The sequence below is a fragment of the Mytilus trossulus genome, chromosome 11 (assembly GCF_036588685.1).
Source record: "Mytilus trossulus isolate FHL-02 chromosome 11, PNRI_Mtr1.1.1.hap1, whole genome shotgun sequence".
Taxonomy (NCBI): Eukaryota; Metazoa; Mollusca; class Bivalvia; order Mytilida; family Mytilidae; genus Mytilus; species Mytilus trossulus.
In genome coordinates this window covers 67982046-68103941 of record NC_086383.1, presented here as the reverse complement: position 1 = coordinate 68103941, position 121896 = coordinate 67982046, and the positions used below count along the sequence as shown (strand labels likewise).

At 32.8% G+C, this 121896-nt stretch overlaps 5 protein-coding genes across 5 annotated transcripts; 1 reads left to right on the top strand and 4 right to left on the bottom strand.

The window, feature by feature from the left end:
- Window positions 1–4360: 4360 nt before the first annotated feature.
- On the bottom strand, window positions 4361–31697 carry LOC134690568 (uncharacterized). The gene is made up of 6 exons (XM_063550523.1): window positions 31638–31697; window positions 30401–30519; window positions 8949–9057; window positions 6347–6526; window positions 5685–5771; window positions 4361–4473 (listed from the first exon to the last, which is right to left on the bottom strand). The coding sequence occupies exons 3-6, from the start codon at window positions 9001–9003 to the stop codon at window positions 4391–4393; spliced, it is 405 nt and encodes a 134-aa protein (XP_063406593.1). The 5' UTR covers window positions 9004–9057; window positions 30401–30519; window positions 31638–31697; the 3' UTR covers window positions 4361–4390.
- Window positions 31698–44685: 12988 nt separating this feature from the next.
- On the bottom strand, window positions 44686–46660 carry LOC134691462 (cholecystokinin receptor type A-like). The gene has a single exon (XM_063552003.1). The coding sequence runs from the start codon at window positions 46568–46570 to the stop codon at window positions 45218–45220; it is 1353 nt and encodes a 450-aa protein (XP_063408073.1). The 5' UTR covers window positions 46571–46660; the 3' UTR covers window positions 44686–45217.
- Window positions 46661–55052: 8392 nt separating this feature from the next.
- On the bottom strand, window positions 55053–57702 carry LOC134691461 (uncharacterized). Its single transcript, XM_063552001.1, has 2 exons — window positions 57040–57702; window positions 55053–55612 (listed from the first exon to the last, which is right to left on the bottom strand). Exons 1-2 carry the CDS (start codon window positions 57397–57399, stop codon window positions 55364–55366), a joined length of 609 nt encoding a protein of 202 aa, XP_063408071.1. The 5' UTR covers window positions 57400–57702; the 3' UTR covers window positions 55053–55363.
- Window positions 57703–61356: 3654 nt separating this feature from the next.
- On the bottom strand, window positions 61357–62571 carry LOC134690567 (uncharacterized). The gene is made up of 2 exons (XM_063550522.1): window positions 62132–62571; window positions 61357–61580 (listed from the first exon to the last, which is right to left on the bottom strand). The coding sequence occupies exons 1-2, from the start codon at window positions 62562–62564 to the stop codon at window positions 61504–61506; spliced, it is 510 nt and encodes a 169-aa protein (XP_063406592.1). The 5' UTR covers window positions 62565–62571; the 3' UTR covers window positions 61357–61503.
- Window positions 62572–64606: 2035 nt separating this feature from the next.
- Window positions 64607–76141, top strand: LOC134690261 (ATP-dependent RNA helicase DDX54-like). Its single transcript, XM_063550238.1, has 7 exons — window positions 64607–64616; window positions 70505–70596; window positions 70929–71064; window positions 72325–72398; window positions 73153–73329; window positions 74351–74490; window positions 76024–76141. The coding sequence occupies exons 1-7, from the start codon at window positions 64607–64609 to the stop codon at window positions 76139–76141; spliced, it is 747 nt and encodes a 248-aa protein (XP_063406308.1).
- The last annotated feature ends 45755 nt before the right edge of the window (window positions 76142–121896 follow it).

Genomic DNA, 121896 nt, shown 5'->3' with positions numbered 1-121896 from the left:
GTATACTGATTTGTTCATGACTTAAGATCAATCTTAATCGTGAGTTTTTTCGTGAAATCGACTCCAGGTTCTTGACTTAAGACACGTGTATAAAACAAATGCAGCGGTTTTAAACGTTTCAATTTAAGAAATAATTCTATCCTGTCATGCTCTATGCTCATTTGAACATAGGTAGGCATTATATTTGTTAATATCTTAATACCGAGCGTTAGCGAGGTATTAAATGTTTACAAATATAATGCCTACCCATGTTATAATGAGCATAGAGGATGGCAGGATAGAATTATTTCGATTCTAATAGGAATATTTGAACTTTTTCACTTCGAAGCGGACCTATAGTAGACGCTCGGAATGTCGCCATTTTGATTTCATGACCCAAAAACGTTATAGAAAATCAGCAGTTTATCAATAAAAAAAGAACAGAAACATTTAAACTTACTTTTAGAATGTTTTTCTTTAATTTCCTAGCGAGCAACACCAATAAAAATGTCCATTTTGATCTCTGGCGTTGTTCAAAATTCATCTGACGTTGCAATTTCAATTGTGACGTCAATCACGTGCAGCCCATGTTCTATTTGAATTAGAACATGGCTTTGTACCCAAAGCATAAGAAGAACGTCATATCAGAATGGTAAACAACCACCACCCTTACAAATAAAAATAGTGTAACATCACAACATAGAAAGACACACTATTAAATATCAATTGAAATGGCTTCGGCTGTTTTCTTCTCTATGTTCGGGTTGTTTTCTCTTTGACACATTCCCTATTTCCATTCTCATTTTCTTTATTATCCAATCAAATGACATTTTAGTGCACACTGAACGAATAAATTTGATTTATGCCGCAATGTAAGTATGAAATCAATAAAATAAGGGTGAGATAAGAAACAAATTCAGACAGTCAATATATATACGTGTACAGTCAAACCTGTTTTAAAAGACCACATAAGGGAGAGCAAAAAAGTGGTCTCTTAAGACAGGTGGTCTTTTAAAAACAGGTTCAATTTATATGAAAATCTGCAATTGGTGGTTTTTTAACACAGGTTTTTGCTTCATACATGTGGTCTCTTTTTCATTTTTAGCCATGGCGTTGTCAGTTTATTTTAGATTTATGAGTTTGACTGTTCCTTCTGGTATCTTGCGTCCCTCTTTTAAGTTTTTTATTCTTAAGTTTTCTATGTTGTGTCATGTGTACTATTGTTTGTCTGTTTGTCTTTTTCATTTTTAGCCATGGCGTTGTCAGTTTATTTTAGATTTATGAGTTTGACTGTTCCTTCTGGTATCTTTCGTCCCTCTTTTAAGTTTTTTATTCTTAAGTTTTCTATGTTGTGTCATGTGTACTATTGTTTGTCTGTTTGTCTTTTTCATTTTTAGCCATGGCGTTGTCAGTTTGTTTTAGATTTATGAGTTTGACTGTCCCTTTGGTATCTTTCGTCCCTCTTTTAAGTTGTTTATTCTTAAGTTTTCTATGTTGTGTCATGTGTACTAATGTTTTTTTGTTTGTTTTTTTTTCATTTTTAGCCATGGCGTTGTCAGTTTATTTTAGATTTATGAGTTTGACTGTCCTTTTGGTATCTTTCGTCCCTCTCTTAAGTTGTTTATTCTTAAGTTTTCTATGTTGTGTCATGTGTACTATTTTTTGTCTGTTTGCCTTTTTCATTTTTAGCCATGGCGTTGTCAGTTTATTTTAGATTTATGAGTTTGACTGTCCTTTTGGTATCTTTCGTCCCTCTTTTAAGTTGTTTATTCTTAAGTTTTCTATGTTGTGTCATGTGTACTATTGTTTGTCTGTTTGTCTTTTACATTTTTAGCCATGGCGTTGTCAGTTTATTTTAGATTTATGAGTTTGACTGTCCTTTTGGTATCTTTCGTACCTCTTTTAATAGATATAAGAAGATGTGGTGTGAGTGCCAATGAGACAACTCTCCATCCAAAAAAACAATTTAAAAAGTAAAACATTATAGGTTAAAGTACGGCCTTCAACACGGAGCATTGGCTCACACCGAACAACAAGCTATAAAGGGCCCCAAAATTACTAGTGTAAAACCATTCAAACGGGAAAATCAACGGTCTGATCTATATAAAGAAAACGAGAAACGAGAAACACGTATATATTACATAAACAAACGACAACTACTGTACATAAGCAGGTTTGTCAATGCTATATTTAAGCTCTGATTTATATTATATATTTTGGCATGAACTATGGTTAATATTGACCCGCATAGGTGGTAATATTGCACGAGTTTGCGAGACATTCTATTTTTCATGGAGAATAACATACACCGATATTCATGCAATAACCCATTTGGTGATCTTTAAAATTTGTTTATAACATGTTTTGCTCAATAATGACCACTCCATTTGGTGCTTTATGTGTACTATTGCAATATTAGAATTAGTGAAAGCTGAGTTTTTGTCAAGATCGATATAGAATATATTGTTGCTATAAAATAAAAATAAAAGTATATAAAATTGGTCAAAGTGTCAAAGTAAATACTTTGTCAAAATTTTATGAAAACTAAACGAGTCAAATTAATTCTAGTTAAGGTGTAGGGTACCACCTATTAAGAAACTAGCAGTATCGCCCATAGTTCACTGTGTCCTTTATAATAAAATTAACGGTACCAATTTTCTTGCACTAGATGCGCATTTCGACAATACATGTCTCTTCAGTGATGCTCGTGGCCAAAATATTTGAAATCCAAAGCTTATATAAAAGATGAAGAGCTATAATCCAAAAGGTCCAAAAAGTATAGCCAAATCCGTGAAAGGAATCAGAGCTTTGCACGAGAGAGATACATTACTAAATTTATAATAATTTATAAAATTTTGTAACAGCAAATTCTAATAACACAAAAATCCGTATTTTCATGCAAGTACCGAAGTACTGGCTACTGGGCTGGTGATACCCTCGGGGACTAATAGTCCACCAGCAGAGGCATCGACCCAGTGGTAGTAATAAAATTAACGGTACCAATTTTCTTGCACCAGATGCGCATTTCGACAATACATGTCTCTTCAGTGATGCTCGTGGCCAAAATATTTGAAATCCAAAGCTTATATAAAAGACGAAGAGTTATAATCAAAAAGGTCCAAAAAGTATAGCCAAATCCGTAAATGTCTTCGTATAGAAATCCCTCAATCAATTGATTATTTTACATGTAATAAATATGTTCTGAGACATGTGAATATTTTTTTTCAAGTTCACACAACTGCATGGGATATTGTATTTATTTTATATCAATAATATTTTTTTAATCTTTGAACATAAACTGTGATTCAAACATAAATGTTGATTTCTACCACAATTTCAACATCATTTCTATTGCTTCTTTTTGTGTTTTATAAATAAAGACTTGGAAATTATGATGTTTACACTATTAACGTCCTCCTTTTTAAGATATTTTCTATGAATAAAAAAACACGAACAAAAAACTACAAAAAAATGAAATTCTATATATATAAATAATGTCAAGAATAGTGCAAAAAAACAACAACAAACATTAGCTATTGTAATTATTCAATGGAACAATAAAACAATCAGAAAAATGAAAATTCTATAGAAATAATGTTAAGAATAGTGCAAGAAATCAACAAGAAACATAAGCTATTGTAATTATTCAATGGAACAATAAAACAATAAAATAATAAAAAAAAAAAAGAAAATTCTATAGAAATAATGCGAAGATTTGTGCTAGAAATCTATAAGGAGCAATACATGTTGCTATTATATCTATTCAATGAAACAATAAAACAATAGAAAAAAAAATCTAAATTCTATAGAAATAATGCGAAGATTTGTGCTAGAAATCTATAAGGAGCAATACATGTTGCTATTATATCTATTCAATGAAACAATAAAACAATAGGGAAAAAAATCTAAATTCTATAGAAATAATGCGAAGATTTGTGCAAGAAATCAATCAGGAACAATAGCTACTGTATTTATTCAATGGAACAATAAAACAAGTAAAAAAGAAGAAAATTCTATAAAAGTAATGCTAAGAGTTGTGCAAGACATGAATAAGAAACATCAGCTATTGTATTTATTCAATGTAACAATAAAACTGACAAAAATTTAAATAGATTGAACAACAGAAGATGAATAGGTGGAAATGTCTTATTATGTTCGCATTTAGTATAATTATTGACGAAAATTTGATAAGCGGAACAATTTGTACAATTCGATATGGAAAAGGACGTTGAGGGAAAAAAGGGGGGGGGGGGGGGGGTAATTCTGGCACATCACACGGTAGCTTGTACTGAATTTCAATAAGCTATGATTTGTTGTTTATGAGAATTTTAAAACAGAATCATTCGATTAAATGATTTTTTGTTAATATATCTAATAAAATATACAATAGTGTTCATCGTCCGTCTGTGAATCATTTCTTTGTGACATCTACCCTTGGTGCCTTGTACTGGTCTGGTTTCGGGATGGCGTTGAAATGTTGGTCCCGCGGTGCATCTGTGGAATAATAAACAACTATCAATTATTGTTTTTCATTTTGAAATGCTTAGAAGGCCATTTGAGCTAGCGTAGGCCGGAACATATCGAAATATATATTTTTTTCCGAATCACAATTTTTACGGAAAATTTGTAGTCATTTAAGTAAAAGTATCAAAAGGTTACATATTTTTCTATCAATACACCTCTAAAAGGCTTTTATCAACTCCCCCCCACCATTTTGTTACTGATGTTTGTCTTTTTGTGTTTATTACAATGTCGCTGTTAGTTTGTATTTTGACGGGTGATAGCAGGGTCTGAGGGTCTAAGGGATGGCTGTCGAATTATATGACGTGTGATATGTGATTACTTTTAGCAGTGTTCATTCAAACAAAAGCATTTAATCTTTTGTTTCATTAAGATTGTCGTGTAAAAAATGAAAAAAAAAGTTTGCCTGCTTTCACTTATAAGCTTTACACAAAACGTTTAAGAAATCAAAACTACTAAACTGTTGTAAGATAAACTCGTTAGAGAATTGTTCCGTAAATACAAACCCAACATTAAATTCACTTTCTAGAAGCAAACATTTCACTCCGAATAAACTTTTTTTTCTAATTTTAGTTGTCGCAAAAGTATAAGTTGTCATTTTTGATTTCGAGAAACAACAAATTTCTATTTATTGAATTCTGTTCTTTTACATATATTCTGTTTTGAGAAAAAAATAATTTCCACGGAAGATCATTACTTTTAAACAGTTTAATTGAAAGTTGTTTAATTTAAACTAGAGTCTTTCTCGTTTAAAAAAAAAATAAATTTGTATTGTCTCATTTATTCATGTATATTAAAGGGGAATAAGTGAGATCGCATTTCACAATAAACCAAATACATATAACATTTCAGAATTACAAACTTAATCATACCTTTCATTTCAAGTTTCTTATTACTTGAATACGTCCGTATCAATCGGGACGTAGTATGATATACCGTTGTACATCCTAGTATCTGTCTGTCCGTCTGTTCATCTGTCTGTCAGTCCGTGTATCTGTCTGTCTGTCTGTTCATTTATCTGCCCATTATCACCACAGTGGTACAGGGAATATACTGCTATTAAAGTGGGATGGGACAAATTTCTAAAAGTGATGAGTTAAAAAAACCCACTACATCTATAGTCTACTATATAGTTTAATAGTCTAAAATAAAGTCACATGTCAGGTTAGACTAACAGTACTTACCACTATGTTTTCTGTATGGTGGAGGTGGACTGGCAATTCTATAAAAATCACCTGACGAATTGGTCACATGAGCACCATTGCCTGACACTTAAAAATAAATGTGTTATCCAAAGAATATGGTTTATTTAAAAGTCATACGTTTCTTTTTAAGTGCAATGGGTGTTTGGATGGGTTTCATAAGTGAATCGTCCAAATAAACGAAATATCAACGAAATAAGTATTATCACTTGTATATCAAATCGATTAACTTCTCTATCTTTGAATTAGTGGTTCTAGTGTAATAATTAGATCGTTTGAAATAGGCAGTCTATACGGTGAAATTCATTTTGTTTTTGTTGTTTGTTTTCTTTTGCTACTTTTGGTAAAGGAAAAACAAATATGATAAGATATAGGGGGGATTGAGATCTCCAAAAAACATGTTTAACCCCGCCGCATTTTTGCGTCTGTCCGAAATCAGAAGCCTCTGGCATTTGCTGAACTTGTACATATTTTTGTTTAGAGGCCAGCTGAAGCACGCCTCTGGGTGCGGAATGTTCTCGCTGTATGGAAGACCCATTGGTGGCCTTCGGCTGTTTTACACTCTATGGTCGGGCTGTAGTCTCTTTGACACATTACCAAATTTATTCTCAATTTATTTACAATATAATATAAAAAACAATTACCTGGATAAATTGCACTGATTGCATTATGCTTGGTTGACATGTTCCTTTTCTTCAGTTTCTGTTGCAGCATTCTGTATTTGTAACAGACACAGCTAGTAACAACAAACATGGCCGCCGCCATTACACTGACAACAACCATGATGACAAGACTTCCAATACCCTGTTTGAAGGTTTCTACATCTGAAATTTGGAATAGGTTGTTGTGAACAAATAAAATATATCATGCGTGGATAATATTTGATAACAAGATGAAGTAACACTATATACATGTGTTTCATTTCCTGGATTTACCTTTAGGTATCATTATGCCCCAGAAAAGCAAAGCCAATAATGAATTAAAACTTTCATGTCAAATAACGAAACAGCAAGTTTGTCTTTTCCGCAGCATTACTGTGTTGGACGTTGCATCCTCTTCTTATAAAATGTAAAAAGTAAAATCACAAAAACACTGAACTCGGGGGGAAATCTAATCGGAAAGTCCATAATCACATGGCATTATAAAATGATCAAAAACGAATGGACAAGAACTGTCATACTCCTGCCTGGTACAGGCATTTTTCAAATTTAGAATGGTGGATTAAACCTGGTTTTATAGCGCTAAACCTCTCACTTTGATGACAGTCTCATTATATTCCGTTATATGTGGTACAGCAGTCATCATCGTGTAACAATTGTCATTAAAAGGAACGAAGGGATTTATTTATTTCTAACTTGAACCAACTTTTACATATGTAAACATCGTCACAACGAACAGTCATACGGTAAACATCCTTCATACGTACCTTTACATATGTAAACATCGTCACAAGGATCAGTCATACGGTTAACATCTTTCATACCTACCTTAACATATGTAAACAGCGTCACAAGGATCTGTCATACGGTTAACATCTTTCATACCTACCTTAACATATGTAAACATCGTCACAAGGATCAGTCATACGGTTTACATCTATCATACCTACCTTAACATATGTAAACATCGTCACAAGGATCAGTCATACGGTTTACACCCTTCATACATACCTTAACATATGTAAACATCGTCACAAGGATCAGTCATACGGTTTACATCTCTCATACCTACCTTTTCACATGTAAACATCATCATAAGGATCAGTCATACGGTTTACATCCTTCATACATACCTTTACATATGTAAACATCGTCACAAGGATCAGTCATACGGTTAACATCCTTCATACATACCTTTACATATGTAAACATCGTCACAAGGATCAGTCATACGGTTTACATCCTTTATACATACCTTTACATATGTAAACATCGTCACAAGGATAACATCCTTCTTACATACATTTAAATATGAAAAAAACATCGTCACAAGGATCGGTCATACGGTTAACATCATTTAAACCTACCTTTACATATGAAAACATCTTCACAAGGATCGGTCATACGGTAAACATCCTTCATACATACATTTACATATGAAAACATCGTCACAAGGATCGGTCATACGGTTAACATCATTCAAACCTACCTTAAAATATGTAAACATCGTCACAAGGATCAGTCATACGGTTATCATCCTTCATACATACCTTTTCATATGAAAATATCGTCACAAGGATCGGTCATGTGGTTAAAATCATTCAAACCTTACTTAACATATGTAAACATCGTCACAAGGATCAGTCATATGGTTAACATCCTTCATACATACCTTTACATATGTAAACATCGTCCCAAGGATCAGTCATACGGTTAACATCATTCAAACCTACATTAAAATATGTAAACATCGTCACAAGGATCGGTCAAGCTTTAAACATCCTTCATACATACCTCTTCACATGTAAACATCGTCCCAAGGATCAGTCATACGGTTAACATCATTCAAACCTACATTAACATATGTAAACATCATCACAAGGATCAGCCATACGGTTTACATCCTTCATACATACCTTTACATATTAAAACATCGTCACAAGGATCAGTCATACGGTTTACATCTCTCATACATACCTTTACACATGTAAACATCGTCACAAGGATCAGTCATACGGTTTACATCCTTCATACATACCTTTACATATGTAAACATCGTCACAAGGATCAGTCATACGGTTTACATCCTTCATACATACCTTTACATATGTAAACATCGTCACAAGGATCGGTCATACGGTTTACATCCTTCATACATACCTTTACATATGTAAACATCGTCACAAGGAACAGTCATACGGTTAACCTCATTCATACATACCTTTACATATGATAACATCGTCACAACGAACAGTCATACGGTTAACATCCTTCATACATACTTTTACATATGTAAACATCGTCACAACGAACAGTCATACGGTTAACCTCATTCATACATACCTTTACATATGTAAACATCGTCACAACGAACAGTCATACGGTTAACCTCATTCATACATACCTTTACATATGTAAACATCGTCACAACGAACAGTCATACGGTTAATATCCTTCATACATACCTTTACATATTTAAACATCGTCACAAGGATCGGTAATGCGGTTAACATCCTTCATGCCTACCTTAACATATGTAAACATCGTCACAAGGATTGATCATGTGATTAATATCCTTCATACATACCTTTACATATGTAAACATCGTCACAAGGATCGGTAATGCGGTTAACATCCTTCATACATGTCTGGAAGAACGAACACTGCTTACAACGTACTTCATACCCTTTATCTGACTGTAAATAATAAAGTACATAGACTGTAGAAATAGTAACAATACTACGGAGAATTGACTCACGGTAATTAACTGTAGAAATAGTAACAATACTACGGAGAAGTGACTCACGGTAATTAACTGAAGAAATAATAACAATACTACGGAGAAGTGACTCACGGTAATTAACTGAAGAAATAATAACAATACTACGGAGAAGTGACTCACGGTAATTAACTAGAAATGGTAACAATACTACGGAGTAGTGACTCACGGTAATTAACTGTAGAAATAATAACAATACTACGGAGTAGTGACTCACGGTAATTAACTGTAGAAATAATAACAATACTACGGAGAAGTGACTCACGGTAATTAACTGTGGAAATGGTAACAATACTACGGAGTAGTGACTCACGGTAATTAACTGAAGAAATAATAACAATACTACGGAGAAGTGACTCACGGTAATTAACTGTAGAAATAGTAACAATACTACGGAGAAGTGACTCACGGTAATTAACTGTAGAAATAGTAACAATACTACGGAGAAGTGACTCACGGTAATTAACTGTAGAAATAGTAGTAATACTACGGAGAAGTGACTCACGATAATTAACTGTAGAAATAGTAACAATACTACGGAGAAGTGACTCACGATAATTAACTGTAGAAATAGTAACAATACTACGGAGAAGTGACTCACGGTAATTAACTGTAGAAATAATAACAATACTACGGAGAAGTGACTCACGGTAATTAACCGTGGAACAATTGCATTACTCTGTAGAAGTAATTATGTTACTCTGAAACATTCATATACGGTATATTCATTGGTTATATAATTACATTATTCTAGGGCAGTTACTAACGGTACAAACACTGGAGACACATTAATTGAATAACCCCGAGGCAGTAGCTAACGGTACATTATCCGAACTTTACTCCGAGACAGTAACAGATGGACGAAAGTTACCAAAGGGACAGTCAAGCTAAGTCTCATAGTAACTTACAGTACATGGGCTGTAGAAATAGTTACATTATTCTCGTGTACAGTAACTTACGGTAAATTGACTGTAGAAATATTCATATTATTCTCGGGTACAGTAATTTACGATACATTGACTGTAGAAATAGTTACAGTAGTCAGACGTTGGCCGACATTCGTCGTATTTATTACTATAAGACAATAACTTACGGTACATTGACTGTAGAAATAGTTACAGTAGTCAGACGTTGGACATTCGTCGTATTTATTACTATGAGACAGTAACTTACGGTACATTGGCTGTAGAAATAGTTACAGTAGTCAGACGTTGGTCATTCGTCGTATTTATTACTATCAGACAATAACTTACGGTACATTGGCTGTAGAAATAGTTACAGTAGTCAGACGTTGGACATTCGTCGTATTTATTACTATAAGACAGTAACTTACGGTACATTGGCTGTAGAAATAGTTACAGTAGTCAGACGTTGGACATTCGTCGTATTTATTACTCTAAGACAGTAACTTACGGTACATTGACTGTAGAAATAGTTACAGTAGTCAGACGTTGGACATTCGTCGTATTTATTACTATAAGACAGTAACTTACGGTACATTGACTGTAGAAATAGTTACAGTAGTCAGACGTTTGACATTCGTCGTATTTATTACTCTAAGACAGTAACTTACGGTACATTGACTGTAGAAATAGTTACAGTAGTCAGACGTTGGACATTCGTCGTATTTATTACTATAAGACAGTAACTTACGGTACATTGACTGTAGAAATAGTTACAGTAGTCAGACGTTTGACATTCGTCGTATTTATTACTCTAAGACAGTAACTTACGGTACATTGACTGTAGAAATAGTTACAGTAGTCAGACGTTGGACATTCGTCGTATTTATTACTATAAGACAATAACTTACGGTACATTGACTGTAGAAATAGTTACAGTAGTCAGACGTTTGACATTCGTCGTATTTATTACTCTAAGACAGTAACTTACGGTACATTGACTGTAGAAATAGTTACAGTAGTCAGACGTTGGACATTCGTCGTATTTATTACTCTAAGACAGTAACTTACGGTACATTGGCTGTAGAAATAGTTACAGTAGTCAGACGTTGGACATTCGTCGTATTTATTACTCTAAGACAGTAACTTACGGTACATTGACTGTAGAAATAGTTACAGTAGTCAGACGTTGGACATTCGTCGTATTTATTACTATAAGACAGTAACTTACGGTACATTGACTGTAGAAATAGTTACAGTAGTCAGACGTCGGACATTCGTCGTATTTATTACTATAAGACAGTAACTTACGGTACATTGACTGTAGAAATAGTTACAGTAGTCAGACGTTTGACATTCGTCGTATTTATTACTATAAGACAATAACTTACGGTACATTGACTGTAGGAATAGTTACAGTAGTCAGACGTTAGACATTCGTCGTATTTATTACTATGAGACAATAACTTACGGTACATTGACTGTAGAAATAGTTACAGTAGTCAGACGTTGGACATTCATCGTATTTATTACTCTAAGACAGTAACTTACGGTACATTGACTGTAGAAATAGTTACAGTAGTCAGACGTTGGACATTTGTCGTATTTATTACTCTAAGACAATAACTTACGGTACATTGACTGTAGAAATAGTTACAGTAGTCAGACGTTGGACATTCGTCGTATTTATTACTCTAAGACAGTAACTTACGGTACATTGGCTGTAGAAATAGTTACAGTAGTCAGACGTTGGACAGTCGTCGTATTTATTACTCTAAGACAATAACTTACGGTACATTGACTGTAGGAATAGTTACAGTAGTCAGACGTTGGACATTCGTCGTATTTATTACTCTAAGACAGTAACTTACGGTACATTGACTGTAGAAATAGTTACAGTAGTCAGACGTTTGACATTCGTCGTATTTATTACTATAAGACAGTAACTTACGGTACATTGACTGTAGAAATAGTTACAGTGGTCAGACGTTGGACAGTCGTCGTATTTATTACTCTAAGACAGTAACTCACGGTACATTGACTGTAGAAATAGTTACAGTAGTCAGACGTTGGACATTCGTTGTATTTATTACTATAAGACAGTAACTTACGGTACATTGACTGTAGAAATAGTTACAGTAGTCAGACGTTGGACAGTCGTCGTATTTATTACTCTAAGACAGTAACTTACGGTACATTGACTGTAGAAATAGTTACAGTAGTCAGACGTTTGACATTCGTCGTATTTATTACTCTAAGACAGTAACTTACAGTACATTGACTGTAGAAATAGTTACAGTAGTCAGACGTTGGACATTCGTCGTATTTATTACTCTAAGACAGTAACTTACGGTACATTGACTGTAGAAATAGTTACAGTAGTCAGACGTTGGACATTTGTCGTATTTATTACTCTAAGACAGTAACTTACGGTACATTGGCTGTAGAAATAGTTACAGTAGTCAGACGTTGGACATTTGTCGTATTTATTACTCTAAGACAATAACTTACGGTACATTGACTGTAGAAATAGTTACAGTAGTCAGACGTTGGACATTTGTCGTATTTATTACTCTAAGACAATAACTTACGGTACATTGGCTGTAGAAATAGTTACAGTAGTCAGACGTTGGACATTCGTCGTATTTATTACTCTAAGACAGTAACTTACGGTTCATTGACTGTAGAAATAGTTACAGTAGTCAGACGTTTGACATTCGTCGTTTTTATTACTCTAAGACAGTAACTTACGGTACATTGACTGTAGAAATAGTTACAGTAGTCAGACGTTGGACATTTGTCGTATTTATTACTCTAAGACAATAACTTACGGTACATTGACTGTAGAAATAGTTACAGTAGTCAGACGTTGGACATTCGTCGTATTTATTACTATAAGACAATAACTTACGGTACATTGACTATAGAAATAGTTACAGTAGTCAGACGTTGGACATTCGTCGTATTTATTACTATAAGACAGTAACTTACGGTACATTGACTGTAGAAATAGTTACAGTAGTCAGACGTTGGACATTCGTCGTATTTATTACTCTAAGACAGTAACTTACGGTACATTGACTGTAGAAATAGTTACAGTAGTCAGACGTTGGACATTTGTCGTATTTATTACTATGAGACAGTAACTTACGGTACATTGACTGTAGAAATAGTTACAGTAGTCAGACGTTGGACATTCGTCGTATTTATTACTATAAGACAGTAACTTACGGTACATTGACAATAGAAATAGTTACAGTAGTCAGACGTTTAACATTCGTCGTATTTATTACTATAAGACAATAACTTACGGTACATTGACTGTAGAAATAGTTACAGTAGTCAGACGTTAGACATTCGTCGTATTTATTACTCTAAGACAGTAACTTACGGTACATTGACTGTAGAAATAGTTACAGTAGTCAGACGTTGGACATTCATCGTATTTATTACTATAAGACAGTAACTTACGGTACATTGACAATAGAAATAGTTACAGTAGTCAGACGTTAGACATTCGTCGTATTTATTACTATAAGACAGTAACTTACGGTACATTGACTGTAGAAATAGTTACAGTAGTCAGACGTTGGACATTCGTCGTATTTATTACTATAAGACAGTAACTTACGGTACATTGACAATAGAAATAGTTACAGTAGTCAGACGTTTAACATTCGTCGTATTTATTACTATAAGACAATAACTTACGGTACATTGACTGTAGAAATAGTTACAGTAGTCAGACGTTGGACATTTGTCGTATTTATTACTCTAAGACAGTAACTTACGGTACATTGGCTGTAGAAATAGTTACAGTAGTCAGACGTTGGACATTCGTCGTATTTATTACTATAAGACAATAACTTACGGTACATTGACTATAGAAATAGTTACAGTAGTCAGACGTTGGACATTCGTCGTATTTATTACTATAAAACAGTAACTTACGGTGCATTGACTATAGAAATAGTTACAGTAGTCAGACGTTGGACATTTGTCGTATTTATTACTCTAAGACAGTAACTTACGGTACATTGACTGTATAAATAGTTACAGTAGTCAGACGTTGGACATTCGTCGTATTTATTACTCTAAGACAGTAACTTACGGTACATTGACAATAGAAATAGTTACAGTAGTCAGACGTTGGACATTCGTCGAATTTATTACTATAAGACAGTAACTTACGGTACATTGACTGTAGAAATAGTTACAGTAGTCAGACGTTGGACATTCGTCGTATTTATTACTCTAAGACAGTAACTTACGGTACATTGACTGTAGAAATAGTTACAGTAGTCAGACGTTGGACATTCGTCGTATTTATTACTATAGGACAGTAACTTACGGTACATTGACTGTAGAAATAGTTACAGTAGTCAGACGTTGGACATTCGTCGTATTTATTACTCTAAGACAGTAACTTACGGTACATTGACTGTAGAAATAGTTACAGTAGTCAGACGTTGGACATTTGTCGTATTTATTACTATGAGACAGTAACTTACGGTACATTGACTGTAGAAATAGTTACAGTAGTCAGACGTTGGACATTCGTCGTATTTATTACTCTAAGACAGTAACTTACGGTACATTGACTGTTGAAATAGTTACAGTAGTCAGACGTTGGTCATTTGTCGTATTTATTACTATAAGACAGTAACTTACGGTACATTGACTGTAGAAATAGTTACAGTAGTCAGACGTTAGACATTCGTCGTATTTATTACTCTTAGACAATAACTTACGGTACATTGACTGTAGAAATAGTTACAGTAGTCAGACGTTGGACATTTGTCGTATTTATTACTATAAGACAGTAACTTACAGTACATTGACTGTAGAAATAGTTACAGTAGTCAGACGTTGGACAGTCGTCGTATTTATTACTCTAAGACAATAACTTACGGTACATTGACTGTAGAAATAGTTACAGTAGTCAGACGTTTGACATTCGTCGTATTTATTACTCTAAGACAGTAACTTACGGTACATTGACTGTAGAAATAGTTATGTAGTAGTCAGACGTTGGACATTCGTCGTATTTATTACTCTAAGACAGTTACTTACGGTACATTGACTATAGAAATAGTTACAGTAGTCAGACGTTTAACATTCGTCGTATTTATTACTCTAAGACAGTAACTCACGGTACATTGACTGTAGAAATAGTTATGTAGTAGTCAGACGTTGGACATTCGTCGTATTTATTACTATGAGACAATAACTTACGGTACATTGACTGTAGAAATAGTTACAGTAGTCAGACGTTTAACATTCGTCGTATTTATTACTCTAAGACAATAACTTACGGTACATTGACTGTAGAAATAGTTACAGTAGTCAGACGTTGGACATTCGTCGTATTTATTACTCTAAGACAGTAACTTACGGTACATTGACTGTAGAAATAGTTACAGTAGTCAGACGTCGGACATTCGTCGTATTTATTACTCTAAGACAGTAACTTACGGTACATTGACTGTAGAAATAGTTACAGTAGTCAGACGTTGAACATTCGTCGTATTTATTACTCTAAGACAGTAACTTACGGTACATTGACTGTAGAAATAGTTACAGTAGTCAGACGTTTAACATTCGTCGTATTTATTACTCTAAGACAGTAACTTACGGTACATTGACTGTAGAAATAGTTACAGTAGTCAGACGTCGGACATTTGTCGTATTTATTACTATGAGACAGTAACTTACGGTACATTGACTGTAGAAATAGTTACAGTAGTCAGACGTCGGACATTCGTCGTATTTATTACTATAGGACAGTAACTTGCGGTACATTGACTATAGAAATAGTTACAGTAGTCAGACGTCGGACATTCGTCGTATTTATTACTCTAAGACAATAACTTACGGTACATTGACTGTAGAAATAGTTACAGTAGTCAGACGTCGGACATTCGTCGTATTTATTACTATAGGACAGTAACTTGCGGTACATTGACTATAGAAATAGTTACAGTAGTCAGACGTCGGACATTCGTCGTATTTATTACTCTAAGACAGTAACTTACGGTACATTGACTGTAGAAATAGTTACAGTAGTCAGACGTTGAACATTCGTCGTATTTATTACTCTAAGACAGTAACTTACGGTACATTGACTGTAGAAATAGTTACAGTAGTCAGACGTTTAACATTCGTCGTATTTATTACTTTAAGACAGTAACTTACAGTACATTGACTGTAGAAATAGTTACAGTAGTCAGACGTTGGACATTCGTCGTATTTTTTACTCTAAGACAGTAACTTACGGTACATTGACTGTAGAAATAGTTACAGTAGTCAGACGTCGGACATTTGTCGTATTTATTACTATAGGACAGTAACTTACGGTACATTGACTGTAGAAATAGTTACAGTAGTCAGACGTCGGACATTTGTCGTATTTATTACTATAGGACAGTAACTTACAGTACATTGACTGTAGAAATAGTTACAGTAGTCAGACGTTGGATATTCGTCGTATTTATTACTCTAAGACAGTAACTTACGGTACATTGACTGTAGAAATAGTTACAGTAGTCAGACGTTGGATATTCGTCGTATTTATTACTCTAAGACAGTAACTTACGGTACATTGGCTGTAGAAATAGTTACAGTAGTCAGACGTTGGACATTCGTCGTATTTATTACTATAAGACAGTAACTTACGGTACATTGACTGAAGGAATAGTTACAGTAGTCAGACGTTGGACATTCGTCGTATTTATTACTCTAAGACAGTAACTTACGGTACATTGACTGTAGAAATAGTTACAGTAGTCAGACGTTGGATATTCGTCGTATTTATTACTCTAAGACAGTAACTTACGGTACATTGACTGTAGAAATAGTTACAGTAGTCAGACGTTGGTCACTCGTCGTATTTATTACTCTAAGATAATAACTTACGGTACATTGACTGTATAAATAGTTACAGTAGTCAGACGTTGGACATTCGTCGTATTTATTACTATAAGACAGTAACTTACGGTACATTGACTGTAGAAATAGTTACAGTAGTCAGACGTCGGACATTCGTCGTATTTATTACTATAGGACAGTAACTTACAGTACATTGACTGTAGAAATAGTTACAGTAGTCAGACGTTGGACATTCGTCGTATTTATTATTCTAAGATAATAACTTACGGTACATTGACTGTAGGAATAGTTACAGTAGTCAGACGTTTAACATTCGTCGTATTTATTACTATAGGACAGTAACTTACAGTACATTGACTGTAGAAATAGTTACAGTAGTCAGACGTTGGACATTCGTCGTATTTATTACTATAGGACAGTAACTTACAGTACATTGACTGTAGAAATAGTTACAGTAGTCAGACGTTGGACATTTGTCGTATTTATTACTATAAGACAGTAACTTACAGTACATTGACTATAGAAATAGTTACAGAAGTCAGACGTTGGACATTCGTCGTATTTATTACTATAAGACAGTAACTTACGGTACATTGACTGTAGAAATAGTTACAGTAGTCAGACGTTGGACATTCGTCGTATTTATTACTATAAGACAGTAACTTACGGTACATTGACTGTAGAAATAGTTACAGTAGTCAGACGTTGGACATTTGTCGTATTTATTACTATAAGACAGTAACTTACGGTACATTGGCTGTAGAAATAGTTACAGTAGTCAGACGTTGGACATTCGTCGTATTTATTACTATAAGACAGTAACTTACGGTACATTGGCTGTAGAAATAGTTACAGTAGTCAGACGTTTGACATTTGTCGTATTTATTACTCGAAGACAGTAACTTACGGTACATTGACTATAGAAATAGTTACAGCAGTCAGACGTTGGACAGTCGTCGTATTTATTACTCTAAGACAGTAACTTACGGTACATTGACTATAGAAATAGTTACAGTAGTCAGACGTTGGACATTCGTCGTATTTATTACTATAGGACAGTAACTTACGGTACATTGACTGTAGAAATAGTTACAGTAGTCAGACGTTGGACAGTCGTCGTATTTATTACTATAGGACAGTAACTTACGGTACATTGACTGTAGAAATAGTTACAGTAGTCAGACGTTGGACATTCGTCGTATTTATTACTATAGGACAGTAACTTACAGTACATTGACTGTAGAAATAGTTACAGTAGTCAGACGTTGGACAGTCGTCGTATTTATTACTATAGGACAGTAACTTACGGTACATTGACTGTAGAAATAGTTACAGTAGTCAGACGTTGGACATTCGTCGTATTTATTACTATAGGACAGTAACTTACGGTACATTGACTGTAGAAATAGTTACAGTAGTCAGACGTTGGACAGTCGTCGTATTTATTACTATAGGACAGTAACTTACGGTACATTGACTGTAGAAATAGTTACAGTAGTCAGACGTTTAACATTCGTCGTATTTATTACTTTAAGACAATAACTTACAGTACATTGACTATAGAAATAGTTACAGTAGTCAGACGTTTAACATTCGTCGTATTTATTACTTTAAGACAGTAACTTACGGTACATTGACTGTAGAAATAGTTACAGTAGTCAGACGTTTAACATTCGTCGTATTTATTACTTTAAGACAGTAACTTACGGTACATTGACTGTAGAAATAGTTACAGTAGTCAGACGTTGGTCATTCGTCGTATTTATTACTATAAGACAGTAACTTACGGTACATTGACTGTAGAAATAGTTACAGTAGTCAGACGTTGGACAGTCGTCGTATTTATTACTATAGGACAGTAACTTACGGTACATTGACTGTAGAAATAGTTACAGTAGTCAGACGTTGGTCATTCGTCGTATTTATTACTATAGGACAGTAACTTACGGTACATTGACTGTAGAAATAGTTACAGTAGTCAGACGTTGGACATTCGTCGTATTTATTACTATAGGACAGTAACTTACGGTACATTGACTATAGAAATAGTTACAGTAGTCAGACGTTGGACATTCGTCGTATTTATTACTATAAGACAGTAACTTACGGTACATTGACTGTAGAAATAGTTACAGTAGTCAGACGTTGGACATTTGTCGTATTTATTACTCTAAGACAGTAACTTACGGTACATTGGCTGTAGAAATAGTTACAGTAGTCAGACGTTGGACATTTGTCGTATTTATTACTATAAGACAGTAACTTACAGTACATTGACTATAGAAATAGTTACAGTAGTCAGACGTTGGACATTTGTCGTATTTATTACTCTAAGACAGTAACTTACGGTACATTGACTATAGAAATAGTTACAGTAGTCAGACGTTGGACATTTGTCGTATTTATTACTATAAGACAGTAACTTACAGTACATTGACTATAGAAATAGTTACAGTAGTCAGACGTTGGACATTTGTCGTATTTATTACTCTAAGACAGTAACTTACGGTACATTGACTGTAGAAATAGTTACAGTAGTCAGACGTTAGACATTCGTCGTATTTATTACTCTAAGACAGTAACTTACGGTACATTGACTGTATAAATAGTTACAGTAGTCAGACGTTGGACATTCGTCGTATTTATTACTCTAAGACAGTAACTTACGGTACATTGACTGTAGAAATAGTTACAGTAGTCAGACGTTGGACATTCGTCGTATTTATTACTATAAGACAGTAACTTACGGTACATTGACTGTAGAAATAGTTACAGTAGTCAGACGTTGGACATTCGTCGTATTTATTACTATAAGACAGTAACTTACGGTACATTGACTGTAGAAATAGTTACAGTAGTCAGACGTTGGACATTCGTCGTATTTATTACTATAAGACAGTAACTTACGGTACATTGACTGTAGAAATAGTTACAGTAGTCAGACGTTGGACATTCGTCGTATTTATTACTCTAAGACAGTAACTTACGGTACATTGACTGTAGAAATAGTTACAGTAGTCAGACGTTGGACATTCGTCGTATTTATTACTATAAGACAGTAACTTACGGTACATTGACTGTAGAAATAGTTACAGTAGTCAGACGTTGGACATTCGTCGTATTTATTACTATAAGACAGTAACTTACGGTACATTGACTGTAGAAATAGTTACAGTAGTCAGACGTTGGACATTCGTCGTATTTATTACTATAAGACAGTAACTTACGGTACATTGACTGTAGAAATAGTTACAGTAGTCAGACGTTGGACATTCGTCGTATTTATTACTATAAGACAGTAACTTACGGTACATTGACTGTAGAAATAGTTACAGTAGTCAGACGTTAGACATTCGTCGTATTTATTACTCTAAGACAATAACTTACGGTACATTGACTGTCGAAATAGTTACAGTAGTCAGACGTTGGACATTCGTCGTATTTATTACTATAAGACAGTAACTTACGGTACATTGACTGTAGAAATAGTTACAGTAGTCAGACGTTGGACATTCGTCGTATTTATTACTATGAGACAGTAACTTACGGTACATTGACTGTATAAATAGTTACAGTAGTCAGACGTTGGACATTCGTCGTATTTATTTCTCTAAGACAGTAACTTACGGTACATTGACTATAGAAATAGTTACAGTAGTCAGACGTTGGACATTCGTCGTATTTATTACTATAAGACAGTAACTTACGGTACATTGACTGTAGAAATAGTTACAGTAGTCAGACGTTGGACATTTGTCGTATTTATTACTCTAAGACAGTAACTTACGGTACATTGACTGTAGAAATAGTTACAGTAGTCAGACGTTGGACATTCGTCGTATTTATTACTATGAGACAGTAACTTACGGTACATTAACTGTAGAAATAGTTACAGTAGTCAGACGTTGGCCGATATTCGTCGTATTTATTACTCGAAGACAATAACTTACGGTACATTGACTGTAGAAATAGTTACATTAGTCAGACGTTTGACATTCGTCGTATTTATTACTATAAGACAGTAACTTACGGTACATTGACTGTAGAAATAGTTACAGTAGTCAGACGTTAGACATTCGTCGTATTTATTACTTTAAGACAGTAACTTACGGTACATTGACTGTAGAAATAGTTACAGTAGTCAGACGTTAGACATTCGTCGTATTTATTACTCTAAGACAGTAACTTACGGTACATTGACTGTAGAAATAGTTACAGTAGTCAGACGTTGGACATTCGTCGTATTTATTACTATAAGACAGTAACTTACGGTACATTGGCTGTAGAAATAGTTACAGTAGTCAGACGTTGGACATTCATCGTATTTATTACTATGAGACAGTAACTTACGGTACATTGGCTGTAGAAATAGTTACAGTAGTCAGACGTTGGACATTCGTCGTATTTATTACTATGAGACAGTAACTTACGGTACATTGGCTGTATAAATAGTTACAGTAGTCAGACGTTGGACATTCGTCGTATTTATTACTATGAGACAGTAACTTACGGTACATTGACTGTAGAAATAGTTACAGTAGTCAGACGTTGGACATTCATCGTATTTATTACTATAAGACAGTAACTTACGGTACATTGACTGTAGAAATAGTTACAGTAGTCAGACGTTTGACATTCGTCGTATTTATTACTCTAAGACAGTAACTTACGGTACATTGACTGTAGAAATAGTTACAGTAGTCAGACGTTGGACATTCGTCGTATTTATTACTCTAAGACAGTAACTTACGGTACATTGACTGTAGAAATAATTACAGTAGTCAGACGTTGGACATTTGTCGTATTTATTACTCTAAGACAATAACTTACGGTACATTGACTGTAGAAATAGTTACAGTAGTCAGACGTTGGACATTCGTCGTATTTATTACTCTAAGACAGTAACTTACGGTACATTGACTGTAGAAATAATTACAGTAGTCAGACGTTGGAAATTCGTCGTATTTATTACTCTAAGACAGTAACTTACGGTACATTGACTGTAGAAATAGTTACAGTAGTCAGACGTTGGACATTCGTCGTATTTATTACTCTAAGACAGTAACTTACGGTACATTGGCTGTAGAAATAGTTACAGTAGTCAGACGTTGGACATTCGTCGTATTTATTACTATAAGACAGTAACTTACGGTACATTGACTGTAGAAATAGTTACAGTAGTCAGACGTTGGACATTCGTCGTATTTATTACTCTAAGACAGTAACTTACGGTACATTGACAATAGAAATAGTTACAGTAGTCAGACGTTGGACATTTGTCGTATTTATTACTATAAGACAGTAACTTACGGTACATTGACTGTAGAAATAGTTACAGTAGTCAGACGTTGGACATTCGTCGTATTTATTACTCTAAGACAGTAACTTACGGTACATTGACTGTAGAAATAGTTACAGTAGTCAGACGTTGGACATTCGTCGTATTTATTACTATAAGACAATAACTTACGGTACATTGACTGTAGAAATAGTTACAGTAGTCAGACGTTGGACATTCGTCGTATTTATTACTATAAGACAGTAACTTACGGTACATTGACAATAGAAATAGTTACAGTAGTCAGACGTTAGACATTCGTCGTATTTATTACTATGAGACAGTAACTTACGGTGCATTGACTATAGAAATAGTTACAGTAGTCAGACGTTGGACATTTGTCGTATTTATTACTATAAGACAGTAACTTACGGTACATTGACTGTAGAAATAGTTACAGTAGTCAGACGTTGGACATTCGTCGTATTTATTACTCTAAGACAGTAACTTACGGTACATTGACTGTAGAAATAGTTACAGTAGTCAGACGTTGGACATTCGTCGTTTTTATTACTCTAAGACAGTAACTTACGGTACATTGACTGTAGAAATAGTTACAGTAGTCAGACGTTGGACATTCGTCGTATTTATTACTATGAGACAGTAACTTACGGTACATTGACTGTAGAAATAGTTACAGTAGTCAGACGTTGGACATTCATCGTATTTATTACTATAAGACAGTAACTTACGGTACATTGACTGTAGAAATAGTTACAGTAGTCAGACGTTGGACATTCATCGTATTTATTACTATAAGACAGTAACTTACGGTACATTGACTGTAGAAATAGTTACAGTAGTCAGACGTTGGACATTCGTCGTATTTATTACTCTAAGACAGTAACTTACGGTACATTGACTGTAGAAATAGTTACAGTAGTCAGACGTTGGACATTCGTCGTTTTTATTACTCTAAGACAGTAACTTACGGTACATTGACTGTAGAAATAGTTACAGTAGTCAGACGTTGGACATTCGTCGTATTTATTACTATGAGACAGTAACTTACGGTACATTGACTGTAGAAATAGTTACAGTAGTCAGACGTTGGACATTCATCGTATTTATTACTATAAGACAGTAACTTACGGTACATTGACTGAAGGAATAGTTACAGTAGTCAGACGTTGGACATTCGTCGTATTTATTACTCTAAGACAGTAACTTACGGTACATTGACTGTAGAAATAGTTACAGTAGTCAGACGTTGGACATTCATCGTATTTATTACTATAAGACAGTAACTTACGGTACATTGACTGTAGAAATAGTTACAGTAGTCAGACGTTGGACATTCTTCGTATTTATTACTATAAGACAGTAACTTACGGTACATTGGCTGTAGAAATAGTTACAGTAGTCAGACGTTGGACATTCATCGTATTTATTACTATAAGACAGTAACTTACGGTACATTGACTGTAGAAATAGTTACAGTAGTCAGACGTTGGACATTCGTCGTATTTATTACTCTAAGACAGTAACTTACGGTACATTGACTGTAGAAATAGTTACAGTAGTCAGACGTTGGACATTCGTCGTTTTTATTACTCTAAGACAGTAACTTACGGTACATTGACTGTAGAAATAGTTACAGTAGTCAGACGTTGGACATTCGTCGTTTTTATTACTCTAAGACAGTAACTTACGGTACATTGGCTGTAGAAATAATTACAGTAGTCAGACGTTGGACATTTGTCGTATTTATTACTCTAAGACAGTAACTTACGGTACATTGACAATAGAAATAGTTACAGTAGTCAGACGTTGGACATTCTTCGTATTTATTACTATAAGACAGTAACTTACGGTACATTGACTGTAGAAATAGTTACAGTAGTCAGACGTTGGACATTCGTCGTATTTATTACTATAAGACAGTAACTTACGGTACATTGACAATAGAAATAGTTACAGTAGTCAGACGTTGGACATTCTTCGTATTTATTACTATAAGACAGTAACTTACGGTACATTGACTGTAGAAATAGTTACAGTAGTCAGACGTTGGACATTCGTCGTATTTATTACTCTAAGACAGTAACTTACGGTACATTGACTGTAGAAATAGTTACAGTAGTCAGACGTTGGACATTCGTCGTATTTATTACTCTAAGACAGTAACTTACGGTACATTGGCTGTAGAAATAGTTACAGTAGTCAGACGTTGGACATTCGTCGTATTTATTACTCTAAGACAGTAACTTACGGTACATTGACTGTAGAAATAGTTACAGTAGTCAGACGTTGGACATTTGTCGTATTTATTACTCTAAGACAGTAACTTACGGTACATTGGCTGTAGAAATAGTTACAGTAGTCAGACGTTGGACATTTGTCGTATTTATTACTCTAAGACAATAACTTACGGTACATTGACTGTAGAAATAGTTACAGTAGTCAGACGTTGGACATTTGTCGTATTTATTACTCTAAGACAATAACTTACGGTACATTGGCTGTAGAAATAGTTACAGTAGTCAGACGTTGGACATTCGTCGTATTTATTACTCTAAGACAGTAACTTACGGTTCATTGACTGTAGAAATAGTTACAGTAGTCAGACGTTTGACATTCGTCGTTTTTATTACTCTAAGACAGTAACTTACGGTACATTGACTGTAGAAATAGTTACAGTAGTCAGACGTTGGACATTTGTCGTATTTATTACTCTAAGACAATAACTTACGGTACATTGACTGTAGAAATAGTTACAGTAGTCAGACGTTGGACATTCGTCGTATTTATTACTATAAGACAATAACTTACGGTACATTGACTATAGAAATAGTTACAGTAGTCAGACGTTGGACATTCGTCGTATTTATTACTATAAGACAGTAACTTACGGTACATTGACTGTAGAAATAGTTACAGTAGTCAGACGTTGGACATTCGTCGTATTTATTACTCTAAGACAGTAACTTACGGTACATTGACTGTAGAAATAGTTACAGTAGTCAGACGTTGGACATTTGTCGTATTTATTACTATGAGACAGTAACTTACGGTACATTGACTGTAGAAATAGTTACAGTAGTCAGACGTTGGACATTCGTCGTATTTATTACTATAAGACAGTAACTTACGGTACATTGACAATAGAAATAGTTACAGTAGTCAGACGTTTAACATTCGTCGTATTTATTACTATAAGACAATAACTTACGGTACATTGACTGTAGAAATAGTTACAGTAGTCAGACGTTAGACATTCGTCGTATTTATTACTCTAAGACAGTAACTTACGGTACATTGACTGTAGAAATAGTTACAGTAGTCAGACGTTGGACATTCATCGTATTTATTACTATAAGACAGTAACTTACGGTACATTGACAATAGAAATAGTTACAGTAGTCAGACGTTAGACATTCGTCGTATTTATTACTATAAGACAGTAACTTACGGTACATTGACTGTAGAAATAGTTACAGTAGTCAGACGTTGGACATTCGTCGTATTTATTACTATAAGACAGTAACTTACGGTACATTGACAATAGAAATAGTTACAGTAGTCAGACGTTTAACATTCGTCGTATTTATTACTATAAGACAATAACTTACGGTACATTGACTGTAGAAATAGTTACAGTAGTCAGACGTTGGACATTTGTCGTATTTATTACTCTAAGACAGTAACTTACGGTACATTGGCTGTAGAAATAGTTACAGTAGTCAGACGTTGGACATTCGTCGTATTTATTACTATAAGACAATAACTTACGGTACATTGACTATAGAAATAGTTACAGTAGTCAGACGTTGGACATTCGTCGTATTTATTACTATAAAACAGTAACTTACGGTGCATTGACTATAGAAATAGTTACAGTAGTCAGACGTTGGACATTTGTCGTATTTATTACTCTAAGACAGTAACTTACGGTACATTGACTGTATAAATAGTTACAGTAGTCAGACGTTGGACATTCGTCGTATTTATTACTCTAAGACAGTAACTTACGGTACATTGACAATAGAAATAGTTACAGTAGTCAGACGTTGGACATTCGTCGAATTTATTACTATAAGACAGTAACTTACGGTACATTGACTGTAGAAATAGTTACAGTAGTCAGACGTTGGACATTCGTCGTATTTATTACTCTAAGACAGTAACTTACGGTACATTGACTGTAGAAATAGTTACAGTAGTCAGACGTTGGACATTCGTCGTATTTATTACTATAGGACAGTAACTTACGGTACATTGACTGTAGAAATAGTTACAGTAGTCAGACGTTGGACATTCGTCGTATTTATTACTCTAAGACAGTAACTTACGGTACATTGACTGTAGAAATAGTTACAGTAGTCAGACGTTGGACATTCTTCGTATTTATTACTATAAGACAGTAACTTACGGTACATTGACAATAGAAATAGTTACAGTAGTCAGACGTTGGACATTCGTCGTATTTATTACTCTAAGACAGTAACTTACGGTACATTGGCTGTAGAAATAGTTACAGTAGTCAGACGTTGGACATTCGTCGTATTTATTACTATAAGACAGTAACTTACGGTACATTGGCTGTAGAAATAGTTACAGTAGTCAGACGTTGGACATTTGTCGTATTTATTACTCTAAGACAGTAACTTACGGTACATTGACTGTATAAATAGTTACAGTAGTCAGACGTTGGACATTCGTCGTATTTATTACTCTAAGACAGTAACTTACGGTACATTGACAATAGAAATAGTTACAGTAGTCAGACGTTGGACATTCGTCGAATTTATTACTCTAAGACAGTAACTTACGGTACATTGACTGTAGAAATAGTTACAGTAGTCAGACGTTGGACATTCTTCGTATTTATTACTATAAGACAGTAACTTACGGTACATTGACAATAGAAATAGTTACAGTAGTCAGACGTTGGACATTCGTCGTATTTATTACTCTAAGACAGTAACTTACGGTACATTGGCTGTAGAAATAGTTACAGTAGTCAGACGTTGGACATTCGTCGTATTTATTACTATAAGACAGTAACTTACGGTACATTGGCTGTAGAAATAGTTACAGTAGTCAGACGTTGGACATTCGTCGTATTTATTACTCTAAGACAGTAACTTACGGTACATTGACTGTAGAAATAGTTACAGTAGTCAGACGTTGGACATTCGTCGTATTTATTACTCTAAGACAGTAACTTACGGTACATTGGCTGTAGAAATAGTTACAGTAGTCAGACGTTGGACATTCGTCGTATTTATTACTATAAGACAGTAACTTACGGTACATTGACAATAGAAATAGTTACAGTAGTCAGACGTTGGACATTCGTCGTATTTATTACTCTAAGACAGTAACTTACGGTACATTGGCTGTAGAAATAGTTACAGTAGTCAGACGTTGGACATTCGTCGTATTTATTACTCTAAGACAGTAACTTACGGTACATTGACTGTATAAATAGTTACAGTAGTCAGACGTTGGACATTCGTCGTATTTATTACTCTAAGACAGTAACTTACGGTACATTGACTGTAGAAATAGTTACAGTAGTCAGACGTTGGACATTTGTCGTATTTATTACTCTAAGACAGTAACTTACGGTACATTGACTGTAGAAATAGTTACAGTAGTCAGACGTTGGACATTTGTCGTATTTATTACTATAAGACAGTAACTTACGGTACATTGACTGTAGAAATAGTTACAGTAGTCAGACGTTGGACATTTGTCGTATTTATTACTCTAAGACAGTAACTTACGGTACATTGACTGTAGAAATAGTTACAGTAGTCAGACGTTAGACATTCGTCGTATTTATTACTCTAAGACAGTAACTTACGGTACATTGACTATAGAAATAGTTACAGTAGTCAGACGTTGGACATTCGTCGTATTTATTACTCTAAGACAGTAACTTACGGTACATTGGCTGTAGAAATAGTTACAGTAGTCAGACGTTGGACATTCGTCGTATTTATTACTCTAAGACAGTAACTTACGGTACATTGGCTGTAGAAATAGTTACAGTAGTCAGACGTTGGACATTCGTCGTATTTATTACTCTAAGACAGTAACTTACGGTACATTGACTGTAGAAATAGTGACAGTAGTCAGACGTTGGACATTCATCGTATTTATTACTATAAGACAGTAACTTACGGTACATTGACTGTAGAAATAGTTACAGTAGTCAGACGTTGGACATTTGTCGTATTTATTACTCTAAGACAATAACTTACGGTACATTGACTGTAGAAATAGTTACAGTAGTCAGACGTTAGACATTCGTCGTATTTATTACTATAAGACAGTAACTTACGGTACATTGACTGTAGAAATAGTTACAGTAGTCAGACGTTGGACATTTGTCGTATTTATTACTCTAAGACAGTAACTTACGGTACATTGACAATAGAAATAGTTACAGTAGTCAGACGTTGGACATTCATCGTATTTATTACTATGAGACAGTAACTTACGGTACATTGACTGTAGAAATAGTTACAGTAGTCAGACGTTGGACATTTGTCGTATTTATTACTCTAAGACAGTAACTTACGGTACATTGACTGTAGAAATAGTTACAGTAGTCAGACGTTGGACATTTGTCGTATTTATTACTCTAAGACAGTAACTTACGGTACATTGACTGTAGAAATAGTTACAGTAGTCAGACGTTTGACATTCGTCGTATTTATTACTATAAGACAGTAACTTACGGTACATTGACTGTAGAAATAGTTACAGTAGTCAGACGTTGGACATTCGTCGTTTTTATTACTTTAAGACAGTAACTTACGGTACATTGACTGTAGAAATAGTTACAGTAGTCAGACGTTGGACATTCGTCGTTTTTATTACTTTAAGACAGTAACTTACGGTACATTGACTGTAGAAATAGTTACAGTAGTCAAACGATGGACATTCGTCGCATTTATTACTCTAAGACAGTAACTTACGGTACATTGACTGTAGAAATAGTTACAGCAGTCAGACGTTAGACATTCGTCGTATTTATTACTCTAAGACGGTAACTTACGGTACATTGACTGTAGAAATAGTTACAGTAGTCAGACGTTAGACATTCGTCGTATTTATTACTCTAAGACAGTAACTTACGGTACATTGACTGTAGAAATAGTTACAGTAGTCAGACGTTAGACATTCGTCGTATTTATTACTCTAAGACGGTAACTTACGGTACATTGACTGTAGAAATAGTTACAGTAGTCAGACGTTGGACAGTCGTCGTATTTATTACTATGAGACAGTAACTTACGGTACATTGACTATAGAAATAGTTACAGTAGTCAGACGTTGGACATTCGTCGTATTTATTACTATGAGACAGTAACTTACGGTACATTGACTGTAGAAATAGTTACAGTAGTCAGACGTTGGACATTTGTCGTATTTATTACTCTAAGACAGTAACTTACGGTACATTGACTGTAGAAATAGTTACAGAAGTCAGACGTTTGACATTCGTCGTATTTATTACTATGAGACAGTAACTTACGGTAAATTGACTGTAGAAATAGTTACAGTAGTCAGACGTTGGACATTCGTCGTATTTATTACTATGAGACAGTAACTTACGGTACATTGACTATAGAAATAGTTACAGTAGTCAGACGTTGGACATTCGTCGTATTTATTACTATGAGACAGTAACTTACGGTACATTGACTGTAGAAATAGTTACAGTAGTCAGACGTTGGACATTTGTCGTATTTATTACTCTAAGACAGTAACTTACGGTACATTGACTGTAGAAATAGTTACAGAAGTCAGACGTTTGACATTCGTCGTATTTATTACTATGAGACAGTAACTTACGGTAAATTGACTGTAGAAATAGTTACAGTAGTCAGACGTTGGACATTCGTCGTATTTATTACTATGAGACAGTAACTTACGGTACATTGACTGTAGAAATAGTTACAGTAGTCAGACGTTGGACATTTGTCGTATTTATTACTCTAAGACAGTAACTTACGGTACATTGACTGTAGAAATAGTTACAGAAGTCAGACGTTTGACATTCGTCGTATTTATTACTATGAGACAGTAACTTACGGTACATTGACTGTAGAAATAGTTACATTAGTCAGACGTTTGACATTCGTCGTATTTATTACTATAAGACAATAACTTACGGTACATTGACTGTAGAAAAAGTTACAGTAGTCAGACGTTGGACATTCGTCGTATTTATTACTATCCCAATCCCAATGGTGTTCAGGCTTGTCATCTGAATGGTGGTGTTTCCCGTGTACTGTAAGATATATTTTATTCTATTACAAGTGTGGACACAGATCAGTGTGGATAGTATGTTTGAACGTTTGACAGCGTTTTCTGACGAAAAGAGTTCTCTGGTACTGGTACTGGTCTGTATTTCCTTTTTTTTTTGAGTGAAAAATTAAGGATTCGACATACAAAAAAGGTGATTTGTACCGACAAGCATGACCAAAATTGTGTTCTTATGTTGTGCTGTAACACCACTGTTCCGGGATAGGGGAGAGTTGGGTGCTTACAAACATGTTTAACCCGGCCATTTTCTGTATATATGTGTCGGTTCCTTTCTGAGCCTGTATTCCAGTGGTTTTCGTTGATTTATGTCATTTTGTTTTATTATAAATTAGGCCGTTGCCTTTCTCAATTTAATTGTTTCATATTTTTCATGTCGGGCCTTTTAAAGCCGACTTTACGGTATTTTTTTCCTCATTGTTGTAGGCCGTGCGGTTGCCTATTATTGCTTACATCCACTTCATTTGAACTCTGGCAGATAGTTGTCTCATTGGCAACCATACCACGTCTCCTTATTTTTATATATACATATATAAGGGTTCAGTATTACCAACATCTTAAAGAGAAAATAGGTTATTAATAACCTCTAAACTGAAGAATTTTCTTGTACTAGCTACGATTCAGAAAGAAGCATTGAACTTTTATATAATGCAATTTAATCATAAAACAATAAAATGATGGGAAAAAAATATCTTTTGTTTTAAATATTCATACACATTGTTGTAATGTGTTATTGCGGTCCTGGATGCGCGTTTTTTTTTTAAGAATATGAAAATTCACTTGAACACATAATCCATCTAAATTAATTGAAATGATTCGTTTATTCGTTCTGTTTGTCTTTGATACTTAGTTTTCCATTCGACTTTTAGATGGTTTGAATTAGTCTTCGATTTCACTATATAATTCAGTGTCTGTTGTCTGTAGGCAGTCTTTTTTTTGATGTTTATTCATTCATTCATTTGTTCATTTGAGACAGTTGTAAAATCGAATAGAAATGTTATCCCTTCGGGTTCGTTCGTTCGTTCGTTTGTTTGATAATTCATTCGTTTGTTAATTTTCAATGATTAATTATAATAACGTTCTCACCGTTCACTGGACACACGAGAATAAGACACGAAATCAAACTGACTAAAGTAGTTCTGTCCATATCTGAAAATCAACCAAAACATTAATAACAACATCATACGGTAGAACCTGCAACATTCTAACAACATCATACGGTAGAACCTGCAACATTCTAACAACATCATACGGTAGAACCTGCAACATTCTAACAACATCATACGGTAGAACCTGCAACATTCTAACAACATCATACGGTAGAACCTGCAACATTCTAACAACATCATACGGTAGAACCTGCAACATTCTAACAACATCATACGGTAGAACCTGCAACATTCTAACAACATCATACGGTAGAACCTGTAACATTCTAACAACATCATACGGTAGAACCTGCAACATTCTAACAACATCATACGGTAGAACCTGTAACATTCTAACAACATCATACGGTAGAACCTGCAACATTCTAACAACATCATACGGTAGAACCTGCAACATTCTAACAACATCATACGGTAGAACCTGTAACATTCTAACAACATCATACGGTAGAACCTGCAACATTCTAACAACTATCGTCTATTCAAATATGTTCGAGTATGTATTTAAGGGAGCTCGCTTCTAAGTTTCAAAGTAATTAACTTTTCAAGACACTAGTTTATTTTGATAAGGAATTAATAAAGGAATCCAAAAAGCAAAAAAAATATATAGGTCACCGTGCTTGTTTTCGAGATATGAGTCATTGAAATTTTGGCGGGAAAATATTCTCTCTTGACTTTTCCTAGCTTTATCATTGACAAGTTAAAGTTCTCAAAAACTGTTCAAAAGTAATTAAAATTTTATAAGACTTTTACAGATGACTTATCATTTTACATGTTAAAGAATTTCAAAAAGAAAAATGGGGGTCACCGGGCAATTTTTTCAAGGCATTTAAATGGATAAAACCAGAGGATTCCGAAAATTTGACAAAAATCCAAAACATGACAAGCCATCTTCCTTAAATTTTTAATTCACTTGTATTTTTTTACTTAAATGTTTTGTGCATATTTGCGTTGTTCAAATTGTACAAGATGGCTCCACTAACTTCCTATTGTAGGAGGCGATAGGAATTTTATTATTTCATATCGATTTCCATCATTTTAAAACTTAAACATTATATCACTTTTGCAAACTGATATGTTCTAGGGAAGATAGTATATTAATTTTAATTATATTTCAAACTTGAGGATGGAAACAGGGACTGCCTCAAAGAGACATCAACCCGACCAAAGAGCTGAACACATTTTATATGTTCTTCCTTTTGTTTCAGGACAAAAGAAAAAATTATAAGTTGAAAGTCAATTTTTGAAAATCGGTTTGATATTTCAAAAAAATGTAGCAAATTGTGTTTGCATATTTATTGAAGGACGATAAATACAACCTTCAAGAGAACCTAAGATAATCCCAGTTTTTTTTTTTTTTGCATGTCAGTCTATTTTCGATTTATCAGTTTGAATGTCCATCCGGTATCTTTCGCCTTATTTTCGATTTATGAGTTTGAATGTCCATTCGGTATCTTTCGCCTTATTTTCGATTTATGAGTTTGAATGTCCATTCGGTATCTTTCGCCTTATTTTCGACTTATGAGTTTGAATGTCCATTCGGTATCTTTCGCCTTATTTTCGATTTATGAGTTAAAATGTCCATTCGGTATCTTTCGCCTTATTTTCGGCTTATTAACGGCCATTAGCAAGTATCTGAGAACGATAATATTAAAGAAAACCATCTGATGAACTCTTTGGTAACTTTCTGCCCAACTTTTTAATTTAATCATCCTACCTTTTTTTCCCGCAATTTGTCCTTTCTGATGAATAAAATAATCACAGTAAAATATGGAATACCTAAATAGGCCGCAATCTTATTCTCCAATCAAGTATAGCATTGTTTAATACATCACGATATTCTTTGTTATATCATATATATGTTTTAACCATGGATGTGTATTGAATTAGACCACACGATTCGTTCCATGTCAGTTAGCTTCGAACAGAAAACACTGTGTATAGAAGTTGGACAAGTATCAATTTGACTTTAAATAACGGTTTAATTGATGAAATTCACATGATTTACATTTAAAGTAATTCTCCAAACTTTATTTTGTTACGCTTCATTAAAATGTAAGAGGATATAATGACTTGATACGGCAAATTTAATTTATAAAACTAAATGATTTTTTAAATCTCACACGATAGAATATTTATGATGATGACGGATTGCTGCTTATAGACGTCCAGTGGCAAATTAAATGCATTTTCAGGTATAGAAAATATTTATGCGATATAAATATCAATTCTGATTTGTTCTACACCGACACAGTGATCTGGATTTTTTTAAAGGTGCTAGTTCACTATAAGCTCCTTTCCCTCGGAAGACATTTCACCTTATTTGGACACAGTATTCTGACGACGCCGAGTTGACCTATCTGTGCTCTTACTCCTCAATACCCGATTCATAGCAGAAAAGCAGCAGATACCAATTCTAAAGTGTTTCTTTTTACCAGACTTTTATTTTCTTAGTATAAAAATATTCTCAGAATGAATTATATTACTCAGCTAAGAATGAGAACGTTTTTCCTTGCCATCAAAAAAATATATTCCCAACATTGTGAGTAGTCTTAGCTGAGAATTTTTTCTCAGTGATGTAAGCGGTAAAATATAAAAAGAAGATGTGGTATGATTGCCAATGAGACAACTCTCCACAAGAGACCAAAATGACACAGAAATTAACTCATACAAGGAGTTGACTGACTTATGGGCTATTTATTTTATTTGTAGACTTCAACTTCAATAATTAGAAGTCAAAAAAGGTTCCTTGTAAGCAGCTCTCTCTATCAAGGAAAGCATGATAACAAATGCAAACTCAAGAATATCGTATCAACTGGGAGATATATACTCCACATGCAGATGCTGCTGAAATGTGCTACATAGAAATAGAAATTTGTCTTTTGTCGTAAAGTTTTGTTATCAACCGACCCTCATTGCCAATTTCTAGAAACAAGAAAAAAGTTGTTAGTGGCTTTGAACTAGTTGTCAGCTAACTGCGAGTACTCTCAAATCTGTACCTAGTGTATTTTTATCGTTTGGGTGTGCAAGTACCCGGTAACGTCCACTTCTAGTTTTGTCCATCTGATGAGTTAAACTTTTATCAACTGATTTTTATAGTTCGTTCTTATGTTCAGCTGTTATATCACTGTCTAATATGTTTAACGCCGACACCCTCTGTATGTATGTGTCTGTCCTAAGTCAGGAGCCTGTAATTTGGTGTTTGTGGTTTGTTTATGTGTTACACATTGGTTTTTCGTTCATTTTTTGTACATATATAAGGCCGTTAGTTTTCTCATTTGAATTGTTTTACATTGTCAATTCGGGACCTTTTATAGCCGAATATGTGCTTTACTAATTGTTGAGGGATCATTAGCTGTTAATTTCTGTATCATTTTGGTCTCTTGCGGAGAGTTGTCTCATTGGCAATCGTACCACCTCTTCTTGTCCTATATATACACTTTCAATATCGATTATTTTCAGTATTTTTCCTTTAAAAAAAGCCTTATATGTTTGTTCTTTCTCTATCTAGCATTATGAGTAGTTACTAGTATTGTATCTCTCTATCTAGCGTCATGAGTAGTTACTAGTATTGTATCTCTCTATCTAGCGTCATGAGTAGTTACTAGTATTGTATCTCTCTATCTAGCGTCATGAGTAGTTACTAGTATTGTATCTCTCTATCTAGCGTCATGAGTAGTTACTAGTATTGTATATCTCTATCTAGCGTCATGAGCAGTAACTAGTATTGTATCTCTCTATCTAGCGTCTTGAGTAGTTACTAGTATTGTATCTCTCTATCTAGGGTCATGAGTAGTTACTAGTAATCTATCTCTCTGTCTAGCGTCATGAGTAGTTACTAGTATTGTATCTCTCTATCTAGTGTCATGAGAAGTTACTAGTATTGTATTTATCTTTCTAGCGTCATGAGTAGTTACTAGTATTGTATCTCTCTATCTAGTGTCATGAGTAGTTACTAGTATTGTATCCCTTTATCTAGCGTCATGAGCAGTTACTAGTATTGTGTCTCTCTATCTAGCGTCTTGAGTAGTTACTAGTATTGTATCTCTCTATCTAGCGTCATGAGTAGTTACTAGTATTGTATCTCTCTATCTAGCGTCAGGATTAGTTACTAGTATTCTATCTCTCTATCTAGGGTCATGAGTAGTTACTAGTATTCTATCTCTCTATCTAGGGTCATGAGTTGTTACTAGTAATCTATCTCTCTATCTAGTGTCATGAGTAGTTACTAGTATTGTATCCCTTTATCTAGCGTCATGAGCAGTTACTAGTATTGTATCCCTTTATCTAGCGTCATGAGCAGTTAATAGTATTGTGTCTCTCTATCTAGCGTCTTGAGTAGTTACTAGTATTGTATCTCTCTATCAAGCGTCGTGAGAAGTGACGTAGTATTGTATCCCTTTATCTAGCGTCATGAGCAGTTAGTAGTATTGTGTCTCTCTATCTAGCGTCATGAGTAGTTACTAGTAATCTATCTCTCTGTCTAGCGTCATGAGTAGTTACTAGTATTGTATCTCTCTATCTAGCGTCATGAGTAGTTACTAGTATTGTATCTCTCTATCTAGCGTCATGAGCAGTTACTAGTATTGTATCTCTCTATCTAGCGTCATGAGCAGTAACTAGTATTGTATCTCTCTATCTAGGGTCTTGAGTAGTTACTAATATTGTATCTCTCTATCTAGGGTCATGATTAGTTACTAGTAATCTATCTCTCTGTCTAGCGTCATGAGTAGTTACTAGTATTCTATCTCTCTATCTAGCGTCATGAGTAATTACTAGTATTGTATTTATCTATCTAGCGTCATGAGTAGTTACTCATATTGTATCTCTCTATCTAGTGTCATGAGTAGTTACTAGTATTGTATCCCTTTATCTAGCGTCATGAGCAGTTACTAGTATTGTGTCTTTCTATCTAGCGTCTTGAGTAGTTACTAGTATTGTATCTCTCTATCTAGCGTCATGAGTAGTTACTAGTATTGTATCTCTCTATCTAGCGTCATGAGTAATTACTAGTATTGTATTTATCTATCTAGCGTCATGAGTAGTTACTAGTATTGTATCTCTCTCTCTAGTGTCATGAGTAGTTACTAGTAATCTATCTCTCTGTCTAGCGTCATGAGTAGTTACTAGTATTCTATCTCTATCTAGCGTCATGAGTAATTACTAGTATTGTATTTATTTATCTAGCGTCATGAGCAGTTACTAGTATTGTGTCTCTCTATCTAGCGTAATGAGTAGTTACTAGTATTGTATCTCTCTATCTAGCAACATGAGTAGTTACTAGTAATCTATCTCTCTATCTAGCGTCATGAGTAGTTACTAGTATTATATCTCTCTATCTAGCGTCTTGAGTAGTTACTAGTATTGTATCTCTCTATCTAGCGTAATGAGTAGTTACTAGTATTGTGTCTCTCTATCTAGCGTCATGAGTAGTTACTAGTATTGTATCTCTCTATCTAGCGTCATGAGTAGTTACTAGTAATCTATCTCTCTATCTAGGGTCATGAGTAGTTACTAGTAATCTATCTCTCTGTCTAGCGTCATGAGTAGTTACTAGTATTCTATCTCTCTATCTAGCGTCATGAGTAATTACTAGTATTGTATCTCTCTATCTAGCGTCATGAGTAGTTACTAGTATTGTATCCCTCTATCTAGCGTCATGGGTAGTTACTAGTATTGTATCTCTATATCTAGCGTCATTAGAAGTTACTAGTATGGCATCTCTATATCTAGCGTCATGAGAAGTTACTAGTATTGTATCTCTCTATCTAAGGTCATGAGTAATTACTAGTATTGTATCTCTCTATCTAGGGTCATGAGTAGTAACTAGTATTGTATCTCTCTATCTAGCGTCATGAGTAGTTACTAGTATTGTATCTCTCTATCAAGCGTCTTGAGTAGTGACGTAGTATTGTATCTTTCTATCTAGAGTCTTGAGTAGTTACTAGTATTGTATATCTCTATCTAGAGTCATGAGAAGTTACTAGTATTGTATCTCTCTATCTAGTGTCATGAGTAGTTACTAGTATTGTATCCCTTTATCTAGCGTCATGAGCAGTTACTAGTATTGTATCTCTCTATCTAGCGTCTTGAGTAGTTACTAGTATTGTATCCCTCTATCTAGCGTAATGAGTAGTTACCAGTATTCTATCTCTTTATCTAGCGTCATGAGTAGTTTCTAGTATTGTATTTATCTATCTAGCGTCATGAGTAGTTACTAGTATTGTATCTCTCTACCTGGCGTCATGAGCAGTTACTAGTATTATATCCCTCTATCTAGCGTCATGAGTAGTTACTAGTTTTGTATCTCTCTATCTAGCGTCATGAGTAGTTGTTAGTATTGTATCTCTCTATCTAGCGTCTTGAGTAGTTACTAGTATTGTATCTCTCTATCTAGCGTCTTGAGTAGTTACTAATATTGTATCTCTCTATCTAGCGTCATGAGTAGTTACTAGTAGTGTCTAGTGTCATGAGTAGTTACTAGTATTGTCTAGCGTCATGAGTAGTTTCTAGTATTGTATATCTCTATCTAGCTTCTTGAGAAGTTACTAATATTGTATCTCTCTATCTAGCGTCATGAGTAGTTACTAGTATTGTATCTCTCTATCTAGGGTCATGAGTAGTTACTAGTATTGTATCTCTCTATCTAGCGTCATGCGCAATGACTAGTATTATATCTCTATATGCAGCATTTACTGGTATATTATTTCTCTCTTAATATATTAGCAACTGGCACTGTATTTATCGAGCTGTAAACTTGTAGTTTCTTGTGTACAATTTGGAAGTATGGGGTTCATTATCACTGAACTACATTGTAGTATATATTTGTTTAGGGGCCAGCTGAAGGACGCCTCCGGGTGCGGGAATTTCTGGTTACATTGAAGACCTGTTGGTGACCTTCTGCTGTTGTTTTTTTCTATGGTCTGGTTGTTGTCTCTTTGATACATTCCCTATTTCCATTCTCAATTTTATTATTGTATTTCTCTCTGTAAATCATTTACTGACCTTGTTTATCGCTCTTAATTGTATTTACTGGAAATGTATGTTTCTCTATATGTCATGATCTGATATTTTATTTTCTCTGTATAGCAATTACTGGTATTGTATTTCTCTATGTATATCAGTCTCTGGTAAAATTGTATTTCTCTATGTATAGCAGTTGCTGGTAGTATTGTATTTCTCTATGTATAGCAGTTACTGGTAGTATTGTATTTCTCAATGTATAGCAGTAACTGGTAGTATTGTATTTCTCTATTTATATCAGTTACTGGTATAACTGTATTTCTCTATGTATATCAGTTATTGGTATAACTGTATTTATCTATGTATATCAGTCTCTGGTAGAATTGTATTTCTCTATGTATAGCAGTTACTGGTAGTATTGTATTTCTCTATGTATAGCAGTTACTGGTAGTATTGTATTTCTCAATGTATAGCAGTAACTGGTAGTATTGTATTTCTCTATTTATATCAGTTACTGGTATAACTGTATTTCTCTATGTATATCAGTTATTGGTATAACTGTATTTCTCTAGGTTTTTATGTTACTGGTGGTATTGTATTTCTCAATGTATAGCAGTTACTGGTAGCATTGTATTTCTCTTTGTATAGCAGTAACTGGTAGTATTGTATTTCCCTCTGTGTAGCAATTACTGGTAGTATTTTATTTCTATGTATAGTAGTTACTAGTAGTATTGTATTTATCTATGTATAGAAGTTACTGGTAGTATTGTATTTCTCTTTGTATAGCATTAACTGGTAGTATTGTATTTCTCTATGTGTAGCAGTTACTGGTATTATTGTATTTCTCTATGTATAGCAGTTACTGGTATATATATGTTTCTCTATGTATAGCAGTTAGTGAGTATTGAATTTCTTTCTGTTTATCACTTGCTGGTAGAATTGTATTTCTCTATGTATATCAGTTACTGTTAGAACTGTATTTCTCTAGGTATAGCAGTTACTTGAAGAAGTGTAATTATCTATGTATCACAGTTATTGGTAAAATTGTATTTCTCTCTGTATAGCAGTTACTAGTATATATGTATTTCTCTATGTTTAGCAGATACTGGTATATATATATTTCTCTATATATACATGTAGCAATTACTAGTATATATGTATTTCTCTATGTATAGCAGTTACTAGTATATATGTATTTCTCTATGTATAGCAGTTACTGGTAGAATTGTTTTTCTCTATGTATAGCAGTTACTAGTATATATATATATTTCTCTATGTTTAGCAGATACTGGTATATATGTATTTCTCTATATATACATGTAGCAGTTATTAGTATATATGTATTTCTCTATGTTTAGCAGTTACTGGTATATATGTATTTCTCTATATATACATGTAGCAGTTATTAGTATATATGTATTTCTCTATGTTTAGCAGTTACTGGTAGAATTGTATTTCTCTATGTATAGCAGTTACTGGTAGTATTGTATTTCTCTATGTATAGCAGTTACTGGTAGTATTGTATTTCTCTATGTATATCAGTTACTGGTAGTATTGTATTTCTCTGTGCATAGCAATTACTAGTAGTATTGTATTTCTCTATGTATAGCAAATACTGATAGTATTGTATTTCTCTATGTATATCAGTTACTAGTAGTATTGTATTACTCTATGTATAGCAGTTATTAGTATACATATATTTCTTTATGTATAGCAGTTACTGGTAGTATTGTTTTTATTTATCTATAGCAGTTACTGGTAGTATTGTATTTTCTATGTATAGCAGTTACTGGTAGTATTGTATTTCTTTATGTATAGCAGTTACTTGAAGTTTTGTATTTCTCTATTCATATCAGTTACTGGTAGTATTGTATATCTCTTTGTATAGCAGTTACTGGTGATATTGTATTTCTCTATGTATATCAGTTACCGGTTTAATTGTTTTACTCTATGTATAGCAGTTACTGGTTTAATTGTATTTCTCTGATTATATCAGTTACTGATAGTATTGTATTTCTCTATGTATCGCAGTTACTGGTATTATTGTATTTCTCTATGTATAGCAGTTATTGGTATAAATGTATTCCTCTATGTATATCAGTTACTGGTAGTATTGTATTTCTCAATGTATATCAATTACTGGTAGTATTGTATATCTCTATGTATAGCCGTGACTGTTAGTATTGTATTTCTCTCTGTGTGGCAGTTACTGGTAGTATTGTATATCTCTATGTATAGCAGTTACTGGTAGAATTGTATTTCTCTATGTTTAGCAGTTACTGGTAGTATTGTATTTCTCTATGTATAGCAGTTACTAGTAGTATTGTATTTCTCTCTGTGTGGCAGTTACTGGTAGAATTGTATTTCTCTATGTATAGCATTTACTGGTAGTATTGTATTTCTCAATGTATAGAAATAACTGGTATATATGTATTTCCCTATGTATAGCAGTTACCGGTTTAATTGTATTTCTCTATGTATATCAATTACTGGTAGTATTGTATTTCTCTATGTTTAGCAGTTACTGGTAGAATTTTATTTCTCTATGTATAGCATTTACTGGTATAACTGTATTTCTCTAGGTATATATATTACTGGTAGTATTGTATTTCTCAATGTATAGCAGTTACTGGTAGTATTGTATTTTTCTATGTATAGCAGTTACTGGTAGAATTGTATTTCTCTATGTATAGCATTTACTGGTATAACTGTATTTCTCTATGTATATATATATTACTGGTAGTATTGTATTTTTCAATGTATAGCAGTTACTGGTAGTATTGTATATCTCTTTGTATAGCAGTTACTGGTGATATTGTATTTCTCTATGTATATCAGTTACCGGTTTAATTGTTTTACTCTATGTATAGCAGTTACTGGTTTAATTGTATTTCTCTGATTATATCAGTTACTGATAGTATTGTATTTCTCTATGTATCGTAGTTACTGGTATATATGTAATTCTCTATGTATAGCAGTTATTGGTATAAATGTATTCCTCTATGTATAGCAGTTACTGGTAGTATTGTATTTCTCAATGTATATCAATTACTGGTAGTATTGTATATCTCTATGGATAGCATTTACTGGTAGTATTGTATTTCTCTATGTATAGCCGTGACTGGTAGTATTGTATTTCTCTCTGTGTGGCAGTTACTGGTAGTATTGTATTTCTCTATGTATAGCAGTTACTGGTAGAATTCTATTTCTCTATGTTTAGCAGTTACTGGTAGTATTGTATTTCTCTATGTATAGCAGTTACTAGTAGTATTGTATTTCTCTCTGTGTGGCAGTTACTTGTAGAATTGTATTTCTCTATGTATAGCATTTACTGGTAGTATTGTATTTCTCAATGTATAGAAATTACTGGTATATATGTATTTCCCTATGTATAGCAGTTACCGGTTTAATTGTATTTCTCTATGTTTAGCAGTTACTGGTAGAATTGTATTTCTCTATGTATAGCATTTACTGGTATAACTGTATTTCTCTAGGTATATATATTACTGGTAGTATTGTATTTCTCAATGTATAGCAGTTACTGGTAGTATTGTATTTCTCTTTGTATAGCAGTAACTGGTTGTATTGTATTTCTCTCTGTGTAGCAGTTACTGGTAGTATTTTATTTCTATGTAAAGTAGTTACTAGTAGTATTGTATTTATCTATGTATAGAAGTAACTGGTAGTATTGTATTTCTCTTTGTATAGCAGTAACTGGTAGTATTGTATTTCTCTCTGTGTAGCAGTTACTGGTAGTATTGTATTTCTCTATGTATAGCAGTTACTGGTATATATATGTTTCTCTATGTATAGCAGTTAGTGAGTATTGAATTTCTTTCTGTTTATCACTTGCTGGTAGAAATGTATTTCTCTATGTATATCAGTTACGGTTAGAACTGTATTTCTCTAGGTATAGCAGTTACTTGAAGAAGTGTAATTATCTATGTATCACAGTTATTGGTAAAATTGTATTTCTCTCTGTATAGCAGTTACTAGTATATATGTATTTCTCTATGTTTAGCAGATACTGGTTTATATGTATTTCTCTATATATACATGTAGCAGTTACTAGTATATATGTATTTCTCTATGTTTAGCAGTTACTGGTAGAATTGTATTTCTCTATGTATAGCAGTTACTGGTAGTATTGTATTTCTCTATGTATAGCAGTTACTGGTTGTATTGTATTTCTCTGTGTATAACAATTACTAGTAGTATTGTATTTCTCTATGTATAGCAGTTACTGGTATAATTGTATTTCTCTAGGTATAGCAGTTTTTAGTATACATATATTTCTTTATGTATAGCAGTTACTGGTAGTATTGTTTTTCTTTATCGATAGCAGTTACTGGTAGTATTGCATTTTTCTATGTAAAGCTGTTACTGGTAGTATTGTATTTCTCTATGTATAGCAGTTACTTGTAGTATTGTATTTCTCTATGCATATCAGTTACTGGTAGTATTGTATGTCTCTTTGTATAGCAGTTACTGGTGATATTGTATTTCTCTATGTATATCAGTTACCGGTTTAATTGTTTTACTCTATGTATAGCAGTTACTGGTTTAATTGTATTTCTCTGTATAGATCAGTTTCTGATAGTATTGTATTTCTCTATGTATCGCAGTTACTGGTGATATTGTATTTCTCTATGTATAGCAGTTATTGGTATAAATGTATTCCTCTATGTATATCAGTTACTGGTAGTATTGTATTCCTCAATGTTTATCAGTTACTGGTAATATTGTATATCTCTATGTATAGCAGTTACTGGTAGTATTGTATTTCTCTATGTATAGCAGTGACTGGTAGTATTGTATTTCTCTCTGTGTAGCAGTTACTGGTAGTATTGTATATCTCTATGTATAGCAGTTACTGGTAGTATTGTATTTCTCTATGTATAGCAGTGACTGATAGTATTGTATTTCTCTCTGTGTAGCAGCTACTGGTAGTATTGTATTTCTCTATGTATAGCAGTTACTGGTAGAATTGTATTTCTCTATGTATAGCAGTTACTTGTAGTATTGTATTTCTCTATGTATAGCAGTTACTGGTAGTATTGTATTTCTCTATGCATATCAGTTACCGGTAGTATTGTATTTCTCTATGTATAACAGTTACTGGTTTAATTGTTTTTCTCTATGTATATCAGTTACTGGTATATCTGTATTTCTCTATGTAAAGCAGTTACTCGTGGTATTGTATTTCTTTATGTTTAGCAGATACTGGTAGAATTGTATTTCTCTTAGCATAGCAGATACAGGTACAATTGTATTTCTCTATATATAGCAGATACAGGTACAATTGTATTTCTCTATGTTTAGCAGATACTGGTAGAATTGTATTTCTCTATGCTTAGCAGATACTGGTAGTATTGTATTTCTCTTTGTTTAGCAGATACTGGTAGTATTGTATTTCTCTATGTTTAGCAGATACTGGTAGTATTGAATTTCTCTATGTTTAGCAGATACTGGTAGTATTGTATTTCTCTATGTTTAGCAGATACTGGTAGAATTGTATTTCTCTATGCTTAGCAGATACTGGTAGTATTGTATTTCCCTATGTTTAGCAGATACTGGTAGTATTGTATTTCTCTATGTTTAGCACACTGGTAGTATTGTATTTCCCTATGTTTAGCAGATACTGGTAGTATTGTATTTCTCTATGTTTAGCACACTGGTAGTATTGTATTTCTCTATGTTTAGCAGATACTAGTATATTATATGTTTTGTTTTCTGAATAACAGTCACTGATATAATTGTATCTCTCTCTTTATAGCAGCAACTGGTATGATTGTATTTTTCTTGGTAAGCGTTAGTTGTCTCATCGGCAATCATACCACATCTTCCTTTTTATAGTCAAGTTATTGTGTACCATTTAATCAAAATTATTCATTATCCCCCGCAGAAATTTTATGATTCAAGACTTTATTCACAACCTCAGACACATACTTTTGTACAAGAGGAAAATAAATAAAACCATATTAAGATAATACATAGCGAGATAGGAAAAACGAAACACAAATAGATAGTATATTATAAAAGACAATTGGTATAATTAGATTAAGTATTTTATATTTTTCTTAACGAAATGAATCATTTATATTCCCAATCAATATAAATGTATTGCATACAAATATAGTATTAAAGTTTGGTTTTACCTAGCCTCTTTTAAAAGTATTGTGAAACATTTTATGCCGAGCGGAGTGAGGCAAAAAATTTTTTTTGCAGGGTTTTGGAACCGCTGAAGGCCCAAGAAGCTATAGACCTGCTGAGTTATTTATTTTCAATACATTGCAAGTCAGTTTATTTATTTTCAAACTACCAAAGAACAAACCATTTATTTTTGTGATTATCAAGGCTGAGTTATTAATTTTCAAAATCCTCCCCCCCCCCACAAGAATATCAAATGGTCGTCCCCTAACACTCCTTCCCCCGAAAATAAGTTAAAAAAAACCAAAAAAAAACCAAACAAATAAACAAAAACAAACACTTTTTTTATCATGTTTATGTCAGACGATCCTAATTCCGACTATGTCAATGTTTACATGTTTTACATCTGGTAAAAAACTTTACGACTTCCTTTTTGAATTTTTGATCTAAACACCAGTAAACAATGGGATTGACCATGTTGTTTATAAAGTACGTTCTATAGAGAAGACTGGATATAACCAGTTCCCACGTCTCCATGGTGTTCCAGTAGGTCTCGTCTGTGTTACTAATCACTTCTATTATAAGATAAGGCAGAAAACTGATAACAAAAATTAAAGTTATGATAAACAACATTGTAGTTATTCTTAGGGTTCTTCTTTGTTTTCTGGACGCCATTTTGGTCTGGTCGATAACTTTGAGTTGACCTTGACCTCTGTCTAAGGTACCCGTTCCGGAATTAGAATCGTACTCCCCACTAGATACGTCAGACATGGCACGTTTTAGTTTTTGTCTAAATGATTTTTCTTTCTTCATTTCTTTATTGACTTTCCTAGGTATACGGGGGGAATTATACGATAGGTTTGAAAATTTAGATATCTGTTTGATGATTGGTGAATGGCCCTGTAAATGTGGACGAATGGTGCCATCCTTTTCTCTGAGACTTCCTAATGGTGTTGATAAAGTGTCATCTCCTGTAGTCGTCCTTCTTGATCCTAATGGTGTCCCGAAACCGGAACCGGAACCATTGAGGTTAGGTTCATGGACCTTCTTCCGCTTCCGAACGGCTATTCCAACATAAATGTATAAAATCGACACAATTAAAATCGAGAGAAGAAAAAGAAGAATAAAAAACCCATCGTAAATCAAAGGAAATTCTGTAAAAGAATAGTCATTTGAAATGTAACATTCTTTTCCAGTAATGTTTGGTGTTCGTGTGTTAACGTCTGCAACGCCATATAGAAATATCATTGGTGACGCAGAAATCGCAGCTACAAGGGCGGTAACCCAGCATATTATTTTTGTTCCCATGGCTGACAACTGTTTTTCCAATGGTTTGCATATTTTCCGATACCTATCTATCGCTATCAAATCTAAAACATAAATAGAACCTAGAATTGTAAAAGTCAGAGCAAAGCTCAAAGATTTACAGACGCCATCCCATGTGAATGTGTATGGATGCGCTAAGTCCAATATATGATACGGCATTCCGAATAAACACGTGATCAGATCAAAGGCAGCGAGACTCAGAATAAAAACGCGGGAGGTTGACTTTCGAAAACGGAACTTGTATATGTAAAGAACCATTGTATTTCCGACTATTCCTATGATCATCAACATAACCAAGTAAACAGTCACTGGAGTTAGAGCTTTAGCCTCGTATCTGTTCTCAGCCAATAAAATCTCCTCATAGTTTTGTAAGTTCTCCTGCACTGCGACAAATCCAGATGTATTATTCATTATGATAATATATTTTGAATTAAGAATGTCTTTGTAACTCCCTTTTCTTTCCGGTAGTCTCTATTTGTTCCTTATTTTATTAATTTGGTCGAAATTATTTCAAATCACTATTTTTACTGCCAAACTAGGAGAAATATATATTTTTTTTCTTCCAAATCAGTCCATTAGCTTTCACTCCGAAATAATGAACGAACGTGCATATTATGCGTCGATATAGTTTATTATTTGAAGTTGTTATATCCTCATTAACACTTTAGAACAATCCATCACCTCATTCGTATGATTAAAACGCTTTATTTTTTTAAAAATATTTTCTAAATAATATATCAATTATTATGTCTGTTTTAAACTTGTTATATAAACGCGTAACGGAAACTGTTACCACTTGTGTCGTGAACACAAGATATGATTGTCGGATATAACTAGATAGATACAATCCTACTCTAGCTTGTCAATATTCTATAAATAAAGGGACGTAATCGAAAGGCAAAGATTCTATAAATAAAGGGACGTAATCGAAAGGCAAAGATTCTATAAATAAAGGTACGTAATCGAAAGGCAAAGATTCTTTAAATAAAGGGACGTAAAATAATGGCAAAGATTCTATAAACAAAGGGACGTAATCGAATGGCAAAGATTCTATAAATAAAGGGACGTAATCGAATGACAAAGATTCTATAAAAAGGGACGTAATCGAATTGCAACATGATTGATTGGATCCTTAACTGATGGGAGTAATTAACTGAATTAGAAGAGATATCTTTTTTACGGAAGGATACATAGATTTATGGGGGTGGATGGGTGGTTTGGGGAGGGTAATTTCCTATTACTGGGTATGGTATGATCTATATATATATGATTATTACATTGGTTGCAATAAATTACATTGATTTACCAGTTAGATAAAAAAAACATAATTTCACTCTCTGACGTCATACAAAGATAGGCGTTGTCAAGACGTCGATAACGTCGGATCAAAACAAATTGTGAATGCGAAGGAAAAACATATAGTTCCTTTCATTTTCTACATTAATTTCATAAAAAAAAAGCCATTAGCCAATGTAATAAAAAGTATAACTAATCGCCGTATTTGAATATCAAAAGTAAGACAACTTGTGACCGAACGCCGCAATGGATTAAACTCGTGCTGCGCACTCGTTTATTAACCCTTTGACTGCCATGACATTGGAACACGCTTCGTTCGGTCACGCGTTGTCTTATTTTTGATATTCAAATACGGCGATTAGTTATACTATAATTAAATATGCTATAACTGAGAATTCTTATATTATTAATAGTCAATTTTTATATTAAATCAAATCAATTTATATGAAGGTACTAGTATGTAGCTGTATATTTATAAACTATGAGTAATGATATAGAATGGATTAGTTTATTTAATTTATATATATTTATTGCCGTATAAACTTTAAACATTAAGTTTATGACATATAAAATAAGTAACCAATATAACTATAATTCACATATATAAGTGAGTCTGAACAAGTGACAACTCTACAACAGATTTATCCATCGGATCACCAGCAGTGATGGTGATACATGGCTGTGTACATTCTGTAGAATCATATTCAAAACAGTGTGGTCCTGGCCATTGATTGACGACCTAAATTATCCCTTTGACTAGGACAGATTAGATGAACGTTTGTCGGTAACGACCATTGCTCACTTATTACTTATTTTAGAATTTAAACTGTGGGGTCACCAAAGGTTCTTAACACCTTTAATAACAAAATTATTCGAAAAATTATTCAGGAATAACCTTTATGTTTTGATTTATATTATTGATATAAATCAACACATCGTATTATTCCGGATTAGTTTTTCGAATTGCTTTATCTAGGTGTTGAGAACCTTTGGTGACCCCACAGATTCAGTGTCTTTAACAAGTACATAGTGAGCAGTGATTTATACCGACAAACGTTCACCTAATCTGTCCCAGTCAATGGGATAATTTAGGTCGTCAATCAATGGCCAGGACCACACTGTTTTAAATATGATTCTATATACAATTCGTCTTAACATCTGCCCAACAATGTTAGATCGAGGTGGTCGAGTGGTCTAGCTCTTCGGATAAGTGAAGGCGATTTGGTGTCACGATATTTCAGTAGCATGAGTTCGAATCCCGGCAAGGGAAGAACAAAAAAATTGCGAAAGCAAATTTACAGATTTAACATTGTTGGGTTGATGTTTAGACGAGTTGTATATATTATATACAATCATTCAATTACAGTTAACAGTCTAGTGTGCCCTGTTCTCAGTTCTAATAAACTTTTGTTTTAGGCCTAGGACCCAAAGTTATTTACTTGGGATGGTGTTGATGGATTGAGTTAAGAAATAAACTTTCCTTCATCAGATAAATCTCTAACAGAGAAATTAAAATCCAAATTGTTCAAAAAAAAAGTGTTTCTTAGTTCCATATTTAATTTACAATCTAATATAAAATGTTTTTCGTTTTCTAATGTTTTACCTTAAAGGCATGACCTCTGCTCTCAAGAAATATTAGAGTGTCTGCCTTTTTCTATATTTAAATTATGGTCACTAATTTTTAAGTTTTGTTATCAATTTTTTTGTGCTTTCTCGTTTTTTATATAAACTAGACCTTTGGTTTTCCCGTTTGAATTATATTACACTAGACATTTTTGAGGCCCTTTATAGCTTGCTGTTAGGTGCGAACCAAGAGTCCGTGATGAACACCGTACCTTGACCTATAATGGATATAGGAAGATGTGTTAATAGTTCCAATGGCATTGATTTTTAATTATCTTGCTATGAGGACATACTCACCCATTCTCGTCCAATGGTAAATCAGTATTTTCCCTTCTATTTTTCACAGGACATGCACTATAAAACATTATGTACACGAATAACTTTTTATTGTAGATTAGTTATGAAAGTGGAATTTAAAAAAACCCACATAATATCAACTTAATTGCGGATTTTGATGTCCTTCCAATAATGTTGACAGTTATGAATTAAAGAAGCTTTACCATCCGCTTCTACATTATATTATTAAACAAAAGTTTTCTTATTTAATTAAATAGTAGTTTTAAAGAACTGTGATAAGATATTTGAAAATGTAAAGTTTCTACTGGACTATATATATCTGTACGTTTCGGTATCAAAGGTTTTATATATGCCCCCAGGATCCACACATGGGCAGGATCTGCTTACCCTTCCGTACCACATGAGATCACTCCCCGGCCCCCGATTATTAGGGAGAGGGTGTTCGTGTTGCTCATTCTTTAGTTTTATATTTTGGATTTTGTTTATTGTTGTTTGGCTGTTGGTCTTTTTTAGCCTTGACATTGTCATTTTTTCAACTTATGAGTTTAAATATTCCTTTGGTATCCATTGCCCTTCTTTCCGTAGCGTATTTATTTTTCCTTTATTGTTATGAATCATATCCCAATCGAATTGATAAATTCATTAACATTAACTGTTTGTAACCTTGATGATAATTTTCCAAAAAAATTAAGCCAGGAGTCTATCATTCAGTGGTTGTTATGGGTTGCTGTCTATTTAATTTGATTATCGTTCATAAATATCAGTCATTTTTTTTTTCTTTTGATTTGTTTCACATTTTGTAATATCCTTTTGAAGATGACTTTCCGTTATGGTTTTTATCCGTGAGGAAAACCATTTGGTAAACTGTCGTTCCTTAACTTATAGGCGAGCGCCGATTTGAGAAAAAAGCCTCTCGTTAAGGTTTTTAATGCACCTATCGAACACACAGCTAATTTTGGTATCAATCGAAAGAAAAACTTCTAGAGCATACGATTTGGGTGGTCGTCAAAGATCCCTATGGTCACGTTTCTTGCAAATCTCACGAGAACACAGACATGTCGAATTACTTTGGATTATACGGTGACATTTAAAATTGCATATATCGGAATTGTTGTAAATATATTATTCGTTTTTATCTAAGATAGCTTTGAATACATTCGAAAAAGACATAGAATCCTAAAAAAAAGAAGATTTTATGAAAAAATTAGTCGATTCTGAGGCATTTTTAAGACCAACCCTAAAATGTAAAAAAAAACATATTTTTTTTAGATTGTCAGTGTCAATGACTTATTAAAACTCTTGTATGTTTTGTTTTTATAAATTCCATATAGCCTGAAAAGATTGCGACACACATCGAAGCTCAACGATGGATAATAAATGTTTGACGACTTTTCTAAAATCTGCATTATTAAACGGTATTCCGGATCTGTATCGTGTTTATCCCAGACGCTAAAAATTTATATAAATCTAGTATCTAATATGCATAGGTAACACTTGAGTTTCCAAAACACAATTCGTGCTTTTAAAACATATTACTAGATAAATATTCGTACATGTGTAACCAAAAGACCACTTTAACCATTACTAACGATATCGGCATGTGTTATGTAAGCAGCAGACTGCATTTTGTAGAATAGTATATTCTTGGGAGAGATCCGTTTGCGCCAAAAAATGCGTCCTTTTGCGCCACAACATTTGTTCTCCAATGCTACGTTTGTGCCACCTGTTTTTAAAATTGTATGGTATCATTTGCGCCAAAAATAAAACATACGATTGCGCCAATTGCAAGAAAAATGACTTCCCTCCTCCTTTATTCGGACTTGGAACCAGCAGTTAACACGGCAACTGATTGTTTCTTTTTCAGAAACATACTTTCTTCTTGCTGCTGTTGCATGGGTTTTTTTCCAAATTTAATGTATGTAGTAGCTTGTTATTTCATTGTATTGCCAAAAAGACAAACATCGAAGGATGAAATGCATAAAACAGTTCATTATAATGCCCGTGGACTGCTTCTGTTCCATTAATGGTACGCCTTGCGGTAGATAGAGTTTCAGCCCATACAGATGGTGGGAACAAAGCACTGTGTCAACATATGGGGATAAAACATAATCAGCAAAAGCTTTTTTTTCTTCTCTTATGGCATATCTTGTTATAAATATTCAGCAAAGCAATAAGTTTTCTTCGCTGTACATGGACTGTATAATTAATTTCAAGTCATTTCATTTCTCCCCAGATATTCATCTTCATATCTTCGAACAAATGAAAATTTTTAAGCCAAAGATACAAATAAATATTAATATTTATGGTAGATATGTGTACAGGTAAATTGGCGCAAATGAGAGTTCCGAATATTGGCGCAATTAATACATTTTAGAAAACAAAATTTGGCGCAAATGATACCCATAAAAACAGTAATTGGCGCAAAAGGACTGCTGCCATATTCTTGAATATTATCATAATTACTCATCATTGTGAAATGTGCCCCACTTCCAATGAAGCGCGGTCGTATGTCAATAAATTATCAACGCTGTATAATATGTCGAAATATCACACAAGAGACTCTCAGTATGACAACTAATAGAGGTTTCACAACCTTAATGAATGCGGTTAGCTTAAAGCAAAGACAAGATGATGTGTTAAGGTTGTTTTTGAGTGAGGTTGATACATTAGAGGCATTGTTGGTTTAACAAAGAAGAAGGCTTCATTGATAAGATAGAAATTTACAAGGGATGTGCTTAGTCAGATAACATCGGCAATGAGAGCACGTGGTGACTAATGTCACGATGAAGCAAAACCAGCTGCAATGAAAAGGGATAAAAAAAAATATGTAGACGATCTAACTGTTTATATAACAGAAAATATGACAAATCCATTTGACGTTGATAATCACCCCCGTCAGCATATCATTATGAACATTTCAACTGGTCTCCATGCAAGTCACGACATTGAAGATTCACTGTTAAAATCAGTTGAAACTTGAAAAACAAAAATGAAGATATTTGTTGAGTCATCACTATCAACAGACAAAGATCAGGACTGAAGACATTTGAAGATATGAACCCCAAAGTACAACTAAAATGCAATTCTGGGCAAGTTGTAAAAGGTCATTTGAATCCCGAGCTTGTGTTTACCCGTGCACCATCTCTAACTAAATCATTTGTAAATGTAGAGATGACGTATCTGTGGAAACTGTTTCGTCCTATCTAATTTGTCCCATTCCCACTGCATTATTTTATGAAGATGGAATTATGAGGAAGACAAATAAGTCTGAGCTTCCCATGAATTTGAAAATTTAGTAGGATCAGTCCCTAACATTCCTCCAATCGAGCACAGTGCTACCGTACCAATAAGAAATGGCATGAGTTTAGTCATTTGATGTTAAAAGGATGGCCACGCTTTGAGTCTTGGCCAAATCTTACATTATGCAGGCACTCATTTTTAGCCATGGCGTTGTCAGTTTATTTTCGATTTATGAGTTTGACTGTCCCTTTGGTATCTTTCGTCCATTTTTTACAATCATGCTTCCGATTCACAGACAAGGTTGTTGGTGTCTTTGATCGCTATGACACTGAACATTCCATAAAATCAGCAGAGCGAAATAGACGATCGGCAACAGCAACTAGGAAAAAATTTCATATCGCTGAACCGAACTGTTCCAGACTGGAAAAAATGTCTATCAAGCAACAAAAACAAGCAAGCTCTGACAACTTTCCTTGGAGATTATCTGAGCAGCAAATTGTCTGATATTTTCCAGGAGGAAAATACATGTTTAGTTCTTGCCGGCGCATATTCCAATCCAGAAATAGAGCGACAACTCTCAATAATGAGAGCATCATCTCCAGATATGTCCTGTTCGTACGAAGACCCAGACACAAGACTCTTGCTTCATTTTATATACTCTGATAATCTTTTAGCAGTTAAATACAAGGCGACGAATTATAGTCAAGTGTTCCAATACAGATGTTCTTGTGCTCTGTGTTCATTATTTCAAGATTCTTGTGTCGACTGAACAAATGTGGTTTTTGACGGGGTCAACTAATTCTCTTAAGGACTGTAGAAGGTACATACCAATCCATGAGTTAAGTAAATCTTTTTCAACTTTACTAGCTAGTCATTCTCCCTGTAGTTTATGTTTAAAATGGTTGTGATACCACTTCTGCTATAATTGGGTTGGCAAAAAGACTGTTTTCAAGTTGATAAGAAAATCTCCGAGTAAGTTTATAAATCTCCAAAACTTTGACAAGATTCAAGTTGCTTTTTCCACATCGTTGTCAGCAGCCAGAGAACTTATGTCAAGCTTGTATGACCCACAAGACAAATTCGCTTCATCACATGTTGACTTAAACAAGTTACGTGTTAAACTTGTAACATGCAAAGACTCAAGTGAAACCGGCATTCAAAGAACATATTTTTCGGTCATTTCTACAAACGAAAATTTGGATGTCCTCACATCTCGATCATCCAAATCCTTTGTCTCCTTATAAATACGGATGGAAAAAGAGTTCACATGACCCAGATCCAGTCTACTTTTTAGGCATGATGACGTATGATTTCCTGCAAGATTTTATATGTTCTTGCAAGAGGGAATACATATGTAGCAAGAAATGTATTTGCCGAGAGCCGCAAATGTCTTGCACTGAGCTTTGTTCATGTCAGGGCAGTGATACTTGCCAAAATATTTATTCTAAAGAGGACATCAACCTCTAAAGAAGATCAAATGAATGACGATGATGAAAATGAAAACGATACCATTGACAAATAGCTAAAGAGCATTTGATCAAAGGGGCAACATAAAGTTTAAGTTGCCTCACTGTTATTCAATGTAAATATGTATATTATTAGTAATTTTGTGTTTTGTAATAACTCTACCAAATGGTTGTGTACTTAAGTTCCGTATGCGATGATAGTTGTAGTTAAGAAAAAAAACAACACCTTGCTAGTGATCTTCGTCCTTGACGTGGTCGGCAAGCTTAAGACAATTAAATCATATTGTATTTATAACTGTCGAACTAACAGGAGACCAAAATAACATATATTTTTAAGTGTGCTGTAAACATGGTAAATATGCGCTTTAGAGCAGTTTTACGATATGTTTTCATATAGTTTGATCAATATTTTGTCGGTATAATAAACAAGCTAGGCGAGACCTTAGAACTTAAAAAACTAGTCATGTATGTCACTAATATAAAACCAATAGAATTTGTTTGTGTTTAGATGCAAAATTAAATATTACCGAGCGTTTTGCGTCAATATCCGTAAAAATTATGATTTTCACAAAAATACGAGATTTTTTCATTTAAAACACTTTTAATTTTTTTTTATTTCAGAAACAAAAATTAGATAGACTATAGTTTGTCAAATGATATATTTCATATTATATTGCAGATGAATTTGTTCTTAAACTGCATTTTTCGAACAATATCGACAAATTATGACTTATATTTTTTCCCCCTTTTTTGCCGTTTTTTGAAAAATGTGACCATTTCCCAATTTGACGACCAGGCAATTCTGAATGTACAATAAAAGACCTTTCAAATGATATATCATATAGCCGTGTGTTAGGTAGGTGCATTAAAAACCTCCGAATCCTTGCTTTGGCGCTCGCCTATTAACAGTTGTCTCATTCGAATACATAATACACCTCATTGTTATATATAGACAACACTGAAGGTCATAACAGACTAATAAATGGTTTTAATTCAATCAGATACAAATAAATCGTATAGATTAAAAAATAACAATAATAATAAAAAAAATAACAGATTTGAATGAACTTTTTTTCTTATCTTCAAAACGTTTTATCAACATATTTACATTTATTAAAAGATACATCAAGTACCGGTACCTCCTCCCGGCCATTTTAACACCACTAGTTCAGAGCAAATGATATGGTTAGTTGTGTTAGTACATACATTTACAATAAATTTAAATCGAATATAATCTTTGTAGTCTTTTTTTAGAGGCTGTGATATGATTTTACGAGTATTTCTACGAGCATGAAAATCTTTGAGATCGAATGTTCATCCGGGTAACACCGCATGTAAGTGTCTTTGCTCTACGTTTGACTGGTTGGTCACACATGACTGGAGTCTCCTTTTCTTCAACTGTGTCATCAAATAAAGCGTCTAAATGATCCTGATGCTGGATGCATGACTTCCGGACTTTCTCTTGCTGGATGTCTTTGTATAATTGAAGGAATTGTTTCGCCAGTAGTTGATCTTGTTCTCGAATTTCAGTCTGGAAAAGAAAAAAAAACTCATGTTAAAATAAAATTAAAGTTGTAACTAGAGAAAAAGCTAATTTGTTTTCTAGATGATTTTTAAGACGATCGTTTAGTATATTTGATTTTTGTAAAGTATTTTTATAACACTCATTTGGAAATGGTTCACTATATCAAACGTGTATGACATGCAGATTGTCATCCTGATCTGAAGGTATGATCTACGGATATTGTTAGAATATTTACATTTATGTATTTGGAAGGGAGAGTAGCGAAATAAAGTTAAAAATACATGTCAAAATTATCTAAGTGTCTGAATGAAATAACGAGATGAGTATGCTTGTCTGATAAAACTTAGAATAAACTACTTCTGCTCTTCATAATGCAGGCAGTTATTATATGAGTTAGTAATTGTATTATAACTGTATTTAAACAAATGTTTGTATCTATGTATCTATGCAAATCAATATTCTTTTTCCTTATTCATGTATGCTCTGTATGCCCCTTGTGGGCCCTTAATTGGAAATAAAATATGTTCTGTTCTGTTCTGTTCTATACAATATCAATTGGATTAAGTCGGACGGACTAAAAACAGATGATAATGAGTTAACGGTCCTCGAAAATTTCCCATTTAAAGAACATCAAAATGATTGTTCTCTTGTCACATGTGGAGCAGGATCTGCTTACCCTTCCCGGCGGAACACCTCAGACAACCCCCAATGTTTGAAGAGGTTCGTGTTGCTCAGTCTTCAGTTTTCTTTGTGTTTTGTTTATATATATACTGTTGTTTGTCTTTTCTCTTTTTTAGCCATGGCGTTATCAGGTTATTTTATGAATATAGTGTCTCTTTGGTTTTGTTTGCCTCCAATCTAATTAAACTTATTGATCTCTGATTACGTTATACTCATATGTAGTATAACGTAATCAGAGATCAATACTTTAATTAGGTTGGTTTGACTCACTCTTAGAATTTATAGCAAACAGGAACATTTAGTACAAACTTGAAAACCTAGTTTAAAGAAAACGTTTTGCGGTTTGATATAAAATCAAGGTATCGGCAACAATACACACATACACAACATCAAATGTGTGAACTTTATAAAGTTCACATATCCTGCTGCACAGGAAATTATGATGGTATATGAGGGGTGAACATATAATAGAGGATTAAGTGCATAAACAAATATAAAGAATACAGAAAAATAGGTAAAAAAAACCCTAAAGAATAGAGAATATGGGAATGGGGAGGGGCTATAATATACAGAATTAAAAATAATTGGATGCTAGATATAAAGAAAAGAGAGTAATGGGGTGCTAGAATATAAAGAATAGACAATAACATGAATAATGGGCAAAATACATATAAGACAGAGATTTTTTTTTTAGAAAATTGAAGAATAAAGAAATGAGAAAACCTTCAAATATAGACATGAGACAACATTACCTGCAGTTTTCTTATGTATTGAAGCTTTTCTAAGATTGTCATGTTTTTACAAGCTTCAAGACACGTGGAATGAAAACAACTATCATTTTCCTGTACAACTGCTAGCACAGACTGACTAGATATCCTGCGCACTCTGGACGGACTGTCCAGGGAACCAGCTGAAGAAGATTTACTGGTACTCTCCATGGAACCACTACGGATACGTCCATGGGAGTCAGCCACGATATCTAGTACTGCATGACTGGAAACTTTCCTGATCCTTCCTGTCGGATTAATGATAAAGCGTTGTAAGTCAACTTGCGGTCTGATTTTTAATTTCTTCGTAATGTCAACTAGAGCCTCAAGATAATCTTTTGTCATAATGATTTGTGATTGTTGTCAAATCTCGCAAATCATTGTATTCCTTATTAAAATATCCCCAGATAGGTTTTTCATTTCAAAGAATTTGTCAACAAGAATTAATCAGCTATTCGAAAACTAAAATGGCAGAAGTCGTATCCCCTTTTGATTGATAATGCATCCGTTTATTAGAGTACTTATATTGTCAATTTCATCCACAATCAATCAACACGAATTATTTGCGAGTTGGTATTTTTTTTAAACGTATACACTTTATTTACAAACACCGGTATTGCCATTTAACCGATTTCCTTGTTAGAACATGGCAGGAAATAGTGTCATCCTAAACTTAAGCTATATAAGAGTGTGTGTGCCAATGTACTTACATCATATATGTGTGTACTAATGTGAGGTCGAAAAACAAGCAGGAAATTGGCTTGTATTTACAAGATTGGTTTCTGACAAAATTTTAAGATGTACAAGAACAATGAATAAACATGTAAACTCCCTACATATGATCCGTTCATCCTATATTGACTCTTAAAATTGAAGAGTCTATTTAAAACTGAGAATACAGTATATGGCCTTCCAAATACCGTTTCGATGCCTAACATCACCGAAGAGACATTGTCGAAATCCGGATCTGGTGTACTAAAAAATATTGACACCTTATTTTTGTGGCATAACATCTTGACCACAGGGTTATTGTTTTCTGTTTAGTATTAAATTTATATTAAGTATAAAAAAAAGATGTGGTATGAATGCCAATGAGAACTATCCACAAAAGACCAAAATGACACAAACATTAACAATTATAGGTCACCGTACGGCCTTCAACAATGAGCAAAGCCCATACCGCATATAGTCAGCTATAAAAGGACCCGATAAGACAATGTAAACAATTCAAATGAGAAAACTAAAGGCCTTATTTATGTAAAAAAATGAACGAAAAACAAATATGTAACACATAAACAAACGACAACCACTGAATTACAGGCTCTATTTTGTAACATATTGTGATCAATTTTATTTGGCATTCGCCAATGGCAGTCAGCAGGGTTAAAGTACATCAGTTGTTCGACCTGTTAGTCAAATGCGTTTTGTTTAAATATACTTTTTCACTTTTTTATTCTTTTGTAACATGTTGTTTGTGCTGTATTTAGACCATTCTACAACGAAATTTGTTTTACATGCACACGTATAAAAATTGCGGTTTTTATCCAACGCAATCATAGGTTTGAACGTAGTTTTCAATTTAGACTTGTTCATGTAAACTCCCTATACACACTTAATCACAATCAGAAATTTTGTCAGTTGTTTATAACTATTATATGCACATACAATGTCCCTTGGTGTAAATATCAAGAGAAAATATAGATCTTGTTTGTGTGTTTTACGATACATTACATGCATAAGAAATTAAAACCTCTAGTTTGTTAGACATACCTTCTTTTAACTCTTTTAACCGTTGTTCGGTTACTTTCGCTGATACTTCCACAACCCCACCGAAACCCACAAAGTATAGAAAACTGTAAATGCTGCCGATTAAACGCAATGTCAGTAACAATTCAAACAAGCCGGAAAATAACAGGTACATCATTATTCATGTCCAAACATTAACCAAAAAACAATTGTGATAGATAACAACACTACCACATCTTTTTTTTTATACAACATAATCAAAGTTCTTGTGATCACCTAACGGCAGGGTAAAGATTGCATTCATTTTGATGTGGGAACTTAGTTTATTGATCATTGTAAATCAATACTATAGGTTGGTTCATCTACAATTAAGGACAAAGGAAGATAACTCCATTTTCATTATTTTAAAACTGATCGCAGATTCCTAAATCATGGCCAATTTATATGATTTTTAAAAAGATAGGGTTGTTTTTACATGCATTACACTTCATGTCGTAACTTGAATAAATGAGTATATATTATATTGTTAAATTTGTGAAATGTACATTGGTAGGATGTATATAGAATGTCGTCCTCAAAACACTGATGTTTTTTTATACTGTCTGGAAAAGTGATAAAAATTAGTGTTGTCAACGGTTAACCGGTTAACCGGTTAACCGTTCGAACGACCGAATACCGAATACCAAAAACGCTAACCGGTTAACCGGACTTTTTAAAAAATTCTATTAGATTTGATATAAAGTGATGAAATCATTAAATAGTTGTATTTTTGTTTAAAAGTGTCGTCGTGGTAATTAATTTGACGGATCAATTGTCCAGTATATTGATTGGTGTTGGTAATCAAAACATATATAAAATTAATAAGAAACTTGTCTCTCAGCTCGGGGCAAGATCTTAAGGAAACATAATTAGTTTCATATTTTATTAACAGTAATTTTTAATCAGTAATACTGAATAATTAAAAATCAAGTATTTACATAATGGTTTTGATTACACAAAACATATCATCATGATAAGTTGGAAACGTCACTAGTTCACAGTATTGGTGTGCCTATGAAAGAATTTACTAAACAAGATTGAAATATACACATACCGTCAAAAGTACTTCTGCTTTAAAATAAAATTGCAAAAAAACAAAACTCGGAAAATTAACAAGAAGGAAACTGAATATCAACCTTTTGTTCCAAATTTTTGTTTCAGATTTCTGTGTGAACTTTAAAAATTTCCAAATGTCTGTTTTTTGCTGTATCTGCGAGATACCTGTCGAAAAGCGCTGTGGATCGACGTGATAAGTATTCAAGTTTTATGACCCATTTCAGCACCAGTTTGATACAAATGCAGACGAACTGCTTGTTCTCGATTAAAAATCTCATAATAAATCAAAAATGTACAAATCAATGCATAAAGCTAAAAACTGAGAGAAATAAATGAACTCAAAAACGCGCGAGACTATATGCTTCGACAGTGTGAGTATCACTTGTTATGTTTGAATCACTTAAGAATGCAAAAATTATGACAGAATGTCGCGAACTAGAATAAAACACATCTGGTAAATTTTTCAGATGATATTTCTGAAATTTAAAGATGTTCTACCGTGCAACAAACCGCTTGTCAGCTAATAGAATGACATACATGTAGCTTATGATATTGATTGAAAACTTGTAATGGTACCTCAACACGAAGACAGTGCCATTTTCAGTCGTTCTTTCACAAATGTTTGTATTGGCAGTTTTTGTATGAGCACAACTTATCATTATGGTCCGCAACAAAGTTATCGGGGCCATTTTCACCCGTGTCCGTCATTCCGTCATTCTACAGCAAAACGCCTCCAGATATTGGGCCGATTTTTTTGGTATGTAAGTTAACCATGATGAGCCTTGGCTCACACCGAACAACAAGCTATAAAAGGCCCCAAAATTACTTGTGTAAAACCATTCAAACGGGAAACCCAACGGTCTAATCAATATAAAAAACGAGAAACGAGAAACACGTATAAATAACATAAACAAACGACAACTACTGTACATCAGATATTCCTGACTTAGGACAGGTGCACACATTTGCAGTTTGATTAAACGTTTTAATGGTACCAAACCTTCTTCCTGTTTCTGAAACAATAGCATAACATCACAACATAGAGAAACACACGATAAAGTATTTGAAACTCAACAACATATAGATGAATCTTGTATTTACATTACAATATTTGCTGAATGAATTCAATTTTAAAAATAGTATAAAATAGAAGGTTTCAATACAGGTCCACTATTTCACCATGGCCATGTTATTATGTATGAGCTGCGTCGGATAGAAATAGACTTTACGCAGGTGCACGTAAACATATACACGTATTAGTTCAGATTGATTTTGGAACATTCAAATACGGAATAAAAGATGCATGTTGCTCTGTTTTGTATAAAGGTTTTTAAAACAACTCAATTTTCAAACAATTGCAGACTTTCAGTATAGATTCTTTCAATCTACAATCGGTTAACAGATTGACGTGATGATATTCGTTTGTATAAGATCGATTTCTATATATGAAAACATTAGATTGTTTTTTTTAGCAGCATCACGTAGTGTTTGTATAAAAACATGCTAACTTTTGTCTTAGGATTGATCACCTGCAAATCTGTTTCTATCTCCTGTATTTGTTTTACATTCAATTTACATATGTAATTCACGGTACAACATATAAACAAATTATGAAGATGATGATTTTCTTTTCCTGCGTGATGGAATGTATGTTGGTTGTTCAATATCAACTTCAAGAGCTATTTCTGAAAATAGAATAAAACATCAATACCATGATATATTATATAATGACTTTAAATATCGCATGCATGCATTTATTATTTGGATAATGGATCAAACGATACTTGAATAATCTGATTAGGTGAATTTTTCTTAAGCGCTCAGCACTAAAATACTTGATTAACAAGAGAAAAAAATGATAGTTACATTCAATTTGTAAACCACTTGGCAACCGACAGTAATATTTCTTATTGGAACCGAGATGGGAACCGACGGCCCCGTCTTCTTGTGGACTTGTTTTTTGATAATTGATATGCAAGCAAGACATTAATTTCTCAAGAATTCTAATTCGTATGTTAACATTAACAGTATTTTAGCTTAGCTGGTTGTCAAATGACAGGATAATTGGCAAAAAATATCCTATGCTGGATTCCTTTTTGACCATTTTTTTTTAATATAACAACATATTGCAAACTTTTCGAAAGAAAGAATAACGCAACGCATTGCTCAATCTTAAATTCTTGCAATTTGGACAAGAAGCTAAAGCTGCAATAAAAAATATGTTTGAAGCATTTACCTAATCTTACATCAGTTTCACTTTCAACTAACTTAACATCCTCCATTGAAACAGTTTTAGCCAAAATGTCATTTAGCTGATCTGTATACAGTCTCGAAGGTTTATTATGTTGATCAAATCTTTTCAAAAGATCAACTATAACATTAATCAACTCGTTAAAACGTGTATCAAGGAGATTAAATGTCTTAGAGTGCTGTAGTTCATTTCTCGTAAGCCTAATGCGTTCAATATCATCTCCGATAGATATGTCTGTATTCTGAATATCTTGCCATTCACCACCCCATCTATTATTTGGGATATTTTTATTAAGTGTCCTGAGATTACGGTACAAGTATGCTATATCACATTCAGACCTATGAGGCAGGTGTGGTCTATCTGGCCTCAATAGATCATATAAAACATCAGTCAGAATATTCAAGACAATCATCCCCATCTTTGTGAAATTGTTTTCTTCCTTGGTCAACTGAAAAAAAAAGAATAACTAGAATCGCTCTAACGATTAAAAAAATATGCACTATTAATTTGTTGTTGAATATCAACCAAGTACAACGAACTGCCATTTTGTCTACACAAGACTAAAAAATGGCTCAGTAAAAGCAACAGTAAAAATATCAAATAAATATTTCCAAATTACCTTTATTTTTCGATAATAACAAATTAGATTCGTCAAGATAAAACATATCACATCCAAAAGTCCCATAAATACCTATAAACAACCATGACATGCTTTATGGTCAAGTTCTAAAAGAATGTATAAATAAAGGACGACGAACCTTTAATATCTGCTTACCCTTCTGGACCACCTGAGATCATCCCTAGTTTTTAGTGAGGTTCGTATTGCTTATTCTTGAGTGTTCTATTTTGCGTCATGTGTTCTATTGTTTGTCTGTTTGTCTTTTTCATTTTTAGCCAGGCGTTGTCAGTTTATTTTCGATTTATGAGTTTGACTGTCCCCCTAGTATCTTTCGTCCCTCTTTTAATGATAACACTAGGTCCAGATGAGTTAAAATTGTGGTCGATGGACAGAAAGTGATGGCAAAGGCTCATAGTGACTTTTTGAAAAGAAGATTGATTTTAATCAGTTAAATTGAAAAAAGAAATAGGGAAAAGTAAAATCACAAAAATACTGAACTCAGAGGAGAATCCAATCGGAAAGTCCATAATCACATGGCAAAATCAAATGACAAAACACATAAAAAACGAATAGACAAGCACTGTCATAATCCTTACTCGGTACAGGCGTTTTCAAATGTAGAAAATGGTGGAGTAAACCTGGGTTTAAAACGCTAAACCTCTCACTTTGATGACAGCTTCATCAAATTCCGTGATATTTACAATGATGCGTGAACTAAACAGACATGATAATTAAAATAGTCAAAATATGGGTACAGGAGTCATCATCGTGTAACAATTTTAAAAGGAACAACATAACAGAACACAACAAACATCCATCTACAAACACATTCATTAACTAGCGTCAGAAAATTTTAAAAGTCACTTACATTTGTCGTTCAATGTATATACAAACAAATTATAAATTTCGCATGAGCAATGTTGGCATACAGGGTTGAACAATCAAAGTATGTTAGAAGTCACTATGAGCTTTTGCTATCACTTTTTGTCCATCGACCACAATGTGTCAAATTTTAAGAGTGAAAAATAGGGTCTTTAACATAGCGAAAAATCCTGCACCCGAAGGCGTGCCTCATCTGGCACTAAACGAAAATGTGTATTTCAGTGAAAATAGAGGCCGTACTAAACTCCAAACAGTATAAATCAATTAAAATATCATAAAAGACTAACAAAGGCCAGAGGGTAGTGACTTGGGACAGGTGCAAAAATGCGTCGGGTCAAACATGTTTTGTGAGATCCCCCTACCCTCTAGCCAATGTAGAAAACACAAACACAAAACAATACGTACACTAAAACTAAGTTTTACGTACAGTAAAACTAAGTTTCAAAGAAGGCCGAGTCCGATGTCAAAATAGGTAATAATAGAAAGTATTAGGCTGTCCGTTAGATATATATATATATATCAAGACTCAGGAAAGGGCAGTATATATTGTTAGTACTGTAAATTCAGTAATTAATGCGTGCATTTATTATTGCAATTTTGTCATTTTACACTTAAATGCGATTTTAATTTTTACGATTTTGAGAAAAATCATGCTTAATCCAGTTAAAATATCACAAAATGCGAGTTTTAATTATTGCGTTTACAACTCAGTCGCATTATTCGCAATAATAAAAACCTCGCAATAATTTCTGAATTTACAGTATTAGCTTTATTTTAAGTCTGTTCAGCAGGATAAATCTCTTTAGTGTGCATACTGAAGTCGTCATTATTGAAAGCCATTATAAAATCCAAATATCTAAAAGTTTTATCAATTTTTTGTATCAAATGTTGTTTTGATGGGTCTTTGCTGATTTAGTCATAGATTGTAACTCATAACAATACAGAAACATGCCCGAATTATGATGCACAGTAAGTTCCCATTGAAATTCCGATAACTTAACGATAAACCGAATCTCCAAAGTGATCGATGGCCGAGCAGAAATGTTCTCTAGTAAAAAAATAAAAGTTTGTTTTTAATAAAAAAATGACATAAAAGAGTTTAAACATATATATTCACTTCTTGACTTGTTTAAAGTCCATTTAATAACGTGTGTAAATATTTTCTTTATAAAAATATAAGGCAAATGGGTATATAGGGCAAACAATGCAAACTTTTACTAGATTCCAAATCACCAATATAAGCATGCAAGTTATCAAGTACATCCAATGCATTTTTGACACTCCTAAATGATTAATTCCACTATTTTCAAAGGTCTTATTTTGACAATTTATTATCAGGGTTTTGGTTGAACCAAGTGTACTGGTAAGTTTGAATCGACATTTTAGAAGTGGAACAGTGGCTTGAAGACGAAATAAATCTATATGTGTAAGGTATTTTGTGCAGCTTTTGAAGCCGTTCATAGTTGGAACTTATTGTAGTTGATTCTGCTTGTAAAGTTTTTGTTTGTTACAGATGTAATTTTCCGAATGTGTCAGTTGTAATTGGTGGTATGACACCTATAGTTAACCTTGAATGCTGATCGATGAAATGAGGTCGAGGTCAGGTAAATCCTAAATGACAGACCTTGCCAGGATTCCATTACCCAAAATATACCGGTTTCATATTCTACACAGGTACATGTAAATGAAAAAAATAATTTTGTCGTTAAGTAAACTACTTCGTCATAAAATCTTCCGATTAGGAATACCATGAAAGTTCTGTAATATGAATAAAACTAATCTAACACTTGGTACATGTGGGGTGAATGTCAACAATTAAACTATACAATTGGGGCTAGATAAAACTTCCTCCACAGGTGCTAGAACAGTATTTACTGACAAATGGAATAATTTTGATGTTCATAGTACACATGTATGTGCCTGTATGACCGGATTCATGTTAGGAGAATGATGTTAACTACCAAATATATGGTCATACAATATATAAATACCATACGATGGGGAATAAGGAAAATCACCAGCAAAATAGAAAATTAACGAGTAGGGAAAGGAAAAATGTATCTTTTGTCGTTTTTTGTGTGTGTAAAACTGTTTGAAACTGAAATATCTAAATTTGGAAAGTACAGGTATTACAGTCAATACACTTATATACATTCCTTTGGGTAAATGTCTGCAGTATATTAAAAAAAATCTTATTTTTTTAATGAAAAAATATCACCAAGATGAGAGTAACTGTTGTTGTATTTATCAATTAAATAAATTTGACACCAAGCGTTCGTGGGTTTGATCATACACTGCGATTCGTAACAGTACAAGAAAATGTCTGTTATTAAGGAGGCCTAAAAGTAAACATAAACTATTAAGGAGAAAATTACCCGCTTCAATCATCTCACCATACATTAAGTAAGTACATTGTATATCTAAAATTGAGAATGGAAATGGGGAATGTATCAAAAAGACAACAACTCGACCATAGAAAAAAAACCAAGTTTTTTACCAATCGCATTAGAGAAGAATGTTTAAATGAGTTGCAGCAAATAAATTTACAATCAGATATTTCAAACGACCATTTGATTGAATAGGACAACTACTGTTTATTAGGGTTGTATCGCAGTGAAGTATAAAGAAATGAAAAGCCAAAACATTAAACCGAATCCAATATGCTATCAAAAACACGAAATGTATCTAAAATATCTTTAAACTTTTAAACACAAAAATGGTTAACTTCACTATTTTCACATGTTTTATTTTAATATTATAGATACTGACAATTTCTTTGTTAGTAGTTAAGTATTTAGCACAACCTTTTGGAAATAAGCCGTATTTGGCACAACTTTTTGGAATTTTGGTTCCTCAATGCTCTTCAACTTTGTACTTGTTTGGCTTCATAAATATTTTGATTTGAGCGTCACTGATGAGTCTTATGGGTCGATGCCACTGCTGGTGGACGTTTCGTCCCCGAGGTTATCACCAGCCCAGTAGTCAACACTTCGGTTTTGACATGAATATCAATAATGTGGTCATTTTTATAAATTTCCTGTATACAAAACTTTGAACTTTTTTGAAAAACTAAGGATTTTCTTATTCCAGGAATAATTTACCTTAGCCGTATTTGGCACAATTTCATGGAATTTTGGATCCTCAATGCTCCTCAACTTTGTACTTGTTTTGCTTCATAAATATTTTGATTTGAGCGTCACTGATGAATCTTATGTAGACGCAACTCGCGTCTGGCGTACTAAATTATTATCCTGGTACCTTTGATAAGTATAAGTAACTAGTTAAGGGTAATTAGTTGTATATCAATACTAGAGCTAGTGCTGAAGTGAAAGTTTACATTTGTTGAGGTAGCTAAGGTAACCAATACATAGTAGTGACCATAAAATGTTTAGAAGAGGCCTTAAGCTGTGATGTGGTTATGAGATGCCTGTTTACTATATGACTCCATATGGAGTGCGTTGACCTGTAGTCAGCAGAATGTATAGTTTCCTTTAAAAAAAACTTTGTTGTAGCATTGACGTCATACGTCCAACACATTCTTTTCGCATTTGTTAGCTAGTACAAAAACAAACCGCTTTGTGGGTACTTGAAGTTTGTTTATTAGTTATTTACCAATATGTAATATACAGATGGGAATAAATGAAATATGTTATAATAAAACATACCCCTCTCAAACTGCATGTTCGTGATGACTCATGTACTTTTGATAATGCTGTCAAATCAGTTGTGAGACGGACTCGCACCTACAATAAGAAAATCTTTTCTGTTATTGTGGATGTAATATAATTTGTCATCATTTTAAGATTGGTATTTTATTTAAACGAGTTTGAGTTTCCATTTTACATGGATAGAGTACACATTATTTGGACGCCGCCACAGCATTTATTAAAAATTAACCTTTCAATACCGTCATGATCATGATAATTATTTGGACTAGTATTATAAAAATAATTATATGAATTTCAAGACTACATATTGATTACAAAAACACGTCACTGTTTTTTATGTCCTGTGCTGTCCGCCCACCAGGGTGTTTCCAGAGATTAATGCATTGGTTGCAACACTTAGATAATGACAAATGTATGCGACTGTCATACAAATTAGCAGTTTAGCTAGCTATAAAACCTGGCTTTATCCATCATTTTTACATAGGAAAATGCCTGTACTAAGTCAGGAATATGACAGTAATGTTGATTTCCATTTGTTTGAAGTAATTGTGCTTTTGATTTTGCCATTTGTTGAGACACATTTTGTTTATAAATTTTTCATCGGAGTTCGGTATTTTTGTTATTTTACTTTTTAGTGTTGAAATTACTATCACAATCTGTTCATTCCCTTTTGTCATGATGCATCTCTTGTTCAAATTTTCTTAGTATTGTGTCCTTGAAAAGAACAATTTTGAAAGTGAAGAAAAAAAAACCACTTGACTAGAAAGGAGTAGGTCCGGTAAGGACCAATTTTGGCCTCAAATTTCAGTTTCATCTGACGAAAGATTTTGGCCACTTTTTAAACCCTTAAGGGTCTATTTTATATGTTTCGATTAATTTATGTGAAAGTTTTAACTTAATTCGTCATTAAAAACGAACCGATTCAAGCTCAAATATGAAAAATCTACCAAATATGCGAAAAAAAATCTCTTTTCAGAGGGTTTTGGTCAAAAAAGAAAGTGGCCGCATCCGTGTTCATCCTCAACCTTTATATATGTTATGTATTATCATCAAATACAACTTCCATTTCAATATTTTGGATGAACACGAATGCGGCCACTTCCGTTTTACACGGAAACCTTCTAAAATTTAAGTAAAATGCTGGAATTGTTAAGATTTCAGTAATTTAGCATGACTTTATGGTGCTAGTACCCAATATATGTGCATTGTATTGTGAAAAACAGCCCATATTTATGTAGCGGAACCATTTTACTATCCAATAAATAACTAAAAGTTTACATTTTAACAATTTTGTAAAACTGCCATATTTTGGGGCCAAAAAAGGGTCTTCCCGGACCTACTCCTTTGATTTAAAGGAATATAATTGGGGTCCTGTTAATTCAGCAACTATTGCGCGCATAAATTATTGCAAGTTTTGGAGAATGAAAAAAAAATAATGGAAGATTAATGTTTGGGTCTCAAGGGAAAACATATGCAAACAGTTTTGTTTCGCCTCCGAGGGTAGTGACATGCATATCATTAATATGGTCATTTTGTTTGGATAAATTTACTGACATGACTGTTTGCAAAAGTATGAATTATTCGAAATATTAAGGACTTTTTTTTAACACAGGCCTAAGTTTCCTTAGCCGTATTTGGCACAACGTTTTGAAATTTAGGGTCCTTAATGGTCTTCAACTTTATACTCTCTTGGCTGTTTACCTATTTTTATCTGAGCGTCACTTATGAGTCTTTTGTAGACGAAATGCGCGCCTGGCGTATCAAGTTATAAGCCTGGTACATTTGATAACTATGTACTGCACATATCAGATATCAATTACCCGTATTTTTTATTGCTCATTATTTGCACTTATGAAATGAAATGTATAGTACTTTATCATGTTAATATTCTTCACTGAAAAATTGTTCGAATGAAAAAATCATGTCTTTTCAATTGAAACTGCAAATATAAGATATATTTGTCATAAGTTAGGACCCTGATGTTCAGTGACATTCGTTTATTGATGTGTCTCGTTTTTTATATAGATTAAACAGTTTGGATTTGCTGTTTGAATATTTTTACACAGTCTAGAAATGATTGGGCCTTTTCAAATACATATCAATTGCTGTTGGTGTGAGGCTAGGCTTCTTGTTGAAGGCCATCCATTGACCTAAGCTGGTTAACTTTTACAAAGAATTATTGGATATAGAAATGTCTCATTGGCACTCATATCACATCTTCTCATATCTAGAGAATATAGTTCAGTCTGTCAAAGATATAATGATCCAAACCATTGATTTTTGATACTTTACAAATTCATTGTCTTAACTAAACGTTAAAATAAAAAAATAATATAAAAATGAGAATGGAAATGGGGAATGTGTCAAAGAGACATCAACCCGACCATAGAAAAAACAACAGCAGAAAGTCACCAACAGTTCTTCAATGTAGAGAAATTCCCGTACCCAGAGGTGTCCCTCAGCTGGCCCATAAACAAATATATACTAGTTCTCTGATAATGAACGCCATACTAATTTCACTATTTGTACACAAGAAACTAAAATTAGAATAATACATGACTAACAAAGGCCAGAGGCTCCTGACTTGGGACAGGTGCAAAAATGCGGCTGGGTTAAACATGTTAATGAGATCTCAACCCTCCCTCTATACCTCTAGCCAATGTAGAAAAGTAAGTGCATAACAATACGCACATTTAAAATTCAATTCAAGAGAAGTCTAAGTCTGATGTCAGAAGATGTAACCAAAGAAAATAAACAAAATGACAATAATACATAAATAACAACAGACTACTAGCAGTTAACTGACATGCCACCTCCAGTCTTCAATTAAACTGATTGAAAGATTATGATTTTTATTGTAAATTTGTAGATTTATGTTATTTTGTTGAAAACCTGAAGTAAAAGTTTTTCTTTTTAGACGTTTAAGCTTTTCATTAAGTATACAGATTAACAAAAATCACACAAGTACTGGATCACATGAAGAACTGACTTCTCCTAAAATAGCAGACGCACAAATAGTGACAAACAACACAGTCCATGGCTTGATCTCTTGACTTGGTGTTGGCACAAAGGGTTTAACCAGTTTTATTTGTCCATAAACCTTTTCTGCTCTCCCCTTAATCTATCTACACCATATAATATAAAATTATATGAAAAACTATATGAAAATTATGATATATGTTTTTCCAGATGATGATGGTTTTTATGGCTTGGTACCTCAGGATGTTATTGATGACATGGCAGAAAAAACAAGAATCTGGCATACAGAAATGGCAGAACTAGTAAGAGTTATCTTTCTTTGTATAGTAATTAAATGGAGAGTTTTTTTACTTTTTTTCTTAGTTTGTATGACAAATTTTATGTAATTTTGCACGAAGAATGTGTTATTTGATATTTAAGGGGCTGAAAGAAAACTCATTGATTTGATACAACAAAAGGTCAAAATAAAAGAAAAAACTAAGATTAGATAGAAATAAACTTATTGTTCTTCAGACTTCCTATCTTCTAAACCTTTTTAGTTAGAATTCCAAAAACACATTTAAATCTACTTTATCACCTGTACTTTGAGTACAATTTGCCTAATTTTTCTACAGTTCTTTATTTCTCTTTTCAGGAGAGCATGAAGAAGGTGGTTGAGAATGCACTGAATAAATATAACAAGTCTCGACAAGCACCTGCTTCAGAGTCAATTAAACGTTATAAAGAGATGAATAAATCTGGGGTCAAACCGGGAGTTCATCCAGTCTTTGGTAAGTATATAAACGTTATAAAGAGATGAATAAATCTGGGGTCAAGCCTGGGGTTCATCCAGTCTTTGGTAAGTATATAAACGTTATAAAGAGATGAATAAATCTGGGGTCAAGCCTGGGGTTCATCTAGTCTTTGGTAAGGATATAAACGTTATAAAGAGATGAATAAATCTGGGGTCAAACCTGGTGTTCAGGTAATAATCAAGTAGTTGCTCCAGATAGGGTAAGATTTATATTTCCCATCCAGAGGACCTGAGTTCACCCTGGTTTTATGATGGGCTTTGTTTTGATCAGAGTTTACTTTATAATGGTTTTATGATGAGGTTTGTTTTGATCAGAGTTTACTTTATAATGGTTTTATGATGGGGTTTGTTTTGATCAGAGTTTACTTTATAATGGTTTTATGATGGGGTTTGTTTTGATCAGAGTTTACTTTATAATGGTTTTATGATGAGGTTTGTTTTGATCAGAGTTTACTTTATAATGGTTTTATGATGGGGTTTGTTTTGATCAGAGTTAACTTTATAACGGTTTTATGATGGGGTTTGTTTTGATCAGAGTTCACCCTGGTTTTATGATGGGGTTTGTTTTGATCAGAGTTTACTTTATAATGGTTTTATGATGGGGTTTGTTTTGATCAGAGTTTACTTTATAATGGTTTTATGATGGACTTTGTTTTGATCAGAGTTTACTTAATAATGGTTTTATGATGGGGTTTGTTTTGATCAGAGTTTACTTTATAATGGTTTTGGAGTTGTTTGTCTTTTTATAATTTATTCTTTTAGGCCTAGATGTATAATTTTTTTCAACCTAAAGTTTTTATTAGCCCATTGGTACATCTATGTTTCCAACCAAATGTTTATTTGTATACATTATTGTTTATGGGCCAGCTAAAGCTTTCTGTGTGCATGATTTTCTAGCTGCATTGAGGAACCATTGGTGGTTTAGGACTGTATTCTGCTCTTTTGTCAGGTTGTCTCTTTTACACATTCCACTTTTTCATTTAAATTTTCTATTCTACTGTGGATTCATTATTTTTTTGTTGGAAACCTATTTTCGTTGGTAAAGTTGAACAAGAATTCAAGTGTTCAATAAATTACAAATTTTCTATCATATTGTATGCAGACATTGGTAACCATGAAATCACAAATCCATATATTTTCCGCAATCCACGAAAATTGGTACCCATAAAATCAAATGAATATAAATATATTGATATTATAACTGTCAGTATATATGATTTTTTCCGTTTTATTTCAGGTGATTTTGACAGTATAAAAGAAGATGGACGATTACAGTTGTTAAATGCATTGAAGTCATACAAGGCCAACACAGTTAGTTTAATACAATAGTTTTACATTTATTAGTTAGCCGTTATTGATAGGATTGCATTGACGGATCCAGGGGGGGGGGGGTCCGGGGGTTGGAACCCTCCCTTTTTTTTGGCCGATCAATGCATTTGAATAGGGGCATGAAGCTGGAACCCCCCCTTTTTAAAATGACTGGATCTGCCCCTGGAGTGAGTATATGACTATTCATCAGTTTGACAGCTACGAAACAACTAAAAAATCAACAACACATTTTATCAGAAGAGAAACTATTAAAATAAGGGCTACAAAAATTTGGAAGTAAGAGTTACAATGCTTGGTAAAATTTTGACAGACAATGAAGCATACAATGATTCTTGATCATAAGGAATGTCTTGAAGTGAAAACAACGAAATAGAAATCTAGGAAAATATTTTTATGCCCCGCCTAGGATAGTAGAAAGCATTATGTTTTCTGGTTTGTGCCTCCATTCGTCTGTCCCTCCGTCTGTCTTTTTTGGAGTTAAAGTTTTTGGTCAAGGTAGTTTTTGATGAATTTCAAACTTAGTATACATGTTTCCTGTAATAAGATCTTCCAAATTTTAATACCAAATTAGAGTTTTTACCCCAATTTCACAGTCCACTGATAGTGTGAGTGGGGCATCTGTGTACTGTGGACATATTCTTGTCTTCCCTAAATCCACATAAAATATTGCTGAAGAAAATGAAATGAATCATCAAAAATGTATTCCTAGAATTTACTGTTATGATATCAATTTCAGACAATATTTGAAGTAAATGCCACGTCTAAAACAAGAGCATTTGACGTGATGAAGAAGAAGCGTGGTTACCATCAAGGAGTGATAAAACAGCAGGTCAATAGGTTGGTAGGGGAGACAACTCCAGCATACAGAGAAACTGTCAACAAACAAGATGCAGCAGATGAGGATGACTTAACAGTGAGTAATGATTCTTGTCAAGAGAGTTATGTCCCTTTGAAATATCAATTTTATGGAACATCGCATTGTTAGCCCTACCAACAGTTTTTGCCAGATTTTTTTTCACATTTATATATATTACGAAACGCGCGTCTGGCGTATAAAATTATATTCCTGGTACTTTTGATAACTAATTATATCAAAGTTTTTTATCAGCAATGTCTTGGACAAATATTTAAAAAACCCAGTGCTGATCAAATATTTGTTTAAAGAGTTATTATGCCCCTTGAAAATATTGATTATATTGGAAATTATCATCTGCTCTCAAACCTTCATATCTGTAAGATACTTAAAAAGTTAAAGATTTAAAATATGTGCAATGCTGGGGACATCGAAACCCTGTTCTGTTTTATATCATACAATTTGTGACAAAATTAACCAAAAAATGCGTAAAAAAAAGAAAAAACTAAAACAAAACTGTCTTGTTGATCAATGTACATATTCTATGTGACAAATTTTCTATTATTTCCAATTTCACTTGTTTGGTCATTAGGTTTTACCATTTAGTATCTGGCTGTATGTCCCAAATTGGTTTCCATTGTCTTACTTAAGTAATCATCAACTAATTTCATGAAACTTGTACACAATGCTTATTACCACAAAACACAGATCAAGTTTGAATGTGGGTGCAATCACATTTACATTTCTAGAGTTATGTTCCTCTACAGAAGTTTCATTTCCATTTTCTAACTTAAGTTAGCCTCAACCAAATGTTATGAAACTTATACTCAATGCTTATTTCTATAAAACTCAGTTCAAGTACAAATATACAATTTTTTGTAGCATCACTTTTACTGTTCTTGAGTTATGTCCCTTCATAACTTTATATACAAGCAGAGGCATCATCTCAGATGGACACATTCATCATTTTTTTTCTCATCTAATGTTTTTTTCCTGTCTTTCTTTGACATTTGCATTTTAGTGTTAGCTGTTGTGGTTTTCCCCCTCATTTTAAAATATCCATAATTTTTTTCCTCCACAGAATGCTTTCAATGTTGTGATTGGTAAAAAGAGGCCATGTCAGACAACTGAAGACCCAGGTACAAAGAAAAGGAAAGTGGAAATAAGAGATGAAGAGAACTATCTCCATTATAAACCATCAGACTTTGATACTGAGAGCAGGTAAAAAAATATATATAAAAAAGGGGGGAGGTTACAATAGAAGAGAATTATCTCCATTATACACCATCAGACTTTGATACGGAGAGCAGGTAAAAAAAAATTATAAAAAAGGGGGGAGGTTACATTATGGAAGAAAATTATCTCCATTATACACCATCAAACTTTGATACTGAAAGCAGGTAAAAAAATATATAAAAAAGGGGGAGGCTACAATGGAAGAGAATTATCTCCATTATAAACCATCAGACTTTGATACTGAGAGCAGGTAATTAAACAATATAAAAAAGGGGGGAGGTTACAACGGAAGAGAACTATCTCCATTATAAACCATCAGACTTTGATACTGAGAGCAGGTAAAAAAAATATATAAAAAAGGGGGGAGGTTACAATAGAAGAGAACTATCTCCATTATACACCATCAGACTTTGATACTGAGAGCAGGTAATTAAACAATATAAAAAAGGGGGGAGGTTACAACGGAAGAGAACTATCTCCATTATAAACCATCAGACTTTGATACTGAGAGCAGGTAAAAAAAATATATAAAAGGGGGGAGGTTACAATGGAAGAGAACTATCTCCACTATACACCATCAGACTTTGATACTGAGAGCAGGTAATTAAACAATATAAAAAAGGGGGAGGTTAAAACGGAAGAGAACTATCTCCATTATAAACCATCAGACTTTGATACTGAGAGCAGGTACAAAAAAATATATAAAAAAGGGGGGAGGTTACAATGGAAGAGAACTATCTCCATTATAAACCATCAAACTTTGATACTGAGAGCAGGTAAAAAAAATATATAAAAAAAGGGGGGAGGTAACAATAGAAGAGAATTATCTCCATTATACACCATCAGACTTTAATACAGAGAGCAGGTAAAAAAAATATATAAAAAAGGGGGGAGGTTACAATGGAAGAGAACTATCTCCATTATAAACCATCAAACTTTGATACTGAGAGCAGGTAAAAAAAATATATAAAACAGGGGGGAGGTTACATTATGGGAGAAAATTATCTCCATTATACACCATCAGACTTTGATACTGAGAGCAGGTAAAAAAATATATAAAAAAGGGGGGAGGTTACAATAGAAGAGAACTATCTCCATTATACACCATCAGAGTTTGATACAGAGAGCAGGTAAAAAAAATATATAAAAAAGGGGGAGGTTACAATGGAAGAGAACTATCTCCATTATAAACCATCAAACTTTGATACTGAGAGCAGGTAAAAAAAATATATAAAAAAGGGGGGAGGTTACATTATGGAAGAAAATTATCTCCATTATACACCATCAGACTTTGATACTGAGAGCAGGTAAAAAAAATATATAAAAAAGGGGGGAGGTTACAATAGAAGAGAACTATCTCCATTATACACCATCAGACTTTGATACTGAGAGCAGGTAATAAAAGAATATAAAAAGGGGGAAGGCTACAATCAAATCAAGTTTATTTTGATAAATTTTAACATCATAGCAAACAATATGTTTATTTATTTTTTAATATAGGCATATGTATTATTTCAGGATCAGAGCTAAGGACAGTATAAAGGTTATTCCTGATTTTTTTATAGAAGAAAAAAAACCATTTAGACTGTTTCCTGGTAAATTTATAATATGGGGCTACCAAAAAATGGCATTATGAGTGCCCTAGCCTATACCATTTTCTGATAATACTTAAATGACACATGACTGAGAAGTTCAGTATTTTTATTCAGATTGCAATTATGATATTTTTGTTTCATTCATGGTTGTTAATTTCTGTGTCATTTTGGTATCTTGTGGAGAGTTGTCTTTGGCAATCATACCACATCTTCTTTATTTTTATATATATATCTGAAACTTTTGCTTAAGTTTACATGTATTACTTTGTTATTAAATCAGTTCAAGGAGAACCATTAGGGGTTAAGTTTACATGTATTACTTTGTTATTACATCAGTTCAAGGAGAACCATTAGGGGTTAAGTTTACATGTATTACTTTGTTATTACATCAGATCAAGGAGAACCATTTGGTGTTAAGTTTACATGTATTACTTTGTTATTACATCAGATCAAGGAGAACATTAGGGGTTAAGTTTACATGTATTACTTTGTTATTACATCAGTTCAAGGAGAACCTTTAGGGGTTAAGTTTACATGTATTACTTTGTTATTACATCAGTTCAAGGAGAACCATTAGGGGTTAAGTTTACATGTATTACTTTGTTATTACATCAGTTCAAGGAGAACCATTAGGGGTTAAGTTTACATGTATTACTTTGTTATTACCCCGGTACATCAGTTCAAGGAGAACCATTAGGGGTTAAGTTTACATGTTTTACTTTGTTATTACATCAGTTCAAGGAGAACCATTAGGGGTTAAGTTTACATGTGTTACTTTTTTATTACATCAGTTCAAGGAGAACCATTAGGGACTAAGTTTACATGTATTACTTTGTTATTACATCAGTTCAAGGAGAACCAATAGGGGTTAAGTTTACATGTATTACTTTGTTATTAAATCAGTTCAAGGAGAACCATTTGGTGTTAAGTTTACATGTATTACTTTGTTATTACATCAGGTCAAGGAGAACCAATAGGGGTTAAGTTTACATGTATTACTTTGTTATTACATCAGGTCAAGGAGAACCAATAGGGGTTAAGTTTACATGTATTACTTTGTTATTAAATCAGTTCATGGAGAACCATTAGGGGTTAAGTTTACATGTGTTACTTTGTTATTACATCAGTTCAAGGAGAACCAATAGGGGTTAAGTTTACATGTATTACTTTGTTATTACATCAGTTCAAGGAGAATCAATAGGGGTTAAGTTTACATGTATTACTTTGTTATTACATCAGGTAAAGGAGAACCATAAGGGGTTAAGTTTACATGTATTACTTTGTTATAACATTAGTTCAAGGAGAACCATTAAGGGTTAAGTTTACATGTATTACTTTGTTATTACATCAGTTCAAGGAGACCCATAAGGGGTTAAGTTAACATGTATTACTTTGTTATAACATCAGTTCAAGGAGACCCATAAGGGGTTAAGTTTACATGTATTACTTTGTTATAACATCAGTTCAAGGAGACCCATAAGGGGTTAAGTTTACATGTATTACATCAGGTCAAGGAGACCCATTAGGGGTTAAGTTTACATGTATTACTTTGTTATTACATCAGTTCAAGGAGAACCATTAGGGGTTAAGTTTACATGTATTACTTTGTTATTACATCAGTTGAGGGAGAACCATCAGGGGTTAAGTTTACATGTATTACTTTGTTATAACATCAGTTCAAGGAGAACCATTAGGGGTTAAGTTTACATGTATTACTTTGTTTTTACATCAGTTTAAGGAGAACCATTAAGGGTTAAGTTTACATGTATTACTTTGTTATTACATCAGTTGAGGGAGAACCATTAGGGGTTAAGTTTACATGTATTACTTTGTTATAATATCAGTTCAAGGAGAACCTTTAGGGGTTAAGTTTACATGTATTAATTTACTTTGTTTTTACATCAGTTCAAGGAGAACCATTAGGGGTTAAGTTTACATGTATTACTTTGTTATTACATCAGTTCCAGGAGAACCATTAGGGGTTAAGTTTACATGTATTACTTTTTTATTACATCAGTTCAAGGAGAACCATTAGGGGTTAAGTTTATATGTATTACTTTGTTATTACATCAGTTGAGGGAGAACCATTAGGGGTTACGTTTATATGTATTACTTTGTTATTACATCAGTTCAAGGAGAACCATTAAGGGTTAAGTTTACATGTATTACTTTGATATTACATCAGTTCAAGGAGAACCATTAGGGGTTAAGTTTACATATATTACTTTGTTATAACATCAGTTCAAACTGTAATTTCAGAGATATAAGCCAAACTGCAATCAACCCCTATGTCTTGGTTACTGGACGGTGTCATGGGATACATATTTTAAAATAGGTACCCTTAGGATGATTTAGGCCAAGTTTTGTTTAATTTACTACATTAGTTTAAGAGGTGAAGATTTTGGAAAAGATTACAAAAATTTACAGAACTGTCTAGAAATTACTTTAAAGGGCAATAACTCCTGTTTTGATTCGTTTTGTTATTTGATTTTGCCATGTGATTATGGACTTTCCGAATTGATTTTCCTCCGAGTTCCGAATTTTTGTGATTTTACTTTTTCCTTATTGACAATTCTGATCAGGTGAACCTATTTGTAGATTTTACTTTGCTGATCAATTTTGCTGCATACGGGGTATATATCTCTCAATTGATACGATATTCCCGTGCTTGCATTTCCTATCATGATTCTCTTGATAGAAGGTTACTGCTCACAAGGAAGCTATTAAACCAAGAGTTCCAAATGATGAAGTTGAAATCATCCCTTCGTAAATTTTACGCGCGTCTGGCGTATAAAATTATAATCCTGGTACTTTTGATAACTATTTACACCACTGGGTCGATGGTACTGCTGGTGGACGTTTCGTCCCCGAGGGTATCACCAGCCCAGTAGTCAGCACTTCGGTGTTGACATTAATATCAATTGTATGGTCATTTTCATAAATTTTCTGTTTAAAAAACTTTGAATTTTTCGAAAAACTAAGGATTTTCTTACCCCAGGAGTAGATTACCTTAGCCGTATTTGGCACAACTTTTTGGAATTTTGGGTCCTCAATGCTCTTCAACTTTGTATTTGTTTGGCTGTTTAACTATTTTGATCTGAGCGTCATTGATGAGTCTTATGTAGAAGAAACGCTTCTGGCGTATAAAATTATAATCCTGGTACTTTTGATAACTATTTACGGACGCCATCACGAGTTTGTTGACCGTTATGGAATAACCGTTTCACAAATGATATCGGATATGTTCCTTACGTCGTAACTACAATCCCCTTCTCTTTCATGAATTTGACCTACCGAATTAGACTTTTTACCGGATTTGCAATCACATAAGTAACACGACGGGTGCCGCATGTGGAGCAGGATCTGCTTACCCTTCCGGAGCACCTGAGGTCACCCCTAGTTTTTGGTGGGGTTCGTGTTGTTTATTCTTTAGTTTTCTATGTTGTGTCATGTGCATTATTGTTTTTCTGTTTTATCTTTTTCATTTTTAGCCATGGCGTTGTCACTTTGTTTTAGAGTTATGAGTTTGACTGTCCCTTTGGTATATTTCGTCCCTCTTTTATCTTTATCTATTATATTTAAAATAAAAATTAAAAACTGCAACATTTCCTTAAATTTCTAATTCAGTGGCAGCAACTCAACAACTGATTGTCATATGCGTCAGCAAATTTAAGGGCAGATTCAAATTGAGATTATAAATTTTGTTTACCCCATGTAAGATATCATCTAAATGCTGTAGTTTCAGAGATATATGCAAAAAAAACTGTATGTTACCCCGTGTTCTTTTTTTGAACAATGACTGCCATCTTGGTTGATGGACTGGGTTCAAGGTGTAATACCATCATTGATTTACCTGGCCTATTAGTCTTTGTTTAATTTGCAGTTTTCAAAAATTGTGCAGAATTTTAATTTGTTGAGTAAACCTGATGTGATTTATCTTCTTTTTGTTATATTGGTTATTTCATAAGTTTTATCATTGTCAGTTTAATAGTTTGAGAAAAATCAAGTATAATGTAAAACGACATCTACAGCGATTCATACAACATTTTTTCGAAAAATCCAAATCAAGCCGCATCATAATAGAATATAGTGTGGACTAATAAATAATCAGATACCATTGATTTTCCCCTATAAGTCTTTGTTAAATTTGCACTTTTCAAAAATTTGTGAAAATTTATCTTTGTTTTAAATATAGAAATACTTAGCACGAGTAAATTTTTATCCTGTTCAGTACTATAGACAAATTTAACATAATATTGCATTGCATATAAGAAAATAACCATCACTTAAAGTTAATCAATCCAATGTTCACCTCTTCTTTTTTTTTTTTTTTCTAATTTTCAAATCCCACAATATAAAAAAGATGTGATATGAAAAATCCAATTGAAAAATATTAATATTAGTAAAAAGTCAAATTAATGGATTTCAAAAGGAGCGAAGCCATGTTGATGGGATATCTTACTATGCATGTATTTACTTATTGTTTACAGAACATTCAATATGAACTTTCAGGAATTCAATCAAAATAAAGAAACAATAAAACTAAAAGTCTATTACGAATTCGAAAAATAAGGATTTCTTTACGTTGTCAGCTTTGAATGATCTCTTCAAACAATTTACAGGTAATGTAGATCAAACAAGTGTGTATGCTCCTTACCTTTGTGGCTGTTCTATCAATTTGATTTGTCCCTTCTTCATGATGTTGAGAGTCTTGATCATCTGTGGAACTCTCGGACAACTAAAATAAAAAAAACAGCTATCATTTTTGAGTAGAAATATGTTCATTGTTTGATTTTTTGCTATATATACTGATATTTTTTTCGCTTGCAGTTTATACCTTTTAAGCTATACCCTATGAAAAGAAGAGAAGGTCAAGAGGATAAGAAGTAAACAAACCTCAGACAATTCTAACGCACCTCCATTAAAAACAACAACCCAGCGAATCAAATTGTTATCAAATCACTGCATGTGCACGGAAAACTAAAGAGTATCGTACATTCATCCAATCAGAACTGTGGTCTAATTCGTGTGCTCCGCAGGAAACAGCAGTTCCTGTTAGCTAGAGAAACATTCATTTATAGAAGATTGTATACCAAGAAATGGTAGTTTTTTCACACAATTGGTGTGATCCTACTGAGTGAAATTACATATTCGAACTTAAACGGTGGGTCAATAATAAAGAATATATAAAAGGCAGGGTTCCCAAAACAAGGAAAATGTATACAAGTTAGATATTATACAAATTTATATTCTTCTGAGGTATTTGATATAGAAACATAACTGTTAAGAAAGGCATTATGTTCATACATGTATTGCCTTTTGTGAAAATCTAAGAAGAAAAGTACCAGAAAATATATCACTTACGCTTACTACTGTATTTTGTACATCTGACCATTCATCAACGAACTCGTGTGATTGTGTACACGTCTCACAGTAATATTCTTTAATTTGTTCTCCACTAAAGTCATTGGATCCTGTCACAAAGTCAGGTTTTGTAAGGCCACATTCCCACATTTTCTCACATTTGACATTTGACATCTTAAATCTTGTAAGTATTATCTTCATAATTTCTTCTGTCACGAAGTCAGCAATGTATTTGTACATACTTGTTTTAATTTGTTTCCTAAATTCCAAAACCTGAATCTGAATGAAATTTGGATATTTCATCACAAGTAATTTGCTTAACCTTGATTTTTTCTGTAACTCAAAGACCACAGTGCTTCTAAAAATCGCTACTTCCTTTTTTTTGTGTTTAGAGACAGCTATTCTTGCAACATCATACATCCGACTCAGTGAAGCAATCAAGTGATGCATTAAATGTGGTGGTAAAAACCTAAATTTAAAACATAACCAGGTCGATTTCTTGCATGTATCTTCTGTCACATTAAACATTTCATAAATGTCACACTTTGGTTCTGCTTTGATCATGCAAGGAACATAATAACAAGTTTGTTCCTCACCAAGACATCCGTCTGCTTTGATTGGGCGTATGATTATATCAAATTTCTCCATTATATTCAGGATATGGTCCTTGTATTTGTATAACATGTTTTGTTCTTTTTTAAATATATCTTCCAGAACCTCACTATGTAATTTTCCTTTACGGTGAAATTCTTCCCATCTTTTTTGATTTGTGACGCTGACATTTCGAAATTTCTTTGCAGTAACTATACATTTAAACGCATCAGACAACCATTGTGTATCTAAAATAATGTAATCTGGAAGATCTTCAAAATAAACCAAAGCTCTTATTTCGTGATGAAATTTCAAATACAGAATTAGTTCCTCATCATTCAATGGCTTTGGTGTTTCTGTAGATATTTGCTGAAGTTCATGAAAGGCAATTATTGGTAATTCCTTTTTCTTCTCCTGAAGAATTTTTTCCAGTTGAATAAATTTCAAAGGATATACTGCATTCCATGTTCTCATTGTTTTGGCTAAGTTTACAATGTCACGTCTTATTTGCTGGAATATTCTGTTATCATCTTCTGTATTGGAAATACACACTTCATTCCTTACATGTCTACGTTCATCTTCAGCCATATTTTCAGTATACATCAAAATATGTTTCCTGCATACATCTTCAATCTAAAGGAATTTGTTATTGTTTAGTCTTTTGAAAAACAAACTGGTCAGCTTATTAGAAATTGAAAATTATCTAATTTGTTGTTGACAGAGCTCAATATTAAGTGTTAGGAGTCTAAGAACAAAAAGACTGAGATTATATTCTCCTGTCTGGAAAACTTTTAAATTTGCAAATCAGATGAGTTAATAAGATATTGGGTTTGGCATATTTGAGATGTAGGTTTTATTTTCATTAGAATTACATAAGAATTGGTATTCAATATTGAAGACAAAACGTTTAGTTACAAGTTCTATACCTCTTCTGATTCCGAGGTCACAGCATCTTTCCAAGTGCCAACAATAACTACTGGTGGATTCAGATAATCTAATGGTGTCTTGCTGTCATCAGTATTATGTTTGTTCTCTTCAAGTCTGCTGTAGCAATGTATTGAATCAATCCATAGTCTAAATAAATCTATAATAAAAGAGTACAATGGTTTATTTAAATGTAACGAAGTTTGCATGTTCAAGGACAAGAAGATAACATAATCGAACTTTAACAGCTGTCAACAATACAAAGCAAGGCAACATACATCAATAGTATGTTAACATAGAACACCATGCTCCTAACGGAAACACAATTTATTTTCGTTATTTTTTTTTTTTTTTTCGGAAGAAAGTTCCTCCTTCAGCATATCAAAAAATCATTTTGGTATTATTAGCGCTAAGATGTTTAGGTTAAATAGTTTTTAGAACCATGAAAGATAATAAACAAATGTCCTGAGATTACAGTTTATTCATCGCGTATTTTTTTCACATAATAGATACAAATTCAGAAGAAAGCATCTGCGCTTCTCAAAAAATACATTGACAGTATATGTACAACATTAACTCTACCTTAAGATATGGACATCGTACGAAATACTCGTGTTTGGATCAAAGTATTACTATGTTTTGAAAATAATTACCATAAGTTTTTATAATATAATGCTATTCCCCTTCTTGGCATAAAACAAAAATGAAAACAATTTTTGAAAGAGTTATAAAATATATTTAGATGGCGTATGAAAACAATTTGCAAGTAATACATTGTCAACACAAGTGACTACATTTGAAGATAACAACATCAAGGTAGAATGATAGTTATCAAAGGTACCAGTATTATAATTGTGTTTCCGGGCCTTAGAGAGTAGAAAAATACTGAAAACGCAATGGCAAAAAAGGAAAAAGACCAAAACTCAAACAAAAGTAAACAAAACACATCATAGAAAAACGGAAGACTGAGTAAGCCCCACCAACAAAATTAATGTATGAAATATACACCTGGTGTGCTCTTATTTCGGTTGATGAAATGCAACTACAAACTTGATATACAAACGTCCTTTTCAGACTCAAAAACATATCGACAATCACTGGGTCGATACCAGTCCTGGTGAATTATTAGTACCCGAGGGTATCATCAATGAGTCAATGATTAGGTAAAGACATGAATTATAAAACCTTACTTAAATTCTCCGGTTTTTTTTAAATTTTTTAAATTTTTTTTTAAGACATATAAACGTTTTATTCCTAAATATTTCCTGTGAACAATTACCTTAGTCGTCCAGGATCAGACTAAGGGTCCCTGTTTACAAAGTGAAACCATCTATCCAGGGGAAATAGAAGGCAATAAAAAAGTAGTCCACTTTTAACCTTGGATTTACATTTGGTGTAAAAAAAAAATATATCCATATAATGTTAGAAGCATCTAACAGATCTATACTTTAATTTCAAAATAGTAAGTAAATAACCCACATAGAATATGTGCATTTACTAAAATAACCATGATAGGCTATTACTTTTTTGTCATATTTTCTTATATACAATCACTATTCTAATGCTATAAACCATAAAAAATGTACTTTGACTCAAGCTATATTTTACTATATAAAATGTCTAAATTTTCATTATGACAGCCTCCAATTTTGTCTTATCAATGGTATCAACGCCTTTCAAAAGAAGAACACATTTTAGATTATATTTCAAGTTGTGTTTCCAAATCTTATAAATATCTTGTGGTGTTTTAGGCGTTATGTTAAATTTTATTGAATTCCTAATTTTCCATAGTGTCCATTTAAAATATATAATAATTATGTTTAAAAAATTATCATCTTTTGGTTCTCCCGTATTTTTGCCCAATAGAACCTCCTTTTCACCAAAAGGATTATTTATTCCTATTTTTGATTTGATAAGTATTTCTTGGAGGTTTTTTAAAATTAACTGTGATGTACTACAACTGAAAAATAAATGTTGCAGGGTTTCTATATTATTGTCATTTTGACAAATGTGGCATTTTCAATTTGATATCTTCATTTTTTTTAATCTTTCTTCAGTATATAAAATATTGTGCATGGATTTCCATTGGAATTCTTTAACTTTATTTTCAATTTTCAAATATTTTAATTCCGACCACATATTTTCCCAAGGTATATTTTACTTAATTTGACATTTTGGAGATACATCTTTATTTAAAACCGTACGAATATAATTGAGTTTTAACTTCGCTGGTTTGATTTTTTGGTTGTTTAAGGATGTATTCTTCTGACTTTTCAGTCTCGTTCAGTCTCGTTGAAATCTCGTTCTTAAATTATTTCCAAAACATATGATAGAAGTGGAAAATATCAATGAACTTTAAAAATATTATAATCAAACATAACTCTGTGAAAAAATTGTGTATTTACCATGAACGGGTTTTGAATAATCCAGTTTTCAAATTTTACGACCATTCAAGTCAGTATTTTTAGTCAAAATTTTGAGAAAATGGGTGAGGGATACAAAAAATGATTTTACAAGAATAATATACATCCCATCTCATTTTGGCCTTTTCTAATTTCTTAGATATGTATTTTTTCAATCATTTATAACAAAAAAGTTGAATTAATATGCATTTTGTTCTTTAAAATGAGAAAAATCATAAAAATACAAAATTGGCAGTATGGTAAATTTTACACATAAAAGCATCAAAATATGATAAAACTTTCTTATATTAACACCTACCTATAGTTTTTGTAAGTTAAATTTATTCAGATTGGTCCACTTCATCTGTATGAAAAGTATGAAAAAAAGTTTAATTGTGGAACTGTGATTTTTTTCACGATAATAGCCCAAAAATAGGTAAAAATCGATGAAAAGTGAGAAAATCATCAAAATTGGGCATTTTCAAAGGGCCGTAGCAAAAAAAAAGAAGCACACCACCATATGATTTTTTCTTCACCAATTGTTTTGTTACAGTCTTATAAACCTAAAAATCAGGTTAAGAAAAAAAGTTTAATTCTAGAAATTTTTGGCTCCTCAGAGGTGTACATCCTTAAGTTAATGATCTCAAGGTCATTTGATATGTTTAATCTACTTTGATCATGCAAATTCTGGTTTCCGCAAGATTTCAAAATTTGCACGAAATCTTTTGGAATTGCCTGTTTAATTTTTGAAAATTCGGAAATACAATTTCTCCGATCAATCAGCTTCCTATAAATTTCATTACAGCTAATGAAATCCGTAGTTTCTAAATTCCAAATGTCCTGGATAGTTGTGATACCGCATTTTAAAAAAGAAGAGTAGAACAATGGCTTATTTTTGAAACGAATAGAAGAGTTTCCAAATATCCTCATATTTAAAATAGCACTTTTATATGGAGGTATTTCGACATTTTGAATAAATCCTGACCACGTGTTTATAATTTTCTGATAAATTTGTGGTAGTTGGTTCATATCTAAACCATTTAAACTTGAACATTTACATACAAAAAAAGCATCATTATATTTTTCGTCAAATGTCCGAAGCCAATACTTACCGATCGCATTCCAGCTTTCCAATGGCTCATGAATTAAACGATATACAAGTTTTGTTTGTTTACTTTTTATAAACGTATCTATACTTACCATTCCCATCCCCCCTTTTATTTCGTCCAAACAACAGACATTTCTATCTACCTGGTTAACTTTTCCGTCCCATATAAAGTTCCAAATTATATTATTTAGCTCTTTAGTGTATTTATCCGGAATTCCTCGTATTTCGATCTCGTAAGAACAAAGAGAAAGTATCATATTTTTTACTATAAGTGTTTTACCTTTAAATGTAAGCTTCCTACTTTTCCATACATGCGTACAATTTTTAACTTTTTCTATTATTTTTCTCCAAATATCATCGTCATCTATTTCATAACCATGGCAAACCCCTAATGTTTTAACATTGCCTGTGATCCATTTGATTTTATCAAATTTAAATCGTTTTCTTTTAGAAGCCCCTAATAGTAAGCCTTTTGTTTTGTCAAAGTTTATTTTAGAACCCGAAGCTTTTTCGTATAAGGACAATATTTGAAAAGTATTTTCTACAGATTTTTTATTTTTATTAAATACCTGGGTGTCATCTGCAAACATGCATAATTTGGTTTCTATAAAGTTCCCTCCCCCTCCTGGTAATTTTAATCCTTCGATTTTAATGTCACCCCTTATCGCACATGCCATGGGTTCAGCTTGTATGATATACAAGAGAGGCGCTATTGGACACCCTTGCCTAGCGGAGCGAGTAATAGAAAAGTATCTGGATACAAACCCATTAGTTTTGATACACGTTGTAGCATTGTATAATAGCATTTTTATCCATGCTCTAAATTTCCCGCCAAATTCAAATTTCTCCAATACAAAATCTATCCATTCCCATTCAACCCTATCAAACGCTTTTTGTTGATCCAAAAATAATATAATTCCTTCTTCATCTTCGTTGTCAATATATATTATATAATGTCCTGAATCATTCGGTTAGCCTCGCTTATATTTCTACCTTTAACAAACCCCTTCTGATCGGTATGAATAATTTTAGGCAATACTATTTTAAGTCTTTCAGATAGAATCTTTGCAATAATTTTATAATCACAATTTAGTAACGTTAGTGGTCTCCAATTTTTGATATTTTCTCTTTCCCCTCCTTTATGTAATAAGGTTAAGACCCCCTTATGTTGAGAGTTACTCAATATAGTATCATTAAAAATTTCTTGTAGTAAACTAAAGAAATCGTCTTTTATTATATCCCAGTATAAAACATAAAATTCTGATATTACACCATCTTCGCCAGGTGATTTGTTTTGTTTAAGTAATTTCAGTACCTTTTCTACTTCAGATATATTTATATCTCTATCTAACATCTCTTGATCTTCCTTACTTACCTTGTCTACAATAAATTGACAAAGTTGTTCGCCCGCTGTTTTGTCCCATCCTTCCGTAGCAAAAAGTTTAGTATAAAATTTTACTTGTTCATTTAAGATTGAATCAATGTCACATTTATACTCACCGTTTTCTGTTTTTACACGTTGCCATAGTTTATTCTGCCCATTTTTCTTTTCTAAATTAAAAAAGTATTTTGTCGACTTCTCCCCGTCTTCTGCCCATTTAGTTCTTGATCTAATTTTTGCGGAGACTGTTTTTTTAGTATAATATTCCTTAATTTTATTTTCTAATTCTAAAATTTTGTCACATGATTTATTTGATTCGTTTAATTGAAGTTTCAATTTTTCAAGCTGTTTTTCTAAAGCAATGACATTATTTTGTTTTGATAAACGGTTTAGTTTTTGACTAATTTCCATGGTCAAAAATTTAATTTTTGATTTTGTAACATCCCACCAGTCTTGAATGCTATTGAATCGGTTCTTGCTTTTAACCCAATTTTCCCAAAACGTTTTAAATGCATTTGAAAATTCATCAGTCTTAATTGTATTTAGATTCATGATCCACATTCCCGGTCCTCTTTCAATGTCATCTAATTTTATTTTTGAAGTGACTATGTCATGATCACTAAATGGAAATGTGATTATACGTGTGTTTAAAATTTTGCAGCTAAGGGATTTCGTACAAAAAATATAATCTATTCGTGATTTTGAATTGCCTCTTTGAAAACTATACCGTCTATTTGTTTGAAATTTAGATCACCATATATCATATAAATCAAAATTCAATAGAAGATTTTTCAACTCGTTTAAGCCTGTATCATCATGTTGGTGTGAAGGGGACCTATCTAACTTTCTATCTAACGCACAATTAAAATCTCCTAAAAAAATATTATAATGATCCGTTCCATCATCTGAATACAAGTCATTTTTAAAGTTTTTCAGGTTTTCAAAAAAAAGTTTCCTTTCAGAACCCTTATTTGGGGTGTACAAATTAAAAATATGGTAAACCGCACTGTTAGTTTTAAATTCACCAATTTGCATTCTACCTTTATCATCTATCCTTGAGATATCAAAGCTAAGCGTAAAATCTTTTTTAAATAAAATTCCCACACCTCTCGATTCGTTTGTACCACAATTCCAAAAACTTTCACCACCCCCATATTCTTTCCATTCTTTGCTCCAAAGCCAAGTTTGGTCCTGTGTACAATGCGTTTCTTGTAAACAGACAAGATCTATGTTTTGTGAAACAATCCAATTAAAAACTAATGTACGTTTTTTAACATTTCTTAATCCATTTACGTTTATTGATGCTATTTTTATACTCATTGTAGAAGTTTGAAAAGGTAATTTTGTTTACTTCTAATGTAACGTTTAACGACACGTGATTATCTTTAATTTTGTTTCCAAACAATAGATTTTTGACTTCATGAATAGTAATTACCTTTACGAAATCTTTAACACATACATGTACACTATATACACTACATATCACATATAATTTGTTTGCATTACCGTATTTGGTTAAACATAACAACCTATCATAAATATTCAATAATTTGACTTTATACTGCTCACCTTTCCTGAAACAGTTATTTTTATACATATGGTATATGAAATAAAAACTACAGTCTACAATCAATAGAAACAATATACAAATATGATGTTTAAAAGTAGTGGACATATTTACAAATTTTAAAAACTCATACATGCATTTTTTTTTAATTTTAGGTTTTTGTTTTCTTATGAACATAATACAGATCTATTATTCTCCGTTAATCAATTCAAAAATTATAAAGAAACAAAGGTTCCGTACCGCTCAGGCATAGTTGATCTTCGATGGATTTAGCTACTACTTTAAGTTGACTTTGGTTGTATAGTTCTTCGGTATTTATCAATCCGGCTTTTTTTGCTATGATCGTTTCACGTAAAAAAAAATATAAAAAAACAGAGCAACAAGATACACCCCCAATCTTTTTTGCCTTAATAGAAGTGGGACATTCAAAGACGTATCGTATCCGTATCTCATACGTGGACGTATCTGAACGTATCTTTGAGTTATTTCTTTAGATTATCAACGTGTATAAATAGTACTTCTTTATGTGGATACTTCTTTATGTTACATATGTCTTTCGGTCATTATTACACTCTTTTTATTATACGATAATTTTCAATTTATGTTTTCTCGTTTATATCGAAACACTTGGTAACTAAACCATCGATCATCACTTTTTAGGCATGCATTTTGAATGATACTAATGCATATATAGTTTATGATTGAGTCAAAAATTTTGAAAATAATTTCGAGAACAGGGATAACCAGATGCTCTACAGGGCTTAGCTTTTTACGGCCGCAGATTTCGAATTCTAAACAGTTGGGACAAGTCTGGACACAACATTCAAGCTTGATACAGCTCTGAATTTGGATTGTGATTAAATAATTAACACAACATAGGTTTCTGACACAGAATGAATGTGGTCTAAGAACTTAAACTTAAAAACTTAAAAAATTAAATTGAACATTTACCAATTATGGTTCAATATCCAAAATCTAAATACATGGTTAGATTCAGTATATCAAAGAACCCCATGCATTCAATTTTGATGAAATCAAAATGAGTTCAATTTTGGACCCTTAAGACATCAATGCGGACCAATTTGATAACCGGGCCCAAATATAAAAAAATATAAAAACAGATTTATCATTCAGCATATACCAAAGAACCCCACGTTTTCAATTTTTGTTGAATTCAAACATAGTTTAATTTTGGACCCCGATTTGGACCAACTTGAAAACTGGGCCTATAATCAAAAATCTAAATACATGGTTAGATTCAGCATATCAAAGAACCCCAAGGATTCAATTTTTTTTATATCAAACAAATTTTGAATATGGACCACGATTTGGACCAACTTGAAAACTGGCCCTATAAGCAAAAATCTTAATACATGTTTAGATTCAGCATATCAAAGAACCCCAAGGATTCATTTTTGTTGAAATCAAACAAAGTTTAATATTGGACCCTTTGGACCTTAATGTAGAGTAATTTGAAAACGGGACCAAAAATAAAGAATCTACATAAACAGTTAGTTTCGGCATATCAAAGAACTCCATTTTTTTTAATTTTTGATGAAATCAAACAAAGTCTAATTTTAATCCCTTTGTGCCACTAATTCCTAAACTGTTTGGACCAAAACTCCCAAAATCAATCATTACCTTAGCTGTATTTGGCAAAACTTATAGGAATTTTGGTCCTCAATGCTCTTCAACTTCATACTTAATTTGCCTTTTCATCGTTTTTAGATTCGAGCGTAACTGATGAGTCTTTTGTAGACGAAACGCGCGTCTGGCGTATATAATAAAAATTAGTCCTGATATCTATGATGAGTTTATTCCCAACCTTCCTTGTATGGTCATACACCTTGTGTTTCAATTTCATAGATTTCTATTTACTTAAACTAAAGTTATTGTGCGAAAACCAAGAAAAATGCTTATTTTGGGCACTTATTCCTCAACTGTTGAGACAAAAACTCCCAAAATCAATCACAACATTCCTTTAAGTGTTTAAACTGTGTTTAAATTTTTCATTTTCAACGACGACGACGACGCAAAATTTTTGCGGTCGTATAAAAAGAGTGATGAAAGATACCAGAGGGACAGTCAAACTGATAAATCGAAAATAAACAGACAACGCCATGGCTAAAAATGAAAAACATAGTCATCAAATTTTGAATTATTTAGCGAAAGAACATCATCTTTATAGCGGAAAGTAGAGTTAAAGGATATTGATAACTTTTTATCTACCTAAGAAGTTCCTGTATGAAGTCAGCCTCATAATAATAAAGAAACAACGTTTCCCTATTTTCTATTGCTACATATATTTAAACAAAAAGCAATAGATACATTAATATGTGTCGTGTACAAGTTGCGATTTTGTACAGGTTATAAAGTGTCATTACCTTGTGCATTTTTGTCCTCAGCCTCATTGAGTTTTGCCACAACAAGATAAATTCCATCCGGAGACAAAAATGTTTGATGTGTGTGGTAAAATTCTTCATCTCCTGCAAAGTCCCACATCAATAATGTGGCATACTCCTCTTTGTCATATAAATCAACTTCAGATTTAAGCATTGTTTCAATATCTCTATATGCTTGTTCTAATGATGAATTTGGTTGTAGTTCATAAGATATGGTGGCAATTGGTGTAATTTGAGGTTCAGTAGATACTAGATGTGTCACCTGAGGTTCAGTGGCGATATTAGGTGTAACATGATGCTCATTGGCTACAGGAGGTGTGAACTGAGATTCATTAGTTACTAGAGGTGTAACCTGGGGTTCAATGGATAGAACAGGTGTGACCTGAGGTTCAGCGGCTACAAGAGGTGGAACTTGGGCTGCTGCTTGTATTAATACTTCAATGGTCTCTTCACTATGGATTTTCAGTGTTTCCTCATATGGCTTTAACAGTCTTGCGTGAAGGTCAGTTTCTTCACTGGTACCTGTAATAAAATTATACAGTTCTATATCAATATATTTTTTTCTTATATCGTTATTGGAAACCAGATACGTAGAAACAATACGATATTAGATAAGGAACATTGTTGATTCATTAATTTTTTTATATGATAGTAATTTTCGTTGATAGCTTAAGGTCAAGTTTAACCAAGATATCAAGTCACGACAAGTAATGAATCCAAACTAACAGCTGCATCATGACATACAAAACATTTGTATGTCTACAAAGTATGTCTTACGATATGAGCCCAAGTTTTAGGTAAGATTAAAATCTTAACCTAAATAGTTAGGTTTAATGTTAACTATAACACCAAACATCAGTTGAAGGAAGTTTATAGTAACTTTATTTATAGTATATGTATGATCAAAGTATACAGAAAAACGCGTAAATAATTGTCCTGTGTAATTTTTTAAACAGTCCTAAACCGAATGTCTATTAAATGACATAAACGTCCGTCCGATGACGACACAAACAACATATGTACGCCTTTATTTTCCTCACAAAATAACCAAAACTGAATAAGCATAACATATGCTACTATACATGGTACCTATAGGACAAACAGGTATAATGATTAATTTATTTTTGGATGGAAGAGAAGCGACACTCAAAATGAGTTCTTCTTAATTTTAAAATATAAGAAAGTTGATGTGTTATGATTGCCAATAAGACATCTCTCCACAAGAGACCCAACTGACACAGAAATTAACAACTAAAGGTCACCGTACAGACTTCTGCAAAGCCCACACCGCATAGTCAGCTATAAAAGGCCCCGAAATGCCAAATGTAAAACAATTCAAACGAAAAAACCAACGGCCTAATTTATGTACAAAACAATGAACGACAAACAAACACTGAATTAAAGGCTCCTGACTTTGGGCAGGCACAGTAGTATAGATTATAATTGAAATGAAAAAAAAACCCAAACCTATTTTTATTCATTTTTTTAAAATTCAGGTATACACAATCAACCAAAAAGTGTTTGTAAACAATCTCTGTTAATGATGCACTTGACCTTAATGAAATATGAGACAATGTCTTTTGATTCACGGCTTAAAACATGTGCATTCCTTTGTTCTGATGTTCACTTGAAACAAGATGGAAAGCTGTCCCTCCCATAGATATTCCAACGTTTCTGTTCTAGAGAATAATGAGTAAATGGTTTAGCTTCAATAAATACCATCCAATTTGTTCCAAATGCCTTCATCAGAGTTTGCGTTACATCTTATTCTATGTATTTCGATACCATTTGTACTGGTTACATCTCTTATCATGCTCATCTCTTCGCTAAACAATCTCTTCAGTAATGATGTTTTCCCAGAACCCTTTTTACCAACAACGACTAATCGAATGTCTCTTTTTTTCTCAGATCCTGATTCCAGTAGTTTAAGGTATAAGGGAACAGAGTTTTTGTCAGCCATTAATTTGATTGCAATCGGAACTATGTCATCTAAAATGAAAATTAAGTTATCGAAATAATTCTGGAGTTGAAAGTTAAAATGATACTGTACCGTTCACATAAAAGATAAATTGAAAACTAAGTAAAGATACAACATGGTTGAACGTCCCGGTCATAAGGTCGTGTGGGGTTGCCCGGGAGTTTCAACAAAAAACTATGGTATCATTTTTGCAATGTACGATACACTGAAAAACTATATAAAATATCTGTTTTAAACTATTACCACTTTAACTGTTTTTTGTATTGAAAATAATTTGATAACATTCAGTAAAATTATTCCCTAAGTATGGGCCTAACAATAAAACTCTCCCCACCGTTAGACCACTTACTAAAAATCACGGAATTCCTAAAAGTTGGGCTAAACTCATCGACTGTAATAGAGCATCTACTGATGTTATCAACGAAATATGATGACACAGAAGGAATAAGATGTTCGTTATATGTTTGCGATGAAGAAGTAGACATTTAACTCTTACATAAATATGTGAAGATTTAGATATATAGAAAAAAAACAATTCCTGACAATGACGATTACAGACGTTCACGAATTGCAGCAAACGTAAAAAGAATTTTACAAGAACAATTTTAAGAATGATGGTTTAAAGAATGTTATTTATCGGACTATAATAACGCTGCATTGAAGATTTAAGCAAGAACACCATAGATGATTCCAAGTTGAAAATGAAATTGTTTAATTGCAAACAAAAGGGTGAGTATTTGTTTTATCAATCAGCATTATTACTTTAAAAATGATTTTATTTTCATATTTAAGATTTTGAATTTAGTATAACCAGTCAAATTATAAATAACAAAATTAAGCCTAAACAGTAATTGTTATTTTATTTGTAGAAATGCTCCGTTTTGGGTAGTTCGACCCTACCTACTTTTAACGGTCTTCCCTGACATTTTTATAAGTAAGCAAACTCACATACTTAAACCTTTAGAATAAAATAAAAGAAATCTCGTTTATAGAGATAAAGAAAGACACAAAAGATGTCTTAAGTTGACAATTGACAAGAATCGATGTTGGCAAATAAAGTTTTTTGAGCAGAAAGGATACATGTCGACAAAAAGAAATGGAATCTTGACAACGCAGAATTAAAGCCGATGAGTTAGGAAAACAACTTTTGCTGGATAGGCTCTTTTCAGGGCCAAAAGACATTTTAAAAAGAATTTAAATCGTTGTGACCTCATAAAACTATTGTATAATTATGGTCAAGATCAGTGTTAAACAGAACAGTTGGTAAAAATAAACCATAGTTTAACTAATTATAAAAATAGTAAAAACAATAAATTAGCAAGTAAAGAAAATGGAAAAAATGGGAATGTGTACACGAGACACAGATGAAGCACCGCTTGATTACAACGTAATAACAGGACATAGCTCAGGAATAGTGAAAGTGAAGTTCCCAAATTCCAACTTGATTTGAGTTTTGTGGTATTAAGCATTATATAAAATATAACGGAAAAATACAAGTTAGTATAACCTTCAACTGTTGATTGCATCTGTATAGAGGTTTTCTGGTTATCATCTTGATCTTGTTTTGCCATAACGGTCTAAAAAATTAATGATTACTTATTTAAGACTTGATTGTGGGGAATTTCATTTCATATCTTTGTAAACTTGTGTTATAACATTTCCCTTTTAAAACGTAGAATTAAAACATCATTGAAATTGTCAATGAAGATTAAAGTGTTAATTCAAATTATTAGCCAAAACAGTTCTAGAAGAAATCGAGATTTGACTATTGAAGAGCGGTATACTACTGATGCCTTTATCTAACACATAGTTCTGCCATTTTTACACACTGTGCAAAACACATGATGTATCATCCTACATTTGTTCAAAATAATACTATTGCAATTTTTTTTCTCACCAAAATAAATATTATATTTTTACAATGTACGGTACCAACGATCTTTATATCGGTGTTAAATAATGAAAAACATTTACTAATTGCGGTAAATGTACATATGCAGAGAGTTTCATACAATCTTATCCTTTAAGTTTGTAAAATGCAGGTTTTGTATAACAACTAATTAGTTAAACCTTGATAACTAATCAAAGTAGATCTACATAATTAATCACCTGATTAATGTATGTTTAAATTATTTGTTTTATGTACTTTATCATTTCAAATGAATAGGATTGACTGTCATATATTTTTAGTTTAAGCATGCATGTACCTGTAAGTACTCCATTATTTCTTTATGCGGCGACCGTTGTTCTGCTGCTATATCGTATGGAGTCTTACCCTGGAATACAGACACATCTTGTTATTGTTAATTTGTAGTTATTAAACAGAAGGAAGTCTGTGTTTTTTCTATCCGTTAACACTCATCTTAAACGCAGAAAAGGCTGTAATAACATTGACATATATATGAGCTTTTCCAAAATGTCGACCGAAGTACAAAAAGACAATAACAATCAAAACCAAGGTGTAAACAAAGACTCACAAAACAAAAGGACATTTACATCAACAGTTATAAATAATTAACTCCACTAAAAACCAGGAGTGAAATCAGGTGATCCGGAAGTGAATGCACTTCCTGCACCGTATACGCCACCCGTCGTGTTATTTCTTTGTTCAGTTCGGTAATGATGGGAGGTTATTATGCCTGAGGAAGAATATCAAATATAATTTTTTACACACTTTTGTCATAATGGGCAATCAGCTCATGAAGGCAACCGTAAAATTTCTTCAGTGGTGACCTTAATTTGATTGATTCAATGCCCTGTCCTCGAAAACTATAAACAGACCAACGGACAGGACAAAATGTTCAACATTCCATACTTAATAATTAATTTATTGTGTTTTGTACAATGAAACTTAAGTATAAGACCAGTGTTTTAGATAATGTTGATGCCTTTATCTAAAATGTTCTGATTGTAAACTGATGTATTTAGTTCCATAAAACAATTTTGATTGGTGCTTGTTATATCTATAGCGTGTATTGCACAACTGTTTATCATTTTAGGTTCTCAATGCTCTGCAACTTTGTACTTGTTTGGCTTTAGAACTATTTTGAAATGAGCGTAACTGATGAGTCTTATGAAGACGAAACGTGCGTCTGGCGTATTAAATTATAATCCTGGTCCCTCTAATTACAACATCACCAATAAGTAATATTAAAATGAACAAATGATAGATAATATCTTCCATCAGTAAGATGTGGTTTAACTCTAAATATCAGCACAACAATCTAGAACAATTAATGTATTCAATTGATAAAAGCAGATTGCTCTTTTAAGATTTTAACGGACCAGCCGAAACAAATATGAAAAGGAATTTTGTCGTTATCTTTCGTTTTGGTTACGAAGGAATTAAAATAACAATAAAAAAAAACAATGTTTGTAGAGATAACAACTTTAGCCGTATTTGGCACAACTTTTTTGGAATTTTGGATCCTCAGGGCTCTTCAACTTTGGACTTGTTTGGTTTTATTAATATTTTGATATGAGCGTCACTGGTGAGTCGTATGTAGGCGAAACGCAAGTCTGGCGTACTAAATTATAATCCTGGTACCTTTGATAACTATTTACAATAAAAAAGTGTTCCTTTTAACAAAATAAATATCAAAATCACAATAACTGTTCGATATAATTTCTAAAACATCTTAGTAACATTCTGCGAAAAAAAATATACCGCAAGAAAAAGGTTTGCTGGAAGAAGAAAAAAAATTTAATGATAATATTAATAATAATGATCAGAAGAAAACTTATAGGTCTTCCCACAGAAAAGTGATAAAAAAGTCTAGTTGAAATAAGTATTGTATCGGTATTGTATTGACAAAATATGTTATGGTTGTATCGTTGTATTTTGAGTATGAACAGGAATATTATTGAATGTTGCATATCTTCTATATTTAAATTTAGTAGTAGATGTTATTTCTAAGCTAAGGGATTAGTAATTGCATTGTCTATAGTGTACGAGTAGTAGTTTTCCTGGCTGATGTGTCGAATCCGTAGTTGTGTGTAGTCTATATTCAGTAGTTTTTGTTTTATAGTGTGCGATCACAAGTGTTTTCATTTGTCATATTTGGTATGTCTGTAGGGTTTGCTCTTTGATTGGATATTGTGTCTTTATACTTCAAAGTTGTTAACAAATTGTCAATTCGGAATACTAATAAAATTTAATTTAAATGATGTCTATTTTTTACTGCACAAATTTAATTCATCTTCAAAGGGAACCCTATGCCGACAAAATATGTAATGTATAAAGTTACCGTGTCTGTCTTGATAAAAGGATTTATTCGTCCATGTTCTACAAGCCATTTTGTAACCTGCAAATTTCCAGACACTGTAGCCAAATGTAAAGCTGTATTACCATCAGTCTATAATAATATAACATAAGTTTTCTGAACAATGTTAGGTAATTGAAATTAATATAATATGAAACTAACATTACATCGCGTCTGTGTAAAAAGATATGAACATACACATAATATGTACACGTATTTGGCTTTAGGGAATCAAATAATGCAAATAAATCAAAACAATGTGTCTGCTTCTTTGATTTCCCGACATAAACATATTCACAATATAAAAACAAATATTCGTAAGTGTTCCACGGAACCCAGTGTCTCGCCGTCTTGTGTTGTTATCTATGTTTTCAGTGTGATAGGGGAATGCACATAATATATTAACAGTTAAGGAAATAATACATTTGAAATGTATGAAACAAGTTATGGTTGTAAAAATGAATACAGTTTGGAATCAAATCTATAGATTTATGAAAAAGTATAAACATACATTCATTGAATGGGGAAACAAATATTAAAAAATTTCCTCTGGAGACAATCGTTTGTCCAAGTTTGGTAAAAAAACTTTATGTAATGTTAACTGGAAGAAAAATAATTTTCATTTATAAGTAATGTACAAAAAAGCAAGAAATATCTTTTTACAAAATTTTCTTCTAGATCCTAGCTTTTGATCATAAACTAGCTTCCGTCCAAATTTGGTACATATCCAGGATAGTTGAAGCAAGTTATTAAAATTTTAAAAACCTTAACCTCAGAGAGAATGTAATGTTAACTCGGAGAAAACTAAGTCAATTTATAAGTAAAATACGGATAAACAGTTTTTTTTTAATGAATTCACTTCTTCTTCCTATCTTACCCTCATTCAGAATAATATAAACTTCAAGCTATAATTTCGGATATTGCAAATCACAGACTTTTCATGCCAGTTCGCATTGGAAAAGATGAAAAAGAGAAAAGATATTTTCTAAATCTTTTCTTTGCCAACAAAGGTCTCGATGGCGTCAACCTAGGCAATTTCCTTATCATAAATTAGTTCAATCGAAAATACCTCCTTATTTCAAAGACCAGTCTGTACCAATAATTTCTTATACCTATACCAAACCTATTGCAACTAAAATTTTCAATTACAAACGCGTTTTGCAGGATCTCGATATTGACGACTTCAAGTCTACACCTCCTGATTGCACTTGTGCTAGTTCCCAATTCACATATATTCCTGCTGGCCACGTTATTATCGGTGACCTTAACATTGTTAATAACGCTTCTCTTCGAAATATGTTATCGAAAGGTCCGAAATATCGTGAGACTAAGTCCATTAATTGGAAATACAACTTTAAAATGTTGATGTATTCAGTCGAAGATTATGCCAGGCAATGGGCTAAGCGCGAGATGGATTAAGGCAGTGAGGTCGTTAATACAAATCAGAATTAAGAAACTGAATGGGTCCATCAATGCCCATGCTACGTCAATCTTTAAAGACCCAAATGTTTCTAAACACATATCCGACCTCCATGATAAATATGTTGTTGTCCCCGCAGACAAAGCCCAAATAACATCGTTTTTGTCAGCAAAAGTCATTACACTAATTGCTTGATAAACGAATTAGGTATAGACAATTCACTTGGAAACTCAACATATACCCTCACGACACTTACCAAAGAGGAAATCCTGGATAATCATAGGTCTGTTCTTTGTTCCTTTGGTATTTCAACCAAAGATGAAGAACCGGATCTTCAATCACTGTATTGGATACCTAAACTGCATAAGTGTCCTTACAAACAACGGTATATTTCTGGGTCTTCCGAGTGCTCCACGAAACCTCTTTCTAAATTATTAACATCTATTTTATCAGCAATCAAAGACGGGCTTCAAAGTTATTGTGAAATTGTCTATTCTAGAGGTGGCGTGAATCAGATGTGGATACTTAAAAATTCCAAAGATCTTTAGAGTACATACAATCTAACTCTCCTTCATCTTGTAACAGTATTAAAACATTTGACTTTTCTACTCTTTACACAAGTATTCAACATTCCAAACTAAAAGACAAATTAAAAGAGTTGGTATTACTTTGCTTCATAAAAAGGAATGGCCAACGTAGATAAAAGTATCTTGTCTTAGGGAGGGATAAATCCTACTTTGTAAAGAATCATTCTGATTCAAACAAAAAATTCTCTGAAACCGATATTATCAAGATGCTTGATTTCTTCATCGACAACGTATTTGTTACGTTCGGAGGACGTGTTTTTCAACAGACTGTCGGCATCCAAATGGGAACAAACTGTGCCCCTCTACTTGCCGACTTGTTTCTTTATTATTATGAGGCTGACTTCATGCAGAAACTTCTAAGGAAGAAAGATAAGAAGTTAGCAATATCCCTTAACTCTACTTTCCGCTATATAGATGACGTTCTTTCACTAAACAATTCAAAAATTTGGTGACTATGTGGAACGCATCTATCCAGGTTTAATCCACCATTTTCTACATTTGAAAATGCCTGTACCAAGTCAGGAATATGACAGTTCTTGTCCATTCGTTTTTGATGCGTTTTGTTTTTTGATTTTGCCATGTGATTATGGACTTTCCAAATTGATTTTCCTCTGAGTTCAGTATTTTTGTGATTTTACTTTTTCCCATCGAATTGGAGATAAAGGATACTACAGACACAGTTAAGTCGGCTTCATATATTGAATTACATCTATAAATTGACAATGAGGGTCGATTGAAGACAAAACTTTACGACAAAAGAGATGATTTCAGCTTTCCAATTGTGAACTTTCCATTTCTAAGTAGCAACATTCCAGCAGCACCTGCATACGGGGTATATATCTCCCAATTGATACGATATTCCCGTGCTTGCATTTCCTATCATGATTTTCTTGATAGAGGGTTACTGCTCAGAAGGAAGCTATAAAACCAAGAGTTTTAAATGGTGAAGTTGAAATCATCCCTTCGTAAATTTACGGACGCCATCACGAGTTGGTTGACCGTTATGGAATAACCGTTTAACAAATGATTTCGGATATGTTCCTAACGTCATAACTACAATCCCCTTCCCTTTCATAAATTTGACCTACCGAATAAGACTATTTACCGGATTTGTAATCACATAAGCAACACGACGGGTGCCGCATGTGGAGCAGGATCTGCTTACCCTTCCGGAGCACCTGAGATCACCCCTAGTTTTTGGTGGGGTTCGTGTTGTTTATTCTTTAGTTTTCTATGTTGTGTCATGTGCACTATTGTTTTTCTGTTTGTCTATTTCATTTTCAGCCATGGCGTTGTCAGTTTCTGGTAGATTTACGAGTTTGACTGTCCCTTTGGTATCTTTCGTCCCTCTTTTATTATCATAAACAAACTTATGACAAAGTTTTGTTGAAATCGAAGATAATTTAGAAAGTTATCTAATTTTTAAAACTTGGACCATATATAGTGATATTTGTTTACGATGCCGATCGACGACGACGCCGACGGAATGTAGAATCGGCAAGTCTTGCTTTTGCGACACATATTTCTGTCTTGACAATAAATGTATGCTTTTGCAAATAGCTTGCTCAATTAACTTCTTAAAACTTAAAACAGTGTATTCTTGACAGCAGAATGACTACAAATGTGAAATGAAACATGCGTTATTCATCTGAATAAATGACATTAAATTAAAAGAATATAGAAAACTAGTTTTCTATTGAATTGCCCTAATACGACTTGAAAAGTAAACATATACAGTATGAGGCAAAAACATAATCTGTCTTCTTATCAAACAAAGTAACATAAAGTTTGTTTAACGACCTTTACTACCCATGAGGGTTTTGCACGGTCCATGGAACTATTTTTGTTTTGGAATTTTTTTAAATTAAATAAATTTCTATTCGTAAAGATGAAATTATGAATCTGTTCTGGGGAGACAATTAACGCATTGATTCGATAGACTTGTTTGAAATGAAAAATTGTACGAATGGAAGTTCACTCTAATATACAAATGACACCTAAATAAAATTAACACAAACTTCGTGCGACAGCCTCTATGAAGATTCTAAATTATCAATATAACCTTCAGTTTTAGTCTACAAGATATTGACGGCTAACTAATACTTACCCACAGTAAAGTATACTTGCTTGAATTATTTTAAAAGCTACTAAGTAAAATGCACGGACTACTTGACTTTTAGATCGTATGTATGCATTAACTGAACAAAACCAAGAATAAAATAAAGCTTGAACATTTCGACATTTTTTTATCCGTATCAGTTTTGTTTTGATATTTTCACAACTTTCTGTAAAGAGATGACTAAAAACCCATATCCCTATACCTAATGCAAATGACCTGATAGTTTTATTATGAAACAGTAAAAGGTTACAGGAAGGTCAAAATCTAGAACTTTCAATCGACCTATGCCCTTCACGTTAATTCTAATGTCTTAGGTCTTACACATGCAAAATCCTTTTATTGTTTACTGTAACAGTTTCTGAGGAAAAATAAAAATTGGTTCAAAATCAATAACATGAACCTGACCTTGACCTCAGTTTCCTGCTAATGGATCAAGTAACACTGTATCAGAGAAGTAGACCTATGCAATTTGAAAAGAGAGATAACAATAATTAGACTTCATTTTTGACTGAAGCATTCTTACAATTTAGCTAACAAATTTGAGCAAACCTTTTGTCGATATCGTCAATGGTTACAAAGAAATAATGATATTTAGAAAAGAGAGATATAACTCTTTTCAAAAAGTCTTTCGTTATTCTAAAATCAGAACAAAATCGAAAAATCGTTCAAGGGAATGTGGCGAAAACTTATTACTGACGAAGATGTATTTGTTAATCTGTTGGATAAAACTTTCACGATGAAATGATTCATTGTTGATTCTTCATGAGCATAACATTTTTGGTGAAACTAGTTACATTTTCTGATTCAGTACTATGCATATTCGTGATTTATATAATTTAAACAATCATTTGTTTTACATTATTTTTTTCTGATGAACGATATGGCGCTATATTGATTCATATTTGAGGAATGTGAGCAGATTGAGCATTTTCATCTAACATACATCTTTAGCATCAATGTTACATCCATTTTTAAGTAACAGTTTTGTAGCTTCTAAGTTTCCTCTCTCTGCAGCAAGCAACAATGCTGTCCGCTTATATATCTGAAATATATATATCAAGTCAGGAGCCTCTGGCTTTTGTTAGTCTTATTTTAATTTTAATTTTAGTTCCTTGTGTACAATTTGGAGTTTAGTATGGCGTACATTATCACTCGACTAGTATGTATATTTGTTAAGGGGCCAGCTGAAGGACGCCTCCGTTTGCGGAAATTTCTCGCTGCATTGAAGACCTGTCCTTCTGCTGTTGTCTGTTCTATGGTCTTGTTGTTGTCTCTTTGGCACATTCCCAATTTCCATTCTCAATTTTAGACTTCTATCAGTATAAATTGAATATAAATCGGTGGTCAAAACTAAATAAAAAGACCAGTCAAACTGATAGTCTACACAATGAACAATTATATAACATGTAAATATATATATTGTTTATAGTCCCTGACTATTTATAGCCTTGTTTGTGACTTTACTGAGTGTCCATAAAGTAAAACTTGTGGATGCTATAATATAATAGAGGTTCGCTGATTAGTTATGTCGCTCTTTGCATATATAAAACTATTGGTTTTATCCAAATGTTTTATTTACAGTTGAAAACCTTTTACATACAGTAAATAGTTATCAAAGGTACCAGCATTATGATTTAGTACGCCAGACGCGCGTAAGGTCTACATAATACTCATCAGTCATGTCAGTGACACTCATAAAAAGAGTTTAACCATACCTAGTTCCGAATCATACGTTTTATCTGTAATCGGCTCGAGACATGATAGAAACGGTCGATATAGTCTCGCATAATATCTTTTCCAACACTTTTGGACTTAAAAAAAAACTTAATTCTCATCGGATTTTGTCTTATGCTTAGTTCGGTTCTCTGTGTGTTACATTTTAAAGTTGTGTCGTCATTCTCCTCTTATATTTAATGCGTTTCCCTCGGTTTTGGTTCGTGACCCGGATTTTTTTTTTCTATCGATTTATGAGTTTTGAACATTGGTATACTACAGTTGCCTTTATTTGAAATCTATTTTATTTTGTGAGAGAATGCATGGTAAATCAAATTTAGTTCACCGAGATTTAATTTTGATCCAATTATTTAAAGGTTGATAAAATACGTGATTTTGGTGTTGAATTACTTTAAAATACCGACACGATAATATCCAACATACGTCTGTGGCTTCTTTGTTGCATCCGTTGTCAAATAACACTTGTGAAGCCAGAAGGTATCCATTTCTGGCAGCCCACATTAAAGCTGTCCTTCCATATATCTGAAATAGTAAACATTATTTGGAAAAAATGGACTTTATTGTGTAAAACAATTTTCATATCATATGAATCAGTGGTCTACATTGAATAAGAGGCTATCAGAGTTACAGCAAATCGGATTTTTCTTCAGAAATCAAACCCTGAACAAATGAACAAGTATGAACATTTATGCATAAAACAGTTCTGAATTTGGATTGTGATTGAATATTAAAAATATAATATTTTCTAATTAATAATGAAAATGATATTTTCAAATCTGAACATCAAAGCAGGATCAAGTAAAAAGTAGATATTAGCACACACACAACAAAAATAAAATACCACATAACAACAGTGACATCTACCTTCATAACACACATGACTTGAAATAAATAGTTGTACCGAAATTTTTGACAACTAATGACTAAAATTAAATGAAAAGAATCAATATATTTTCATTACTGGAAACAAGTTTGAGTTATTTCCTTTGAACATGCATGGTCAAACTAATAAAGCAAAAATAGTTCTCTAACATTAGATATGAATTTACCTCTCTAAAATTAGATATGATGTTACACAAAGACTCTTTATTTTCTAATTATAATCAAATATAATTATTAGTTCAACATATTTGTTTTCATTTATCACAGACAAATAAAGAAGCATTAGGAAAGATATATGTTTTGTCGAAATTGAATGTGTTGCACATTTTCTTTTGACCAAAACATGAGGGAAGAGATATTTATTGTCGAGGTTTGAATATGGAACAGGAAAATTGATACAGTTAATGTTATTAAACTTATATTCATATTTTATTTGAACAACGAACAAATAAAACGATTTGTCATAACTTCAAACGGAACTTCCTGCTACATTCAGTATGAAGTTTGTTAAGAAAGATACAAAATATTTTAATCAATAGATGCAGCATTTTAAGGTGCCACTCTTAAAACTTGTTGGTCGAAGTATCTATTATAATAGGCTAACTAAAAAAAGGATATTAGTTGACAAGAAAATCAATTATACATGTTATCTAAATGAAAAACATTTTTTCGAAGAAACATAAACAAATTATATTATTGATTTAAGAGCAGTATGACAAACCCCGTGCGTTCATATCTTACATACATCTGTAGCATCTTTGTAACATCCAACGTCAAGCAATACTTGTATGACCTTTATATGTCCTTCCGCAGCTGCCCACATTAGTGCTGTAAGTCCACCAGCCTTGAATAATACAACTAACATTAAAAATTGTGTGATTATTTGGAGATGTCTATAGATAAGATAAAATATATCTTAGACATCCCGTCAATGTATAAAAAAGAAGATATGGTATGATTGTCAATGAGACAACTATCCACAAAAGACCAAAAATGACACAAACATTAACAACTATAGGTCACCGTACGGCCATCAATGTGTTTGTATTATCTTTCATTTTTTGCTGGTGTGTTTTGTATATGCGACCTTTTGTGATTCGTTGGTTCTTATAACGTGACTCTTAAAAAGACTTTAAAAGATCCTGTCAGTATGATATTGTTCTATTATATGTCATTATGATATATTTCTATTATGAATTAAAAAATACGTTGAACCACAAACGTCGAAATTATTCAATCGTGTAGTGGAATGAACTATTTGTGGATTCTTATACATTCTATATAACTTTTGGACTATTTTAAATCTCGGTCTATTTCTGAAATTAATTCTTACATTCTTTTGTTTTAACCCTGTATGCTAACATTGCCCTTGTGAAATTTCAGAATTGTTTGTATATACATTGAACGACAAATATATGTGACGTATAAAATTTTCTGACGTCAGACACGCGAATCAATGAATGTGTTTGTAAATAGATGTTTTTGTGTTCTCTTAAATTGTCCCTGTCATCAACGTGAGAGGTTAAGCGCTGTAAAACCAGGTTTAATTTACTTTTTTACATTTGAAAATGTCTGTACCAAGTCAAGAATATGACAGTTCTTGTCTATTCGTTTTTGATGTGTTTTGTCATTTGGTTTTGCCATGTGATTGTGGACTTTCCGAAAAGTTTTCCCTCTGAGTTCGATATTTTTGTGATTTTATTTTTTATATGTTAATGATTCAGTTTTAAAAAGTTATTTAAAAGTTTAGGAAAGAAAGATAAATGAGGGGCACTAACTTTATCGAAACAAATTACGATCGCAGTCATGTTGACACATTTGAAGATTTTGTTTCCCTCGGTTTTGGTTTGTTTATACCCCGATTTTGTTTTTTGCCAATGGATTTATGAGTTTTGAACAGCGGTATGCTACTGTTGCCTTTATTTGTGAAGGTAATTATACCGATATTTTCTGTTTTAAAATTTCCTTTATCTATCATAGTTTTCATGAAAGCAAATACGGACAAAAACTAAAAAATATCAAATCCAGTCCCCATTACAAAGTAAAAGACAAATGGAATGAGTCAGGCCTAATTAGTTTCATAAAACAAAAAATGGCCAACATAGACACAAATATGGCAAGGGATAATCCTACTTTTTGTAAAACGACACTCTGATTCAAATTTTTTTTCTCTCTGAAACTCACATTATCAAGATGCTTTATTTCTCTTGATTAACAACATATTTGTAACGTTTGGAGGACGTGTTTTTCATCACACAATTGATATTCATATTCAACTGTTGTTATGTATACATATGATGACAACTTCGTACGGGAACTTTGTGGCAAGAGAAAAAGAAGTTAGCAGTTTTACTATATAGATGATGTTCTCTCACTAAATAATTGAAAATTTGGTGACTTTGTTGACCGCATATTTCCTATCAAACATGATGTAAAGGATACAACAGATACTGTTAAGTCTACCTCTTATCCTGACTTATATCTAGTAATTGACAATGAGGGTCGGTTGAAACATTCGAGCAGCGCCTGCATACGTATTTATCTTACATCCTATACATTTCTAGGAACATGATTGGTTAAAAGCGTCCGCGTGAAGACCGTGTATATTTCATAATATGTAAGTTATATAAGGAGGCGGGGATTATTTCATTCACGGTAAGTAGTGTCGTTACGTCCCTTTATAAAAGCAAAACGGTACTGAGAAAAATCTTAAAGGTTTCAACAGACGACGAAATTGATGATTAAGATTAAAAAAAAAATCATAAAACACATTTAAACCTAACAAGTTGTTATTGTTGGTATCTAGTTTTGTAAAATCAATGGAAATAGTTTCTTAATGCTTACAGTATTGACGAATTGCTAATGTTGATAGGTCACTTATGTAAACTATTAAAATCAGTTGAAAAGGCTTTATTCGTCTGATGGAAAAGGAAGGGAAGAACAAAAGTTTCCCTTTCGATTTAAAATTGTTGTTTCCAGATATATTCTTCTCAAGAAAACTGTTTTTTTTAACGTTCCATCATTTTATTATAACGTTCGCAGTAACCTGTTTTTGTTTTCCGTGTCCGGAAATTTAGAAACGATCCTTGTAAAGTGTGATAAGGTATTTGTTTTGATTGGTATCAATATTGATTTTGTTATCAGTAAAGTAAAAGTAAACCACGTGATAAGTTTAGCATTTTGCAACTGATTTTTATAGTTCGTTCTTATGTTGTACTGTTACACCACTGTTCCAAGTAAAGGATAAGGTTGGGATTCTGTTAACATGTTTACTCCCGACACATTATTTAAGCATGTGCCTGTACCAAGTTAGGATCCTGTAAATCAGTGGTTGTCGTTTGGTTATGTATTTCCTATTTGTGTTTCGTTATTTTTTTTAGCATAGATAAGGCCGTTAGTTTTATTGTTTGAACTGTTTTATCTATGTCATTTTGGAACTTTCACTGCTGAATATGCGGTATGGGCTTTCCTCATTGTTTAAGGCCGTACAGTGACCAATAATTGTCAATGTCTGTGTCATTTTGGTCTTTTGAAGTAATGTCTCATTGGCAATCACACCACATCTTTTTTTTAATTATTTGGTTTGCTGTCCCCCCTTTTTTTTTTTACAATTTCACATATTATGTTTGTTTCTTATGTTTACACATCGTTGTCAATATAATGTAATTTTCATGACACTGTCATACAAGTAAGAGGTCTAGCAAGCTATAAAACCAGGTTTAATCCACAATTTTCTACGTTTTCCTCTTTACTGGTTTTAAAGCTAGCTAAACTTCTCACTTGAATGACAGTCGTTGTGGTTATTGAAAACGTAGTGGTTATTTAAAAGTAAATACTGCCACTTTTCTGTATAACCATATTTCTGAAAAATAACTTTACATCGTTAATGGTTTACTACTTACATCTTTATATTCCAAACCAGCTCTATTTTCTATACACAATTTTAAGTCTTCTGTATTACCCTTCTTTGCAGCTGTAATCAATTTCTAAAAATATCCCAACGTATATTTCTTTTATCATTATACAAAATTCAATTTCTTGTGATTTTCAATCATAAATCAGATAATCAAAACAGTTTTTACGTTGTTTACTGATTTTTTTATGAAGAATTATAAAATGGACGATGCTATACCATTTCGAAAATATACAACAGTATAAAAAAGAAGATGTGGTATGATTGTCAATGAGACAACTATCCACTCCACAAAAGACCACAATGACACAAACATAGACAATTATAGGTCACCGTACGGCCTTCGACAATGAGCAAAGCCCATACCGCATATAGTCAGCTATAAAAAGCCCCGATAAAACAATGTAAAACAATTCCAGCGAGAAAACAAACGGCCTTATTTATTTAAAAAAATGAACGAAAAACAAATATGTAACACATAAACAAACGACAACCACTGAATTACAGGCTCCTGACTTGGGACAGACACATACATAAATAATGTGGCGGGGTTAAACATGTTAGCGGGATCCCAACCCTCCCCCTAACCTGGGACAGTTGTATAACAGTAAAACATAAGAACGAACTATAAAAATCAGTTGAAAAAGGCTTAACTCATCAGATAGACAAAAAATAAAAGTGGACGTGGCCGGGTACTTATACATCCCGACACAAAAAGACACAATGAACAGAACCGAAAGTACTTGCAGTCATTTGACAGCTTGTTCAAAGTCATTAACAACTAATAAAAAGATCATGCCTCTAAGACTAATCAATCAATCCGTACACATCCAACATACAATGGATTTAGTGTAAAGACGTCATAAACAGTCAGAGAAAAACATGACCTTGTGCAATGCCAAGTTACAGGTATCGACCAATTGTAGATCCATGAAAATGAATTTGTATATAACATGCTAGTAATATTTAGTTAGCTTTTAATTTACTTATAACAAAGTCAATATTTATACCAATTAAAACAATATTCAATGATCTGATCACAGTGTTAAATAGGTAACCTTTAAGAATAAGTTTATTTAAAGGAACAACAAGTTTACATGGATCATTTCTAAATTTCCGGGCACGGTTAACAACATTTCCGTAAAAATGAGGATGTGCTATCCCGTTTTAAGTAAGTTTTCTACAGGTACAACCAAACTTCAAAACCAAATCTTTATATCTATGGAAAAATTTAGTAAAGGTTTTAAGCAATTTATGGTAACGATATCCCTGGTTTAATAATTTACCAGTAATACATAGGTTGCGTTCGTTAAAATCAAAAACGTCACAACAGACACGGGCATAGCGAACAATTTGTGAAATAGAAACACCGTAAGATGGTGCCAAAGGAACATCACCATCTAAAAAGGGTAAATTAACAATAGGGCACGAAAACTCGTCCCTTTTGACGTAAATTTTAGAGTGTAGTTTCCCGTTTAAAACCGAAATATCTAAATCCAGGAAAGGAAAGTTATTACCGAATACATTTGATTTATTTAAAGTAAGTTCCTTGGGGTAAATTTCAGCAATATATTGAGAAAATTCTTGATTATTTAACGAAAAATGTCTTTAGGATAACGGTAAGTGTTGTTGAATTTATCAATTAAATGCAATTTCGACTGGTCTTTACTGAGTTTAGTCATAAACTGTGATTCGTAACAGTACAAAAACAAGTCTGCTATTTAAGGGGCACAATTAGTGCCCATGGGGATACCTACAACCTGTCGATAAACTGTATTGCCGAAACGTACGTAAATATTATCAAGGAGAAAATTAACAGCCTCAATCATCTCATCACACCTCCAGTAAGTATATCTAGCATATTTACCTTTCGCATTAGAGAAGAAGGCTTGTTGCAGCAAATATATCTACATTCTCCTTATCCGAACGACCATTTAATCAAATAGGAAAACTTTTGTTTAATAAGATAGTGTGGAAGCGTAGTGTAAAGAGTAGAAAAATCAAAACTATGAATTGGAGATAAAGGATACTACAGATACAGTTAAGTCGGCTTCATATCTTGACTTACATCTAGAAATTGACAATGAGGGTCGGTTGAAGACAAAACTTGACGACAAAAAAGATGATTTCAGCTTTCCAATTGTGAACTTTCCATTTCTAAGTAGCAACATTCCAGCAGCACCTGTTGTGTGTTGTTTATTCTTTAGTTTTCTATGTTGTGTCATGTGTACTATTGTTTTTCTGTTTGTCTTTTTCATTTTTAGCCATGGCGTTGTCAGTTTGTTTTAGATTTACGAGTTTGACTGTCCCTTTGGTATCTTTCGTCCCTCTTTTAACAGAATCAAAAGGACCATCAAAAGCCCGCAATTTATCTAAAACATCCAAAGAATTGTTTACACTCCAAAAATGGTTTATACCACTATTGCTTATATATTTTATTACAATAATTTATGATAAGCTCTTTAATAGTAGTTAATGAACTAGTGAAGAGCACTGACAGATTAGTTGCAGAACACTTACTAGAGGCCGAGATGAAACGATATTTAGATGTTTTTTTGTGTGGTTAAGGTAGCCAATACATAGTAGGAACCTTCAAATGTTCAGAAGAAGCCTTAAGCTTTGATGTGGTTGTGATATGCTTGTTTACTATATGACTCTCTGTGAAGCGGGTGGACTTAAATGTAGATGAATTTACAATTTCATTCTTAAGAACGTCCGTGTAGTATTTACGTCATACCACAACCACATTGTTGGCTTCTTTGTCGGCCGGTACAAACACAAACCTCTTTGAAAGTATTTGAAGTTTATTTGTTATTCTGGAAATAGGTGTATTATGTATTTTATTATTTACTTCTAAGTTATTTACAAAATGTGATATTCTCTTATCTACCACATTCATACATTTATTCAAATAAGAATCGAAAGATGATTTTTTTATCAGTAACATGTCTGATACCCCAAAAAAATTACAAAGTGCATTCTAGCATTATATAGAGAAAATTAAGATCTAACAGATTGTATTTAAAGGTTACAAGAGCACAATAATTTCTTTTACCCCTTTTTAACCCAAGATGGTACGCAGAAAATAATATGGTATGGCTTTTGATTGGAGGATACAGGATTGGAGTTACTTTTAATCAAAAGCGTATCCAAAAAGTTTTAAAAATCCAGAAAATCAAATTCACATTTGACAAGTATAAAAACTATATTTCATTTCTGCACTTCGGAGCCATTTAAAAATATGACTTTTAGATTGTCACTGATGAGTCTTTTGTAGACGAAACGCGCGTATGGCGTAAGTACAAAATTTCAATCCTGATATTTTTTTTGATTGTATTACCCGTTTTTCATAGTTTATGGAGTCTTTGAGAAATGAAATACGAAACACCATTGGTACTCTATGCAAAATGCATTAAACTATTACCTTTCTTTTGAGGATAGATATGATGATTGTATTAACTAGTGATTGATAGATATAAGTGTGTGTATGTTGTATAACTTGACCCCATTATAAGTTATTTTTAAGAGCAAATATATTGGAGAAAAAACGTTTAGTGTTTAGTTGTTTTTTACTGTGAAAAGTTATATATACTTTTATTATTGTTAAACTTTAAACTTTTCAGATTTTGTTCTCAAGATGATTTGATTTAATCAAATTAACGGTACCAATTTTCTTGCACCAGATGCGCAATTCGACAATACATGTCTCTTCAGTGATGCTCGTGGGCAAAATATTTGAAAATCCAAAGCTTATATAAAAGATGAAGAGCTATAATCCAAAAGGTTGTAGTATAATATTTTCATGATCATGCTCGTATGATCAATTAACATAATAGTGATAACTAGTTTAAACATATTTTATTGTTCCAAAGAGAGACAAATGGATTAGACACAAGTTTTTCAACTTAGTAACGTCTTCACTGTCACAAACCACTGAAATCTAAGGAGAAAATCTTACCTCATTCCAATAACTTGCCATTATATACATGTACATTTTTTGTAATCCTGCAAATATAATTACTAGTATATGATCTAGATGATGTATCATTTTATTAACATAAAACGAAAACATATTTTAATTTGACTTCCAGTTTGAATTTTCCTCGGGGTTCAGTATTTTTGTGACTTTAATTTTTATATTAACCGAAAACTGACTTAACAAATACAATTTAAACTACTTAATAAAAAAATCATAGGTATGATATGATTAAAAATACAAAAATCCAATAATAAAAAAACCCAACCAAACATAGACGTTTACAAGTATAGGTCACTGTAAGGCCTTTAACAATGAGCAAAACCCATACCACATAGTCAACTGTAAAAGGCCTCAAAATGGCATGTAAAACAAAAATAAGAACAAACTATAATAATCAGTGGAAAAAGGGTTTATATCAGATCGACATAAAGAAAAAAACAAAATCTAACAAAACACATACCGGACGTTGCAGGGTATTTCAACCTCCCCATAACAAAAAAAAAACCCAACAAAAATACCAAAAAACAAACAAAAAGAGACATGAGAGTACTTGTAGTTATTGACAAAAAGTCCAAAGCCAACAGCAATTTATCAAAAAATCATAAAGATAGGACTTAAATATCAATCAGTAAACATTCAACATCAAAGGAATTTAGTGTAAATACGTCATTAACAGTGAGAGAAAATAACATGATCTTGTGTAATGGCAAGATATAGGTATTGACAGATTGTAAGCCATGAATTTGCATATGTATAAACGAATAGTAATTAGAATAACTTTAATTTACTGAAAACAAAATAATAACATTTAACCATAAAAATTATATTCAAAGATCTAACTACAGTGTTGAATTGGTAACTTTTCAAAATAGGTTCATTTAAAAAATCTATAAGTTTTTTCCAGATTTTATCTTAATTTCCAAGCTTGATAAATAACATTTCCGTAGAAATTGGGATAACAATACACAGAATAGAAAACTTAAGACTGAGCAAAACGAACCACAACAAAAACCGGGGAAGAACTAAGAGTCTATTGAAAGGTGAGCAGTTTCTGCTTCACATGTAGCAACCATAGTCTTTAATTATTAAGTCAGAGAACATTCACTCCCGGTTTTTCGTGGATTTCGTGTTGTTTCTTCATTATTATTTATAACTGTTTATGTAAATGTCCTTTGGTTTTGTGATTTTTTGTTTGCTTTTTGTTTTGATTGTAATCGTCTATATAGTGAAGTTAAGGATAGTGCTGACTTCTTTTCTTTCTTTATTAGGTCGGGAGCTTCTGTATGGAGTAAGCCTCAAATGAATAAAGGAACATGTACGCACGAAGTAGAGCACAGTTAGTTCAAATGAGAATGCCGAATGTTAGTTGAAAAAAGTTCTTGAAACGTAACAAATATATTGTCAATCAAGAAATCAAGCATCTTAATAATGTCAGGTTTAGGGATTTTTTTGTTTGAATCAAAGTGTTTGTTTACAAACTACGATTTATCAATCTCTGAGACAGGATACGTAATACGTCAAACCTTTTTTTTTCTACACAAAGCACGACCAACTGTTTCGATTTCTCTTTTTTTTCAGAATGGGGAATACTTGCATAAAGTATAGAAAAGTCAAATGTGCTAATAATATTGCAAGATAAAAGAATATGTGATTGTATGCACTCTAAAATATGTTTTGAATTTTGTAATATCAACATCGGATTCATGCCTTTGGAATAGTTTATTTCACAATAACTTTGATACCCGGTTGTAATTGCAATTAAAAATGGATGTTACTAATTTAGAAAGAAGTTTCCTGGAGCACGTGGAAGACTCAGCAATTCGACGTTGTGTGTAAAGACACTTATGTAATTTATGTATCCGATAGATTGATGGAAGATTCAGTTTTTCATCTTTGGTTGAAATTCAAAAGAACATAGAATATTCATATTACAATTTGGCATCTTTTCCTTGGTAACTGTCGTATATTTTTGGAGGTATATTTTGGGTATCCAAGTGAATTATCAGTACCTATAAAGTAAGAATAATCGAAGGACACAGATGCTTTAAATTTTGTTTGTGTTGAATACAAATCTAATTATTATTTCCTTATTTTAATGTAAATCATGAACTATCTTAGTTGTTTTACTATATTAACATCATAACGGGTCTTTTTGTTTTCTGTTTAAGAGAAATATATTAGATAAGATTATACTTAAAATAGATTTGCAGTGTTTATTAGTGAAAATTTAAAAGTCATACATTTTCTGAATTTTGTCCTTACTAGCCTAAGGTATAAGGTATTCAGAAAATAAAAACAAATTTTACATTTGATAAAGTACCATGGCCACAAACCATGTCAGAAATAATTTTGTTTAATGTCTTAATTTTCGTTGCATTTCATAAAATTCTAAGTATATTTAAGTTAAGCAAAGTATGGCGCATCCAAGAAACAACTTAATATTTGGTGAAATTATGTCAATAGTTACCAGAAAGTTTCTTTTACATTTTTTGTTTTGTTTCTTGGTTGCGCACCGTATTTCCACAATGGATATAATGAAGCAAAACTGCATAAACTCTATATTTTCATCATTTGCATGAAAACAGTACATATAATGACGTTATTGCGACAACATCTCATAGAAAACTTGTGTTGTTAATTTAAATTGCTTGACTTTATGTATTTCCAAACATAATGTGCAAATTGGAATGGTTGTCTAACATTTCATTTTCCTGGGCCAAAACTATGCCTTAATAGTTAATGCCACATCTTTCCCATATTTCTTCTTTTTATGAAAATTAATGCACTTTTGTTTGCAATCAGTTATTTCCGAGTATGCAATTTTAGATTTCAAAACAGTTTAACGTGTGACGTAGCAGATTTCAATCCGTAAGAAAAAGTCAATTCGTTCGTTTCGTTCAATCGGTCTAATCTGCCAAATATGTTCACCATAACTCTGACGGTTTGTTGACCCGAGTTTTACGCGAACTGGACTAATCGGCAACTGATCGATGCTGCTTACAGAACAAAAATAAAAACATATATATTTGTTGAGAGAAAAAAATCGATTATTGGTTGATTTACCAAAATGTATTAACTATGCTGGGTTCGATCTGGGGCATTCCAAACCGTAAACAGAATACTGTTTACAGTCATGAACTACTAAGACCACTTGGACACAGATACTTAGTAACCAATACATAGATTACTTTTAAAATGACCCCTCTGGTCTAAAATGATTATATTTTATTCAGCAAATTTGTATTTTTTTTTTGTCTCGTCACATCTAAAACCTTTTAATGTTACTTACATGTATTTGACACTCAAAAGAATCTGCCTCGACCTTGACTGTCCCTTTGGTAACTTTCGTCCCCCTGTTTTTAAATCATGATGTTTTTAAACGCTAAAACTATTTTATCTTAACAAAATCTGAATATTGAATTTAAAGTTCGATTTAGGATTTAAATTCTTTGTGTGTATTACACATTCAATACATAAAACGATTTAAATTATATACGATTCAGTCAACGTTAATAGTACAATTTTACCTGATGTATTTGACACAGCTTAAGTATGTGTATTACCAGTTAAAATGATTGTGTATAAACGACAAGTTAATCTATGCTTCATTTGCTACTTACTTAAAACATTGTTCAGGGTTTCGCGGAACCTAGTGTTTCATACTTTTGCTGTTAATGGAAGTCTTAATCCTTCTAGATAATAGCTTTTGATCACAAACAATCTGTTCATTGTTTATAGATATAGGAAGATGTGGTGTGAGTGCCAATGAGACAACTCTCCATCCAAATAACAATTTTAAAAATTAAACCATTATAGGTTAAAGTACGGCCTTCAACACGGAGCCTTGGCTCACACCGAACAACAAGCTTTTTTTGTCGGGATGTATAAGTACCCGGCCACGTCCACTTGTATTTTTTGTCTATCTGATGAGTTAAGCCTTTTTCAACTGATTTGTATAGTTCGTTCTTATGTTGTACTGTTATATATACCACTGTCCCAGTAACATGTTTAACCCCGCCACATTAATTATGTATGTGCCTGTCCCAAGTCAGGAGCCTATAATTCAGTGGTTGTCGTTTGTTTATGTGTTACATATTTGTTTTTCGTTCATTTTTTTACATAAATAAGGCCGTTAGTTTTCTCTTTTGAATTGTTTTACATTGTCTTATCGGGGCCTTTTATAGCCGACTATGCGGTATGGGATTTGCTCATTGTTGAAGGCCGTACGGTGACCTATAATTGTTATTGTTTGTGTCATTTTGGTCTTTTGTGGATAGTTGTCTCATTGGCAATCATACCACATCTTCTTTATTATTTTTGTCCAATTGTGGTTGAAATCAAGGATAGTTAAAGACAGTTATCAAAATTTAGATAAATTAACCACAGAGTGAATGCAATGTTTACTGGCAAAAAAAAAAACCTTTTAAAGTTAAACATGGAAACATAATTATTTTCTGGAAACTATCTTATGATAATAAGCAAGCTTCTGTCCAAGTTTGGTAGAAATCCAGGATAGTTTTAGAAAATTATTAAAATATGGATCTGTTACAAGAAAACAAAACAACAAAATATAACTATAAAAGAGGGACGAAAGATACCAGAGGTACCGTCAAACTCATAAATCGAAAATAAACTGACAACGGCATGGCTAGAGTTGAAAAAGACAAAAAGACAAACAATAGAACACATGACATAACATAGAAAACTAAAAAATAAGCATCACAAACCCTATCAAAGCTAAAGTGATCTCAGGTGCTTCGGAAGGGTAAGCAGTTCCTGTTCCACATGTTATAACAAACCCGTATATAGTCTTATTCGGTAGGTCATATTCATGAAAGCGAAGGAGACGATGTAAGGAACATATCCGGTATCATTTGTGAAACGGTGATTTCATTACGGTCAACCAACTTGTGATTGCGTCCGTAAAATGTACGAAGTGATGATTTCAATTTCACCATTTGGAACTTATGGTTTTATAGGTTCCTTGTGAGTAGCAACCCTCTATCAATAAAATCATGATAAGAAATGCAAGAACATGTAAAATTACTTATAGACATTATGACAATTTATAAAATCGAGAGTTTCGTTCGTTTTACAAGCATATACAATCATAAAATTCAGCTTTCGTTTATCATTTTTAGAATCTGATATCTAAAAAGAAACAAGTCTTTGGTCTAAAACATTACATATAAATTACAGTATTGTCTGCTAAACATTTTTTATTTTGCCCAAATTTTGTAATGACATTATCCTCTTTTTTCCTGACAAAGCATGTCTGATTTTATACATTTGTAGCCGATGTTTCTGCTATTTTTCGATATGCAATTTCGTAATTTGATCTCTAATTGAATTGATGTGAAAACACAAAAATACATCCTTACCTATAATATGAAACTTTCTGTTGTTTCCATATTCTAAATTGACAAAAAAGTGACATGGATGGGACATAGTTTCACTTATATTGATTCCTTTTTGCTGAATGTCAAGGGATTGACAATAATACCAAAACTTCATAACCTTGGTTGAATGATCTCTTCCTGAGTTTTATGTTTAACCGCTGTTTCGTTGTGGATTTGTTTTCCGTAAAATTTTCTATAGCTAGAAAGCAAGTTCTGGTAAGCTTTTGTTCGAAGAAAGCAACAAAGTCCAAACAGTTCATTTCACCTTTACCACATAACCTTTTTTCTATGACAAATGTGGACATCTGTTAGAGATACTCGACGAATATGAGCAAAACAAGCTCCTAGTGACTAAAGCCTTAACTATCTTGAACGGCTATCCAAATGGCAAATAGTAACTAATGAACTCCATTATACTTATCCTTCTGAAAAATAAAACAGTAATTTTCCATCATGTTTTGGAGTGTTTAATGAAAGAGTTCAAAGACCTTTTAGATTCAGGTTGGTAGGCACTTCACTGTAAGAAACAACATCATTGAAACAAATTTGACACACAATTTAATCATTGATTTAATTGAATTGATAAGTGAAAATCTACAAATAGAAAAAAAAAGTAATCAAAACTGTAAAATTATGTTTATCTTTTATATTTTTCAAAGGATCATATATAGCTACTGAAAAACGGATAGAAGCTCATTATTGTGAATGCATGCTGGTTTATTTTCATGTGGATTTCGATTTTGGAAATATACATTCAACTTATCCTCTACTTGATGGTTCCTTAAAGGCTAGAATAGGCTGGAAGGAGGCAATTGGAATTTAAGGTGAGTCCACTTTTAGTGGAAAGACGTTTTGTTCTTGTTCTGCCGTCTGAGTTGCTTTTTGTTTTAAGACATATTAAAATGATTTTAATTTTGGCCAGTAATGTCGTACAGGGATGGGGATTTCCCCATTCACCCTGAACACTTATTCTTATAGGAGTTATCTTCCCACGTTAATTTTTCTTGTTATCTTGATTTCTCTTAAACAGTAAATTGTTTGTTTACTCTTAAGAATGTTTTCGTTAAGTGTAACCGCAGTTGTTCAATGATAGTCCAAATAATTATGACGTCTGCCAAAACTGTTTAATTTTTTTTTCTGAAAAACAAAAAAAGCCTTGCTAGACGTTCTTATAATTTGACCTAGTCCAATGACATCATTGGAGTAATTTCTCTCAAACATCAATATAGATGATATGTTGTATAAATTCATACACTATAAGTCATAGAGGTCTTAAGTCTTTTGATTTGAAGTCCTTGGTCCATTTTAGAGGAAATTGGTCAAAGGTCAAGGTCATGTTCTAAATTTTGAACTTTGGTCATCTTAATTTATTCCAAAGAAACTTTACTGTTAAGCAAACAATGTATTTTCCAAATAATTGTTTACGACATAGCACAACTCCAAAACATTTAGGTCGAAGTGGTTTGGTCACCCTTTATTTGATTTTTCTCCCCTTCTAACAATTACCAGTATCACTAAACAAACAATAAAATGAATGACCTGGGATCTTGTGATTTGAGATCATTGACCTATGAACTTGTATTTGAGGTCAAGGTCAATGTTACTAAAAGTTAATACTGGTTCATTATACAAGAGTACATACGTTGAAATGTCTCACCTTCTTTACTAATCATTGATTTTTATTGATAGTCCTAAATATAAAGCTTCATTAAAACTGTCACTTGAACTCAACATTAACGAAAAAACTAAACATTGACCAATGAACCATGATAATGAAGTGAAGGTCAGATGAACCATGCTAGGCAGACATGTACAGCTAATAATTCTTCCATACAACAAATATAGTTGACCTATTGCTTATAGTTTAAGAAAAACAGAACAAAAACTTAACACTAAGCAATGAACCACGAATATGAGGGCATGGTAAAATGAAAAATTTCCATACACCAGTTATAGTTGATTAGGGACTTTCCGTTTTGAATTTTCCTTGGAGTTCAGTAATTTTGCTGTTTAAAAAATGAAGATAAACCTGTATTTATGATACGTATTTTAAATCTGCCTTACATCTCACTTTATTATCATGGCATTGGCCGTCTAAAACATCACTAAAGCAGAAATATTTGAAACAAATGTACATACAAATAAGAAGATGTGGTATGGAGATAACTCTCCATCCAAGTCACAATGTATAAAAAGTAAACAATTATAGGTCAAAGTACAGTCTTCAAGACGGAGCCAAGACCCTGTCTACTACATGTCTTACAATTAACAGGAAAGTGTTCTATATTTTATATGCCAGGTATGCTAAACAGGATAAAACAAATGGTGACTCCATTTTTTCTTTTGGTATTCTGAAAGCATTTTATAAGAGCTGTCTTCTCACATTTCATTTTGAAATTCTATCATTCATTTCACCTTCAAATATTCATATAATGATACCTTTTCTCTGTATAAACAATACAAAATTTTTCATATTTTCACAGCCGGTAGCTTGAAAACAAACTCGGTGACCTATCATTGTGTTTTTCATATTTTTAACATATCACAATATATACTACATCTTTGACAAATGATATAAGGAATAATTCTATCATTTTTTCGTTTACATTTCCATACTGCCATTTAACATATCCAACTATAGCAGTCATCACGTGACTTTTGTGACGTCACGCATCACCCGTACCAAGCCCAAGTAAAATGTATAGAAATGCATAGGGACTTTTTTGAATCGATGAAATACATTACTTTAAGTTCATGATACTAAAAGTGTGGGTCTTTATAGTAATTCCTTATATATTTAGAAATATAAATATTCCTTTTGGAAAAGTTAAAATTTTGATCTTCTCCCTTCCAAATGCTTTTGAAAATTTGTCTTGTTTCCTCGATAGTTCATACTGTTATATCATATAACTACGATAAATATTGGATTCTTATAACGTGACTCTATACTTTAAAAGATCCAGTCATTATGATATATTTCTATTATGAATTATTATATACGTTGAACCACAAACGTCAAAATCATTCAATGGCGTAGTGGAATTAAATGTTGTTGGTTTCTTATAAATTGTATATATAACTTTTGGACTAGTTTAAATCTCTGTCTATTTCTGAAATTTATTCTTTATACATACTTTTGATTTTGTAACCCTGTATGCTAACATTGCCTATGTAAATTTTAAAATTGTTTGTTAAAATGCATATTGAACGACAAATTTATGGGACCTATAAATTTTTCTGACGTCAGACACTCAAATCAATCAATGTGTTCGTAGATAGTAGATTTTTTTGTGTTTTGTTAAATTGTTGTTTTTAAAATTGTTATACGATGATGACTGATGTACCCATATTTTGACTATTTTATTTATTGTGTCTGTTAATTTAACGCATCAATGTAAATATAACGGTATTTGATGTGACTGTCATTAAAGTGAGAGGGTTAGCGCTATAGAACCAGGTTTAATCCACCATTTTCTACATTTGAAAATGCCTGTACCAAGTCAGGAATATGACAGTTCTTGTCCATTCGTTTTTGATGCATTTTGGTATTTGATTTTGCCATGTGATTATGGACTTTCCGAATTTATTTCCTCTAAGTTCAGTATTTTTGTGATTTTACTTTTTTCATTCATAAATACAACTGTTATGAACTCTGTACATCAACGAATCATCAACAAGAAGACTTATTTTCTCATCTGAATTGTTTCGAGTCAAGACTTTTTTTATAGCTTACTATTTGGTATGGATTTTGTCATTGTCGAGGGCTGTATGGTGACATATGGTT

Bases quoted from the DNA above. Each gene is read 5' to 3' on its own strand.
- LOC134690261 (XM_063550238.1), top strand. The intron at 72,399-73,152 runs GTTAGTTTAATA...TATCAATTTCAG, and splicing joins AGTCATACAAGGCCAACACA to ACAATATTTGAAGTAAATGC. The intron at 73,330-74,350 runs GTGAGTAATGAT...TTTCCTCCACAG, and splicing joins CAGATGAGGATGACTTAACA to AATGCTTTCAATGTTGTGAT.
- LOC134690568 (XM_063550523.1), bottom strand. From the start codon at position 9,003: ATGAAGGATGTTAACCGCATTACCGATCCTTGTGACGATGTTTACATA. The intron at 6,527-8,948 runs GTATGTATGAAG...TCCAAATTTCAG, and splicing joins CGATGTTTACATATGTAAAG to ATGTAGAAACCTTCAAACAG. The intron at 4,474-5,684 runs GTAAGTACTGTT...ATTATTCCACAG, and splicing joins ACCATACAGAAAACATAGTG to ATGCACCGCGGGACCAACAT.
- LOC134690567 (XM_063550522.1), bottom strand. From the start codon at position 62,564: ATGGGGATGATTGTCTTGAATATTCTGACTGATGTTTTATATGATCTA. The intron at 61,581-62,131 runs GTAAATGCTTCA...TTCTATTTTCAG, and splicing joins TGAAACTGATGTAAGATTAG to AAATAGCTCTTGAAGTTGAT.
- LOC134691462 (XM_063552003.1), bottom strand. From the start codon at position 46,570: ATGAATAATACATCTGGATTTGTCGCAGTGCAGGAGAACTTACAAAAC.
- LOC134691461 (XM_063552001.1), bottom strand. From the start codon at position 57,399: ATGACAAAAGATTATCTTGAGGCTCTAGTTGACATTACGAAGAAATTA. The intron at 55,613-57,039 runs GTAATGTTGTCT...TTTCTTTTCCAG, and splicing joins AATACATAAGAAAACTGCAG to ACTGAAATTCGAGAACAAGA.